The sequence below is a fragment of the Mesocricetus auratus genome, unplaced genomic scaffold (genome assembly GCF_017639785.1).
Source record: "Mesocricetus auratus isolate SY011 unplaced genomic scaffold, BCM_Maur_2.0 Super-Scaffold_100009, whole genome shotgun sequence".
Lineage (NCBI taxonomy): Eukaryota > Metazoa > Chordata > Mammalia > Rodentia > Cricetidae > Mesocricetus > Mesocricetus auratus.
The window spans coordinates 39878864-40000759 of NW_024429193.1; the positions used below are offsets into that span (position 1 = coordinate 39878864).

The window sequence follows — 121896 nt, forward strand, 5'->3', positions numbered from 1 at the left end:
CTAGTGGACCACCCTTAAGAAATAAGCCAACTGGGGTGTTGCAAAAGCAGTAAAAATCCAGGTTATCTGCCATGGATGTCTCATTTATGGAATTTGTGATTTAGCACAGTGACTTATTTAATTACAATAAGAATCCAAATGAGGTAAGTGCCTTTCAAAAAAATTCACAAGCTTGAACCTGTTACCTGCTAATGTTGGACAGAATTCCTGCTTTAAAACTCAAAGCCAGATGATAATCCATGAGGTCCTCACAGAAAATGAAATCAGACAAATGGAGGTAATTTTACACAGGCCATGCGTCGACATGATGAATATCTGCTGTCTAAGGCAGGAATCTTATTCATTTTCCTTTTGATTGTGGTTGTCCTTCCAGGTTATTCTGGTTGTTGAGTTTCTATTTTCTAAAAGCCAGTGTTTTGCCCTTTGATTTATCTTCTTTATATTCCATATCTGTTAACATTTTCTTCAGATATCTTTGAAACAGTCAATTGGCTTACAAATTTTATGATGAAAATGTTGTGCCCATGTTTTCCCAATTTTTATCATGTATATGTTTAATTTTAACTAACAAATTAAGTGTGTGTGTGTGTGTCTGTGTGTGTATGTGTGTAAAATACATCATGTGCTTTGGTATATGTATGCTTTGTGAGGTAACAAAATATAAAAACAAAATAATGAAATAGTCAAAGCAATTCAAAGGAGGTCAAAGAGTTCCTATTCTCTATTTGGTATGTAGGATGATATATGAGCTACAGTTATAAAACAATGAAACAAGTAAAGAACTTGACAGGAAGGTAGATACATACATCTGTGAAACAGCTGGGAATCTGGAGATGAACCTGAATGTCTTATCAGCTGACCCTTGGGCAGAGTTACAAAGGTAGTTTCAATGGAGAAGCAGCCTTTACAAAATCTGTTGGAATAATCAGTTGACCTCACATGAAAACATGAATCTTACTAAAGAATCAATTGCAATTATTAACTCGAAATGTAGCCATAGTGTATAAGTAAAAACATTAAAGTTTTAAAACAAAAAAACATAAAAACTTTGATCTTCAATTTTGCAAAGAACTTTTAGAATTGATACTAAGAAAATAGTCTTTAAAAGAAAAGACATTATCAACACAAAAATGTTGGATGGCTTCTAATAAACGTGCCAAATAAAACACTATTTAGTTTAATTACCCAAATGAACTGAATGATTTTGCTCACTCAAGAATGTTTATGAGATTGTTTGTAGGAACTTTTTCATATTCACAACCATCCAGTGTTGGTGACTGAACAAATTGACTTCCAGTGAATTAAAGGACCACTGTAAGATCATATTCATGCAGTTGAACTTAGACATGTGACTGGGGTTGGGGTGAGCCTGAAATGTCTGGGATGTTTAAAGAGAAAGATGTAACATTGTATCCACTGAAAATAAATAATAAGTGAATGATAATAAAACAACAGAGGCTTGCAAAACAAAAGGAACTCCTAATGGTCAAAGCTGTGACCATTTGAGTCACAGAATAAATAAAATACTATCATTACATTAATACAATGTAAGTAACAAAAGTTTATGAAACAATATGGGATTATAACTTAAAATATGAAACAATTACCCAGGAGCTTACATTAAAATAGTAAAAAGTGTTAGATAAAGGTACTCTTTTTTTCCTTCAAATTTCTGGTTTAATAAGGAATTGTTTATTTTGAGAAAAAGATCCCAAACATCAGGCTGTTCACAAAAATAACCCATGGTACTAACTTTAGAAAACAAATATGAAGACCATTACACTATTTTCCTGTAAGACGCATTTGACATGCCAGCTCTCATTCACAAAAATACATGGTTACATTTGTGTTGAACAGCCCCACTCATGTGAGGAAAACACACACCTCTAGTGCAAAGCTGCTCCCAGGGTTACAAGTAAATGAGATGCTTCTGCAGTTAGGGAAGCAACTACGGAAATCATATGAAGAACTGCACTCCCTGCATCCCAAGAGATTATTTTGGAGACAGCTGATGAAAACCACACATATTTTTATTGTTAAGTCAAGAGGTATCAAAATTAAGAGCAAAACTTAGAGGGTAAGACTTAACAAAACTACTCAGAAGCATCAAAGGAAGTGAAAACGGAACTAGGCGCAGGGCAAGTATGAACCAATGAACACAGGAAGGATGAGGAGAGGGCAAACAGTGGGAATGTGCTGAAGATTCTAGGGAGAGGATCTGGTCTTACTTTGATCTCTCGCAAGCACCTAGGTAAATGAATAGTGGGATAAGTGTCTAAACTCCACTATGAGCCTAAGAGTCATCCTCCCCACTGGCGCTGTCTCTGTATTCTTCTCCTTCCTCGGCCTCTTTTTCATCATCCTTGATCAATTCCAGCTGGTCATCCCTCCATCTTCATTGTCATCGTCATCCAGCAGGTCACCCTCCTCAGCAGAGTCATCTGCACCTGCCTCAGACTCCATCTTTACTTTGGTCTCATCTTTCTTCACAGAGGCACTGCTCTGCTCTTCCTCAGATTTTTCATTCTTCATCTCTACTGTTTGTTTTGTTCCATTTCAGTTTTTTTTCCAGGCTTTCCAGCAGAGAATCCACTTTTTGTTTTATTTGAGTCAGCTTCTTCCTAATGGCCTGAAGGTCATCTCCTTTCAACTTTCTAGACTTGGATAAAGATCCTCGTTGTCTACTCTTTGAATTAAATCCACTTTTGCCCCTTTGAGGGGTGTTTCCGGAAACATGCTGGTCTTTAGAAGGCACCACAGCTCAAGCATTTGGAGGAGAAGGAACACATGCTGGGTAACTGTAAATCCTGGCATAATAAACCCGTTGAAAGTCATAGTCCAAATCAAATGAGGACCTGAGTTGAGGGGGCAGAGGAGGGTGTTCTGGTTCTGAACCGTACATCTCTATTGCAGATCGTTTCACACCTGCTTTTCCTCGGTTCACTTTTGGCTCTGCAAACAGATTAATATCTAAAACCTGGCCAGCAATCATTCTGCCATCTTCTCCAACTACAGAAGCCCGGACATTTTTTTTTAAATAATGGATGAAGGTAAAGCCCTTATGCACAGAGCAACCCACAAGTTTGCCATATTTTGAAAAGATTGCCTCCATATCAGACTCCTTGACCACAAGAGTATTGAGATTCCCAGTGAATACAAGGGAATTCATGGATCGAGGATCTGTCTTGTTGGTAACATTGCTAGCCATTTCCTACGATAGGGTTTCTCACAAAGCTGAAAATGTAGCCGAAGATAAAAAAAAAATCTCACAAGAGGAAGGAGAGAAGAGGCATTTTTAAAAATAGTAAACATTCCCAACACTGCCACATACAATACTTGCAATACTTGCTTTGACAGAAATCATATTTTTATGAAATGTATGTTTATTTTTGACACAGGCTTTCACTGTGTAGCCTATGCTGACTCTAAACTCATGCTCTTCTTGCCTCAGCCTTCTGAGAGCTGAGATTAAACAAATAGCACTATATATACTTTATTCCACACTCGACTAAATCATAGTTATGACTCTTAAGTACATGCACAAGTACTCAGAAAACTCACTATTTGAATTGAGACTTGTCTCTAACCCTGAAAACCATGTGTTGTTTATTGCTACTAGAATTTTTAAAAGGAAGGGCAAAGAGAAGGAAAGAGTGGAGGCACGGAAGGAAGACACACTACAGTTTCTTTAATTGCTTAGAAAAGTTTGGCACAGAACTTCTATTTTCCATTAAATATCTGGTTGACTTCACTAGAAAAGGCAATTGAATCTGAACTTTCCTTTGTGGGATGTTGACTACTAATTCATTTTTTTTTGACAGGAGACTGTTGTTCAGTATCTATTAAGGAATTTTTATTTCATATAGGCTGTTAATTTGTTTAGCAAAGTTTACTTCCAATTCCATTTAATACATAGAGGAACTGTAATTCACATTAGGCTACTTTTCACATTCACAGTGTTGATAATTTGCATCTTTTCTGTTCCTTTCTTCATCAGCCTGAACCCTTACTTACCTTGTTCTGTTCCTTCCTGGTTTGAGTTGTATTTTTTCTAACTTTTAAGGTAACAGTTGATCTTTTTTCCCTTCCAATATAAATGTCTAGTTATGTCATTTTATCCTAAGCACTGCATATTCCACTAACTTTGTGTAATATATTAATTTTTAGTAAGATACAAGACTAAACCTGATTTCTCTTCCAATTTTGTGATTGAGAAGAAAGTCCTTTAGATGTGAGTCATGTAATTTTTATGATGGTTAACTTCCTATTTTTGCTTGGGTAGTTTTGTAAGGCATTGTCTGGTCAACCACTGGTGTATGTGTGACTACAGTATTGTTTTTCAGATACAATTGACATGAAAGAGAACAAAATATTTTTCATAATAGGAATGGACTTTACCTGGTCAGGTGAAATCTCTCAAAGAAGAACTCTGCTCCAGATTTCACAGAGTGATTCTGGTGGAGTTTTACTCTTCACATCAAAATTGATACATTTTATATACCATCCATCATCACTCTATCTCTGATTCTTTTCCTCTGGGGAAGCTGGGTAGATGGACATGAGGGCACATACTGTAATCCCATTGATCGGTGTGGACAGACACAAGTAGATTTCCAGGGTTCACTGCTCAGCCATAGGAACTTCCTCAGAATTCCAGAATACTGAGATTTGGCCTTAGAAAATATGATGGACAGTTCTTTAGAAATGACACCTCACATCTGGTCTCCATACACAAATACATACATGTGTGCATGCCACCTCCTCACACAAGAGACTCACATATACAAAAATAAATAAATGAAAACTAAAAAGTTTAAATATTTGGAGACATTTAATATGTCTTGCTATTTTGTGATATAATTAATTTAGTATGTTCAAGCAATATATTCTATGTAATTTGGTTTCTTTTAAATTTAATGAACAGTATTTAATTGCCAAGAATGACCCATGGAAATGAATGTTAAATGTGCAGTTTACAAAAGTGTATTCTACTATTTTGTAGGTAAAATCTTCCATAAATGCAATTTAGGTCAGTTGTTTGAAGTGTGTGATTCAACTTTACTTATTTAGTGTTCCTTTGGGAAGGCCTGGAATTGCAACCATTGCTCTGAGCATGTCAGGCAAACACTACACTGAGATACATGTCAAGCCAACCTTGTAAAATACTTACCTTATTACCTTCTATTTTGAAAGAGAAACACAGTCATGTACCACTACAATTGTGAATTCATTTATTTCTACAGTTTTATTAATATTTGTTTCAATATTTCACTTTGATATAGATAAATAAAATGCTTAGGGATGTGATGTCAGGATTTGACTTAGCACTTTCATGACTAAAACACAACTTCTTTTCCCATGACACTTTTTTTCTCATCAAAGTTCTATATTTTTTAAATTAAAATAGCCCCTCCAGCTATCTTTGGAGTAGTGTAGTATTGGATTTCTATTTACTCCTTCTGTTCTCACTATTTCTCCCATTTGCCTGTTGTCCAAGTTTTGCTTCTTTGTGCATTATGTGTTTTTATTCCACTCAGTATATTAGTATATTATGTATGATTTGTCCATTTCTGTGTGCATGCATTCATATGTATGCATGTGTGGGTGTGCATGTGCCTGTGTGTGTGATGCCTTGTGTGGATGCATAGGTCCTTGTGAGACACACATCAACATCTATGCATTTACATGTGGAGGCCATAGGTCAGTCGTGGGTGGCATTTCTCAGGTGCTATCAACTTTATTTATTTTTTTATTTTTTTATTTTTTTATTTATTTATTTATTTATTTGAGAGACTGTCTCTCGCTGCCCAGGCACTTACCAAGTAGGCTACAATAGATGGCCTGTAAGGCAGAGGGATTTGCCCACTTGCACCTTCCCAGCCCTAGAATTTCAAGCTCTCAACGCTATGACCCAGAGATCAGATTCATGGTTTACTGACTGGACTGACACTTCAAACCCTTTGTGTTTCATGGTTGTTAATTGGAAATTATTTGTTTATCGTGGTTTTATTCTGCTAATATTAAATCCATCATAACTTGAACACTAGTTTCTTACATCAGTTTCTTTTCTTTTTCTTCTTCCAACATTTGTATCAGTCAACACTTACCTCTGTCATAAGCTCCTACACACAAAGAGCTCATACTCTCAATAGGTTGTGTTTTATTCTGGAGCAGAGTTTCACGGCAAGATACCGTACGGATGGCCAAACAGGCTTGTTTTTGTTTTATTTTGCTTTGTTTTGCTAATGTCCCTTTTAAATAGGAAAAATATGAGTTTTTCCTATCTAAAACTAAATAAACCTCCAACAGAAGAGACAAACTGATGTTCCTAATGCTTTTAGTAAACTGTCATCCACTTGAACATAACTGTTAAACTAATGATTGCTAGATTTTGATTTGTTTTAACAAACTCTAGCTGGGGGGTTTTCTTTTTATCTTTTGATGATACTAATAAATAATCATACTTACATACAGTGACCTTATACTTTATTTGACACTTTGTGTCTTATCACTAATAATTAATAGATAATCATTATGAGCATGCAATCTTTGTCATAAAATGCCTACATTGTGAAGTACTTAATATGTCACCTCTTTTACATCTTAATGCAATTCACATGATGGTTATGGAAATCATCTTGGGCATGCCAGAACCTCTTGATTCAGACACTTGACAAATTAGTTCATGTCATATGAAAAATGGATATAATCACTGGCAAGTACATGGCATATTTCAAGTAATGAATCATTGGACTCATTAATTATTATGTGAAAAGACAATGAAATACATGAGTAAGTGAATAAATCAATCTAGAATCTTAGTAAATTAAGATATAACTGGATGGCATATGTTGTACCACAGCAGTCAATTCTAACAAGGAAAATGCAACTTACTGCAGAAAACCATGAAATTTCATTGAAAGATGTACAATATGATAGAAATAAATGTTGAAATGTCCCATGGTAGGCTGTTATTGACCCAATATCCTTAGAGTATCATTCCTTTACAAATTTGTATATTTTTATATACTCATATAGATAATGGAATCAAATTACATTGGATGTGTTTTTAATTTCACAAAACCATATAAACTACAAAGGAAAGAATAAATATATGACAATTTTTAAGAGTTGGCTTATAAAAAATTAAATAGATCTAGATAATAACTTGGAAAGACAAATAAGATATATCTGACTGAGCACTTTGTATTCACACCTACATATTCATATACCAATAAAAGCAAATTCCTCATTGAAAATAGATTTGCATTTGGCTGCATCTGCTTATACAAGGGAAAACCTGTAAAGGTTATAGATCAAATTATCTTCAGCAATACATAGTGATGATCAATATGGAAAGACTTGGTGATATTTTTAAATCACTACTTTATTAAGTCCTTGGAAACATTTGCTGGGCATTGCAGTGAATGACTGTTCCTATGGTCTAGGTTCAAATCATGCCATAATGGATGAAACAGCGAGCAATGTTACTTTCAAAATAACTTTTCCCTTATTTTCCTTTCTGGAAAACTGTCAAGGGGAAATGTAGCTCCAAATTGCACTCTCTATAATCCTGTATGTTTCACTTCCTTACACACAGGCTATTCCTGCAGTGCTTTCTTCTTTGAACTTCTGCCAAACCCAAGCCCAAATGCACATATCTTGCCTTTCCCTCATACTGGCTTCTCACACCATTCTGTGTCACTCAAACCCAAAGAACCAACACTCTAAACATGGTTCAGCCCATTTCCCCACTCAGCAGTTTCATAGGAGATATGTGTTTCTCACTCTTATTGAAATTATGCTTCTTAGGTGACACTTTATGAGCGTGAGAATGTGCCTTCTAACACACTGTATGTTTCAATGGCAATGCAAAAGAGACACAGTTTTAAAATATGGCAAACCACCTATCACTAGGCTTTAAAAATGCTTTGAGGGCTTGAAGTCATGGCCACCTGTCCAGAGATGACACCACCCACAGTAGGTGGTGCATTCCCACATCAATCGTCAATAGAGAATATGTCCCATTGATGTGCCTACAGGCCAGTATAATGGAGACAATTCCTGAAATGGGAATTTCTCTTCCCATGTGACTCTAGTTAATATCAAGGTAGCAAAAAAAAAATCAGCCAGCACAGGACAATTCTCAGAAAACAAATAAAAAAAATCAGTTGTTTAATTATTTTAAATTACTTTCTGATAAAGAAATACAAACTAAAACAGTGCTGCCACTTCACCTATTACTTCAGTGAATGAAAAAAATGTTCAAAAAACCACAATGATGGGAAAGGTTATGTTTCACCATTGCCAGGGGACTGTCAATTGACGTAAATATTTTGAGAACAATTTCAGTACAAATTTCTGTATTTTGATGTATGTACCACTTTGTCAGTCACAATGAGGTGTGGTAGGGACAGAGACATAGATGGAAGGCATAACCCATACTGCCACCTGCAGCAGTCTGAGGTGTTCTACACAGGGGCAGGTGATTCACAACTCAGCTGTAGTGACGAATTTCAGGACAAAACCATGTAAAGCAGATATGGAGTTTTTTTTGTTTGTCTGTTCATTTGTTTGTTTTTAAAGACGCTTACACATGTTAAGTATGGCAGCTAGTAGAAAGAGAAGCACCCAGGGAATGAGGTGGGGCCTTCTCTTGAGAAAGACATGGCCAGATGCCATAACAGTGTATGGTTTTTGTGGCTTCTCAAGTTATATACCAAAGGGTCGCTCAGAAATGGTTTCTAAAATCTCCACCACCCACCTTTGTTGAAAAAAAAAAGAAATGAGATCAAAGACTGATTCATGAGGTGCCCCAGATAGAAGTACAATCTGAGAAGGTAAAACTTTCTGTCATAAAAGTTACACAAGGGGATTGAAACATGACTTTTGCTATAAATAGTTAACACATGACTTCCTTCTTACTGTGAGATTCCTAGAGAAGGTAAGTTTCTAGCCTGGAAGTCACAAAGGTCATGCACCTTACCCCTGAGACTTCGAAGTCTAAATTTTAGATATCCTTTATCGTTTCTTATTATACTCTCAGCTTTTCTTCTGAATTTGTCTTATTTGTCATTTATCTGTCAGCCCTTCACCTTCCTGCTAAAGTGCCACATCCTCTTTGCTGTTCCACTGTCCTGTCAACTTTTTCTGGTCACTAGAGATCATCTGTGGGTTTGCTTATACTGCCAATTTTTTCATGTTACCTTCAATTAGGCAATATTTCATTTTTATAGGGATATTATTCTGGTATTATTTTAGTGTTAGAGAATGTTTAAACACATTGAAGATTATAAGAGATCAAGGATGATGTCAATTTCTCCCAGAGATTTACACTTGTTCATCTGTCAATCTGTTTGGAGGCAGTTCTCTTTACTCACCTTTGGAGTGAGGTTGGAAACCTGTGCCTGTTTTGGGAAGCAATAACCAGCTTTCTATTTATTCTTATGCCTTGTGATCCCAGATGAATGTCCAGGGGACACGTCAAAGTCCCCCATTCTTTGCAGTTTTTGAATTAATCTTCATCTCTCTCCCTCCATAAGGTTGCCAGAAGTTGTGCTAGGTTCCTCAGACCCTCAGCTGGTCCTTTGCATGTGACTTTTTACTCTCTGCTATAACTTCCAAACAAAACTGCAAGGTGATCAGTGAGGCCACAATGTGCAGCTAGCACCAGTGCATTTCACCTGTCAGAGATTGTAGACTCTCACCTTCTTAATATCTTGCTAGTCCCTAATGTTTATAGACAATTTTAATGTTTTCTTCTATAAATTTTTTTCAGTTGTTCATTTTAGGAGTATAGTGCTGAAATATTTGGCTCTTTATAACCTTAATTGAAAAGTCTCAAATAACTATAGCCTCAAAATAGGCATTTTTGGTTTTTCTCAATTTTACACACACACACACCACAGTTTTGAGTCAGTGTATCATGTGACCTTGGCTGACCTAAATTCTCAATACAGTCAAGGATGACCATGAACACCTTACAAACATGTGCTACCACATTTAATCCCTGTGGTAGGAGGGATTGAATCTGGTGTCTCTTTTCATACTCTACTAATCTTGCCCCCCCCAGTCCCCATAATACATATTTTCCTAGCTACATGTCTCTACAGTTATCCTCAGATAATAGCAATAATTTCATTTTCTCACCTGTATATGCTCTGAAATTCGTCTAAATTTGGATATCAGAGCAATACATTTACAGAGAAAAGATGGGGATTACACACAAAATGAAAGCCAAGAGAATATAGAGCAATGAAAATCAGGAGATAAATATTACTCAAGAGTATAGATTGAAAAATACAGATGAGACTTATTTGTTGACAGATCCTGAGAAACTGGGTAAAGGAAAGAAGCTTACAGTCAATGATGACTCTAGTTACTGAAATATTATTACTGAGCAATTTCTATTGCAAGTGTGTTAGCAGTTTGAAATTTGTAAGATAAATAAAACAGAAAGCCCATTCCTAGACATGCAATCTATACAACTACAAGATTCATTGCTTTATTATAAATGAGGAGGTATGAGTTGTTGAAGTAAGGAATTAAATAGTTTAATTAAATAATGAAACTTAATTAATTATCACTGCAACTCCTTTCTCCAGCCTCTGAAAACTCTCTGATGTTTCAAGAACCAGGTGGTCCTTCCGTTAGCTCTTCTCTTGTACCACTAAGGATGGCTGTTGACTAAAGCACTACTAGAGGGATGGCAAGGGCAAGACTCCCTGCTGGGAAAGGAAGGTGTTAACCAAGTTTATTCTTCATAGACCGTTGAAGTGCAAAGTTTAGTAGTGATAAAGCAATATCGATAACACAAGTTTCTTTATTATTATAAACATACACATCTTCCCGAATGAAGAGTGATTTACTTGGAGTTTTCCAGTTCATTTTTTTCTGTATTTATGCTAATACACAATCGGTTTGGAAGAGATGAAAAGAATCCATTTTCCAAACACAGGCCAATTTTGTTCAATAAACACTGAATGACTTTACATACATTTAAATTTCAAATAGGTGTAAGCATTAGCGAAAAACTGAAAATAAAAAAACCACTGAGTTGAGGGTGACTCAGGGAACAGAATGAGAAGAGAGGATGACAAAGGGTTCACCTGAAGTGTGTATTACATGAAGGATGGGTTTTAAGATGAGAGATCCACCCAGCACTCATCAGATCTCCCAGCTCTGGCATCAAAGTACATCCCAATTACACTTCCATTTAGGAGATGGAATGGTTCTGTTTTATCGCTAATGGGAAACCTGCAGCCATGTTTGCAAGTGGACAATGCAAATAAAATTGCTTTTCTGAGGCATGCAATTATGCTTCCTTTGTTTTGTCTACTGCCCCTTTGATAATGCTTGTAGGGAAAAATCAGACTTTCAAAATCTGAGAAGCGAAGTGCTCAGCCGTGTCTCCTGGGGAACAGTTTCAGGAGCTTATGAGTCTATTAAGATAGGGGAATTTGGAAGCCCTTGCTAATTTATGCTAATATTATTTCATCAGGAAAACTTTTAGATTTACCTTTCCAGTTTATGTTAGACTTTCAGGCTAAATAGTTTAATATTAGTTTATCTACATTAAGTCAAATGCACATCAAAAATACTAAATACTTTTTTGTTGGCATTTCTGCTTTTAAAATTGAAGCAGATACACAGTATATATATATATGTGTGTGTGTGTGTGTGTGTGTGTGTGTAAACATATTTGTGTAGCTAAAGATATGTTTCCCTACTGGTTACATTTTTAAATATCTCAGTTTTAGCACAATGATAGATTATCCACAAATACAAAATCATGGCATACGGTTTGAAGATGTCCCCCAAATTTACTTAGCCTCAATAAGCATTGGTGGCACATGCCTTTAATCCCAGCACTTGGGAGGCAGAAGCAGGCAAATCTCTATGAGTTCGAGGTCACTCTGGTCTACAGAGTGAGTGTCAGGATAGGCTCTGGAGTTACACAGAGAAACCCTGACCCAAAAAGCCAAAAAAAAAAAAAAAAATAACCTTAGCCTCAAAAATCATTTTACTGGCATTTGGATGTAAGTATTCTGGTTGGTAACTAGAGGAAGGTATAGATGATAAGGTTACAGGCTTTGCCTAATGTTCTAGGCAATGCCGATGAGAGGAGAATAAAGCAAAAGTGAAAGTGCCATCATATCTTCAGGGCTTGGAATTTTAATGTGCATTACACCTCAGTGTTAACAATTTAACATAGCATTTTATTTCCTACCCATTTAATTAAATAAAGGTTATGTTTTGATTTAGCAATAGGTGCTGCTTTTCCTATTATGTGGAATTGAAGGTATGTTACTTTAGCTATTTTACCCCTGATAGCAGCATGAATAAATCCTAATGCAATATCTGTAGATTTTGAATTCGCTTTTTAACCAGAGGAAGACAACTGTTCACAAATTTCAATTTGATGATATTTTAAGTATGTCACAATTATATCAAAGTTAAAATAATTATTAAAAATTAAAATAAAAAATCCAAAGCCTCTCATAAATGCACATGAGTATAAACACAAATCTAATTTTTTTTTAGCTTTTCTACTCAAGATTTACAATTCAAACATGAGGTAGAAACTGTTTTTCATTGACTAATGTAAAAACAATATAATAGCAGGAGCTTTTGTTTATTTGTCTACATTTTTTATTTTAGTTCCTTTGTGACTACTTAGCGCCAAGCAAGCAATTCATAACATCCCTTCCAAGGCTCAGGGGACATTTCTGAAGAGAAGTCAGAAAGAATGTATGAGTCAGAATTTAGAGAAAAGGACAGGTAAAGGATACCTTCTGGGCATTACGGAACCAAAGCAATCATGAGTTCTTCACAACTATGGGTGACTATGTTGGATCTGCAAAAGGATGGACCTTTCTACATGCAAACATTGATGAAAGAGGGCCTCAACGGGTGGTATCTCTTACTAATGGACTGTTGACTACTCAAAGAATATGGGAACTTGGGGGGGGGGCGTTGCCCTTTAGTTGTCTACCTTCTGGTGAAATAAAAAGCTCCATGAGCACATACCTCCAACTAAACTCAGTTTTTCACTAAACAGAGGATGGGAAGATGGGGAAAGGACTTGTAGGGAGAAGGTAGGGTTCATAGGGAGGGATGGATAATACAGGGTGGAAAGTGATAGTGAACAGAATGAATCCGTGTGTGTGTGTGTGTGAGAGAGAGAGAGAGAGAGAGAGAGAGAGAGTATGAAAATGTCAAAGAAATAATTTAATTAATAAAAAGTTCCCTAAATAGCTAATCATTCCAGAGACATGAATTGCATACTCTCTTCATTTTCTTATTTCCACATCCAATTTCAAATATCATTTTTGATACTCACATTTGTGGCCAACAATGGGGGTGAATTACCCTGTCTTCTCTGTGTGACAGTTACATTTGAGAACAGATCAAAATACTTATTTCTCATACCTTATGTTCTTCTGTTGCCTCACTGAAGGAATGGAATTGAGATAATGATGTTTAAATGCGCTAGATGTACTAGATTAGGAAGAAGTCAGGGTACTAGTGTGCTGTAAGGCCAATTGCTATGATCTAGAAACAGGACTGAAATAATAATTCAGGATAATTCATCTTGATTGTCAACGTGACCAGATTTAACATCACTGAGTAGATAATCTCAGCAAGTTTCTGTGAGGACATTCTTAGAGAGTTTTAACTGAAGCAGGAGGACTCACTCTGCATGTTAGGGGTCCATTCCCAAGAGGTCCCAGATCAATTAGAAGGTACAAACTAGGCTAAGGATACATCTCTGTTTCCTGACTGCGCACAGGTTTGGCTCCTGTCCTGTGATTTACTGCCATGGTGATTAGACCCTTCAAATATGAAACAGAGCAAACCCTCCTTCCTTAAGCTGCCTTTGTCAGGTATTCCATCACAGCACTGAGAAAAAACCAGGGACACAGGGAAGTAAACATCCAATTCAACGTTGCTGTCAGCTTGAGACATGGAAAAATTATTCTGATAGGATGCAAAATCTTTGTCTTCTAGGCAGGTTATAAGACAGTGGGAATCAAAGCACATTTTATAAAATGCAGAAAATAGCTGACAAATTTTCTGTCATATTTTAGCAAAGAAAAATTCCAGTTTTCTGTTGGTATTTGACAATAAAGTATCCTTTAAAACCCCTATAAATGAAAATCAAATCTTACCTTTGACTATGAGAAATAAATACGTTTTCTCTAAGCCTGATACAAGTTTTTCCATCCATTCTGGTTTGTTCCATAGTCCCTCTTTCTCCTTCTGGAACTCCTATCATTTTACTTTGGACAAAATCAATCTTGTTCCGTAACAGAGAGACAATCCATATACCTTGTATAAATAATTTAGCATGAATCGAAGGTTTGAGGTTAGCAAAAGACTAGAAACTCTTTCTAAACTGACAAGATACCCACACAACATAATGATGGCTTCAATAGAGTTTTGGCAGAATAAGTTCACTTTCAGTTTCTGAGAATACCAGGAATAGCCAAGGTTCAAAAAAACACAGGAGATAAATATGGCATAAGAAGAGGGAGATCTTAGATTAGCCAGTTTGGGGAGTAGTATTTTCCTAAAGAGGTCACAAAAGTTCTGAACTGTCTTTGATGAAGTTTATCAATTTAAAGACATTGTTTACATTTATCTTTTATTTATTCTGTGTGTGGTTTCAGGGGGAGGTACTATATTAAACTGCATCAGTGATATGATGGGTCAAATTAAATTGTTATGCCCAAAATCACCAAGAGGCCCATTTCGATGCAAAAGCCAAGAGTCTTTTATTGTAGATAGAGCTAACCCCATTAGCTCTGTACTTCATCCCGCCACCATGGCAAATAGCTGGAGAAAAAACCCAAGCAACCTCGAGGCAGGGATCTTAAAGGGCAACATAAGAGGAGTGTCTAGGGGTATGAAATAGTCTCAGGATTATTGAGCTTCCAGGTTTGGGTGACCCGCCCTGTGTTGATTGGTCAGCTGGTTGTTATGGCCCATAGGCCCTCCCAGGGTGGTTACTATGTTCTAAACATCACTGTTGTACACTGTCCGTAAAGCACAGCCACGCCAGCTAACTTCTGATTGGTTTTAGTCACCAGAACAGGAACGACAAGGTTATGAAAGCACATGTTAGCCTGAAATGGCTGCTAAAATGGGGGGCTGGTCACTACAAAATGAGGCCAATGGGAAAGAAGAAGGATAAAACTCCCCTAATTCATAGCTAAGAAGATCCTAAAAATATTCATAAAGAAGAAAAATTATATTGTCATAAATAATAAAAGAAGCATACTAAAACTTCTAGACTGTCCCATTCTAGACTGGAGAATGAATGACTCACCACAATGAAAGGCAAGTAGATGTGGGAAGCCAGCATGAAATCCATGATGAAGATAGCAGGTTCAGGTATAACTGGTAGTCCAATAAAAACATCAAATAACGTCAAATAAAAACATCAGGATTTTGTAAAGTGAAGAGTTTATTTCAAAGGATAATTACAATGATGTGGTGGGAGGTGAAGATTACAGCAATAATTAGAAGAGAGGATTGAAGAGGAAGAACATCAAATCAGAAAGATCTATATTATATGAAATCAACTTTTAAAATATTGAGTATTCTGCACAGGAAGGCAGTTAGATTTATTCATCTGAGGCTTCAAAGGAAATCTCAAGGTACAGATTAGTATTTACTGACTGGTAGAAGTAATTTAGATTAATATTTATTGACTTGTAGAAGTAATTGAAGCTCTGAGTGAATGATTGAATCAGGGGAGAATGTATAAAGACAGAAGGGGGCTATGGGAGCAGATGAAGTCCTGAGTGATTGTACATTATTGACCAGGGCATAGCTATGTCAAAGACCCCAATGCCTCAGACCCAGGGAAGTGACAAAGCTATCCTTTCTCTGGTCCAAACTCAAGCATTTAGGAATGATTGAACAATGTATGCAAGAACAGGCAACCACAAGTCCTCTTAGATGACTGCAACCTGAGACTGCGCCCCTACAGATACCTCCCACTGAGGTTAGTTAACTCCTCTAGTCCTTGTCTCATACACAATGAACATGCTTATAACTGACACTCTTGAATTTCTGGGGTTTGTAATAGGTGCCCTCCATCAAAGCTCAGCCCACCCAATTCAAGCTTTTCTGTATGTGTGCCTGTCATTTCTTCAGCATCTGTAGTTTTTTTTTTTTAATTTTTATTCCTACATCATCCAAGTAAGGTTTCCAAGAGGGAGCCACACAATGACAGAGAGTAAAAAATGAAAGTCTGGATAACACTGATATTCAAGGAAAGGGTGAGGATGAAGAGCCTTAAAGGGAGCAGCAAGAAATAGATAGAGAATGAAGACAAAAATGTAGATCAACATCCACAAATTCCAATTGAACAGGTTCTTTCAGGAAAAAAAAAAGAAGTGGGGTTTATAGAATAAGAATAATGAATAAAATTGTGATACCAATCAGTAATGAAATTATAATACAGATAAGAAATGAACAAACCTTTTAAAAATTAAAACAATAGGAAACCAGGAATATAAACCCAGCAACCCCATGGAAAAGGGCAGTGTGACTAGAAAAGAGTACAGCCTTGCCCACAGCTGTAGACCCAGATGCCTAAAATCCTTCTTTAGTGATTAGTGAGTTTATGAACAAGCTGCTCTGTCCTCATTGAGTGTCATTCATTAGAGGATCTCTCACTGTTGCTGCAAGTGCATGGGATATGAAACACTTGTGACTTCAAATTTCAAGTGATTGAAGTAGAAACTTCTTTTCTGGTTGACATAAATGGTTACCTGTAACTACCCGGGAATAAAATATATGTTTAGATAAATTTCCTATGGTGCGCCATACTCTATAGTTACATTAAAGAAGTCCTACATCTTCATTAATGGATTTTACTTTTCTCATATTTTCCTGAAATGAACATTTATAGTGTTCTCTGAAAAAATTCTCAATAATTGTTTACTAAATAGTTCTCATAGAAGGCAGTGTCAGCAGTACCAGATTACCATGAAGTAACTAAACAACCAAGCCACATTTTGATTCATTAAAAACAAAAACAAGAACAAACAAACAAATACAAACTCAACACTCCAGACTTTTGTGATATTAAGGATGACGCTGCAACACAGACCTGTTTAATTCAATGTGTATATCATGCATTAATGCTTCCCAGAAGCATTTTCCTGGTTGTAAAAGAATGTACACATCAACATTTGTATTTTGCCTTTTACCATTCCTAATTCATCTAACTAAGATACAGAGTCAAAATATGAAAGTAAAGCAGCCATCACAAATCCTTGAAAACATAGCCTTGGGCTACAGATAAGCAAATGGGTAGCTAAAAGAATCATCTGAACTTGATCTACTCTCTAAGATTTGGGATGTCTGACTTCTTCCTAAAATAAGGAAATACTTTTTCCTTATGAAAGCCAACTCTAGATACTATATAACAGTATAAAATGTACTCCCAAATACAATTCTAATATGCCCATCCTATCCAAGGCAAGTGTTCATTGATCGGCTCCAGTTAACAATATGCTTTCATAGTTTCTTTCATTACCTCCTTCCACTTTCCATTTCTGGAAAAATTTGATCTTTATTTCCATGTCTTCACATGTCCTATTCCTTGTCCCCAAACTCATGCCCTGCCTCTAGCCCTCACTTACCTAACCTACATGACCCATACTTTCCCTATAAGTTTCAGGTTAGAGGCTATTTTCTTCATGGTTATTTTCAAGATCTCAAGTATCTGAAATGAGGCTTCTTCCAAAAGCTATCTGAGCACTTTCTACTGAACCATATAATGAAGATCATGCTATACTACATTATTGTGAGTTGCTTACCTGTCTAGAATGCATGGCATTTGAGCACAATATTTGTGTAGGTTTTCTTTACCATTGTATCCAAAAATCTATATTTACATTGAATATTAAAGTATACATTGAATGCATTGAAGTGTACATCTGGAATTAATGAATAGGTACACATTTATACATCCATTTAAATACATATTGCTGTCTTGGACAAAGTGTCTGTCTTAAATAACTCATTATTTCACTTCAAATACCCTGGAAAATCTTGTGAAATCCTATTATGGAAAGAAGATATTTTGTATTTATATCTTTACTTATATTTTAGTGATATCACTATGTATCTTGAAATAATTTAGTTATTTCCAATGAGCCTCTAAATATTAAACTGTACAATGACCAAAAGAGAAACCCTATTATTTGGGGGTATGCATAAATGAACTGCAATGTGTAAGTGGCTACCATGATAGTTTCAAATATTGGTGGATAGTTTCCTCAACCTTTATCTTCTTGCCCCATCAATCTCTAAAAATGTGTTCATGTGTTTCTTTGAAGAAACAATTTAGTGGAGTTGATAACCTACACATACAAATCCCTTTAATTTATTCACTAAAATTACAAAAGAAATACAATCCTTAAAGCACTTAGAAATGGACAAAAGCAAGTATCATCTTTAAATTATCCACATATAAAGTTAAAAATGTGCACATATGGAAAATTATTATACTTTAAGTTAAATGTAGTGAAATTAAGATATATATATACATATATGCATGTATGTATGTACAACAAATGGTACCAATAAGTGTTTTGACGGATGAGCATATTTTATATCTTGATTTGGGCTATAGATATACAGTAACATATAATTGTAAAACTCATCAGAATGTGCATTTAAATATTGTATACTAGGTTGAATATGAGTAATATACCATAAAGACTGATTTAAGCGTTAAAACCTATGATAGCATCTATTTCCTGTAGTACTAGCTTACGTATACAAAATTGACTTCTCCACCTGAAAAATAAAGATAAATTAGGTGCTTAAAATACATGACAAATATATAAGTTGTTCATTTGAAGTCAAGTAATATGGCAGCCAAAATATATCATTTTAGCCCATATAAATAGGCAAAAAAGCATGAACTAGCTAATATTAGGGTCTACTATGAGAACCTTGGTCATTTACCCCAATAAACTGGACATCCTAAAGGATATACATCTGGCATAAGTATATCAGAAAAGGAATTACTCAGATAGCTAATTCGTAATACGCACATATTTAGTATGTTTCAGGATGTAGAGAGCTTTGGAGTGTATATAATAACAAGGGAAAATAAAAGCAATTTAATAAAACACGGATTGTTTGCATCTTCTATGCAACTATAGCATTTTTGATGTGGGTGCTTTGAGATGTGTTTAATTTAATTAAATCTCTTAGTACCATCAATCATGATCCATATATTTTCTCATTTTATGCCCACTAACTTCATAATGTCAGCTTTGTTTTCAGAATATCTTCCTACAGTCTCAAAATAAACTCAATGGTCCAGATGTCTTTTCTAGAATGTGTACCTTCTTGACTTTCATGCCACTTCAGGGAAGGCAGAGTTTTACATGAAGGAAGACATGAGTCAAGCTGTGTGTTTGAAAACTGGAGCATTCCTTTTTTTTAGAAAATACTAGTAAATTGTCATTTGACAGCAAAAGAGAGGTTAGCCAACCAAACTAAGAAGAGATTTTAAATTGGCCATCATGGTGAGTAATGATCATTGTTGGATAAAGAAATACAATGGAATGAGCATCAGTGAGGAGGTGAGTGAACAGGGCTGCTATAAAGTTATACTGATGATCATTTTTCATGTACAGCAACTCTGTTTTTCCAGGAGCTCAAAGCACATTGGGATGAAGACTGAGAAAATGAATGATTTCTCAAGTTGGAGAAAATAGAGAGATGTGTAGAAGATAGGGGATGAACGACAGAGTATTAAAATTCCCATAATGAAGAAATCAGACATGTAAATTGCATGGTGATATATTAGAGAGACGGGAGGAGAGCCATGTCCTGAGGGCCCAATGAGTAACAGAATGATCTCAGAAGGAATACTGATGAGAATAAAAGAGAACGGGTCAGGGATATAGATCACTGGTAGCGGACTTGTCTCAATGATAAGGCGCTTAGATAAATGGCCATGATCGAAAAGAAAGAAGCTAGATAGGAAAAACAAAACGAAACCATGCTCAGAAAAAAAATGATTGAATTAGATGACAACATAAACTTTTAAAAATTTTAAATTATTTTTAATATTGAAAATAGATTCTCCTTTTATACAATACAAATCACTGACCACAGCTTTTCCTTCCCTCTGCTCCTCCTAGCTGCCTCCCCACCAACTCTCTCACCTGTAGAGGGAGACTTTCTCTGTCCCACTGGTCCCGCTGGGTCTGCACACCTGTTATGAAATAACCACGTATAGACTTAATATATATTTATAATTGTTTGGCCAGTGACTTAGGCTTCTTACTGGCTAGCTCTCTTTTAATTACTAACCCATTTCTATCAATCCATGTGGCATCATATGCATGGCTTTGGTTTATCTGTGATGGCAGATCTCTTGACTCCCTGGTAACTACATGGCATCTGTCTCTCTGTCTTCCTTCTCCCTCCTTCTTTGTTCAGAATTCTTACCTAGCTAAATTCTGCTTGTCCATTGGGTGAAACAGATTTATTCATCAACCAACAAGAGAAATATAGTCACAGCATACAGAAAGACATCTCCACCATCTATCTTCCCCTTTCTGTCTAAATAAAAAGGAAGGTTTTAACTTTAACATAGTAAAATTATATATAAAAAACAGTCATCAAGAAAAAATTATAGTAACAATATTTAGTCTAATTACACATGGCAAAATTTAAAGAAGATACTCATCATCTGTCCTATGTTTCTGAGTCTAAAGTTTTATATCTAACTTATATTTTATAACTCAGGAAAACCATAACCATAACTATATGTCTTTACCCATCAAAGACCCAAGAAGGGTATACTAAAGTTAAAGTCAATATTTAAAAATCTGTCTATGTTGATTATTTATTAATGTTCAACACTGTTATCTCTGCTCTCCAAATATATTATCATTCACTGAACATGTTTTTTAGAAGATTCTAAAATGTGGGACTTTCAATGTGCTTTTATATCTTTCTTATTTATCCATCTTTGATGATAATTGTTTTCTTGGGTGATGAGAAAAAATTTGAGGAAAGACTCTAACTGATACATAGAGAATGTATCCTTCCATATAGTTGATTATTGAGCATTCAGATGGGATAAAACATTTTCACAATTTTGCCAAAAAAGAGATATCTTCCCACAGACATCATTGCCAAATTTCTTGGTCACCAATTTTCTAATTATGTTCCTGCTGAGTCTTTGGACTATTCCAATGAAATAACTGGATATAGCACATGGGGAACTGTATCTTTTGTATCTGGCTTTTTCCCCTTCCTAGACTATCAGATGTACTGCTTCTGTTCTATTCAGTCCTTTAATGGATTAAATTAGGTGTATCTAACTAGCAGAGAAGGATATTGGCAATTTGCTTCACTCAGGCTATTGTAGATAGAAGTTTCTGTCCTGCCTGGTTCTGCAGCTGTTTAGTCCCAATAACCACACAGAGGTTTATATTAATTATAAACTGTTTGGCCAATGGCTCAGGCTTCTTATTGGCTAGCTTTCTCTTAATTATTAACCAATTTATACTTCTCTGTCTGTCTCCACATGGTCTTGGCTGATTGGTGATGTGCAGATCTGTTGCTACCTGAGCAACTACATGGCAACTACTTGACACCACCTACTACCTTTCTCTAGCATTGTTTGAGTTTTCCAAATGGCTAAATTCTACCCATTCATTGGATAAAACAGCTTTATTCATCAACCAACAAGAAAAATATATTCATAGCATACAGAAAGACATCCCCCATCAGACTATCAACCACAACTATTTGAGGACCAGCAAGGCTGACATAAAATATTAACAGTCATCAGTGTGCACTTACCTGGCTGTGATCTCCAATAACATTGACTAGAGATTAGAGAAATTTGTTCTTGGTTTTATCGGACTGAGATTTTGTTGAATGTTTTCATTGTGAATAAATTGGAATTTTCTCAAAATTTCCTATATGGATTAAAATGATGATGGGGTCTTTGCTCTCAACTTGTAGAACTATCCTATGAGTAGGCAGTGTGAGAATAATATAACTCCTTGTGTTCTTGGCCAGGTAGATGGCCTATAAGTCCATTCAGCTATAGAGCCTGGGAAAAGTTCTCAAAAAGAGTCTGCATAGCTAAAGCCTTGCATATTTAAACTTGGGATGTTTTATTCTTCCACAAATAGAATACACCAGTCTATAAAAAGTATTGTAAATTTTTAAAAATGTTATCCTTTGTAATTCATTAGCAAAATGTTGCTTCTTGTGCTTTTTTATCTGTTTTTCCGGAAGAAGCCTAAGTTACAGAGGGAAGAAAGTTTCTACCAGGCAACACAATGACTCCACTGAATTGGGAATTAAGATTTCTTCGTGCCTGCCTTGAACCAGCAGCAAAAGAAAGAAGTTACTGTACTGACTGCTGTGATTGATACCAATGAAACCTTTAGTGAACAATTAGAGAAAAGTTCTCCAGAGAATAGCAGAGCACTGAAGTGGAAAGACTTAGGCCACAATAAACCATGGGCCCATACAAAGAACTTACGATCAAAGATGGCTTCTAAGATAAAAATGAGGAGGACTGCTTCAAATACGTTGAAACAAAAATAGTTGGTAATAATCATTAACAGTAGTGCCACTAGTCACTACTGTTAATGATTTAACAGAGTTGCCATGCTTGTCCTTGTCAAGTACTTTCTGTAGGAGGCGGTGCAATCCTCTGTGCACACTGGTGGTTCTGGTCATCTTTTATGACAGTTGCTGTCATGTAACCAGAATCTCCTGGGATTGATTTTTTGATACTTAGGTATTTATTTATTTGGTTAGAGTTGACACAAATGACTCAGTTTTGATTTTACTAACTTTCATATTATTAACCCAGAGGAAATTCTACTTCTTCCCAATCTAAGTAAGGAGTACAAAAATTATGTCTAGAAGACAAAGGACTCCTTGGGGGTATATATTTTGCATTATAGATTAAAGATGATTAAGGTCAATTATGATGAAGGGTTAATGGATAATCACAACTCAAAACTTATAAGACTACTAATGGCTTAGTCCACTCTGGAATCACACACATAGGTAAAGTGACACAACCAGCTGAGGGACTTGCTTAAGCAAAGAGAAGACAGAATAGAAAGTGACACAGGTGTCAGAGGGTAATTATAAATATGAGCTGTGACCATAGAACTTTGTCAGAAGTGTGTAATAAAAAGTAAGAGCAGAAATGTGGATAGTTTTCATTAACATTTATTCTTTTGTTACAAGTATATTATTTTATGTGTCAAAAGAAAATGACTTGGCTTTTATTCCTTTCTTATTCTTTTATTGTGTGACGTATTGAACTTTATTGTGGTGTTTAAGAATTAGTGATTTTTTACATCATATATGTATCCATGAATTTTTGCTATGGTTTGAGCATGTATCACCCAAAGAAGCACATGTTAAAACCATAGTCATAAGAATGTCATGATGTTCTGACTTTTCCCGAGCAAAGCCATGGGTTAAAGACTCTAAAATCTTGATATAAAATAGACCTTTCCTCCCCATAAGCTGAATAACTCTGGTATTTTGTCATGGTGATACAAAGCTGCCTAACACAGCTATCGAAGAGAATACTCATCATCACTTTAGGACTGCTTAGTCTTCTTTCCAAGGAAGTCATGAGAGCATTTACAGCTGTATTGGGGAGTCAGAGCACATGAGGGAGAATCACGGCCCCATTATTACTTGTATGTGTGGATGAAGAACGGGTTCAGGAGACACTTAAGATGCCATGAAGGAGAACTTACAGTTTTCTTCCACACTCTCAGTTCTTTACTTTAACGAAAACAGTAGTTTCTACTGCACACAATTCAGTTCAATTCCCTAGAAGTCATCAAGTGAATATTCCACAATTAAATGCCACTGTGAAACTATCTACCCAGAGTAGGGAAGAGATCTCATAGGGTAAGGTCTCAGACCCACAGTATTTCCCCCTGTCTGCTTATGTTTGTTGCTCTCTCAAGCCTTAATCACAGGCCATTGGTTGCACTGATCTGAGGTCATGAACTTGGTTTTCTACATGGCCCCACTCAGTATTGCCCTACTTAGGGCTCACCAGTTAATTTTTTGGTATTTCAATGTACTGGTGGTTTTCTACCCGAGTACTATGCTTTTCTGTAGCATCCTTGGTGATCAATAACCATATCTTGCAGTTTATGTGGATACAAGCATCATCAATTTGTATCTATCTGCTAGAGTTGAACTTAGGGTGAATACAAAGAGAGGTCACCGACTGTGAAGAGGACGAATCTCTGCAGAAGGATGGCAGCACGAGTAATGACTATTCATTTGAGTAAGCCAGCCCTTGAGATGAATTATGAATGGAAAATGTTCTCCTATAGTGGCCCTGGAGAGTCACCTGGGTCATGTGATTTGTCCAGGATAGTAGGTCGTGTCTTCTGTCCAGATTGTTGATTGAAATCCCAGTACCTGGATGAAAAGCAGATGACTTCCATTGAGGTGTCTGACCCACAGACTTATGTTCTAATTTGCCTGTGCTCTTTATGTTGTTTTCTGGACGTATTTCTTGTTTATCTGTTTTTTTTTTAAATAGAAAATGTCCTACAATTTTGAGTTTTTATTTCTTTTTGGGTTAACTGTCCTAAGTTATCTTTCTTCCCACACTCAAAGATAAACTGTAAACCCCTTTGATATTTTCCTTAGGAGTTACCCTTGCCAAACAACTGTAATTAGTTTCTTTCTCACCTGGTCTCATTTCTCTTAAGACCCCCCCCAAAAAAAACCACTGAGGCTATATTAATTAGAAACTGTTTGACTGATGACTCAGGTTTCTTACTGGCTTGCTCTCTCTTAGATATTAACCTAACTACTAATCTATATATTTCTACATGGCCTTGTCTTACCAGTGAACACCTGATGCATCCTGTCTTCCCAGTCACTACCTGGCAGCCTCTCTCGGTGCCCTGTCCCTGGCATTCTTCTCAACTGGTAGCCCCGGCTATACCTCCTGTCTGGCTACTGGGCAATCAGTGTTTTATTCATCGACCAATAAGAGAAACATATATACAGAAGGACATCTCCCATCAAACCTCCAAGTTCATTGCTTACGGAAGCTAACAAAGCACCAGGATCTTGACATAATTCAGCTATGTTTTTGCTACTTTATAATAAACTTTCCTCTACTTTCCAATAACATTTTCTCATTTCTAGCTGAGGCCTTGTACCATGATGCTATTTATTGTACATACATTCCCACTCTCCTGAGCCCTCACAACCTAATCACTTGGAACAGTTCATTCACTGCAACTATTTCTCTTAACTTGAACTTCAAAACTTTTCCAGGGTCTATTTCTTACCCAACTTCAAAGCTATTTCACATTTTTATGTATTTCTTCTAGCAGCATCCCTCCTTATGAGTAATAATTTTCAAGTTATTGTAAAAAACAATACCATGGACTGGATGGTTAATAAACAACAGAGACTTGATTTCCATATTTCTAGAGTCCAAATCAAGGTCCTGGCAGACGGAGTATCTAACAAGGGCCAACTTGTTATTAATGAACTGTTAGGAAAGGGGCTTTTTCAGAAGCACAGAAAGATATATCTATGACTCTTCACATCAGAGTTTACTTGATAGCAATGAATTCATGAGTATGTCTTTTGTTGCCTTAGTTTATCAAATACTTTTAATTTAAGTTAATAAACATGACCATTGGCAGTCATAGACTCATCTATTCCAATCTTGATTACTAACATTATATCTCAGGTTGCAAGTTACAATTCAGGAGATACATATACACAATCACACACGCACATACACACATACCCATGTATTACGGAATAGCTGTGAAAGAATTAGAGAGAGTTCAGTGATCAAAGAGGTTAGATCAAGGCATAAAATTGATACAAATGCACAGAGTGTCAAGGGAATTGACTCTTGAAACATGCTGAATGACAGAAGTCAGTCACAAAAGACCATGATTTACTTAATTCCTTTTATGTGAACAATGGGCAAATTTAGAGATTTAAAAATTACTTTAGTAATTCTAGGGCCTGAGCCTGGGGGCATATGGGAGTGACTGTTAATGTAGGCAAAGCTTTCCTTTGGGGGTGATTAATAAGTTCCACAGTTTGGTTTTTTGATGGCTGTACACCAATGATTGTAAACCACTGACCTGAACATTTTAAATAGTTAAATCACATGCTGTACAAATTAAACCTCACTAGAGATACTTTTTAAAAGAAAATGAAACTATCATTATCTCAGTCTCATGAAATGAGTCCTCTGTAAGTAAGAGAGGCTTTTTTTCAAGGCTATGGTCAAAATGTAAGGCAATAGCATTATCATCAAAATATTGTATAGGAATCTGTCTTCAAGCAACACTGCAAATAAGTTTGACTCTGAATGAAATTCTGAGGTAGCAATGCTCTGACTAATGTTTTTGTCCTTGGAAAGATAATGCAGTAAGATGAGGAGGCTAGAAAATAACTGAAAGGTTGCTGCTAGTTTAAAAAATCATTTTAGAAACAAATTTGACAATATCAAGCTGTTAAAAAATCAGTGCATTTATGCAAGTAATTGAGTTACATTTGTTGAACAATGACCAACTGTGTCTATAAGTCACCCTCTCTGTGAGTTTTCCATAATATTAAATAAAAAATGGTTCAAGTTCTGACTGATGATCATTCCCAGATTCTCTGTATGTGATGGTAGGGTTAAGAGAGAAGTAAGTTACTTAGGTTATGAAATTACAAGCATGGTCCATACTTGTTGAGTTTTGCTAAGTTAAAGATGTTTAAAATCATGCTTGCTTATTATTTCATGTTCTTATTTGTTCCAAAAATGACAAGGTACCTGAAATTTCCAGTGTACTATAATACTAAGGAAAATGTTTTTTTGAAAATACAAACACATATTTTAGTGAAGACTGAGTTGCTTGGGACTCTAAATGCAATTATAGGGCAACTGTGGAAGACTGATACTACTACTTAAGTCAATAATGCTAACAGGAAAAGCAATAAAACAATTAAGATTTAGATAGATACTTAGTTCCTGTATATTAGTTACTTTGATCTTCAAACCTTTGAAGTATCTATTATTAACTATCCTAACTTTGCTGATGAGAAAAGTGAAGTTAATAATTTGAGATACATGCCTGAGTTCTCAAAGCCAGTAAGAAATTTCTTGTAAAAAACTGTGTACTCTCAGATAATTGGGTAATAATCACAGCCTGAGGTCATAGCCCCAGTATTAGCTTGTCTCAACTTTAGCACCTAGAATTAACTGCTTAAAGGTTACAACTATCATTTGTGCTATTAAAACATTTTGGCTCACTGCCTATTGAACACATAGTAAGAGTATTCTTCATGGCCTTCTTTAGATTGAGTAGTGTCATGTGATCAGTCCTGGCCAATAATTTGTGACCAAACCAACACTAACAAGAGCAGCAGCAATAGTAATGATACTGGGTTTCTCTTGAGCCAAGAAAGATAGATGGAAACAAAGCACTCATTATTGTGTGATACGGGATACAGTGAAGATGTCACTCTCACTCACATTAGTTTAACATGGATACATGTGTTCTATCCACATGAAGTTAGAGCAACGTAATGTATCCTTACATAATGGTATATAAAACACCTTTTTCGAATCCCCCAAGGCCAGAAACACTCTTCCCTAAGCCAGGCCACACTTCATTCTTTGTAATGTCCTGGCTGTGGGATGTATGATGAACTGAATCCTTTGCATGTGAGTCCATGATGACTCCCTATGCTGCAAAATGTGCATCTTGGTCAGATGTAATGCTATATATAATGTTTATATTGAGGGTGCTTAAAACATTCTCTATAGCCATTCACCAGGAAGGCACATTCATATCTGGACTGTGTGCATTTTTGTGAGGATGAATCTCTACCTGGTCCTTGAGAACAGAAGTTCAGTGTAACCAACCTGGTGCCAGATGTCAATGCTGGCTTATTTCCCATATACCAAGCATGTTGCTACAAGAAGGGTGTCATTATTGGTCTGTGCTCTAGGCAGATTACACATGCAAATGTAGAACCAGGCAGGTTGACATTAGTGAAGGATTGCCTATGTTATTCACTTGTGCATGAGCTCTGTCATGGGAGAGATATCCCAGAGTACATAACTCTGTCTACCTTATCCGTGCGTCACCTTTGCAATATGCAGTCCTGTGAGATGTTTCACATTCCAAAATATCTCCAGTCATAGTTATTCTGGAAAGTTCCATCCAGATACTTCTTTCAGATCTTTTCACCAAAGTGTCTTTTCATTCCTTCACAATTCAATCCAATCATTTGCAACTAGCCATTAATTGATCCAGATTTACATTTGTAGGCCTGTCTCTTTCAAGAGAGAGTATACATCCAAATATCATATTGAAAGCTTTGTATCCTAGGAGGGTTGGCCTTCATCACTGTCCTCAGATTAACTCCTACAAGGAACATCTATCCTTTTCTGTCCTCTTTCAACTGGTATTAGCCTATTATTAAGAATATCAGTCAACAGCGAGTCCAGCTTCAGGTGAGATTGGGTCTCCGGCGGGGACCGCCCGCCCATCCCCCATCCCCCTCGATCTTCGGGGCCTCTCCTGGCATCCAGAAGACCCGCCCACACAGGAAAGACATCAGCCCCTCCAAGACCCCAACCCCAGCGAGTCCAGCTTCAGGAAAGACAAGCCCTTCAAAGACCCCAACCCCAGCGAGTCCAGCTTCAGGAAAGATATCAGCCCTTCCAAGACCCCAACCCCAGCGAGTACAGCTTCAGGAGACCTGCCCACACAGCAAAGAAGTCAACAATTCCAAGACCCCAACCCCAGTGAGACCAGCTTCAGGAAAGACATCAGCCCTACCAGGACCCAATCTCGGTGTCAGCATCCCCAGCTTCAGCTGCAGGAAGGAAGGAGACCAGTGGAGACAGAAAGACCCCACCAGCACCCACTGAAAGAAGAGATGGGAAGAAGACAGAATAAGAGATCACTCAGCAATAGAAACACCAACATGACCCCACCAGAATCCAGGGATCCAACACCAGCAAGACCCAAAAAGCACTACATAGATGAAGAAGAGGAGACAGACCTTAAAAATTATTTCATGAAGATGATGGAGACCCTAAAAGAAGAAACGAGGAAATCCCTTAAAGAAATAGAAGAAAAAACAAACAAAAAATTCCATGAAATGGGGGAAAAATTCAAGAAATAAACAAATCTCTCAAAGAATCTAAAGAGCACCAAGAAAGAACAACCAAAAAAATTAAGGAAACAACTCAAACAGTTGAAGGATTGAAAGCTGAAATAGAAACAATAAAGAAAACACAGAATGAAGGGATGCTGGAAATAGAAAAGCTGGGTAAACGATCAGGAACTACAGATGCAAGTATCACCAATAGAATACAAGAGATAGAAGAGTGAATCTCAGGTGTTGAAGACTCATTAGAGGATATATAGTCGTCAACCAAAGAAAATCTCAAAACCAACAAATCCTTAACACAAAATATCCAGGAAATATGGGACACCATGAAGAAGCCAAACCAGAGAATAATAGGTATAGAAGAAGGTGAAGAAATTCAACTTAAAAGTACAGAAAACGTATTCAACAAAATCATAGAAGAAAACTTCCCTAACCTACAGAAAGATATGCCTATGAAAGTACAAGAATCTTACAGAACACAAAATAGGCTCGACCAGAAAAAGAAGTCACCTCGCCATATAATAATCAAAACATCAAACCTACAGAGTAAAGAGAAAATATTAAGAGCAGCTAAAGAAAAAGGCCAAGTAACATACAAAGGCAGACCTATCTGAATTACACCTGACTTCTCAATGGAAACGATGAAAGCCAGAAGATCCTGGACAGATGTCCTACAAACGTTAAGGGAACAAGGATGCCAGCCCAGACTACTATATCCAGCAAAGCTCTCAATTACCATAGATGGAGAAAACAAAATATTCCATGACAAAGCAGATTTAAGCAATACGTATCCATGAATCCAGCTCTACAGAAAATGCTAGAAGGAAAACCTAGAGCCAAGGAAGATAACTACATTCACAAAGACACAGGCAATATATAATCACACTTTACAAAACACCAAAAGAAACTACACAAAATAACTTCACTAACAATAAATCAAGCAAAACAAGGATCACCAATCAATGGTCATTAATATCCCTCAATGTCAATGGCCTCAACTTGCCTATAAAAAGACACAGACTAGCAGAATGGATACGAAGACAGAACCCTTCCTTCTGCTGCATACAAGAAACACATCTCAACATCAAAGACAGACGTTATCTCAGAGTAAAGGGTTGGGAAAAGATCTTCCAATCAAATGGTCCCAAGAAACAAGCAGGTGTAGCAATCCTAATATCTAACAAATTAGACTTCAAATTAAAATCAATCAAAAGAGATGAAGAAGGACACTTCATATTCATCAAAGGAAAAATACATCAAGACGAAGTCTCGATTTTAAACATCTACGCCCCAAATACAAAGGCACCTACATTCGTGAAAGAAACATTACTAAAGCTCAAAATGCACATAAAATCTCACACACTAATAGTAGGAGACTTCAACACTCCGCTCTCACCGCTAGACAGGACCTCCAGACAGAAACTTAACAAAGAAACAAACAACTAATAGAAGTTATGACCCAACTGGGTTTAACAGACATCTATAGAACATTCCATCCAAATACAAAGGGATATACCTTCTTCTCGGCACCACATGGAATCTTCTCTAAAACTGACCACATAATAGGAAACATAGCAAATCTCCACAGATACAAAAAAATTGGAATAACCCCCTGCATCTTATCAGACCACCATGCATTCACATTAGAATTCAACAATAACACAAATCGCAGAAACCCTACAAACTCATGGAGATTGAACAATGCACAATTGCACCATCCCTGGGTAAAGGAACAAATAAAAAAAGAAATTAAAGACTTCCTCGATTTCAATGAGAATGAAGACACAACATACACAAACTTATGGGACACTTTGAAAGCAGTGCTGAGAGGAAAGTTAATAGCACTAAGTGCCCACATGAAAAAACTGGAGAATAGTCATACTAGAGAATTAATAGCACAGCTGAATGTTCTAGAACAAAAAGAAGCAAACTCCCCCAGGAGGAGCAGACACCAGGAAATAATCAAATTGAGGGCTGAAATCAATCAAGTAGAAACCAGAAAAACACTGAGAAGAATCAATGAAACAAAGAGTTGGTTCTTTGAGAAAATCAACAAAATAGATAAACCTCTGTCCAAACTAACCAAAAGACAGAGGGAGAGCATGCTAATTAACAAAATCAGGGATGAAAAAGGGGACATAACAACAGACTCTGAGGAAATCCAGAGAATCATCAGGGCATACTTTGAAAATCTGTACTCCACAAAATTTGAAAATTTAAAGGAAATGGACAATTTCCTGGATAGATATCACTTGCCAAAACTAAATCAAGAACAGATAAACAATCTAAACAGACATATAACCCCTAATGAAATAGAAGCAGTCATCAAAAGTCTCCCAAATAAAAAAAGCCCAGGCCCAGATGGCTTCAGTGCAGAATTCTACCAGAAATTCAAAGAAGAGCTAATTCCAATACTCCTCAAAGTATTCCACACAATAGAAGCAGGAGGCTCACTGCCAAACTCTTTCTATGAGGTTACAATTACCTTGATACCCAAACCACACAAAGACACAACTAAGAAAGAGAACTATAGACCAATTTCCCTCATGAACATTGATGCAAAAATACTCAGTAAAATACTCGCAAACCGGATTCAAGAACACATCAGAAAAATCATCCACCATGATCAAGTAGGCTTCATCCCAGGAATGCAGGGATGGTTCAACATTAGAAAATCTATCAATGTAATCCACCATATTAACAATCTGCGAAAGAAAAACCACATGATCATCTCACTAGATGCTGAAAAAGCCTTTGACAAAATCCAGCACCCCTTCATGATAAAGGTCCTAGAGAGATCAGGGATAACAGAAACGTACCTGAATATAATAAAAGCAATATACAGTAAACCAACAGCTAACATCAAGCTAAATGGAGAGAAACTCAAAGCAATTCCTCTAAAATCAGGAACAAGACAAGGCTGTCCACTCTCTCCATATCTCTTCAATATTGTACTTGAAGTTCTAGCTACAGCAATAAGACAACAAAAGAAGATAAAGGGGATACAAATAGGAAAAGAAGAAGGCAAACTTTCACTATTTGCAGATGATATGATAGTTTATATAAGTGACCCAAAAAACTCCACAAGGTTACTCCTAGAGCTGATAAACACCTTCAGCAATGTGGCAGGATACAAGGTAAACTCAAAAAAATCAGTGGCCCTATTATATACAGATGATGAAGTAACTGAGAAAGAAATCAGAGAAACATCACCCTTTACAATAGCCAAAACAGCATCAAATATCTGGGGATAATGTTAACCAAGGAAGTGAAAGACCTGCATATCAAGAACTTTGTGTCTTTAAAGAAAGAAATCAAAGATAGCAGAAAATGGAAAGATCTCCCATGCTCTTGGATTGGTAGGATCAACATAATAAAAATGGCAATTTTGCCAAAAGCAGTCTACAGATTCATTGCAACCCCTATCAAAATTCCATTACATTTCTTCAAGGACCTAGAAAGAACATTAATCAACTTTATATGGAAAAACAAAAGGCCCAGGAGAGCTAAAACATCCCTATACAATAAAGGAACTTCAGGAGGCATCACCATACCTGACTTCAAGCTCTATTATAGAGCTATAGTCCTGAAAACAGCTTGGAATTGGCACAAAAATAGGCAGGTAGACCAATGGAACCGAATCGAAAGCTCTAATTTTAACCCACACACCTATGAACACTTGATTTTTGACAAAGAAGCTAAAACTGTACAATGGAAAAAAGAAAGCATCTTCAACAAATGGTGCTGGCATAACTGGGTACTGGTATGCAGAAGACTACAGATAGATCCATGTTTATCGCCTTGTACAAAACTTAAGTCCAAATGGATCAAAGATCTCAACATAAATCCAGCCACACTGAAACTTTTAGAAGAGAAAGTGGGAGATACTCTTCAACGAGTTGGTACAGGAGACCACTTCCTAAACATAACACCAGTGGCACAGGCACTGAGATCGACAATTAACAAATGGGACCTTCTGAAACTAAAAAGCTTCTGTAAGGCAAAGGACACAGTCAAAAAGACAAAAAGGCAGGCCACAGAATGGGAAAAGATATTCACTAACCCTACATCTGACAGAGGGCTAATCTCCAAAATTTACAAAGAACTCAAGAAACAAGTCTCCAAAACACCAAAGGATCCAATTAAAAGGTGGGGTACAGAGCCAAATAGAGAATTCTCAGTAGAGGAGGCTAAAATGGCCAAGGGACACTTAAGAAAGTGCTCAACATCCTTAGCCATCAGGGAAATGCAAATCAAAACAACTCTGAGATACCATCTTACTCCTGTCAGAATGGCTAAAATCAAAAACACCGAAGACAATTTATGCTGGAGAGGATGTGGAGAGAGAGGAACACTCCTCCAGTGCTGGTGGGAGTGCCGACTCATACAGCTTCTTTGGAAAGCAGTATGGAGATTCCTCAGGAAAATGGGAATTAATATACCACTAGACCCAGCAATTCCACTCTTAGGCATATATCCAAATGAGGCAAGTTCATACAACAAGGGCATCTGCTCCACTATGTTCATAGCAGCATTATTTGTAATAGCCAGAACCTGGAAGCAACCTAGATGCCCCTCAACTGAAGAGTGGATAGAGAAAATGTGGTACATTTACACAATGGAGTATTACTTAGCAGAAAAAAACAATGGAATCTTGAAATTCGCAGGGAAATGGATAGCACTGGAAGAAACCATCCTGAGTGAGGTAACCCAGTCGCAAAAAGACAAACATGGTATGTACTCACTCATATATGGATTTTAGATATGGATCAGGAGAGTGCCAGTCTGCACTTCCACTGATAGAGAGTCTGGGAAACAGGAAAGAACCTAAAAGATATGCATATATGCATAGTACCCAAGAGAAGAGGATGGAGATAAGATCCCCTGAATGGATGGGGAACACGGCGAGGGGTGGGGGAGGAGTGGGACCTGGGAAGAAGAGAGGGGGGTGAAGAGGAAGAGAGTTGGTCATGGGGGAATAGGAAGTTGAGGGAGTGGGGGTAGAATAGGGGGAAGAAGGAATCATAGGATCAAATACAGATCAGGCACCAGAGCGACCTCGAGTGATCTAAACGGATAACACCAATTGGCAAGCTAAGCAATAGTGGAGAGACCACCTCGAATGCCCATTCCTGATAATGAACTTGAAGCCTATAACCATACGGGAGCCTTCATCCTGTGACTGATGGAAGCAGAGGCAAACACACAATTAATCACTGAACTGAACCCAAGGAACCCAGTGACAGAGAGAGAGGAGTGATGAGCAAATTGGCAAAGAATGGGCTGGAAAAACCAGCAGAGACAGCTGATCTGAACAGGGGAGAGCTCTTGGACCCCAGACTGACAGTGGGGAGGCCAGCATGGGCCTGATCTGGACCCGCCAAATGTGAGTGTCAGCGAGAAGGCCTGGGCAACCTATGGGGCCCTGAGCTGTGGATCAGTGTCTATCCCTGGTATACAAACAGTCTTCGTGTACCTATAGCACAAAGAGGGATGCTCTCTCAGCCTGGACTCTTAGGGGGAGTGCCTGGACCCTACCCAGAGTAAAATGACAGACTCTAGATATCCCCTATGTGGAAGAATTTGGCAATAGGGTGGGAGGGTGGTGGGGAAGGGGAGTGCGGGAGGAGGGGAGGGAGAGGGAACTGGGATTGACATGTAAAACAAGCTATTTAAAATTAAAATAAAAATGATATAAAAAAACAAAACAAAACAAACAAACAAACAAAAAAAGAATATCAGTTAAGGTCCAGGAAATAAAGGGACAAGACAGAATCAGTACCTTCATTGCTATACCACCAGTTTTGGACCTTGCTAATTTAAAGGGTTTAATACTAAGTAAGAACCCTCCTATTAAAGCATCTTGAGGTAGACAGTCCCTTCTAATGGGAAGCAGAGCTTTCAGGAGCCAAATGTAGCAGATACAGAGTGGTGTAAGTAATGGACAGACTTCAGAGGCTTTCCTAAGTAATGGACAGACTTCAGAGGCTTTCCTCATTTCCAGGGTTGGCAACTCTAGTCCTAGGTGCCTGGTACCCGATGCATGGCTGATTTGCATTTTACATGAAGATAGAGTTAAGTTTCAGAAAGGTGATTTGACTGTTGGATAGTGGACAGGCTGAATTAGAGTAGAATTTTCTTATTTGCTTTTACTGCCCTACTCTTCATCTTTGATGATGAGAATCAATAGGTTTAGAAACTTCTCTGCCTTGGGAAACTTCATGATACCTGGTGACATGGGCAAAGCAGGGGACACAAAGAGATAGGACTGTGGGGACTTTTTTTTAAAATTGAAAATTGGAGGGATGTTCTCTAAAATAGCACAGTGCTGACGTCAGGGATATCAGTGTCCATAGCAACAAGTGAAGGTGGTTTGGTTATGCCAAAATCAGGTAACGGCTTTAAAAGTATTTGCGCCAGTGTACATGGCATATTTAAGACTGTGTTCTGAGCTGTGAATCTGAATTTGTTCTAACTGACTTGAGCCTGTTTTCTAATGTTCCCTGGGTATTTAGGTGACATGTAATCATTAAGAGCTTCCTGGTTCAAAGTTTGCAGATTGGGAACCTCAGACTTCTCTCCATAGCTACAGTGAGATTTGGGAGGAAACCATAAACTGTTTGTAGTAACTTGTGTTTTTTGTAGCGTTCAGTAAAGAGTCATTTTGGGTGAGTATATCTGGTAATGTGCTTTACTAAACTTTCATGGTTCCTCTACCTAAAAACTTACCATTTATTTCCTAAGGAATACAATGCACATGTGTGAAACACACACACACACACACACACACACACACACACACACATCTCTAAGAAGAAATTGGAGCCAGACTATCATTTCACAAATCTTCCTGAAATTGATGGGACTATACATAATTCCTGGAAGAGAGACAGAACAGAGTATTCGGGGGACGGAGACCATAAGGCACAGAAAGAAATGTGTGTATTTAAGTGGTCAGTGACCGGGATGAAAGCTATGTGGGGCATATCCTGAAACAAACAGAAGGTCCTTGAATACTTCAAAGAGACTAGTATCTTGAAGAACTGTCTCATAATCAGAAACAAAAATATTTAATTGGGAATTCCTTTTATGTTTCCCCTCCCTAGTTTTCTTTTCTGTATTTTTCAACCCATTTTTCCTTTTGTTAAAATCAGCTGGCCTCAGACTAGAAGTCCTCTTGCCTCGGCCTACCCTGTGCTAAAATCCCAGGCATACACAACCACACCTGGCTCTTACATGAGTCTTCATTTACTTGAAAACTTTAGAGAAAGGAGAAAAAAAGGTGAGGTTGAGAGGAACAAATAATAAAAATTGAAGCTAGTTCTAATATATATCAGTTTGCATTCAATTTTTCATTATTTTTGGATGTATAAAAAAACAATGAAAAGCAATGAACACACAGCTAGTTTCAGCTTTGCACTGGCAGTAAGAAAAAACACGCAAGATTGTTTCTTCTTGCAATACCCAGGCCTGTGGGCTGTCCTTGGCACTTGGAAACATTCTTGCACATTAACTTCAGGAAGACTTCTAGGAGAAAGCTACATTAGAAAGTAGCTGAAAATAATTTTTCAGTCTCAGCTTCCTTGGCTTGACAGTAAAACGACCACAAGTCCAATAACTGAGTCAAAAAAAAAATCAATAAAAACCCAGGAGGTTCTAGTGTCTTTAATTTTTGCATTCGTCTTTATAAGGAAGAAACCGGAAAGAAAAAAAAACTCAACCCAGGAATAAAAGCACTTTTAGGCACTGGAAATAAAGCTGGGTCAACTGGTCATGCATCCAGATCCTGCCACTTCACTCACAAATCTGGTAGCCCTTAGCTGTGTCAGAGCGAGAATGCCACCTCTTGTCCTCAGAGTTTCCTCTGCCCACTCTGGAGACGGTTCCTAGCTTCAGGACTTCAAGCTTGGCCGCAATCTGGGGCCAGGTCCGGGACGCGCAAACCCCTCTGCCTGCCCGCCCTGGCTCTGCGCCGCGATCTCCCGCAGTTCCGCGTCTGCGCACGGCCGAGGGGCAGGAGCTGGGCCGGCCGGGGAGGTACAGGGCGCCGCGGGAGCCAATGGGCGCGCAGGGGGGAGCCGGGCTGGCTGCGGCGGCCGGTGGGGCTCGCACTGCCGGGATGGACGGCGAGCGCCTGGCGTCGGGTTCCTCGGAGCTGGCGGTCGGTGAGAGCCCGCGGGGCGGCGCCCCGATCCCGGATGGCAGCGGTTCCTGCAGCCTGCTGCAGGCCGACGTGCTGGATCTGGACGAGGACGAGGACGACTTGGAGGTGTTCAGTAAGGTGAGGGCAGGGGCCGTAGCCGCGGACGCGGCAGGGGCGGCGCGTCCAGGGAAAGTTCCAGGGTGACTCAACTCCCCGACGGATTTGGAGCTGGAGACGGTACACCCAGCCCGAACCAGCCGCTCCCTCCTCCGCACTTTGACCTTCCCCTCTAGAGGCAGGGCCAAGGCTTATGGAGTGTTAACAGTTCTGATATTTTTGCCCCTTACTCTTTCCATTTTCCCTTCCTTGACAGGGACATCCCATATCATGCATGGGCGGGTAGCATGAAAGGAAAGGGCTCCTCCTCCTCCAGGCTTCTCTCCTGAAGTCTTGGAAACAGATTGCTTTACTGCAGGGAAGTGATTTGAGTTTACTGTTATGTGTGAATGGGAGCATTGTGTCCCACCCTAGGAGGGTCTGGAAACCTGTGACCACTGGGTGTAGAAATCTTTTCATGAGAACACCTGGCCTCCACTCCTGGCGGAACTGAAGAAGTTTTTTTTTTTTTGGGGGGGGAGCAATTAACTAGGCTCCTAACCCCATTTGTAGCCTGCATATTCCTTCCCAATTGCTTGGAAATCTAGCCTCAGAGGCACTCCCTGGCTAGAGTTGTACTTGGACAGAATGGACTTTTGGACATTAGTGGTTGAATTGGGTGCCTGTGGCCTGAAACTTGAACTTTCTGAAAGTTTGAAACAGAAATACCCTTCTTGTGGCCCAATCCAGCGTCACAGCAGTTTCTCAAAGGGGCCACTAACAGAAGCCTGGAGCTCAATGGGAGCATGGGAGCATGTTATCAATGACTGAGGCGGCTGTGATGTTAAAACGGCACACCTACATAACTGTCAAACAGAAGTTACCAAGTAACCAGCGCACTTGGACTCCAGCACTGAACTCACAAACTTCATGTTGAACTCCTTAGAGCCTATGGGGTTCACCCGGTTGCATTCTCTGTTGACTTTGTATCACAGTTCCGTGTGCTTAGCTTTCCTATTTATTTAAATTCTAAAATTGGAATTGTTTGAAGCTTAGTTTCAATACTGCTTTAAAATTTTATTTTATTTTTACTTGTGTGTGTGTGTGTGTGTATGTGTATGTGTGTGTGTGTGTGTGTGTGTGTGTGTGTGTGTGTGTGTGTGTGTGTGGTATGCAGGTGCTTGTCAGACCACCGCCTTCATTCTGCCCTCTCCTTATTCCATGTGGGCTCTGGAGCATTGAACCTAGGTCACCAGGCCCTGCAGCAAGCAACTCTGTGTACTGAGCCATCCAATGGCCCAATACTGCATTCCCACCCCATTATACACATACTTTGTTCAGATCAGTGTGGAACTTCCAGAATTGAGGGAGAGGTGCTGAGATTGGATTGGAGGTTGTATATCAAAATCATCTGGAATTGCTAAAAACTCTTCAGGTAGCCTCTTCCCCTAGATTCTGTACCCTAAGCCTTCCCAGGGAATGCCTGTCTCAGTGAGTCCCTGTGGTCTGAGATGGAGGAGCTGTTTATTTGCTTGGGTCTATGGGAATGCTGGGATTGATGGAGTTATAGGTGGTGTAGGCGAGAAGAAAATGACAGGTTGCAGCCAGAAGCCGTGTGAATGGGCATTCCTACTAAATTGCCTAAAGTACTATCAGAGTAAGGGATTCCATTCATCTGCTGGAATTTCTTTTTAAATGTTATTACTGGGAGTCTTACTCTCCTCATTATGCTGTCCTTGTGACTTTGTATTCTGTCAAAAAAGATGGGTGAGCCGTAATTGTATGTTTCAGGTCTGTACACCTGCACCAATCCTACTTGCTGCTACATAACTTCATGTACTTGCTGCCTAGAGAAAGTTAAGAATTATGCACTTAGAAGATGAAAAGTAAGTGTGTAATACTGGTTAAAGTCTAAAGAAAGTACCATCCTGAAAAAACATTTAGTTGCTTCCATGCTAATTCCAAGGGGTTAAAACTTTCAACCATTAACCACAATTAGACAAGCAAAATTATGAAAGTCTCCATTGGCCTCATTCTCTCCAACATTCCTCTTCAGCCTCTCTTTGGAGCTCTGTTACTGTCCTGTCTACTCCGGAATGGGGTCTGCCCAGCACTTGTGAGAGCAACTTTTAGTGCCCTTCACTTTTTCAAGATTGGTAACGTTTCTCCTTAGACTGTGAATGTATAGCTGGTGTCCCTTTCAGAATCCACAAAGAGTAAGAACTCTGACGGGCTAAAACATTTTGTTCTAGAAAGACATGTTTTTCCTCCTCCTAGGAAAAGCATGCAATATCTGTTTCTTCCTATCATAGTCTTGAAGCCTAGATGGCAAGATAGGACAAACACTAAGTGGCAACATACACCAGGGGGAATGGAAAGAAAAACTAAGTGGGGACCATTGAGTTTTGAAAAATTTACCAAGGAGTAATTGATGCCATGTTTGAAAAAGAAACATTGGAAACACAGCAAACACAGCAGGTATTGATTTTTAAAAGTAACTGCAGGTGTTGGAAAAGAGATCAGAGAGCGTAACCAACAACACAAGGAAATAAAGTAAAAACTTTGCAAATGACTGCAATCATGTAAAAACGTCTTAGCACTTGGCTGAGAGCAATATTAGTGAAAAGAAAAGAGGCCAATTCTCTGCTTTCTCTTGTATACATAGACCTGGGTTATATGTGTGTGCTGTCTGTGTATTCATGTTTACATGTGCATGTGCACATGGGGGCCTGAGGTTGACATCAGGTGTCTTCCTTTTTCATTCTCCACCATGTACATTGAAGCGAGGTCACTCACTGAGCCCAGAGCTAGCAGCTGCACATTCAGCTTGCTTCAGTGAGTCCTTTTCTCTGTCTCTCATGTTGGAATTCACAGGCAGGCATTGCCAGCCCAACCCAGCTCTTTTGGTTCTGGTTTCAGAACTCTAGTACTCACATTGTGGAGCAAGCACTTTACTAGATGAGCCACCACGACAGCTCAAATTCTCTACTTTTAGAGGGAAAATTCACCATTGTTTTGAAAATTATAGTACACATGAACTACCCATATTTTTATTATACACTATCACATTTAGTTTTTTTAGAGGTGTAACTTGTACCTCCAAATACAATTAGGTAAATATATTCTTACAAAAATAATAGACTGGGACTGTAGAGATGTCTCAGTGGTTAAGAGCACTTGGTGCTCTTGCAGAGGACCTGAGGTCAGTTCCTAGCACCTATGTGGGGCAGCTCACAACCACCTGTAACTCCAGGGGATCCTGGTCTCCATGGGCACTTCCACACATACCCATGCACAGACACACATATGTTCCTATGAATTAAGAATAAAATAAGTCCTTAGAAATGGACCATAGAGAGTTTCTGAAAGCTAAGGGCCAGGGGTAGTCTTGTTTTTAATCTTTAGCAAGGTCATGGATTCTATCAGTTTGTGTTTTGTTTGTAAATGTCGGAAAGAAAGAGATGATTAGTGGAAGCCAATATGTCTTATATGAATATGGAAATGGTAAGATAATTTATGAAGTTTATATTGAGGTTTGAGTTTGAAGAAAAACACATTCTTATAGAAGAGGTTATTCGTGAAATATAATAGGTTACATATTAAGATAGTCAGCCTTTTCATTACTACTCTAGAATACCTAAGGCTAAATCACTTTATGAATAAAAAAATTTACTTGCCACAGGGAGCTAGAGGCTCGGGCATGATATGATAATCAGCTCAGTTGTAGAGAAGACCTCCTGTGAATGGCATCACATGGATGGAGTCCAGGGGAAGAAAGGAACTGTCATATTATCAGACAGGAAGTCAGAAGGACCTGGAGAGTCCCCAGTCTTATTTCATATTAAAGACCCTCTTGAAAGAATCAAGTCAGGGTCCCATCAGTTCTTCTTTAAACCCGAGGATCTCCCAGTCGATCCAACATTCTATGGGTTTCACGACCCCCAGTAAGCACACACTGACAAAAAGTTCCTCATACTGTTTTAAACCATAGCAGTGATAGGAGACATACTATAATTATCAGCAAATCTATCAAGTATTTGGAAGATATTCAAAATACATACATACCTATGAAAATCTATATATTTCATGTTTGTTTCCCCAATCTTTGTCTTGTGTTAGATGCTCTGTCAGTCATTACCCTGCTAAAACTCAGAATTTTTTAAAACGTTAAATGAGCTATTAATGCAGGAATTATTTATAGCACATGTAGTCCAGTGAAGCACATAAAATCTGATATTAGCAAAAAGCCATTAGCATTTTTCTGCTTGAAAGGGATGAGGTATAGAAACTGTTGAAGGCTGGAGTTGTGGGAAAAGGGCCAACGAAATTTACAAAGTGACACAGCTACTGCCACCAGGGTTGTAGCAAAGTAGGGAGACAACATGCAGCATGCCCTCCAAGTTCCCCTTTACCTTCCTTGGATAGTGTGTTCAAGTTTCCCCCAAGGAAGCTGCCAAGTAACATCATCATCGGGACGAGCCTTCTAACATACAGCTTATAGGTCAATGGAGCCTGAGGCTGAAAATGAAGGATGACTTGCTTGGACCATACATAGTACAACAGGTAGAGAGCAGCTTCAGATCACTTTGTGTCTCCCTTATCACATGCTTGTCTGTGATGCAACCTGCCATCATTATCAAGCAATGGGCTCTATGCCTCTCTCCAGGAATCTGGAGGTGGGGAGAGTGTGAGCATATTGACCATTAGCAAGTGGTGCTGCACTGGTTCCAAGGCCAGTTCAAAAAGGAACCACAGAGTCCTCTTTGTCCATTGAGGCACTTTCTGATTTTCAAATCCATCCTGTTAGAACCACACGATAAGGCCTCCAATTGATGAGGTTACAGTGAAGTCATTATAAGTGAAAATATACCCAAGGTATAATCTTAGTGGTTTGGACCAAAGACAGTCTCCATTGCTGTTATTTGAAATCCTGCCTCCACTGATTAGAAAATTAGAAAATTGTTTCTCTTTGGATGGCCATCTGATAGCAATGACTCAGATGAGGAGAAACAGTAAACATGAGGATTTAATAAATGTCTCTGCTCCTTTTTTCCTAAGGCTTGCTTCTGTGTTGTGGCTCAGAAAGATGAGAGCAGAGAGGAGGAAAGAGGGAGAGAGGGAGGGAGGGTGGGAGCCAGAGAATGAGTGACTACAGAGCCCATCTAAGACTGTTTATGTTCCATCCCCTGGAAATTCCACTTCGTGCAGTCACAGCTCTTCTATGTAAAGTGTTCTTGTATTTTCTTCTGTAAGTGAAGGATGGAAAGAAAAGGGTGAAATCCCCAGGTTCTCTGTTTTAGTTAGCATATGTGATCGTATATAATATTAAAGTAGGAAACTTCAGACTAAGTAGCAAGAGAACTTTTTACAGAACTGTTTTATGGGTAAGCATTTCTTATGGCTTTTGGTGCCTGGAAGACCAATACACACAAATGCCACACTACTGCATCTAAACAAATGCCACTTTTCCAAGGTCACAAGGAGTATTGACAATGTTATAACCTGAACCTGAGGCTGTGCCTCATCTGAGGATGTTCCATCCTCCTTCTTTGACAGTGCTGTGGGGGAGGCGTCGATAGACAGTCTCAAGATTGGCAAAGATGGGTGGGAGTCCAAAGTCCATGTGTTATAATTTCTGAAGTGAGAAGGATTACATAGTGCCAGCCTGAGTCTTGTCACTAAAAATGTTAGTGCAAGCCAGATGACTAATGGTCCCAGAGGAAAACAGGGTGTGACTGTTGAACTGTACGTTTCCACAAGTAAGAGGGGGTTATAATGGAATTTTAACATGCTAAACCAACTGGAAGGGCATTGGGAAAGAAAATCTTAAGTTGATGGTCCTTCCCAGTCCTTCAGTTTCATGCCCATGGTGAATAACATCCCTCTGTGCACTCATTCTCAACGTATCTCTTTCAAGCCTCTTTTTGGGAGATGAGGGGGGGGAGGAAGGATCTGTTTGGACTCACAGTTAAGGAAGGACACAGTTCATTAGGGTGGGAAGACATAATGGCGAGAGCATGAGGTGGTTGCTTTCATTGTGTCTGCCATCAGGAAGTGCAGACCAAACTGTTCTCTTTTCCATTTAATTTCCTGCTGTTTGTGTCATAGTTCCTGAGAAATCCAGGACACAATGCCCTGTATTTACTTTACATTTATGCACTACTCACTGATCATATCTGCCCATATATACACACACAAAATGATTTCCTTCAGTTTTATCCTTTCCCGTTTTTCATGTACACATGTTTTTGCATGTGTGTAAGTATGCACATGTGTGTATGTGAAGGCCCTAAGTTTATGCTGGGAACCATCCTTGATTGTTCTTCTGCCTTCTTACTTGAAATAGGGATTCTCGGTCAAACCCAGAGCTCACTGGTATGGCTATTCTTGCTGGCCAGTTTGCTTTGGGGATTACCTATCTCTGTTGGGATTACAGTTGGGCTTCCATAGTCACCCTGCCTTTATGCGGTGTGAATTCCAGTCATTCACTTAAAAAACACGTCCACTAAATCAATGAGCCATGCTGCAAGCCCATTTTTATCTTTCTGCCTTTGGAATTAGTGCTGCTTTGGGCTCTCACTGCCTCTTCTGAGTAGTTAGCTTCCTTGGCAGCCTCTAAGAATGGTGGATAGAGCCCTAGGGCGTTTATTACCCTCATCTTCTGCCTGTCTTTTATTGAGGGTGTTGACACACCTGGTGGGGGTGGTGAGCTTCTTGTCAAGGTTCTTGATGATCAGAGCTTGCATTAGCTTTTCACTTGTTTCTGTCCCTTTAACTTGGTGAACTTCAGATCAATTGCATATCTTAGGACCTGTTTAAAATGCAGCATCTTAGAACACATTCCAGAAAGGATGACTCAGAATCTTCTGGAACAGGATTCTTTAGTGGGGATCTAGGTCAGTTTGCTTGCCACTCATGAACTGACTCTAGTTTTTACTTCTGCATAATTATGATTGGAGCAATAAAAAGAAATCCTTCTTGCTATCAATGGTGCAGCTTAGAACTACCTCCAATTAGAGTTTCTCTTATTTCCATACATACAGTTCCTGTCTTTCTATTCTGTGTTTTCTCTGACTCTGTTGTGAATGTTTGAATATCAATAAATTTTGCCTTTTAAGTAGATAATTTTTCTTCTCTGTAAAACTTTTATTTCTTGCCTGTTTCCATTAAGCTGAGATTATTGACGGTAGGAGAGTAAGACAATTAAATACACAATATTTGGTATTTAGTACGCATTTGCAAATGATATGGGCCAATTATTAGCAATAATTTGCTAATGATCTGGTCTCCAGTAAAAGGCCATTTGCACTATATTGTTCTTTCCAATCCAGATACTAAACTAAGTGGAAGGAAAACAAATTAGTCTTAATCAGTGGTGAGTAATTATTGCCAGATGACAGAGAGCTGGGTTGAGCCTAGATCCTGGATAAAGTCCCCTCTTTGTATTGTATGAGAAGAGACAAATGCAAGGTGTATAAATGGTAGAAGAATCATCAACATACTCTCTGTTCTTGAGAAAGTAAGTCACAAACACCTGACTCAGAGGGCTTGGTTAGAAGGCTGAAAAGGAGTAAAATGGTAAGGGCTCTGTAGTTTGCAGAGCAAATCTAAAGGCTGGGAAAGCAGGTTGAGAAAAGGGCAGAGACCTTCACAGGGACGGGATAGCAGCTCCTTTAATGAGACACAAGTGTTTGTTTCTATCTTGTTGCTGCACAACCATGGAGAAGGTTATTACATATATTTTGGTAAGCTGTCATCAAAGTCTGAAAAGAATATCTTATTCTCTATAGTTTTCTGTTTTTATCCTTGAGAGACTTAGTGATGTCCCCTGGCATGTCTATGAAGTGACAGCCTATTGCAGTTTTCCAAGTGGCTAGAGTAATCATGAAAAAACTCAGCATTCATCTCTTTCATTTGTTTACTTGTACTCTGTACTTTCTGAAGAAGATGCACAAATAAGCATTAAACATTGACACAATTGCTTGAGATATGTATTTTAAGATTTCCCTATAAGTCGGAGAAGAATCATGTCATGAAAATAAGTTGGCCTGTTTTACACAGAATATTTGATTAGCTCTGGTAGTATATTTATTAACCATGATGAACAGCACATTGCTACCTGTAGTATAGATAAAAAGAAAAATAATATTAGCAGATACATAAAATCACTAGAAAACAGTGGGGTTAGAAAATTAAACTAGTAGTACTTAAAGTAAAATATTTTAATCAATTTATAATTTTAAGATTTTATTATTATTATTGGTGTGTGTGTGTGTGTGTGTGTGTGTGTGTGTATGCCCACTTGTGGTGTAGATGCCCTTGGTGACCAGAAGAGGGCATCAGATGCCATGGGCCGTTGTTAGCTGTGAATGTGAGTGCTGTGAACTGATTTTGGGTTCTCTGAATGAGCACACATGCTCTTAACTCTTGAGCCATCTCTCTAGCTCTTTTATTTTTAATGTTTACTTCATAAAGTGCTCATACTCGATGTGTTCCCTCTTTCCTTTCAAAGGCCAACTTTATTGAGGTATATTTTACATACACTAAGATTTACTCATTGTTGTGAGGGAGATAATTTCTTATGTCAATTAATTGAGTGGTACAGTCAATGTAAACTGTTTTAGTACATTTTCATGTCCCCAATAAAATCTATCATAACATGTAGCCAAATTCATCTACTAATTTACTGTACTTGTGTCTTCAGAGATTTATTTCCTCATATTATTACTTATTCATAGAACTATCCTCTATATGGAATTTTATATCTTCTTTTATATGTTCTTTTTTTGACACATTTTTGTTTTGTTTTGTTTGGGACAGGGTCATTCATACATCTCATGCTGCCACAGACTTTTAGTTCTCCTGTCTCTGCCTCCTGAGTGCTTAGATTTCAGGCCATGGCACCATGAATAATGTAATGTAATATTTTGGAAGTACATTTTTATTTACAATTTAAAATTGTTTATTTTTTATTTAAATTAGAAACAATCCTATTTTATATATCAATCCCAGTTTCCTCTCCCTCCCAGGCTCCCATACCCCCCTTTGACCCCCATTCCATTCCTCTTCTGCTCCATAGAGACGGTGAGGCCTTCAGGTGAGGCCTTCATGGGGGATCATCAAAGTCTGCCACATCATTTGGTGCAGGGCCTAGACCCTCCCCTTTGTGTCTAGGCTGAGAGAGAATGCCTCTATGGGGAATGGGCTCCCAATGTCCATTAGTACACTAGGGATAAATACTGTTCAACTACCAGAGGTTCCATAGACTTCCCAGGTCTGCTACTGATACCCACGTACAGGTGGTCTGTAGCAGTCCTATGCTGTTTTCTGAGCTGTCAGTCTGGAGTCCATGAGCTCCCCCTTGTTAAGGTCAGCTGTTTCTGTGGGTTTCCCCAGCCTGGTCTTGACCCCTTTTACTATCAATTTAAATTTTTGTTAGATTTTAATTTATTTTAGGTAAGGTCTCGTGTAGCACAACCTGACCTTCCTCCTCAGTGCTAGAATCCCAGACTTAGGCCATCATTCCAGGTCACATAGGTGTTTTTATTATAATGATATGAATGGTAGTGGTGTGTGTGTGTATGTGTGTTTTAAGTAGGAAAACAGCTTCATTATTTAAAATGAAATCTGAAAAACATGAAGTCTGTTTCCAATTAAAATGGAAACATTGCTATTTGGGATCAAAAAACATGTCAGATTCTTGGTTGGTGAGTCTTCAGAATGAAAAATGGAAACAAGGATCCCCAACTGTTCTTCTTGTAGAAAGACTGGGATAATCAAATGTGGATGTGTGTTTTAACTCTTCGAGCATTTTCTGTTTCACTAGGGTGTGCCATAACACAGCAATCTCAAGTCTCAGGGGGTTTCTGACCATAAACGTTTATTTCTTGCTTGTGACTCTGTCTTTCAAGGCTGAACTGTGGGACTCTGATAGGCTTTGAGGCTGCTTTGTTACTCCACTTCATTTTTAGTCCATGCTAAGGAAATGACTGATAACTGGGACATGCTGTTCTTGTGTCAGAAGGGAAAGATCAAGTACACTGATGGCAATGGGTGATGCTTCTGGAATCTTCTGTTCAGATTCATCCCACTGTCCAAAGCAATCTGTGGTCAAACCTCTTGGTTGGTCTTCCTCCCACACAAAGGCACTACAGTTTGCCTGGCAATTAACGAGTGGTATAGTCCTCACATAGGGATGAATCCTGCTACCTCTAACTTTGGTTCTGCAGAAAACCTTTAGGCAATTAATACACTGGGTCTTTCTGAAGAAAGAAAATCAGATTTGTAATAAAGTGTTAAGTATTTTTAAAAAGGAAAATTTCCCATTAGGTAATGCATCATGCATGTGTAATTGAGGTTAATTGTAACTGCATTGGTTTAAGATTGCATCCAGTTTAGTTAGTATCCATTCATAGTCCCAGTAAGACCACAATGAATACATAGCTACTCAGCAGGGTGCAGCTGTGTAACTGACTTCTTGCTTTTGGATTTCAAGGGTTCAGTTTATTCTGGAGTTCACCCCTCACTAACAAAGATGTGAATACCTGAAAGTCTAACTCTGTATATTTTCAACTGTTTTTATTGGTTATTCCTTCATGAAAACCCATTATCCACCCTTCCATCTCCAGTCTGCCCCTTTAGTGTTTTCCTTTTCTCCCCCTTGGGATTAATGATCTCTTTACTGTACTTCCCCTGCCTCGGTACTGTACACAATGACTTCACAGTGCCTCCTTAAAGCCTTCCTCCTCAAAGACAGATTTACAGCACTCTTCCTGCTCCTTCACCCCTTCCCCCAGCAAGGCTCCTGTTTCACTAAAACCTCACTTCATTGACACTTACTCCTGTTTCCGTTTGTTTTGTTTTCCAGTATGTATAGACAGGGTGTTACGAAGAATTTAAGGCATGCCTCACACTCCCTCAGATCTAAGTGCTGGGATTACAGTTGATTGCAACCATATCTAGTTTAAAAAGCGAAACCAAATCAACAAAGCTTATCTTTGCATCACAGGGAAATGGTCTTCTTCTTCTAGGGTTCATTTGTTAACTTCCTAACCACTCAATCAGCTATGATACAAATTTCATGCAAGTTGAAGTGTCCCCAGTCTTGGTCACTATTCTTTCTTCAGTCAGACACAGAATGGATACACAGCGAACATTTAGTAAATGAAATAAAACCATGATAGTAGTTTTTTTTGGTAGTGACAATGGTTATATCTTATTAGCTCTGTAAGTTTTAGTATTAACAATACAACAAAAAATTGGATGGCAGCTAAGTGACATTTACCTGTATCAGGTTGTTGAGAGGATTAAGTGAAATAAGACACGCTATGTGACTACTTACTTCCATATGGGATATAACTAAATTTTCCATGTAGTTGGAGGGGGCCCTATAGTGATAAAATTTAGGATGCAAAGTTCTTTTAATTTTAAATAAGTAGAACATATATTTCTCAGATATTATTGAGAAAGATACCAAAAGAAAATCTGTGAATGGTTCCTAAATGCTATACCGCATGCATAATTTCTTTTTTGTGCGTGAGTCATTATGTGTAATATATACCAGTTTACTTAGAATTACTAGGGAATGAAAATATTGAATGTTTCCTTTTGAGTTATCTATTGATTTCTTTAGTGTATATATAATCATTTAGTAAGTCTCCCCAGAAATGACCTATAGCGTGTGATGTCTTGGCCTTTTCCTTAGAAAATGTCTGTCAAGGCCACATCTTTGTTTGGAGGACTGTTTTTACTTTGTTATGTTAATAAGATCCATTTTATCCATGACTGTTAAGAGCACAGCCCATGGAATGTGCTAGAAACAGTTCTGCCTACACACCCGTTAGTGTACAATATTGTGCAGCATTTTGCCTGTAGAATCCATACTGTCATCCTCTTTAGAAGTTCTGGTTAGAGAATTTTTCCTGGCTTATTCTCTTTCCAGTTAGTCATCACTGAATTCACAATTGGAAAGTTGGCTGATGTTTCCCGCATGCATCCAATACCCCAGACTGGCTTTAAAAAATGTTGTTTCAGTAGGCCTGTTGTCATGTGCAGACTTACCGTTCCTGGTGCAAATAGCTTTGAAATGTTTGAGAGGTATGTGTTACTGAGGATTCCAATCATTAAAGAAACAGAACAAAAAAACAAACCCCTAATTTGTATTTGTAAATTCTACGAGAAAACTGCAAAGAAAACTAGTAGACTTTTTTTTTAACTAATCAAGACTGTATCTTTTTCATACTTAAATGCACTATATATATTTTTAATTTTTTAGGGTGAATTTCATGCTGAGGATGTAGTTAAGTGACTGATTACCTGCCTAGTATAAATAATGTCATTGGTTCAATCTCACCACTGCAAAAAAATTAAAAAATGAATATTCCATTGCATTTAAGATAAAGTTTACATATCCGGTAGCTAGAATATAAGCAAGGGTAGATACAGTTGGACTCATTTTGTAAGTAAGGTGTATTACAAAACAGACTCGTACATTCATTTATATATTGTCTGTAAACAATTTCACATTATAGTGGCCAAGCTGAAAAAATTTTAACAGAGAACAGACAGCCTCAGAATTCCCAAATATTTATATTTGGTCTGTCAGTGACAAACATAATGTATGTAACACTTTCAAACACACATTGCACTCTTCACATTTATTATTTATTTATTATTTTCTCCCCACTGCCCCTCCATGATTCCGGGTAAAATATGACTTTTCTGACAATTTTTACCTGAAAACTTGTAGGTCAAAAAAAGCCAAGTAACTTGACCAAATTCACAACTCTGATCTAAATTTGAATTGAGAATAATATCTCTGCCTGACTGTGGGGAGTTTTTTCTTTTAATGTAGTATGTCAAAATATATGTGGCTATGATATAATATCTGAGATTGACCAATTTGTAAAGAAAAAAAATCATGAATGTGGAGGCTATTCTGAGATCAGGAAGCCCTATCTATTCAGGGCATCTTGCTGCTTTAGTTCATGATGGAGATGGAAGACCAAGTTAGCGTGTGTCAGCAGAATGCAGGCAGCAAAACACTGAGTCCCTTCTAACAGCCCACTTTGCAGAGAACTAATGTAGGCTTGAGAGAACTATAGGAATCTATTGACAGAGCAGTGTATGGACGGGTGTGATGGGTCAGCAGATAAACTACTTTGCTGTTGGAGTCTGATGATGGAGTTCAATCCCCAGAGCCCACACTGGGCAGAGAGAACCAGCCTCTAAAAGTTGTTCCTTGACCTCCACACACAGGCTGCAGTGTGTGGCCACATGCCACAATAAGTATAACATTTTTAAATGGTAGAGATATTCATGGTCTTCCTACTGTGGGATCCCAGGTGATAGATGACCTTTCTAAAGGCCTGAAAATAAGAAATTAAACTCCAGAAAATCAGGATCTCATTGCCTTTCAATAACATCACACCGTTAATTAAATCTCTGCATGAGCCTGGATAGAGACAGAGCAGAGTGTAATTATATAGCATGTTTTCTTTTGTTTTCTTTCTCCAGAAAGGAAAATTGTGTCAAGGAAAATTATGCACAACTGTCTTTGTTCAGAATGTTACTGTAGTGCAAGAAGCCCAAGGCAGCACTGTTAAGACATTAAACAATGAAAGAAACTGAGGAACAGATAAATGAATTGTCGTATATGCTTGCAAGGATGTATACACTACTGAAAAATGGAAATTATGTCAAACAAGATTAGAATGTTGTATGCTGTGTTATAGAAAATGGCAGTGGTAGTGTTCCCTCCAATCACATCTTCAGCACTCTTCCTGGGCCCGTCTCCCTTATTTTTATTATTATTATTATAAGCAGGCAGATTGGAAGGATTTGTAAATCAAAACACAGCTGGCAAGCCTAAATTTAGGCCCATCAAGATGAGTGTCCCTCTTTACCACAGCTTCTCAAACTCCTTCCACTTGATTTTTTTTTTTACCAGATGTCTCTTGGTGTGTGTGTTTCTCGTGCCTCAGCAATTTTATTCGCATGGCCTTTTCATGCCAGTATTCTGATTTATCACACTTCTCACACTGATTTCTCTTCCCCCTCTACTTGTAAAAAGAAAATCGTTGTTTGCGCACAGATGGCGGATGCGATGCAGCATTATCAGAGCAATTCATGTTATATTCATGAGAGATCCTGAGTAGCTTGTTAGTGGGGGGATATTAAGAAAGGACACCACATGGAGAGGTCATGACTCACCTTTGAACGTCTATCTTTTAGTGTTTATCTTCTGAACATTCAATTATTGACAAGCCCTCCTGGACTTTAAATTTCAGCTGCGGATTTGACTAATTTCAGTTAGAGAGTTTGGAAACTAGAAAAAGAGCCAGAAGCCTCTCCTAGGAATCATTACTGGAGTTGGGTATTAACCCACAAAACAGGAAAAGAATAGTTCAAGGATGACACTTCATCATTGTGTCTTCTTCCATGCTTCCCTCCATCCTCAGACTTTCACTGTGTACATAGGTAGGTGCAGTAACACTGTTTTAGTTGCTAGTGCTGCTATAACAAATTATCAGCAGACTGGGCATGTCAACAACAAAAAAGTGGTGCATTGCCAGATCTGGAGGCCAATACTATAAGAGTAAGTCTTCTTTCGTGGCCTGAGGGAAGTACCTATCCCATGTACCTCACCTGGCATTATTCACAGCTATCTTTGTGTTTCTTCCTCTTTTTTCTCCACTATGTATATTTCCTCATTTTATAAAATACCTGTTACAAAAATACCAGTTATATTAAATTAGCTGTCACTTTAATGCACTTATTTTACTTACTGTCTTTGTTTGCAGGATGTTGTGTGTATGGGGATGTTGGTGGGTGAGGGTGGTGGGGTGGGTTCCCATGGAAGCCAGAGGTCTTACATTCCCCAGGAGCTAGAGTTCCAGGCAGTTGAGAGCCACCTAATGTGCCTGAACTCAAATCTACATCATCAGTGCAGGTACAAAGGTCAAATGAGCTTATTTAAACATAATTAGTTCTAGAAAGACCCTGTCAGAGGTAGAGAGAAGCTCAGTTGTTCAAGTGCAAGGATCCTCATTTGATTCCCCAAAACCTATGCATGTTTAACAAAAAAAACCAAAACAAACCAAAAAGGAAGAAGGAAGAAAGATAGAGTAAATGGAAGGAAGGAAGGAAGGGAGGAAGGAAAGAAGGAAGGAAAGAAAGAAAAAAGGAAGGAAGAAAAGGCTAGGTCTGGTTACATGCATAGAACTAGGGAGATAACGACAGGTTGATACCTAGGCCCTCATTCTCCCAGGTCCGTTGGTCTCCTTGGAGAGGTCTGAGACAAAGAGAGATCCTGACTAAAAGGAGGTAAATAGCTCTGAGGAATGATACCTGGCACCCTCTCCTCTGTTCACCATGTACTCACACTCTCAAGCACATCTGTATCCCACATGAATGCATGCATACATACATGAAAAAGCTTAATGACACAAAGACCCTCTCATCAAATGAAGTCACATTCAAGGGTACGAGGTGTTGGTCTTCAACATATGAGTTTGGAGGAACTGGATGTGTCAGGAGCATGATTGAACTAATTACAGACAGTTAAAGAACCAAGAATAACAACAGGAACAACTCCATTTAATTTGTGCCTGATTTTGCCATTCCAATACATTCATTTTGGGAATTGCTTAAATGTTCTCTCTAACAGTGAATAGACTGTTGCTTTGGAGCAAACACAGAACACAATGACTTGTAACTATGTGCCAAACTTTCTTCTTCATTATATATTCAGATCTTGGTTTTCTTAGGTTTCTGTGTGTTTTCATTGACTTGGCAGTGGAAATGGTATTAAATGTAATTCAAGTAGGGATTTGTCACAGAGATCATGTCCCCTCTGCTGGCATGTCTGGGAAGAAAAGTAAAAAAACTTTTTTTCCCCAGTGCTTAAAAGACTGTAAGTTAATGTGCATGTTTCAAAGTTGAGAGAGAAGTTAGGAAGAGAGGATAGGGTCAGGAAATGGTAGAGGTGAGTCTTTGTTAGAGAAGAACACGGCATGTTAAAGACCCATAACCCAAAATCACCAACCACAAAAGGTTAAATGGGCTAATTGCTTCTGTGTTTCTTCCCAAACACTTATTTTCCTCAGTTACTTATGTCAGTGCACATCTTTTATGTCAGCATTTTTTGGAGGGGGAGAACAAATCTAAAATGTGCAGGATAGCTGGCTTTATTGAAGTTTTAGGAATGTTTTTGAGGGATTCGTCGTAACTTAAATCCTTCCACTGAAAACATCCATGCTACTAAATTTTCAGCCTGTAATTTTCTTCCTTTGCTGGATATAGAAGCATATGTTTATGATACCACACTGTATTCAACAGAATTTTGCCTTCATAAACCAACCCAGATCCTTCCCACTCTATAAAAGGCTGCATTTTAAGCAGAGGAAATAGAACACAAAATTCCGTGGTGGGTAAATGAAGTGGTGGTGGTGAGCAGAGTGGGTAGGCACAGAGCAAACAGGAGCAGGGGGCTGCATGCAGTGTCAGGAAACTGAAAGGACATTTGCCTACCAAATCAAAACTTCTCAGTTTAGAACAGTACTATTTCAACTGGATGGTTTGTGAGAGAGATTTTTGTACATACTGGTGGGATATGTTTTTGGAAGCTCTAAATTCTGTTAATGCTTCTTAGGATTCTATTATGTAGCATTCCATATTTTATTTTAGATAATTATCCTTTTTGTTGCAGTTTTTAAAAATTTTTTTACCACGTGAATCTTGATGAGTTCAAGAAAGAAAACTACCCAAATACAGTCCAAAGTCTCTTGCCATATGGCTGATCTTAGACAATTGTCTTAACAATTGTGGTTCTTGTTGCTTCTGAACATTAGCATTTAGAACGTTGGCTCTAGCAATTTTAATATAATTTTCTGATTATAAGACAAAACATATTGATTTTACAATATTTGGAACATGTAGAAAAATGCCACATAGAAAATAAAAATAAATGAGAACAGCATCCTTGTTAGAGAAGGACAAATGTTAAGGATCCATTTCTCCCCAAATCCACCAACCACAAAAGGTTAGATGGATCTTGGTTAACTGCAACAACAGGAGACATCCCAATGTCTGAAACACCTTATGTTAACTTACTTTTTTCAGTAAGGTTGCTTAGTTCATTCCCTATATCTTTCTTTTTTTCTTCCCTTTGTTCCATTTTTCATTACCTTTATCAGACATATTAGACTTTATTTGGGCACAGGTTTTATGAAATATTTCCCAAGTACTATATTGACTGAAGAGATGGCTCAGTGTTTAAGAGTGGGTAGTGCTCTTCTAGAAGACCCTGTTTACTGTTCCCAACTACCCACACAGTGTGGCTTACAACCACCTGTCACTACAGCTCTGGGAGGATCTGATGTCCTCTAAAGGCATCTGTAGCCCCAGGGAATCACCTTTGTCTGCCTCCCTGGTCCTGGCATTGCAGATGTGCACCACAACACCTGGCTTTTATGGGACCTTGGGGCTCTGAACTCAGTTCCTCATGTTTGTGTAGCAGGCACTTTCCCGACTGAGCCTTATTGCCAGTGTCTGATGTTAACTTTATAAATGCTTTATTCCTTAGGATGCCTCACTGATGGACATGAACTCCTTCAGCCCTATGATGCCAACATCTCCTTTGTCAATGATAAACCAAATCAAGTTTGAAGATGAATCTGATTTAAAGGATCTCTTCATTACAGTTGATGCACCTGAAAGCCATGTTACTACAATTGAAACTTTTATCACTTACAGGATCATAACCAAGGTAAATGCTGAGTGACCATTTTCTTGAATGTCATTATGCTCTTTGAGCTTCTGAAAATGTGTTTTGGTCATACAGCTCAGTATTATGGAATCATATGCATTGACTTATTTTCCTCTTTTTTGTTGGTTGTTGGTTGTCTATTTCAATCTTATGCAGGTTCCCCATTTGTCAGATTAGAATCAATGATCACTCAGTAGCTTGGGTCTGCTGATTCTATGGGTTTCCCCATCAAGGTCTTGACTATTTTGTTCATATTATGGCTCCTCCCTCACTTCTGTTGTACACCAGGAGCTTGGCCCAAAGGTTAATTGTGGATTTCTGCATCTTCTTGCATCTGTTTCTGAAAGAGGGTTCTAGTTTCTCTGGGGTTGTGGATTGTGTTAAGCCAGATCTTGGAAACAACCTAGATGCCCCTCAGTTGAAGAATGGGTACAGATAATATGGTACATTTACACAATGGAGCAATAAGAAACAATGGCATCCTAAAATTTGCTGGCAAAAAGCCCGAACTAGTAAAAAACATCCTAAGTGAGGTAACCCAGACCCACAGACCCATAAAGACAACTATAGTATGTATTTACTCATAAGTGGATAGTAGACATAAAGCAAAAGATACCCAGCCTTTTTTTATTTTCAAGTTTAAATTAGAAACAAGGTTGCTTCACATGTCAATCCCAGGTCCCTCTCCCTCCCCTCCTCCCATGCCCTCCCACCAACCCCCCAATCCCCACCCCGTTCCCCAGGGAGGGTGAGGTCCTCTATGGGGAGATATCCAGAGTCTGTTATTTCATTCAGGGTAGGGACTAGGTCCTCCCCAAGAGTCCAGGTTGAGAGAGTATCCCTCATTGTGGGATGGGCACTCAAAGCCCATTTGTATGCCAAGGATAAGTACTGATCTACTACCCAAGGCCACATAGGTTGCCTAGGCCTCCTCACTGATACCCATGTTCAGGAGGTCTGGATCAGCCCCATGCTTGACTCCCAGCTATCAGTCTGTGGTTCAAGAGCTTCCCCTTGTTCAGGTCAGCTGTTTTTGTGGGTTAAACAAGCCCAGTCTTGACACCTTTGCTCATCAGTCCTCCCTCTCTGTCACTGGGTTCCTTTAGTTCAGCTCAGTGTTTAGCTGTGGGTGTCTGCCTCTGTTCCATCAGTCATTGATTGAGCATTCTGTTTCCCAGATTCTCTGGCAGTTGGATTGTAGACTGCCACTCCTCTAATCCATATCTAAAATCCATACATGAGTGAGTACATACTATGTTTGTCTTTTTGTGACTGGGTTACCTCACGCAAGATGGTTTCTTGTGCCATCCATTTGCCTGCGAATTTCAAAATTCCACTGTTTGTTTATTTTTCCAATGAATAGTACTCCATTGTGTAAATGTACCACTTCAGCCTTTTTTTAATGAAAGCTATTTTGGGTAAGATATTTCATCTTACCTGACAATCATTTGGTTCCTATGAAATGTGATATTTGAATTGACTTTATTAAGTGGTGATTTTTAGTTGTCCTTCTAAGAGTAAGAGGATTTTGGCTTTTGTCATAAAAATGATAACTATCCTGGTATGGTTGGGCATCTTTGGAAGTTCAACATTTGGAGGCTGAGTCAGGCAAAGCTCTAGTTGGAGGCCATCTTGGCTATGTAGGGAATTCAAGGACAGCCTGTGCTTCATGAGCTCCGGCAACCCCAGCTTCAGTTTCAGCGTCCCCAGGTTCAGCTTCAGGAAGGAAGGAGACCAGTGGAGACAGAAAGACCCCACCTGCACCCACTGAAAGAAGAGATGGGAAGAAGACAGAATAAGAGCTCACTCAGCAATAGAAAGACCAACATGACCCCACCAGAATCTAGAGACCCAACGCCAACAAGACCTGAAAAGCACTACATAGACGAAGCAGAGGAGACAAACCTTAAAAATTATTTTATGAAGATGATAGAGACCCTCAAAGAGGAAACAAGGAAATCCCTTAAAGAAATAGAAGAAAAAACAAACAATAAAATCCATGAGATGGGGGAAAAGGCAAACCAAAAAATTCAAGAAATAAACAAATCTCTTAAAGAATCTAAAGAGTACCAAGAAAAAACAACCAAACAATGGAATGAAACAACTCAAACAATTGAAGGATTGAAAGCTGAAATAGAAACAATAAAGAAAACACAGAATGAGGGGGTGTTGGAAATAGAAAAGCTGGGTAAACGATCAGGAACTACAGACACAAGTATCACCAATAGAATACAAGAGATAGAAGAGAGAATCTCAGGTGTTGAAGACTCCTTAGAGGATATAGAGTCGTCAACCAAAGAAAATCTCAAAACCAACAAATCCTTAACACAAAATATCCAGGAAATATGGGACACTGTGAAGAAGCCAAACCTGAGAATAGTAGGTATAGAAGAAGGCAAAGAAATACAGCTCAAAGTTACAGAAAACATATTCAACAAAATCATTATTTCAAAAGAAATACCCCAAATAAATAATAGATAGATAGATGATAGATAGATAGATAGATAGATAGATAGATAGATAGATAGAAACCTTTGGAAACAAAGAGTTGGGTTCCTGATAAAGAGAGAAAAGTATTAAGAACAGGACACATTTCCAAAGTGGCTGTCCAAGTTTGCACTCCCACCAGCAATGAAAGAGCGTTCTCCTTACTCCATAAGCTAAAAAACAAAACAAAAAAAACAGTAAAAAATAAAAAATACAGGACACATAAAGTTTTTAATTTTTTTCCTGAGGATTACAAAGTGTAATACTAAACCACAACTGTAGCTTGCATGTGAAATGCTTGTTCAATAACACAAGAGAAATGGATTCAGAGACCAAGTCTGTCATCCTTTACACAGAGAAAGCTAATGTCAGACAAAATGAAACAAAATTTAATCTGGTTCAGTAAGTACTCTTAAGAATCATTTCTAATTTCTCTTTGCAAGATCAGGATCTCTTTTTAGGAAGGCTCGCCCATCGCCACTGTGGTTCGCAAGTGTTGAGGAACATCTCTTCTAGCTGAGAGGACTCTGGCCTGTGCCTCTGTAACGTCATCATTCGGCATAGTCTCCGCACTATGGCCCACTGTGGTTCCTAGAAGTGTGTTTGTCGCATCTCTTTCCATGGCCCCTCGTTTCCTTCAGTGCAAAATGCAGCCCTCCCGCCCCCCGCCCACAGCCACATTGCAAAAGCTCTCCCTCCCATCCCTGCTCTGCTCAGGAGGAGTGGCTTCTAGGCTGTGATTATGACAGATGCCTCTTGGTCTCATGACAATGGATATGCTTTTCCATCTGCTTGATGTTTCCATCTCCTTAGACAGAAGGAGTAATATTCATTTTTCAATATATAAGCTGCCTAAGAAGGCTTCTCCAGCTGCACAGCTTTCCTCTGTTCTTTCTCACTATCACAGAGGAATCCTTAAAGAATATAAAGTAACAAGTGAAAGAAAAGCAACTAAAAATGTATCCTCAACCCTTCTAAGCCTTGCAGTTCTTCAAGCTAAAAACAGGACATTTTGGTAGATGCTAGTTCTAAATCGAACCTGGTGTTGCTCCGAGAATCGACTCAGGTGAAGTGATCAATGTAAAACACTTAGCCGTGTGCAGTAATAGGTCAGTAACTGCCTTCTACCCTGCAGTAAGTAGAAAAGTGCGTGAGTGGGGATTTGTACTCACTTCCAGGGAGTCTGAGTTTCTCAAGGAAGGTTTTAGTAATTCTAACCATGATTCTCAGGAACTAGTTACCTGATAATTTACTGTTTTGTTCAATTAATTAGTAAAGTCTTCATATTTTTGTGATATTGCAGCTGGAAGTTTCTCTCTCACCTATCAGTTCCCCTATAAGCATTCTGAGACTTAATATTAATTACAAAATGTTCAGCCTATTAGCTCAGTCTTATTATTAACTAACTCTTATAACTTCAATCAACCCATTTTATTATTCTATGTATTTCCATGGGCCGTGGCTTACTGGTGCTGCTAGGATCACCGCTATTTCTTCTTTGGTGACTAGATGGCATCTCCCAGACTCTGCCTTCTTTCTCCCTGTATCTCTGCTTGGGTTTTCCTCCTGGCTATCTTCTGCCCTGCCATAGGTCAAAGCAGCTGTACTGATCAGCCATTAATGCAACACGTGTTTGCAGCATACAGGATATCCCACATGTGCTTGTCCACACCGATAACCTCTTGCTTGGGATCTTTTAAGAAGTATCTAACTATATAAGGGTGAGTGCCGGTACTCCCATGTTCAAGACATCTGTCTCACAGGAAAAGGACTTTTACCCTTAAGACTGACATCCTGAATCCTGAACTGGCTGCTTGGATGAAGTACTTTGTCTTCTGGACATGTAGAGATTACTTTCTAAGAGAGTTAACTGTGCATGAGTAGAATATTAGGATTCACTTATTTCAAAAGCTGTTTTCTAAATCTTCTGATCTTAGAATGCCTGCTTACCCTGGATCATAGGTCATTGTTGAGCAAATCCATTTGGGGTGTGTTTCACAAAAGCCCACATACCCCAGCAGGTAGGCACTTGTTGGTACTCAATGTTAAGTTTCCAACCTCTTGTGGTCACAGATGAAAATTCAACTGCTTTGTAATATTGCTTCCATGGAAACCTGCATCCTAGTCAGAAGCATTAGTGATACTGGAAGCACACTAAGAACATGTGTTCTTTCTAAGGTGGAGATCTGTCTTCAAACCCAGTTAATCCTATAGTCTGGAAGCTTCTGTTTGTCTGTAAATGACCAACCATGACTGTATTAGATAGGATGGTGATTTTAAATCTACTGTTCAGAAATTAGCCATTATCTAAATTCAAGTGACTATATCTGTTTTCCTTAGTATATCCCATTCAGGAGTATAAGGTCCTGTAGTAAGAAGAAATGGAATATTCTGTTAAGACCTGAACACATTTTCTATTTTCTTCAATTGTTGTTACACATTAGAAAATTATTTCAAGTCAGTGATAGAGTGACGAGAACAAACTGATGAGGACAAAATTGAGTGATACTTGTCATCTATCTCCAAAGCTGGAGTTTATAACAGATTGTATTGTGTTTACTAAAGACTTGGCAGTGGCTGAGAACATAGACAGCTGAATGACATTTTCATCAACCATTGCTTGAATGCATTTATTGTTACTAATAGTTACATCGGCTTATTGTTTTAGAAGTTGTTCATGATCCTGTTTGTAGTACCTGGTGTTCAGTCAGATGAGAGTGACTCTAATTCATGATCTGTGTATGTGTATGTGTGCATGTTTGCATATACACATCCACATCCACATATCAGTCAATGTGTGTATGTTGCTAAACATATTTTTACTGGATTTAGATTTTCTGTTTTTACTGTTTCTATATCATGTGTTGTTTTGAAAAATAATTACATTTTTGAAGTGTTTTGTGAATGTTTAGATTCTTAGTCTTCTGCAGCTGAAATATACACCAAATTTTTCCAACTGCAAAGAGAACATTTACTGAGATATACTGTATTACATTGTAAACATAGACTTTTAAGGACTGTATAGTTTCATGAGTTCATTAACAATTTCTAAACAATTAAAACTGTGCCTTATGACTTAAATTATTTACTTTTATAACTGGTTCACCAGTGTGAATAGTTATCATTTTCTGTGAGAGGGTGATATGTTTGCAATATTTTATTTCATCTTTAGTCCTTCAGGAATATCTCAAGCTAAATATTACTGTATGTGTTTTGTTTGCAAAACTTTAGTTAACTGAGCCATTGGTGTAAGTGCTTATTTTCTCATGAGAGGTAAGTGTGAATTAGAGAAATACTACTTTTATTTTTGGACTGAGACCCAGGCAGTAGTTGTGAGGTTGACATTGAGCCCATGTCCTTGTCACATGAGTTGGCACAGATATTTTGTTTACTAGGAACACAGAGCTTAACGTATCTACTAAAATTTTAGGAATTTAAGCATATAGCTCAAAATAAAACTCCTTGAGAAATTATAGGAAAAATATCTTTTCACATTAAATATCCATTAATTACATTCTTTTTGAAAAAGTGGCAAAATCACTCTGTAAAATGTTAGAATTTTTACATACCAACAGCAAATTTCAGTGAAAGCAGTTCATTTGAACGAAGTCCAAGAGAACAGTCTTCTCAGTTGTATTCAGGTTATTTTCCAGATTTTAAAAATAGAACTTTCCTCAAATTCTGAATTCTAATCATGGTAAGAAAAGAATAATGTTTGAAACCTACATTCTGAGCACACTTTCTAAGCGAGAAAGCCATGCCAGAGTCATAGTAGTTAAAACAGCCAGATGGTGGTTGGAAGGCAGAGTTTTCAGCTTGGACTTCAAATTTAAGCGTAGTGTTTGCTTTCTTTCTGGAAAAACCGGAAAGTTCGCTTAATTTCATCTGCTGCATGAATAGATGACAAAAAAAATTACACGCAGGCTGACAAACACTGAATAATTAGGATTCAAGTTTTCTTAGAGACCCATTTTTTTCGTAATATCTAAAATAGAATTAAGCAACTGTCTTCTGTCCTATACTGTATGGGCTGTTCCGTTTTCTTGCTTCCTTCAGACATCTCGTGGGGAATTTGATTCCAGCGAATTTGAAGTCAGGCGACGTTATCAAGATTTCCTTTGGTTGAAGGGGAAACTGGAGGAAGCCCACCCCACGCTCATTATTCCAGTGAGTTTGTAAGGGTTTGTGGTGTTGTTTATACTATAGCCACTCTGCTTGCTTTTGCCTAAACCCTAATGCCTTTAAATAAAACAAAGTTCATTTATTTTAGGAACATGTACTTCCAAATACTTAAACTATAGTTTTGGGGGTTTTTGTAACTACTATAATATGAAGTGATGTTTCATTTTTCGATACTAACTATGTGTTTTTAAAAATGTGTTATACTCATGAATTGTATGCTGCCATGCATGTGAAGGGCTGAGAAATACTGGGGGTGGGGGAGGTAGGAATTCTCTTTCCACCACGTGGATCACCAGAGATTGAATTCAGGCCCTCAGCCTGTAAGATTCCAAGCCTGTACTCTAGGTTTTAAAAACTTATCCTTATAATAAACGTTGAAGAATTCAACTGATCTTCAGAATTCCTTGCAACCCTGTGTGTGACATGTGAGGTGTTATGTGTTTGTTTTTTCATTCAATGGATATTTATTGTGTGTGAGCATGAGCATGTATGGAGGTCAGACAACAACTTGTGGGAGTCAGTTCTTTCCTTCCATGGTGTGATCCTGGTTTCAAACTCAGGCTGCCTGGCTTGACAGGAAGTGCCCTTACAGGCTGGACCATCTCACTAGCCTGCAGATTGACTTTTTTAAATGCGTATTTTATTTTATCTTTGTATTGGTACAGAAAACAACAGCATTCCTTTGAGTGTTTGCATTTGTACTTAGCTTTGGCTGTTCCCCACTACTCCTCTCTGATCTCTGCCCACATCTCCCTTATGTCCATCTCCATCCCTCAGCTATTCCACTGTCAAGTGCATGTTTTCTCAGATAGTTGCTTGTTTTTGATGTTGGTCCCAGCCATTACCAGAAAAGTTTATCGTGAAAGGGATGGTGGAACGATTCAATGATGACTTCATAGAAACCCGCAGGAAGGCATTGCATAAGTTTCTCAACAGGATTGCTGATCATCCAACTTTAACATTTAACGAAGACTTCAAGGTTTTCCTCACCGCACAAGCCCCGGTAAATTGCTCTTTTTTGTATTCATAAGACCCCCTTAGTATCCATGTGTGCAGCAGAATGTATGCTCCCTCTTTCTCACCTTTACATATTAGGTAACGGTGCCCTTCAAGTGTGTTATTCAACTGTTTTAAAAAACACAGGAGCGACTCCTTCAGGTATAACCCTGGTACCAAATCAACATGTGAACATGATGGAAATCTGCTGTCTCTCTAACATACTCATATTCTCAGTTCTCTTAATTTTTTTCAATGACAGGGTGTTCTTTGCATATGTAATCAACTCTGGTCAAGTATGAGTATGTTGTTCTCTCTGTGTGTATATGTGCATATGGTTTGCATGTATAAGATCCTTTGTGTTATCCATTCTTGTGTGGATGTATGTATGCCAGAGTACATAATCTGAGTACAGAAGACAACCTTGGGTTTCAGTGCTCCCTGAAATAATGTATTCTTGTTGTTTGTCACTTTGTACCTCTGGCTAACTGTTCCTCACGCTCCAGGGCATTCTCCTGTCTTTGCCTCTTATCTCATGGTGGGAGTATTGTGATTAGTGAGGTATTGCTCTACAACTAGCTTTACATGGATTCTAGAGGTTCAAACTCAGGTCCTCATGATTACACAGCAAGTGCCTTACCCACCAAGTCATCTCCCTAGCTCCTACATACATCTTTATTGAAGTTATTCTGAGTAGTGTGGTCAGGGTTCTTTGACCAAGGATGAAGATCATTATTAAGTTAGTGACTAGATATATAATTGAGAGGATCTATGAACGGATGGATGGTTAGATAAAAGCAGTCTCCTTACTTTTCCTTCAGTTACCTATGGTGGAGATGTTTCTAAATCTTTTACATGTAGAAATTTTGTATGTATTATTACTTTTCTATTTTTTATGAAATAATAACTTTGTAAGAAAGATAATAGATAGGCAGTGGTTCAGTAGCAATTACAAACAAAAGTCAATTTTACATCTCTCAGATATTGCTAGAGTAGTGGAAGTCTTGACTCAGGGTCCTGTGTCTGACAGCCTTTTGTAGCTTATGTGAAATGAACTGTGGCCTGACTCTAAAACCTTAGAAGCTGTCAGGAACATTCTCCAGAGTATGAACACAAAAACACATTAAATCAAAACTGGAGTAACAGCTCAGCATCTACAGTTTGTGATGCCCACAAGGTATGTGCTTTTTGTTAAGGCTGTGGCACTCTTGGATGGATGGCGTACCTGGTCAGTGATGGTGCCTGCTATTATTTGGCCACAAATAGGTTTTCTGTAATACTCTGGGGAAGAAAGCCTTTGAGAAGACAATGTGCTATTCATGTTCATGTTTGGGTAAATGACATGTTGCTTATAAATCTATAAAATCAGATGTTCAGGTATATATATATATATCTCCTATTGTTTTGGTCTCCAATTTACTTGATCCCAAACAAACCTACTTCCACAAATGCTGTAGCACTCCTCAAAGTCATGAGTTCTGTTTTGTTGTTTGCTTAAGCACACTATTTCTCAAGGGATGATTTTCATGGGCTGCATGTCCTTTTATAGTATGTCGTTTTTATTTATTTTATGTCTGTAGCTCTCTTTCCCATGTTAACTCTGAAATAACTAGGTTCATGTCTTATTTAACAGCTTCCTCTTCAGACAGCCAGTTGGTGGAGGTGGCATCCCAGTTTACCCACTCCAGTTAGTTGAAGAGCTGTGATCAGAGAATGTCTGTTTATAAACTAAAATGCAAACTTGAAGGAGGCAGACTGTGTTCTGTGTAGCAGTGAACCTCTAATTTCAGATTGCTGTGATCCACACATACATCCTCCCATTGCTTAATTGCTTGTACATCTCGAATTCACTCTGCCTGTGCCCCTATTTTCCTTTGATAATGAGGGTAATGGTAGAACCTGTCATGCGGGTTTATTCTTAGTTTTGCTTTGAAAACTGTGCATGTAGTTACTGGACCACATCGAGCTCTTATAAATGTCAGCTATTACACTTGAAGAGTTCATCAAGTTTCCACTCTTTTCACTGTTATTGTGGGCCCTAAGAATCATCTCTGCATCATTTTTATATGGAATACATGTTCTAAAATATAGGTTTGGGACTAGAGAGAGAACTCAGTGGTTAAGAGCACTTGCTACTCTTGCAGATGATCTGAATTCAGCTCACTACTGTCTGTAACTTCAGTTTCAGGGGACTTTATACCCTCTTTCGGCCTCTAAGGACACTGCATGAACGTGGCACATATATCCATGTAGGCAAATATGCACACATGAACATAAAATAATAATAAATATAAAAACAAAAGAAATAGAGATTGGCCATCACATCATGCTCTCCATGCATCTCTTCTTGATCACCAATCCCAGTGTTGTTATTTTAAAGATTTATGCCCTGAGAAAAGACTGTGCACCTGTTTTACATGAGTGCTTGGAAATGGGCTATTATCCAGTAGATTGCAGTGTAGGAGGATGCTACCAAAAAGAAATTCAGATGCTTCATATGCATATGCTTTAAAAGATACATACGGGAGGGGGAGGCTGGAGAGATGACTCAGGGCTTGATATTTTGCTATGTGCTCTCCCAGGGGACCAGGTTCAATTCCCAGCACCCACCTGACAGCTCTCACCTGAGTGTAACTCCAATTCTAGGGCTTCTGATACCTAGGCAAAACACCAATGAACATAAAATAAAAATAAATTATTAAAAACACACGCGGAAGTGTGTTGTCGTCTCTGTCTTACACTTTTCTGCACGGTGTAATGCTGTTGATTGACTCACTACAGTTTTTTTCACTTTGGTCTCTAGGAACTATCGTCTTACAAGAAGCAAGGACCCAGCTTGCTGAGCAGGATGGGCCAGACAGTCAGAGCTGTGGCATCCTCCATGAGAGGAGTGAAGAATCGCCCAGATGAATTCATGGAAATGAATAACTTCATTGAAACATTTAGCCAGAAAATTAATTTAATAGACAAAATATCTCAGAGAATCTACAAGGAAGAAAGGGGTATGTGGGGGTTGCCGAAGACCAATCATATAAATGGTGTGGTGTGGTGACACTGTTAGAATTTTACTTATAAATCATGGTTCAAGCTCTGCCATCTATTGAAAGTTTTTCAGAAGCTGGGGAGGTGGCACAGTCTTTAAGTACTTACCTCGCTCTCAGATAAAAGGACTTGAGTTCAGTTTCCAGCAGTCACATAAAAACCTGGGCGTAGCAGCATGAGCATGGAATCCTGGTGCTGGGGAGATAGAGGCAGGCACATCTCAAAGGTTCATTATCCAGTAGGTCTGTTTGCGTCATTGAGCCTAATGTCCCACTGGAGGACCTTTCTCATGAAACAAACTGGGCAGTTCCTGAGGAACAACACCCAAGGTTGTCTTCTGACTCCCCCCCCCCACATACACTGGCACACTCATGTCAGTACCCACTCACACAGATATACATATACACCTTCACATATATACCCTGAACACACCTACACACCCATTTCCTAAGTGGTTTTTCTGTAGTCGTAGTCAGTCCCCATTTTGTTTTATGGAGCTCTGGCTGTTCTGGCTTCCATGTGCAGACTGTGACTGTAATACCAGTTGTGAACTTGAGATTTTAAATTTAGTTCTATCATGGTAGTATCAAATATTCAACATGGACCATGTCTCAAAAATCAAAGAGTAGCATTTCAGGTATTACATTCTTCGTACTCTCTAATGTTTTACTGGTGGTGGTAGGGAAAATGACATACATATAAGCTAGGGCATTCTATGTATGTCAGAAAGACTTAAATATTGGGAAATGGAGGGATTTCCTATTATCTGCCTCTTAAGTCAGGCTAATCTTTAGTTTTCAATGATTCTACTCCAATTGCATAATGGTTTTCATTTTCTAATTTTAAAATTTTAAAGAGATGGCTGAGTCAGCAAACATGTGTTCTAATATATGTGGTACTAGAGAGCAGGGGTCTCTTACAAATAGAAGTAATTGTACTGATGGTTTATTTTTATTTGTTAATTTGTCAGTTGTGTTGTCTATGTCTGTCTTTAAACTGTAAAGTCCTTTAAGATAGGCAGGGGGAAATTCTATTTTGTTTCTAGTCTAGACACTGTAGACAGCAGCCATGTGGCAGAAGGAGGGATTCATTGCTTCAAGTTGCTCTCTGGCCTCCATGTGCACTGTGTGGCACACGTGCTCCACCCCCCTAAATAAATAAATACATGTATTTAAAGGGGAAAAAGGAGACTGGAAGTGGGAAATGGCGCAGTGGCTCAAGTGCTGCTGAAGTGTGAGAAAGGCAGTGTTAATCTCCTGAAGCCATGGGGATTCCGGGTGCAAAGACCTGCATTTGTACTTCCAGAGATCAGGAGTAGAGACAGGAGGATCCCAGAGGTTCACTGCCTAGTCCGTCGAGCCAAATGTAAGGGAGCCCTAGATTCACTGTCTGAAAATAAAAGTGGAAAAACCATAGAGGAAGGCCCGAACATGAACTACTCACCTCATGGTGCAGACACATGCATGAGCACACTCATGTGCATACATACAAAGAATTAACAAGCAAAGAAATATTCAAAAAACAGTAATTATTTTTCTAAAATATGTACAGTGGGTTTAATCCTCTTTATAGTTCTCTTTTTCTTTTTTAATATATTTTTGCTCTCTTCCCTCCCTCCCTCCCCCCCTTCTGTCTCTCTCCCTCCTTCCCTCCCTCACTCTCAATCATCGCATGGATTCTCAACATGTACTCTGCCTAGCCGTCCTCATGATGCATGTCAGGCGTCACCAACACAACTGGTTTACCATTTTTTTTTTTAACTTTCAAGAAGTTAATTAGTTTAACTAGGTTCTGGGCTTGCAGTTCTCTGTGGCCAATTCTGGATGCACAGTTGGGCTGTAGGAACTTGAAGCATACTGTGGGAGCTTCTATCCCATAAGAGCCGCAAGGGCATCCACAAGCTTTGAACTTACTGTCAAGGAGGTCATTTAGTAGATTCTACTCCTTGTAAAGGAAGCCCAATCCTGACTGCCTTTGTAAAGCAGAGCTCTTACTTTCAGAGTGAACGCTTCTGGCCCATGCTTGAGACTACTCATTATTTAAGATCAGGACGGATTAGAGGAGGGGAACAACTTGATCAAACTATACCCGGCGAAAAACTTTAATTTAAAAAAGAAGAAAATATATGAAGCCCGTTTAACAGACCTGGAGGACAAGATAGCACTCAAATTAATGGAGAGTCCTTTAGAAATTTTGAAATCTAACCTGTGTAGGGCATTCGTTCATATCCACATCAGGAAACATTAGAGGATAATAAGCAGCAATCTCTCTTTTGATGGTTTTCATTCTGCACTTTAAAAAGAATGCTTGTTTTCCTTTTCCTTTCTGCTTCCCAATTTACTTGGCAGAATTCTATTGGCTGCTTGTTGTGTAGTTTCTCTGTACAATGGACTAAAGAAGTTTCAGCTGTAACCTCACAGTAAACTTGATATGTATATTTCTAGTTGGATTCCAGGGGAACTTACAAAATGTTGGCATACAGGTGTGGTTTGAATGCTGTGTAATCTTTACAAGGCTCTGCAGTAAAAATAACTGCCTAACAATAGCCACCAATGAGCACACATACTGAGAACAGAACTGTTGAATTTTTTGTTTTCTATTTTAGTGTCATTACTCTTTAACAAAGACTAACCTGAAATCAGAAAAGTGAAATTAAGAAGAATTTAGAATAAAACCCTGATGCTCATGAGATAACCCATATCTTTATTGTTTTGAAACTTCTCGAGTTCACTTGATCATAGAAAAACACGTGTAACTACAAGTAGCTTCAAGAGGCAGGATAGATTTCAGTGAATTAGACCACATGGCAAGAAGATTAAATATAGAGAATGTCATTGTGTTTATGGTGATTCTTTGAGATTATAGGAAGGACCCTGTAGTTTTGCTTATGTTAATGGGTAGTAATTACTATTGAGTGTATATAGTTAAAAGGAAAGAAAACAGATTTTACTTAGAACCTCTTGGCTCTAATATACTTATATATAATTATATGACAGGTAGAATTTTATAATAGCTATGATGGCTGTAGAATATATTTTTTTCAAGCCTGGACAGTGAGAAGGTCATACATTTTGCTTATACTTAGATGGTAGCACTTCAAAAACTGACTTATTCAATCGAGGACAGCTGGTTAGCTAATGAATGATATCATCAGCAACTTGTATAGAGTGAGACAAAGTCCTGTCATACTTCCTATAATATAGGAATTTTGAAAAACGTTTAAAAGGGCTGGAGAGATGGTTCAGCAGTTAAGAGTCCCTACTGCCGTACCAGAGGATGCTGGCTCACAACAGCCTCCAAATCTAGCCCCAAGATTCCCAGTGCCCTCTTCTGGTCCTATGGGTACCTGTACACATGTAGCATACACTTATACAACCAACCAAATGCATAAAAATAAAAATAAATCATTTTTTGTTTTAGATTATTTAGATGAAATGAAAGAATTTGGTCCCATTCATATTCTGTGGTCAGCGTCAGAGGAAGACCTAGCTGACACATTGAAAGGCATCGCCAGCTGCATTGACCAGTGCTGTAAGGCCACTGAGAAGAGGATGACTGGCCTGTCAGAGGCCTTGCTGCCTGTTGTCCATGAATACGTGCTTTACAGTGAGATGCTAATGGTAAGACCCTCTAACAAGAATCACACTGTGATTCCCTGCCTGATTCTATCTCTCTTTTCACCACTCTTTCCTGTCTTCGTGGGATGTTTCACATGTAGATGCCTAAGAGATATCTGTTCACTCCATCCATGAATTAATGGCTGGAAGACTGCATTAGGTAATGATTGGGATACTCAATAGCAACGCCAATAATTTGTATGATTGCCATCAAAGCTAAGCATCAAGATTTACTTCAGAGCAGTCTTCTACCATTTAAATGTTTTACTTTTTAAAACATTTCTTTTGTATGATCCATAGATTTATTTCCTTTAGAGTTGCACTCTTATATCATTTATGATTTTAAAATATATTTAATATGTAATATGTACATTTTATGTAGAACATGAGTGAGTAGGGTCTTGATACCCTGCTTTGCCTTTGGGCTTCTTCTGAAATGAAATCTTTCAAGTTAAAATGTTCTCTCTTACTATTTGAAAGTTTGCTGTTTGTTATATCCACATTTTACATTCTCCTTCCTCAGTTCAACTTAAGATTCCCAGATACTTGGTTTGTAATGCTGGCTGTATTGTCAGCATTTTTTGCCCCGTGTTGCCTTGTGTTCTCAGTATGTTGTACAGTAAAGTGCCTCCTTCAGATGTCTAGTGCTTTAGGGGGGACGAAGGAGGGTAACATTGAGGGAATCTAAACTTATATTCCAATATGCCCCTTCTGTTTATTGTAATTTTATTTACTTATATTTTGTTTTATTCTTTACTCTTTACTTTTGGGGGGGCAGCACCCAGCTCCCAGATAATTGCATGGAGACTTATTCTTTCTTATGAATGTCCAACCTTAGCTTGGATTATTTCTAGCCAGGTTTTCTGAAATTATGCTGTCTACCTTTTGCCTCTGGGCTTTTACCTTTCTCTGTTTCTGTATATTTTTTTCTTTCGTTCTCATTCCTTGTCTGGCTGTGTGGCTGGGTGAGTGTCTCCCAGCATCATCCTCTCCTCATTTTCTCACTCATCCCTCTATTCTTTTTCTCCTCCTATTTATTCTCTCTGCCTGGAAGCCCTGCCTATCCCTCTCTTGTCTAGCTATTGGCTGTTCATCTCTTTATTAGACCAATCAGATATTTTAAGCAGGCAAAGTTACACAGTTTCGCATAGTTAAACAAATATAACAAGAAAGAATGCAAAACATCTTTACATTATTAAGCAAATTTTCCACAGCATAAAGGAATGTAACACATCTGAAATAATATTTAATAGCAGTTTATAGTCAAAACCATGGTTGATTTCTTATGTTGTACATCCTTGATTTCTAGGAATCTTTTTTAAAAACTTGTTTCTATCTTGGTAAGAAAAGGTAGCATAGCCTTTTAAACATGAGGCATTTCTCTTGTTTATCATGTTTAGGCTTTCTTCAAGACAGTCATTAGATCTAGTGTGAACTTTTCAGACTTTTAATCTTGTATTCTGGAGAGTCTTATAATAAGTTAAGGTAGAAACTATGAAAGCTAATTCTTGTGTCTGAAAAATAATTATAGCCATTAGAAAGAATTATTATATAGCTCTTCAATGGTTGAATGATTTTATAGTCATCTATGTTATAGTCAGTATTTTTATATTACATTTTTGCTTCTGTTTTATGTTGAGATCTTCTTATCTGAGTTAAAATAATCAGTAATGATATACTGACAAAAATAATGATTAGGAGGCGTCGGCAATTTATGGGACCTTAGAGAGTAGATCAGTAATTATTTCTGGCATACAAATGGACTCTGGGAACCCATTCCACATGGAAGGATGCTCTCTCAGCCTGGACACCTAGGGGAGGACTAGGCCCTGCCTAGGATTATATGGAAGGCCTTACTCTCCCTGGGGAGCGGAAGGGAGATGGAGTGGGATGGGGTGTTGGGAGGAATGGGGGGCGAGGGGAGGAGAAGAGGGAAATGGAACTGAGAGTAATATGTGTAAAAAGTTAAATAAAATACATAAAAAATAATAAAGTTAAAAATTTGTTATCTTAAAAAGTATATATGCATATTCAAAATAAATTCACGAATGTGAAACGTACAGAAGCCGACCTTACGTATGTGGGATTTAATTACAATACAAATCATTTGGATTAAAGGAAAAGAGGATATGTTAATTATAGTTTCTGCTTTTTGATGAGATACCATGCCCACAGCAACTCTTCTAATGGAAAACATGTAATTGGGGTTGGCATACATTTTCAGAGTTTAGTCCATTATCATCATAGTGGGACTAGCAACATGCAGGCAGACATTGTGCTGGAGAAGGAGCTGTGAGTTTTACATCTTGACCAGCAGGCAGCAGGAGTCCATGTCCTACTGGCCAAACTTGACCTCAAAGCCTGCCTCTATAGTGACATACTTCCTCCAACTTGGCCACACCTACTTCACAAGGCCACACCTCCTAATAGTGCCATTCCCTATGGGCAAAACGTTGGAACTCATCAGATGGGGTACATTTCTATTCAAACCACTGCAGAGGGGACTTAACATTAAGCAAAGTGAATGTTATAATGGAATTTGTGATAATTAGTTGAATTTTCTATTGTTTTTTGTTGAGATCAGGAAAAATGTTAATCTCTTTAAAATTTTTTTCTTATATAGCATATCTGAATTATGCATAATTGGCTTCAATATATCTTCATACATGCATATGTTTTATCATACTTTATCATATCATATTCAGTTCCTCATTGCCTTCTCTTATCCCCCTTCCACTCCAGATGATAATTTTTCTTCCCACCTTCTACATTCATGCCTTGTTGATTGATTGATTGATTGAACCCATTAATTTCATTGGGTTGCTTACGAGAAAAGAACAAGGTGGGTGGTTATGGGAACACAAGCAACTTACTAGTGGTGACACCACAAATAAAACTTCTGTCCTTCCCTTAGTTAACTATTAACAGCCTATAGATCCTCATAGCCAGATGGGGCCTCATGAGCCCCTTAACTCTAGTAGTTCTTAACTGCCTATGAATTATCAGAGAAAGGCAATTCTTCTAGATGAGAAACTTGACTCATTATGTCTCTGGACACATTTTTAACCCAGTGCCTTCTAGTTCTTTTTGAAATATTTCAGAGTCATGTTAATTGACTTCCATGCACGTTACCAAGTCTAGATGCCTCTCACTGTAGACTATCTCTCATGTACTATACCTCTTCTGTCACTGGTGGAGTTGTTTTCTTACCCAGAGTCAATATTAATAATACAGTCCCTTAATTAACATTGTTAAGTCCAGGAAAAGATGACTCCTGGGACAAGTCCTCATGTCTATGATGTTGAAATCTAAATCTTATTAGAAAATTGAGTTGCCTAACAAAAGGGAGTGTGAAAGACAGGGAAAATATATTAAAGGTATAGATGGTTCCTATATTCACATTGATTCACAAGGGTGTTTAAGTTTAAAAACACTGAAACATGAAGTTATAATTATTAAAGGTGACAAGATTGCACTATCAGTTAACCGAAGAAGTCATGATTTCTTTTCAAAACTTGGCTAATGGATGAAAATTTATACATTTTGAGCTACAGTGTAACTCTTTAGATGTGAATGCATGTTCCAGCTCTCTTATTTATGCTATAATTGGTGGTTTGATTAACTGTCCTTTTCGGGTCAAATGAGATGTTCCAATGATTATAGATATTTCCAGGTTAGTGATCCAGGTCATCCCTCTGGTCTACCAATGGATGATAGAACACATGTTTCAGTTGCTCTCATTGACCTTTATTTCTTATTTGTTCTGTTCTCTGGTCTTTTGAAGACTTTACCATCAAATATTAAACATGCATGTTTTGCTTAAGTTGATAAAATGTGCATTGGGAAACCTAATAAAACATTTATAAAAATAATGTTTAAATACTTGATGACAGCTGAGATTTTAAAGAGTAAAGAAACCTACTCTATAAGAACATTATAATCCCAAATGACTGATTACATCAGAAATATATTCCCAATGATTATTTATATTCTAAAACATAAATAGTTGTTATGGACAAAGATTACTACAGCAAACCCCAACTTGATTTATCCTTTTATTTTGATGTGCAGGGTGTTATGAAAAGAAGAGATCAAATACAAACAGAACTGGATTCCAAAGTTGAAGCTTTGACCTACAGAAAAGCCGATGCTGATCTGGTATGTTTTTAAATTCATTTATAGAATCATTTAGAAGTCCCCATCTAAAAACTGAGCTAGGGACGTAGAGCTTCATTGTATTTTTGCTTTTAAGTATTCAACAAAGAAAATTCAGGGTTTTTCTAAAACTCTCTAGCTACTGTTCTGTAAGTCTTCATGCTTAGCAGCTATGTTTCTCTACCTTTGTGCCTTGCATTGATTGTGCTGTAAGGAAATACGGAACTGTGTTTTCAAAGGGCACACTGTTAGAAGTGGGTGTATAAAGTACTTAACCTCTTTTCATATCAGTACTCAGTGAAAAAATTCACACTTTGCAAGTGTCTTGGCAAATAAACTCCTTGTTAAAGTTTAATCCTTTCTGTTATAATATGGGAAATTTCACTCATGAAATTGTGTGTTATAATAAATTCATATGTTTTACCATTGTCGGAAAACCTCATCATCATTTTTTTTGAGTTTTGACCAACATTTTTTTCATACTACCCGCCTTTTTTTTTTTAAACTGGAATACTCTAAAGTTATTGAATTTCTGACATTATATCATTGTGTTCACAGAATTTTAGTATTTATATTTTGTTGCATTTGCATATTTTCAGCACAATATTACAAGAGTAGAATTCCTATTGGTACCTTTATGACTGAGTAAGACATAAAACGGGAGAGTTTGTTTTGGTCTTTGCTGTTGAAACACTGTCGTGTTGAAGTGGATGCTGTTGTCTGTCGCAGTCTGCGCGGCTTCTCAGTGAAAATATAGAAAGGGAAATTGACTCGTCCACATTAACTGATATTGGATTTTCTATGAAGAATAATTTTTAGTTTAAACAAATATTTAGCATGGCATTGAATAGGTATTGAATACACTTGGTAAAATTGGTGGTGAGGAAATCCTGGAACCCCACTATGAAGCTGTAATATTGTAGCTTCCTCGATCTGACCTGGCAGTGGGTTTTGATCCCTTCTCCTTGCTTTAACCGTTTTGTAACATAAAATTTTATTTTGCAATTCCTACAAAATCTCCTATGTTCTCCTCTGCCTCCTCCCCTGCTTTGCCTCCTCTCCAAATCTCCCTGTCCATAATGGAATCACTTTAAGGACAGTAATTGGTGGTTTGTTCACCAAGTATTTCCAGCCTACATTAGGTGGACTGTGCTAGTCACTTAATATATATTTAGTGAAAGAATAAAAATCTTGGTGACCACTCTGATCCATGTGAACTTACTAAATCTAAAAGCAATTTGTTAAAAACACTAACTCATTAAAATCTGACTGGGGAATTTACTCTTGTTTCTTGATTCTGTATATTTTCCAAACTGAAATTCTGTTGTCTGAGTGGAATGTAAGTGGAGACTGGTGGGTTGTAGTTGACTGAGCTAGAGAAAGAAACCCATAAAGAAGGGTAATGGAAAATACATAAATGGAGGAGCTTAGTGATCAAAGAAAAGGTATCACGATGAAGAGAAAAGAAAATAAACATAAAATTAACCTGTTTCCTACAGGCTTGTATTTGTGTATGTGTTGTTCTCTTTAAAGTCTACTGGAAGAAAAAAAAAACAGCCTGGACACGTATACAGAAATTTAAATTGTATCATTTGAACACTAGGATTATTTTCTATTTGTTAATTTATTTTAACAATCATTAAGACTAGTGCTTAGACAAAATATTCTGCTTGGGTAAATACTACAGACTCTGAAATTTCCAGAGAATAATAACATTATTTACAAAGGCAGAATTTGTTCAGAATGATCTTCCTTCCTACATTATGCTTTTTTGTTTAAAGTTATTTAATTAATTTATTAATTTGTGTGTGTGTGCGTGCATGCGTGTGTGTGTGTGTGTGTGTGTTTGATTACCACTGTATTTAATTCCTTCATAGTTCTTATAGAATTAGGGAAATTTTAAAATTTAAGTATTCCATTATATCCTATAACATTTGATATTAAGGTTTGAAGCAGTTGTATAAGCACTGTGAGTTTTTTAATTGCTGTATATTCATTGGCAGGTTTTACAATCTTACTTTATTACTCATCAAAACAGATCTGCTGAGTTTGATAGTCTGTAAAATGTCCCATTTACATTTTTAATAATGTGTTTACAGGTCCTTTCACTCATCACCTAGAGTGAAAACATGTGTTTTATACAAACTAAAATCCCTATGTGCCATGATGTATTGTTAGAAACCTTTAAGAATCACCCACAAGTGAATCTGCCATGATTGGTCACCGGACAACCAAAAAGATGTTGCTTAGAAATATGCAGGATGGGTGTCACCATGGAAACCTGCCCTTGTGAGGTCCTTCTAAGGAGAAGGTCTTTGTAGTCACCATGGCGACCCTGGCAGGGAACTGAATATAGCAATCTGCCTGGTTGTTTACCATGGCAACTGAGACAGGGCCACTTTGGAGACAGCCTTGGGGGCCATTTCAATGGAGACCTTCTGAGGCGGCCTCTGGAGGCTTTCTAAAACCTATTTCAGGGTGGGATGACACGTGCAAAGTCAGTAAGCAACAATAAGCAACTTGTAATGAGAAGCTAGGTAAAATGAAGCTGCTACCAAGCATTCAAAAATTAGGAGGCTAATAATGACTGTAGAAAGACAGCAGCAGAGCATCACTGCAGAGGTCATGCTGAATGTATCAGGTGACCTTTAACTGGGTTGGGTGGTACATAATACAAGGCTCTGGTCTTTTCTACTTTATTTGTAACTGTATGGGAGCTAACTAATAACAGCACTATGACCATGTTTACTACACACACACACACACACACACACACACACACACACACACACACACCACGTATGTTTTTAATATAATCTAAAACTGTATTTGACAGTGAATTTTAGAACTTACTACTCAGCTTATTGTAAAGGGGCTGCTTTTTAGAGTTTGTGGCCTGGACTTCTCATCTCAAAACAGCAACTGAATGGCTTAATAATGACCACTGCTTCCTAAAGGCAGAAGGCTAATCTCAAAGTCAAGTCAGTTGTTCACCAAAAGTTTTATTGTTTATGCTTTGGAATTAGGTAGACCTACAAACAAGTCCTACAGGACAATTTTCTGACTTTTAAAAGTCTCTCTTTATACCATTTTTCGCAGAAAATATTAGAACCTTCCTAATAGACTTGTGTAAAGATTGAGTGATATAGCACACACACACACCCATTGTTAGCTGCTATTATTTTGATGCTATGGAGAAGTGATATTTGTGTTAGGTCCTGTATAATGGCGAATACATTGTGCACTGACATGTATGGGAATACTTAATGCAAAGTGGATATTATTAAAGGTAGTATAAGTTCTCATAGGTAATTCAATGGGAGAGTGAAATAAACAAGTCTAAATAGGGTCATTCAGCATTTAACCAGTTTAACATTTTGGAGACATCAATTCCAACAGTTGGATGGAGAATAATGAGTGTGAATATGGGTAGAACATTTTGTGATGCTCTGGGCTATTGCAAAAGGTCCCCAATGAAGAAGTAGAGACTGTACATTGATGGTGAAAGAATGAGAGGCTGAGAAGAACTGATATTGTGAGGAGAAACGAAGACGTGTGGGAGCTAGTGTACTTTGCAGTTTGGTTAAGTTTTCAGTCATAGCTTCTGTTTGAAAATGCTTATTCACTTCCCCACCTAACTGTAAAATAAATAAAGTTCATCTGTGGTGCTAAATGTGGCTGCATATCCTCTTTATTTTTATTTTTATTTTGGAATGAATGATTTATAGTTTTCCACTCAATGCAGCATTCAGATATAAATGAATATGAATACATTTGACATTTAGCAATATGTGCATAGACTGAAATTTGGATCTAGATATAATGCCATAGCTGTTTAGTACTATATTTATGTGAGCAAAAAAAAATACATTTTCATAAGATCATTATAATACGAATTTGCATATAGCCGTTTTCAGTAGCTCCAAGCAGATACCAAATTAATTCAGGCTGGTGCTTGCTCTGTGTGACTTGCTATTTTTGAAACAATGTTTTACTCTCATCCTCAAATGGTGGTTATTAATTTCCAAATGTTCTTAGTAGTGTGCTAAATCTGCACAGAGAAAGATTGCCTTCTTTCTGATTCTAGGAAGTCAAGGAGATAAGAATATTAATGTAGTAAGCTGTTACCATGACAGGAGCCAGGAAAGCTACACCTTTTTCGATATTTGCTGGCTTACCTCCCTTCCCTGACCACTCAAGTGTTATTTTATCCTATGTGCCATATTCTTAATATGATGTGCACACCTTTTCCTTCTTTGTGTGTATGTGTGTGTATCTGTATAGCATACATGTATTGAATGTATTAGGTGTGTTCCCATGTGTGCAGGTATATGTATTTGGAGAGAGTAGCTTGATGATGAGTGCCCTTTTTGATTGCTCTTTATCTTATTTATTAGGCTGCTCTCTTACTGAACCTATAACTTGCCCATCTAGCTAACCAACTTGCTTTGGGTATCATCCATCTCTGTCTGGCTACTGATGGCGTTACAGGTTGGCTGCCACCCTGTCCCATGCCCCAGCATTCATGTGACTTATGTGTGCTGAACCCCCTGGTATCCTCACACTTGGATGGCAAAAACTTTATACACTGAGCCATGGCCCAGCCCAGTTTCCCTTCCTTTTGTCTGTTCTCACATTGGTGTGTGTCTCAACAGATGCATATGCAACATGTACACATGGTCACAAAGCATGAACTGTCCACTGGGAAGGAAGGAGGCTTTCTCCTTGTATACTAATTTTTGTTAATTTATCCAAACGGTATCCCACACACTTTCATTCAGGATTTGGAGTTATTGTTATAACAAGACATTATATAATCAACAATGGAGAGGGGATTTTCACTACCTTACATCAAATATTCATTAGGGTATTCAGAACTGATTTATTCTAGCTACCATATATTCTATGGTTCAGAGATATAAAAAAAACTAGGACTTGTCACAAAGTCAGAATATAATAGTATGAATTTTGGATCAAAATAAAAACTATTAATGTAACTCCTCCCATGCAAATAGGGTAGCAGCATCTTGATTTGCATATACATAGCTGAGTGGGGATGTGGGATGGGCGAGAGTGATGCTATAACAAAGAGGTCCTCATCAGCCTTCTCTCAGGACAATGTAGCAGCTGATGCCATGAATTCCTTTCCTTTCGATATTCTTTTGCTCGGCTACCATTCAAGGGTTCATTGGCTTGACCTGTAGCAAATTTTATTTTATTATTTAAAGAAACTTGTAAAAAAAAACAGTTTCAGAGAAAACCCTAATGAATATTTGATGTAAGGTAGTGAAAATTGTCCACACACAGGAGGCTGTTGAGTCTGGAATTGCTACATGGATGTTTTCTTCGTAGTCATTTATTTTTGTGCCTCTAGCACTTTTAATACAGCAAACCCTGAAAAGCGTTTTAAGATAGGGTCTTAATTCTAGTCCCAGGATTACATATGCTGGTTGAGAACTCAGCATTTCCTGGCAGAGGTCATGGACAGACTTTGTAATTTGGGACAAATTCCATACACATCTTTGTATTTGCCTCAGCTACAAGAGTTGAGACTAAGGAGTACCTTCCTAGAATACTCTGAAGCCAACCTATGAAGACCTTTTACCACATGCTGAGTCAAAGTTGACTTGTAAATTTTAAAACATATTAGAAGAAATTTTTGTGGTTATGTACATTATGTTTTACATTCTTGTAGATCAAAATGTGGAAAGTGGTAACTGCATATTTGCTTGTTAGACTTTGACAATGTTCAAAAAAACAGAGAGAGGAGGGGCCTGAGGGTTAGTTCAGTTGTACAACACTTTTCCAGCACCAATGTTTTAACTGATTTTTTTTAAAAGAGGGGAGGCAGAATTCAATGTACTAAACTGTATCTCCTCGTTTCCCAGCTAGGCAATCTAGCCAGCGGAATGAATGGTACTTTAATGAATATTTTAATGCATCTGGATTTATGCAGACCATTCAAAAGTTATATATGCTTGGGGAGCATGGATATTGTGTTAGCCAAGCCACTCTTGGTCCTATGTCATCAGTGTATAATAAAGGCCATTTGAAGGTGAGCCACAGTTCTACTTCAGCTTAGCATTAGCAGCACTGAGAATTTTATCATTTCCTTTCTGAGGATGCATGATAAAGTTTTCATTTCCTCGTGGCAGCAACCATTGTTGTTCCTGTCTTTTGAGCAGTGTCTTCAGTTTTCTCTTGTCTTGACTTTACCATCTGGTCCAATCATTCTTCTCAGCCTGTTTGTTATAGTAGTTGATATATATGTTGATCAACTCATTCTGATCTACTGCTGTCTGGCCTTTGCAGGTGAGATGGCCACGTAGCTGACTCCCTTGTCTTATTTCCATGCTTAATTTACTTTGCACTCTTGCCCTTTTGAAAAAGATTTTCATTTATGTATATGTGGGCAGGTAGGGAGATGCTTCAGTTGCCAGAAGACAGCATTACATTTCCTGGAGCTGGAGTTGTACACGGTTGTGGGCCACTTTGTGTGGGTGCTGGGAACTGAACTCGAGTTCCCTGCAAGAGCAGCAAGTGCCCTTAATAGCTGAGCCATCCCTTCAGCTCCTGTACTTTTGTCTTTCTCTTACTGTTTAGAAACCAGTAGAGTACAGTTTCAGGAATCATGCTAAGTTCAACATGAAGTATTTAAAAAAAAATGAACAAGAACTAGAGGTAAAACTCCAAATTATCTACAAGACCGGCCACCTTTATACAGGATATTCATGACCAAGTTTTCATTTTTGAAGGTGTTTCTTTGGAAATGCACAGACATCAGCATTTCTTTTGCAAATACAAATTTAAGCCCTGAATGGCTCCTGTCAAACAGATACTTGAGGGGGCAAAAAACGTACTTCTAAAATTTTTTCCAGTGAAATTATGTATGGAAGTAACTGTGGGGAGTCTGATAATGTTGGCACTGGCCTCTGTGTGTTTGTGGTGGGAGAGGGCAGGAGGAGGGTGAAGTCCAGCATAGACTGAAGGTCTTTGTTATACCTCATTTTCCAACAGAAGATCTCAAACTCTCCTTTCTCCAGAGTCCTTGCCCTTCCCTGTGCTCACTGTAATGGGAAAAGTAACAGATGGATAAGTAAAAAGAATAGTTTAAAATTCTAGCCTTACTTTTTTTTCAGTATTTAAAACAACCCTGAATGTCTGGTATTTGGATTTGTGATTTTCTTTGTGGGATCTTTCTGCCACGAGTATAATAGTTTAAACAGCTGTCCTATGCAGGCATTCGACAGAGATTCAATTTCTTTTTAATTTAAACATTTTGTTAATAAACAATGTGCCCGGAGGGTCTGTCTTACATGTCTCTTTCCCTTCCAGCTCTGCTTGGACACTCGATAAATATTTGATTATGCTTAGAGCCATAACACACAGGGAGCCAGGAGCCTGCAGAGGGCTTTGATTCCCTTGTCCTTAACTTGTAACCTTAATTAGACATTAGCCATTCTTTATTTGTGAACACCCAGAAGTAATGTTTCCTTTAAAGAAAGTTTATTTTTGAAGAATTCACTTTTAAAATCTAGAACTTTGGGTAATGAACATTTGCTAAGCTGCAGCATAAATGTGTGAAATATTAGATAATACTATGCTAAAACACATCTTTTAAAGCATGGACAGCTTTATTATTTATTACTATTGAATATTTTTTCAATAAAGCCAAATTCACTATGGGATTTTATACCAGTGGACAGCTCTGGTGAGGCTAGGACAGGAAGCCCAGAAGCTCAAGGTCAGATGGACCTTGAGATCTTACCTCAGAGGAAGAAAAGCTGCTGGCAGCTTTTGTTTGTTGTCTGGGTAGTTATCTTTATAGTAAGTGTATTTGGATTTGTTATGACTCTTCAGGTTTTGGGTAGCAAGCCTTTGTTTCTACTGAATCTCTTGATAACTGGAAAGTCAACTGGGGAGAAATATGAGAACACTTCATTATCCAGGTTTTAAAATCCACACTAGTGGGCTGAAGAGATTGCTCAGTCGTTAAGAGAGTGCAGAAGACGCTGGTTCAGTCCCCCACACCCACTTGGCAACTCACAACTGTCTGTAACTCCAGTTCTGGTGGATCTGAGATTCCCATCTTGCCTCCATGGGAACCAGGCATTTATGTGGTGCACATACATGTACTTATCCCAGTACACATACAATAAAAATAGAACAAGTTTTTATTTTTAAAAAATACAGCAGAACATATTCTAACCCCAAACTTGTACTTTACTTCTTTCACCATGTTCAATATTTTATAGTTGCCTAGTGTATGCCAAGCACCGTGTTAATCATTTTCTTCCATTATCCAGTGGATGATCCTATGTGGTAGATGGTAATAAAATCCATGCAATTAAATCTTTAGCAATTATTCTAGGATTTAAAATTACGTGTATATGAGAGTGTCCATGTACCACGCTGGGCACATGAATGTATGTGCCCTAAGAGACCAGAAGAGCGAGTTGGATCCCCTGGGACTGGAGTTACAGATGACTTTGACCTTCCTGAACTGAACTCCAGTCATCTGTAAGAGTACCAAATGCTGTTAACTGCTGAGCCATATCTCTAGCCTCAGATCCCATTTTATATATGAGAGAATGAAGTCTAGAAAGTCAACCAATAGAAATAGTTACTAATACATATATTTTAAAAATAAGATACATCAATAGTTTTTAGTTCTTTCAATGTCCAGGCATCAGGTGGAAGATAATCCACAGAAAATACAATTGGGAACATTTGTGTCCCTAAGGAACTCATAACCTATTAGAAAGATCTTGAAAACAAGTAGAACAAGATACTAATTGGCTGTGATGATCTTGGATAGATATTTGTGCTATGAAGCAAAGAAAGCAGGATGATGTCACAGGGAACTCTATAGTGATGAGAAAAGGATATGTGTGTGTGGGGGGGGCGTGTTGGTCTCTATAGGCAGCTTCGAGAGGAGATAAGTTAATGGTAAGAGATATTTGGTTCAAATTCTGGAATATAGCATTCAAATCTATCTATCTATCTATCTATCATCTATCTATCTATCTATCTATCTATCTATCTATCTATATACATATATATATATATATGCTCCATGACTCTCAGAAGGGGATAGACTCAGCATTTTTTAGGGGCTTGGCTAACTCATCTGAAACTAGAGGATAAACAGAACACTGGTGGCTGTGGAAGGAGAAATATAAGGAAGCAGTATATCCCACCCTCCTTGGAGTTTGCCCTGGGTCCAGTGGAGGACCTGTGTTAGGACTGGAAGATGGCGGCCTTTATTTCAGTTTTTTGGAATATTTCTGTCTTCCCTTATCCTTCATGATCATCATGCCTTCAGAGACCATGGGGAAGCAGTTTTATGGAAGCCTCCAGCATTAACATTTTGGATATTTATTTGGGAATATACTATAGTTATTAGCACCTGAGCTATCACTCATGTGATTCTGCGACTTTCTTGTTGATTCCTATTAGGAAGTATGTGGTCTTTCTGTGTCTTATTGATGCTGATGCCCTTTCTAATAGTTGGTGAAGGTGTTTACCAGGCGTCTGTGTAGCTCGCCCATTTTCCCTTTATCATTCAAATATACAACATTGTATTTTTCTCTTAAAATATGTTCTTGATCTCTATTGTAAGTAATTAGCATGTTTTTAAACTGACTTATTTGAATAGATAATATATTTGTGTGGCTCAAAGTTAATTAATATTAAAATGCACTTAGTGGCTTCTTTTCTTCCCCACCCCATATCCTGTCTTCTCACTGAACATGTTATAAACAACCTACTTAGTCACTTCTGTAGATTTTCTTCCTTTTGATATGCAGCAAATATACCTTTTGATATTACTTTGCTATGCACATAACAATATAAAGAGTTTTACCTTCTATTTGTATTGAAAATATATTCTTTTATCATATAATACATTCCAACCACAGTTTATCCTCTCTCTATTCCTCATACCTTCCCCATCATCTCCCCCCTCCTCCAGATCCATTCTCCCTCCTTTTCCTCTTTTGAAAAGAGCATTCCTCCAAGAGACTACAGCCAAACAGGGCAAAAAGAGATTCAGTAAGACAATGGGAATACCCTCATATCAAGGCTGGATAAGGCAACCCAATACGGGGATGATGGGGGTGTCTTTCTGTTATATATGTTTCTCTTATTAGTTGATGAATAGAACACTGATTGGCCAATAGCCCGACAGAAGTATAGACAAGAATGTTAGATGAGGAGAATTCTTGGGAGAGGAGGTGGTGAGAGGCATCCAGGAAGAGATACCATGTAGAGACTGGGAAGATAGGAAGCACTGGGCATTCTCTGGTAAGATAAGGCCATGTAGAAATATATGGATTAGTAGTTGTGGGTTAATAATTAAGAAAGAGCTAGCCAGTAAGAAGCCCTAGACATCAGCTAACAGTTTATAAAGTAATATAAGTCTGTGTGTTTATTTGGGGCAAAGCAGCAGTGGGACCAGGTAGGACAAAAACCTCTATCTACAGTGGGTTTTGCCCTTTTTATGTCTTATGTATTAGAGATCCTCACATCAGTTGGCCCTTTATAACTACATAACAGTTTATTGTATGGATATGCAAGAATTTATTTATTTATTCAATTATTTACTTATTTATTTCTTGAGACAGGGTTTCTCTGTGTAACAGTCATAGCTGTCCTAGAGCTTACTTTGTAGATGGGGCTGGCCTCTAACTCACTGAGATCCACCTGTCTCTGCCTCCCAATTTCTGGAATTAAAGGTGTGTGCCAACACTGCCTAGGTTAAGAATTTATTAAACCTTACCCTTACTGCTGAATGTTGGTTATTTCCCATCTTGTAAACAGTGTATCTGTGAAGAACCTTCTATTTATTCTTTCTGTAATTATGTAAAATAAATATCTCTAAGTGGATGTGAACTCTTACACAACTTCTCTAACTTAAAAGTTTCTTAATTTGTGGAATAGAGATAACAGTAGTACCTACTCCATTGGTTCAACTGCATTAATTCATGCTTGATAATAATACCCGGCACTAGGAAAGTTCTAAAAGACTTATCTATTATTAATAACAAATTATTTTCCAAGGAAGAGCCATTTATATTTCTAGAATCCAACAAATATCTGTACCCCAGCCCTGTCAGTGGCACCAAACTGCAAGTATTCTGCTATCCAAAAAAATAATAGTATCCAGACAAGATTAGTTTGAATTCCCTTTATGAAGAATGTGTATTGTTTTCATGTTTAATTTTTTTCTGCTGTGATTGTAGATTTTGGTCATTTGACACTGTCCTTGTTTCATAACCTGTTGCTGTGATAAAATACTCTGGCAAAATGAATTTAAGGTGAAATAATTTCCTTTTAGCTCATAACTCCAGGTCATGGCGCATCATACCTCAGAAATCAAGGAGGCAGGAAATTGAAAGAGCAAATTACATCCAGAGTCAAGAGCAGAAATAGAATAAATGAGTCCATGCCGCCTTGGACTCTCCTACCTCTGTACACATATACAGTCTAGGATTCAAACCAGAGGAATGGACCTCCCATGAGCAGTCTTATGGACTGGGCCTTGAGTCAAATCAGATAATGGTTGGTTACTCCTCCAACCTTTGTGCCACTATTGCACCAGCATGTATTGCAAGCAAGACACCATTGTACCTCAGAGCATTTGTAACTGCATTGGTGTTTATGTTTCTCCTTTGGAAGTGTGCAGAGTACATTCTTGTACCAAACACACTAGCATGAAGGAGTGAAGGCTCTCTATAGGCACTATCTGTCTTCAATGAGATGTGTAGGTGTTATCTTCAGCAATTGGGTCTTACTCTTAGTTTGTGGAGAGCAACCTATAGTCTTGGCAACAGCCTGGGTTGTTTGGGGATTCCCACAACATGCCTTTTGCAAACAACTCAGTTAGATGTAGATCAATTATTTTGGTGATTTCATTTAGATCACCTTCCTATGTGTGTATATTTTAGGAAGAATCTACTGTATTAGGTTTCATGCTACCCCTCAAATTGCTATTAATTTTTGCTATCTCTCCCCATATTCCTTCCCTCATTCCCTCTTCCCCTGACTCTCCACCTGAATAAGGGACAAGGGGACACAGATATACCTCCCTAGAGAAGGGGCATAGAATAGCTATGGATAGATGGGGGGGCAGGGTGGAACTATCTATCTATTTTATGTTCTTTTCCTAGGAGGTCTACCTATGCCCCCTAGTTCCATACACTATATCTATTCTCTTGGTTATATAGATTGTAGCTTGATTTTCATTGATTTAAGAGATAATACTCTCATATAAACAAATATATACTATATTTATCTTTCTAGTTTTGGGTTACCTCCATTCAGAATAAATTTTTTTCTAGTTGTATCCATTTACCTGCAAATTTAATTCTTTTTAATGGTTGAATTATATTCCATTTTATAAATGTATCACATTATCCTTTCTTTATACATCTAGTTTGTTCCTAATGTCTGGCTAGTATGAACAGAGGAGCAGTGATCATGATTGGAAAAGTGTTTCTATGGTAGGATGAAGGATCCTCAGGGTATATGCCTAAGAGTAGATCTTGAGGTAGTTTGATTCCCATCTTCCTGTGGCATTACCATACTGATTTCCATAGTTAGGGTTACTTTCTATGACTGAATATTTAAGCTACTCAAAATTACTTCTGCTTAAAATTTGTAGGTTTTGATTAAGTATCTGTCTACATGTTTAGCTGTCCATCAATTAATTTATCAGTTTCCTGTATCCATTTTTAGGTGACCATCCATATTTGCCTAAGTAGGCTATGGCCTAATAATATTTTCCCTAATGATTTGGGATGCTGCTTATGAAATATATCTAAGTTTTGCTTTATAGTCAAATCGTTTGTGTGTGTGTTTATATTCATATGTGAGTGCGTGTTTATATTCATATGTGAGTGCAAGTGCATGTATGTGGAGATCAGTGATAGATTTCAGATTTCATTTCTCAGAAGTCATCTAACTAGAGTGATTAAGAGGTTCACTCACTGGACCTCCAGTCTCCCTAATTTGGCTAGGTTGGCTGGCCATTGAGCTCTAAGAATATACTATCCTAATGATGGCATCACAAAAGTTCACCACAATGCCTGGCTTTTTTTTTCTATCAAGCTCTTTTGTGACCTGCTTTCCATTCAACTACTTTAAGACTTTGATCTCTAGGATACTGTTCCAGTGGTAAACATTGAGGTAACTGTAACATGAATAAATAAAAAGACCCAGAAACTGATAATTGAGGTTGGAGCTGCAGATCAGAGAAGCAAAGCAGCCAAGATACTAGAGAGTTCTGTCTCTAACAGGGTTGGGGCATTCCTTTTCTCAACATGGCTGGAGAATGAATGCCTGATACTTAGACCTTGATCCTGTCTTATATACCCCCCAATGCTGGAATTAAAGGCCTGTGATCCCAGCTGCTGAGATCATCTTTTGTGCGAGCTGTTTGTATAGAGCTTGGTGGCCTTGAACTCACAGAGATCTATCTACCTCTTAATCCTAACTCCTAGGATTAAAAAGGTGTACCACCACCTCCTAGCTTCTAGCTTCTGGGATTAAAGGTGTGTGCCTGGATTCTATGGCTTGTGACTGACTTTGCTTTCTGAATCCTCAGGCAAGCTTTAATCAGTCATAAATAATGTATCACTATAGGCAACAATTTCTGCAAATGACCCCATAATTCAAGTGTTTGAATATAGACTACTATATATATCTGGAAATATCCTTACTAGAGTTTGCTTTAGATTAATGGCTCTCTCAAAGTATTATACCATTATACAAACTAAGGTAATTGAGATACCCGATAATATCAGAGGTTTTTTATGAAGCAAACAAAAGCAATGAACTTTAAGTATGCTCTTGGGAGAGAATCCCATCTTACAGACATGAACATATAAACTACTGAATATGGATGGTCATGACCCTCTAGGGTTGTGCTATCCAATATGGTATATAAGAGTCAGGTGCTATTTAGATAAAATTTGAGTAAATTGAAATGAAAGACAATATTTAGATTCCTCACTTTCACTATCTGTATTGCCATAGTCATATAAGGCTATTGCTACCACATTGGGTAGTTCAGACTAGAGCACTGCTCCCTGTGGAGCAGCAGTTCTCAACCTCTGGGTCGTGATTCCTTTGGGAGTCAAACAACAGGGATTCGCATATCAGATATCCTGCATATCAAATAACTACATTATGATTCATAAAAGTAGCAAAATCACACTTATGAAGTAGCAATGAAAATAATTTCATGGTTGAGGGTCAGCACAACATGAGGAACTGTGATAAAGGGTCACAGCATTAGGAAGATTGAGAACCGCTGCTGTGGAGTGTCTTATGGGCTAGCTTCATTTTAAAGTGTTAATTTTAACAACTATTTTTTTGTTACTATTATTTTTTATTTAGGTTAGAAACAGTCTTGTTTCACATGTCAATGCCAGCTCCCTCTCCCTCCCCTCCTCCCCGACCCTCCCCACCAGGTCCCCAAGTCCCCCACCCAATCTCCACTCCCATTCCCAGGGAGAGTGAGGCCCTCCATGGTGGATCTCCAGTAACTATCATTTCATCCAGGGCAGGGCCTAGGCCCTCCCCCAAGAGTCCTGGCTGAGAGAGCCTCCCATATTGTGGCATGGGCACTCAAAGTCTATTTGTATGCCAGGGAACAGCTATTTTTAATAATAGAAGAGAAGTCATTTCTCAAGGACCATTAGCTCTGAGAGTGATTGGGGTGGTCACAGTTTTAGAGCTTTCAATCAGAGGTCAATAGGCCTTGTTATTTTATTTTAGGGCTTCTAGTCAGTCGTTACATCATGGTGGTAACACATGGCTCAGCGTGATGCTTGCCTCAGGTGACAGAGAAGTAGAACAAGGAAGAGATGGCCATCCCACAGTTCACTTCCCATATCTCCAGTGATGTAATACGTCCTGTTAGGCCCCCATCCCTTAAGGGTTCTACTGATTTCTACAGTAGAGACTAAGCATTCAGGGTGTGTGCGTCATTGTTCAGCACGTCCAAATTTGTCACATGCATTCTATCACCAAGATGTCTTTTACTATACCATCCAGTACGTGCACATTTTAAATGTATGCTTTTTCACCTATAATTTCTCTATTTGTGTATTCAGTCTCTTTCATAAACAGTAAATGTAATGATAGCAAAAATCCTGATTAAATAAAGGGAATTGGGAATTACTTCACATGGCACTCTAAGATACAACTTCAAGTTTATCTACCTCATTGTGGAGCTTTCTGATTAGAGAGAGGATGGGATCAGAGTTAGAGAACCTGGGGTCCAGGTAGAATCTGATTTTTAAAGGTTTTTAAAAATGGAATACCGGAAGTCAAGAGAGGAAAGAATTTTCCTTATCCCCATGCATATTTGCTGTGTTTGCCTGTGAAGAAGATTCAAGGGGGATCTCTTCATTTCCTAGAATAGTGCTATTTAAGTAATTGACTTTCTGCGCCTACAGTGTACCAAGAAGCCATAATTACTATTTGAAGGATGCTAATGCTGTTGGAGGCGCTGGCTTCAACCCTGATTCATCAACAGCATTTGTGGGTGTTTCCAGTCTCAAGTTGTCATTTTAGAGAAGCCATTGTGTACTACTGAACAAGTTACATTTGGATAATAAATTTGCAGTGGATTTCAAGGAGAGATGTTTCTACTTCTTGAGAACTGTGTGAATTATAAAGTATGTTAAGAAAGGTACTACTTAGCAATCACGTGTGTGCCTGAGCAGCATTGTATAATCAAGCATTTCATTTCTTCAGACACATCTTACCTCTCTTATGAATCGGAAAATAATACAATTTTATTGTTAAGAGCCCTCTTCTCTCTCCCCTGCAATTTAATTAGTGCTTGTTAAGGAGAGGTAGCTGTCAGATTAGAATTTAATTTTTGAGTTTTCTATTGTCTTCTGAAAGAGTGGCAATCTAAATCTTCTTATTTAGGTATGTTATTTTCAAGAACTTTTCCAAATGATAATTTCCTCAGCTTGTCTTATTGTGAAGAGAAAGTTTTAACATTTGAATAAATTGAATGGCTGTGCTTTTACTTTTCCATAAAAGGAAATAATAGAGAAGTCATTTAAAAAAGAAAACACAGATATTATGATTAAGAATAATAATTCTCAAATTATATTATTTTACTTAAAATTTTAGTGATATGTCCATTTATGGATAGGGTGATTCACATTTTAAGGTTTTTATGGTAATTTCTAGTATTAGAAAATAATAGAAACACAATCAAACATTTCATTTTCCTATGATTATTCATTTAATCTACAGAATTCTTAACTTCTCACATGGCAAAAGGGAAACAGTGGAAGTAAAAATGTAACAGATGCTGTGTACTGAACTTGGACACAGGGAAAATAACCTGAGGCCAAGGAGTCCTCTCCCCAACAAAGGACAAACTGTCTTGTTATGAACTTCTCATAGCTTTGAGGTTCTGTGTCATGCTTCCTCATGAATTTTAAGACTGTTAGAGGCATGATGAGAACTGGGCTTTTGTATTCATATTTTCCCCCAAAACTGTAAATAAGTCCTTTATCAATTTATGTTTCAATTCCTTTGTGAATATAGGCAAATTAAGGCATTGGGTTGTGCCCTAAAAGTTATGACCACATAGAACTGAATGTAGTGGTAGAAAGACATGTGATCTCATGGGAGAGCCTTCATTCAGATAGGATGGTACAGGAAAAATGAAAGAATTGCTTGTTTGATTGAATGATAAGTGTTACAAGGGCATAGGCTGAAGGTAAAAAAAAATTCATCCAAGACCTTGTAGTTTACTGAGTAAACTCCAAGGCAGCAGTGGGTAGGGCTAAAACAGAAGAACCTCCTGAGATAATACAGTGGGTCATGGCGTTTTTTATTTGGTAGCTGCCCTCTTTTTTGTCTGAGATTCTATTGTTCAATTCCTGGCATGCAAATTAGGGTAATTCTGATTAGTTGATGTTTGACCGTGGGAGGGCACTAGCCTTCTCACTGGTCTAGGTTAATATGGTTGGCTGTGTTCATTCATGTCATTTCTCTGCTCAAAGTTTGGTGGGAATGAAGCCATTGTCTTCTTCACTGATATTATTAGGAGTGATTGCTGAGCCAGCCTCATACCATAGAAAGTCCCTGATAAGAAATTTGTTCCCCTTTGTTGTTATTTTTGTTTTCAATCATGCCTTCTACATTAAAGAAGCAAATACTGAACAAAGATGGGGATAAATATTTAAGAAAAATGACACCACTTTGAATGCAAAACTGTTCTGCAGAGGATCATGTGGGGAGTGAATTAGGCTGAATGAGAGAACTCCTAAGGTTTAAGATTGAGTCATTAATTACTTTATTTCTGTTTCTTTTTCTATCATTCTACATTGTTTAGATGTCTTTTTCTAAAAGATGTTTTATATCTTTAATCAGATGTACTTTTAATACTTCATATTTTTGTAGTTACCGTTATTATTATTTTTGTTTTGTGTTGTTTTTTGAGACAGGGTTTCTCTGTTGCTTTGGAGGCTGTCCATGAACTAGCTCTTGTAGACCAGGCTGGTCTCAAACTCACAGATATCCTCCTGCCTCTGCCTCCTGAGTGTAGTTACCATATTTTTACATTGTATTTCATAACACTTTAAAAAGTAAACACATGTAACATACTTTTGCTATTTATCTTTACACAGCTGTCTTCTAAATAGTTTTAAATTTTTAGCATTTTGTTGACTGTGATGTTTCTGCGTGGAAATTCCTGTCATTAATACATATCAGTTATTCTATCTAATGTATTCAATAATGATACCTTGCATTTACTTTTTCATTTGTTACCAATCTAGTAAAAAAAATGTTAATGTTATTAGCAACAGAAAACACTTGTGTTGTTCTTGATTCTAAAGTAAATAATTTCAGGTCTTTTTCATTCATAAATGATATTTACTATATGTCTTAGTTACTGTTCTATTGCTGTGATAAGATGCCATGACCAAAACAACCAATTTATAAAGAAGTTTATTTGGATCTTATAGTTCCCAGAGGGTTAGAGTCCTGGACCATCATGGTGGGGAGCGACCCTGGTAGGCAGGCAGGCAGGCATGGCATTGGGAGAAATAGCTGAGAGCTCATATCTTGGTACAGCAAGTGCTAGGCAGAGAGAGAGAGAGACAGACAGAGACAGAGACAGAGACAGAGATACACACAGAGAGAGACATACACACACACAGAGAGACAGAGACACAGACACACACACACAAACACACACACACAGAGAGAGAGAGAGAGACAGAGGAGACAGAGACACAGACAGAGAGAGAGAGACACAGACAGAGACACAGAGAGACACACAGAGAGAGACACAGAGAGAGAGAGAGACAGAGACAGAGACACAGAGAGAGACAGAGACACACGCACACACACACATACACACACACACACACAGAGAAAGAGAGAGAGAGGGAGAGAGAGAGGTGCCAGTCTTTGCAACGTCAAAGGCCACCTCCAGTGGCACACTTTTTACAGACCAGGTATTTAAATATATGAGTCTTTTGGGTCCATCCTGATTCAAATTACACTATTATTTTTTTATGTATCATATATATTTTTATTTTTTGAGATTGTAGGCAATTATATCATTTCCCCCTTCCTTTTCCTTCCTCCAAAACTTCCCATATACCATTCCTTGCTATCTTTCAAATTTATAGCCTCCTTTTTCATTAATTGTTGTTACATACATTTAGGTATATGTACATATGTCTATTTCTCTCTCTCTGTATGTGTATGAGTGTGTGTGTGTGTGAGTGTATACTATGTATATACATATATCCCTAAGTAAAAGCTGCACAGTATGTATAATGTTAATTATATGTATGTTATCAGGGTTGGCCATTTGTTACTGGATAACCAGAAGACTGCCCCTCCCTTTCTCAGCATTCCTTTCTTACTTGTAGTTCCTCGTGTAGGCTTGAAGCCTCCTAGGTTTTTGCCTGCAAAGGAAATGACGTGGTGAGAATAAGATATGCTTACTTTTAATATTGGACATTATAATATCAGGAATCAGGGATTTAAAGGATCAATGATTAATGGATTAGTAGTCAACAACAGCCGTTCTCTGTTTGAAAAGCAAGTATAGTTTCCCCTGTGTTACCTTACACTACATTATATCCCAACTACAGTTTCTCTTCCCTTCTCCCCTCCTGTTCCTCTTCACTTAGCCTCTCCTCAAGACCACTCCATTTCGCTTCAGAAAAGAGTTGGTCTCCAAGAGATGACAACTGAACAGGACAAAACAAGATACAGTAAGACAAGGCACAAGTCCTTATATCCAGACTGAACAAGGAAACCCCCTAAGAAGAAAAGAATCCCAGGAGTGGAAATAAGTCCTATTATTATTATATTTTTTAGCAGTGATTGAAGCTTTAGCACAGGTATTGAATAAAGTTGGTTCAATATTTACTATCTTTCTAACAGCTAGTACCACAAAAGTAAAGTGTAGGGAAGCCTCCCTCCCTCCCTTCATCCCTCCCTCCCTCCCTTCTTTCCTCCCTCCATTCCTCCCTCCCTCCCTCCCTCCTTCCCTCTCTCTCTCTCTCTCTCTCTGTCTCATACACACACACTTTGAGTGTATGAGCATATGCATGTACAAATATGTGCATGAGTGTGCTACCATATACATATGTACATGTGTAGTAAGATGACAACATGAAAACAGGTTCGCTCTTTCCACCATGGTTCATAGTCATTGAACTTAGGTCACTGGGCTTGGCAGGAAATGCTTTCCTGAGGAACCACCTCACTGGACCATCTACTCATAATTATATAGCAAACGTTTTAACTGTTGGCAGTTATGGCAACTAACTCCTCTAGAATTATCATGCTGGAGTATATAGATTATTTATTAAATATATAGCTCAGCAAACACACTTTCTTCTGATACATGTTTTAATGTTGTATATGGTTCAAAATCTTTATTTTAATCAAAATCATTTAATTTCTGTCATGTAAAGTATCTGGAATGCATCCCTCCAGTAAACCTTAGACACACTAGGGTCTAATGCAAGCTTAACATTTCTTAAAGTTCTGTGGTTTCATTCGTTTATCTATATATGTGATTTATTAGTGTGTGTATAATGTGTATGAGTACACACATGCAGGCATGTGTGCCTGGATGCAGAGGCCAGAAAATAACTTAGGATGTCCTGCTTTATTACTCTCTGCTGGGTCTCTCTTTGAACCATCAAGCCCCAGCACTCTTCTGGCCTCTTCCCCCTACAACATAAGCTCATGTGGTCACACCCTGCCTTTTAATATGTGTTCTGGGATCTGAACTCCAGCCCTTGTGCTTTTGAAGCGAGTGCTCTTATCCGTTGTTCCATTTCTCCAGCCTTGACATCTCTGGCTTTAACATTTCACATGCATGCCTATACTCATTCAAAGATGTGCACAGTAAAAAATAACTGAAGCAAAAGGGCAAATGGAAGCTTTAATTTGTTTTCTAGAGTCAAAATATAAGCCAAAAACCTTGTGTGCTGGTCAGCTTTCCAACAGTCTTCCAGAATCGTCCATTCATAGTCATGTGGCCTTCGTGCCTCAGAACTGTGGTGAGACAGAGCACCATAGCCTGGGGAGACCTTCTCAGTTTATGACAATGGAGAAGGAAAGGGAGAAAGAGTAGGGACACAGATCCCCATGTTTGCTTCAAGAGCATGTGCTCATTGACTTAACGTTTCATCAGTCTCTTACTGCAAACTTCCACATGTCTTAATGTCATTAGGACAGGTGGCAGCCTTAACTCTTGGGTCTTTAGGGTTCAGATCTAAATGGTAGTTGCTCTGTAAGGGAGAGGCATGTCCTCAGAGTGAAGCCGTGTGTCTGCCACTCTGCCGTGCAAAGGCCTTCTCTGGGTGGTTCCTGTGTAGTTTCACCCCTTTCCTTAGCTCTGTTATTTTACTACTGTAATATTCAGCTCTACTTACACACAATCAAGAGGCCAGTTCATACAGCCTATCATATGCCAGCTTGACAAAGCTACCAAAATTAGTACCCAAAGTCAGTTTGGAAATTTCAAGCCGTAAATGGAATCTTGAGGTTTCTTACCTGCAGCTCTCTTGCCTTCCCAACATTGACATTTCATATCCTCTTATAAACAATGTCTATAAAATATATGAGGCATTTTGGGAAAATGACTGCACTACTGCTGTTGCCCTGCCTTGTTGCCTCCCCTCCCCCACCTGCTCTACCATTTCACATTCTAAGCAACGTTTCTCCTGGTGCCCGTATCTAGACTCTCCTGCTTCTGCCTTTCAGCATTCAGTCTCCGCCTTCCCCTGGTATCACAAGAATCTGTTTGGCAATCTTTTTCAGAAACCCTTCCATTAAAACCCAGACACACCCAAGGTTCCTAAGATTCTACAACCACCCAGCTGCCCTTTCCACCTCTTTCATGATCCTCTTCTTGGTCCCTATAATAAAGAACCATAAGCAGTTCTTCCAAAACTCCAAAATAAGCATGCTTCTGCTTCTGTGAATCTCGCCTTCACTTCCCATGAAATGTTTCTCGTGTTTTCTCTAACCAGATGCTTTGTATCTGTTGTGTCAGGAGGAGTTCATGAGGACTACTACGTCTATTCCCCATCTTTTAGTACGTGATGTAAACTGGATGGGTGCAGAGTTAATACCACGGGTGAATGGGTGACAGTAACCCATACCTTCCTTGTTCTTTTTCTTGATAACTTGCTGAATGCTGATTCCAATCCATTGTTTTCCTGCCCCACCTCACTCTGTCTCATCTACTCAAAACAGTCCCCCATGTTCTGGACAAAGCTGAGCCCCAGAGAATCCATTTTGTATTCAGTAGCTTCTACCTTCCAGTTTGCGTCGGCTTTCCCCACTGTATTTCTTATTTTTCTTCTTATCCACTCCAAATTCTACTATCATCTCTCCCTTCCTTGTCTCACTGGAACCTAATGTCTGTGCTCATGCTGTACACACACCTACGTGTAAGGCCCAGTGAGTAAATGGTCAAAATAGGCTTGCCCCGCAACCAGACTTAGTCTGATATCCTGCATCTGTATTTTCATCTGAACATTTTCCTCCATAGTAATAGATGCTATATGTTCTTCCTTTTACCCGTAGATTTTGGCTTTTGCTTCATTTTGCCTATTTGTGTCCTTATAGATGACAATTTTGACAATGAGAAACAAATGAGTTCACTCTTGAAAATCATGGACAGGCTAGGCCAATGCATGGGTGGTCATAGTCTCTTGGCATAGGGAGAACACATGTGTAGCAGATTGTGATTTAAAAATCCTGTTATGTCACAAGTTACTGCAGTCTTTTTTAGTCTTTTCTTCCAGATTTCCAACTTCTATTATAAAGAAAAGAAAACCTAATTTACAATGTGTTTAGGCAGATTAAATGTGATAATATATGCAAAGCATATAGCATAAACCAGTAATTGGAAGAAATGTATTAAGTATCTAATATTGCCATTGTTACTATTGCTTTGGATATGTACCAGTTGAAGATGAGATTGATTCATCTTCTAGTATTTTTTTTTAATTTTAGAAACACTCTTATTTACATATCCATCCCCCCCACATCTTCTAGTATTAATGAGTTTCATTTAACTGTATGGCTAATATCTAACTGAATAATAATGAATCTAGAAGTTACCTATTAGCTTTACTATTAAGTGTAAATCATTTCTCATTACCTTCCAGTATTCTGTTAGTAATTGCTTTTGTCTTAGAACATTTTGCTTGTAATTTCTTGCTTTTTTAAGTTTCATCAGACAGAAAGCCAATTGCTACAAGTGTTTATGAAAAGAAAAATTGGGAAAATGTTCAGTCCTCTTCACCTAGTCCTTTTCCAGACTATTTTGCAATCCAGAATATGAATTGAATTCCAAATGGTTAAAATTAGCAGAACCTGCCATTTGTTAGTGCCCAATGCACTGGAAGCCTGGAGGTGTTATCTTGGCCTGGCAGGTTTCTAACACATCCTATTTTCATGCATTTGTTAATTTTTGTTGAATGTCTATGTTCTGTCAGAACAGACAGACGGCAGACTCAAAAATACCTGATCTTTGTAACAAAGCAAGTGATAAGGGGCTGGGATTGTGGCTTGGTTGGTGGAGTGCTTGCCTAGACTGCTAAACCCCTGGATGAGAGCCTGAGAACTATGAAGCCAGATGTGAGACATAGGAAGGGAGTGAAGGCAGCAGGAGGACCGCGTTCAAGGTCATACTCTGCTTTGTATTAAGTTTGAGGGCAACATAGTCTACATAAAGACCCAGTCTCAAAAAAAAAAGTAAGAAATTTGAAGTTCACTGAGCATCTTCTGAGAACAGCATCTAGTTGTGCTTTTGTGGAGCAGTAAAATGGCACAGTGCAGACCACTCTTTAAATTGGGTGTCATGACTTTTTGAATTAATATCCCCAGAATATGATTCACTGTGCAGACATTTTTCATTTTTCTTAATCCCACTGAAATGATGAACTTGTCAACAAGATGCAGCAAAAACACCCATCAAGAATTGGTCATAGTTAGTTGAAACAGACCTATCACCCTTCACATTAGGAAAGACAAAGTTAGAAACAGCACTAGTGATTCCAGCAAGTCCCAGATGTCGACAGAAGAATAAGTCATTGTCAGAGATTGAAGTACCCGAGGAAGAAAGGATGTCTGTGTCCATAGTAACAGCTAATACTGACGGTGTGATGTTCTTGGTCATGATGGTCAAGGACAACCATCTAGTAGGCAAACTGTCAGACAGTATGTAATTCCATGCTTGTGTATTTAAAAATAATTCCTATGAAATGAGTGCTATTATTTTTATGTTTGTTTTATTGATGGAGGTGGAGCTAAAGCTTCAACAAATAGCCTTATATTATCACATCCTCAACCTGAAATTGAACCCCAGTCCTGAGGCTGCATCGACAGACTAGTGACTTGTTCTCTGAGGTCAGAAGAGAACTGTTTTCTAGAACTGTAGCAGCCCTTGGATAGAGCTGAACCATCATCAACCTGACCTCATTTGAGGGACTTGAATGCAGCCGAGTTAAAGAGTGACAGAAGACAATTTTGCTGTAAGTTGGTTAGAGCAGTGGTAGAATTTAACCTTCACAGGAAGCAGGGGAAGATAAAATATCCGAGTGAAATGCTGTGCTTCCCAAAGCCAGTCTCTGGAGAGCATCCATGCCAGCCAACCCCTGCACATGTTATATTGTAGATGAGAAAGCTAAGCAGAAGAGAGGTTTATCACAGTTGGTGGGTGGACCCTGGACCCTACATATTTGTTTAATATCTGGACGGCTCTGCTGCTGAGAACTCAGAGGAGAAAGACTAACAGCCTCAAAGCTCCTTTTAGTGGGCATGGGTGCTGCATGAGTTTGGTCTTTTAACACCTTTACTTCAGGTTTAGCTGTTAGCACCCACCACCCATGATTATCAGCCATTCAGCTAACATTCGGGTAGACATGTTCATTACTACTTAGCTTAATAACCACTTATAAAAATTACAAAACTCATAAAGTGATTAGTGATGTCACTGAGATAGTTCTACCTATCAAAGCAAACATGAAAATAATACATCATGAACCTTCCCAGTAAAATAAACCTGCCATTGGGAATATAGATTGTATGTGTGCCCATATAGGTGATTGTGTGTGTGTGTGTGTGTGTGTGTGTGTGTGTGTGTGTGTGTGTGGTGCATGTATATAAAACCTGTTCTTGGAAATATAAAGTATAAAATTACAAACAAGGAAGTAAAATTTAATATTATAGGAAAAGTTAATTCAAGCATCAGTAAAAATATATTTTATTGACTTTAAGATATTTCCATATTGTAATTTCTTTGGAAATAAGAAGTGCTTCTTAAATGATGGCCCTTTATAAATCCAACCAATCACAAGTGATGCCTGAGTATAGTGTAAAACACTAAGAAGGTGGTATCATTAACATGAGAGAGAGAATCATTTCTGCTCACATCTCCCGACTGTCCTCTGGTTCTGTAAGCTCCCGAGCCTTTTCACGGAATGTGTTATGATGGGATCTTTTTGCTGCTTCTCTCTGTCCTCTCAAAGTTTAGTCCACCCTAGTTCTTGTTTGAGTCTACCAGCCATGTATCCATCTCCAGGTCCATGTCTCACCCAGGCCTCTGCTCAGACAGCTTTGACTGAGCAGACCCCATGTTTCACTCTCAAATATCACATCTCAGTTCTAATGGTATTTCCTTACTTAGGTTTCCTTTGGCCACCTTGTCTAAAATTTCAGTGGCCTAAAATTTTCTCTCTAGTGTGAGGCTTCATTTTCCCCTTTAACTTTTATACTAGTTGATGGTTCATATTTTATTTATTTTGCTTATAGTTTGTCTCTCCCCAGGAGAGAAGAAACTCTAGAAAAAGCAAAGATCTTGTCTAATGTCTTCACTGCTGAGTTTTCCAGTCCCAGTGACATCTCTGGAACAGGCAGGACACTTAATACATTATTCTGAGTTTATTAGCAAGCACATGCATATGTGAAATATGTCTCAATGTGCCAAATCTAAAGGCTAAACCAATGACATTATGCTCCAAGTTTGGTGGGGACGAGAGAGAGAGAAAAAAAAAAGGGAATCTTGATTGGGAAGATCTGTCCATAAGACCTGTAGGATGTTAGTGATTGATGGGGGAGGGCCCAACCCATTATGGGAGGTGCTATTCCTGGACTGATGGCCCTGGTTTCTATGAGAAAGCAGACTGAGCAAGCCATGAGGAGCAAGCCAGTAAGCAGCACCCCTCCATGACCTCTGCACAGCTCCTGCCTCCAGATTCCTGCCCTGCTTGAGTTCCTCACCTGACTTCCTTCAGTGATGAACTACAGTATAGAAGTGTAAGCCCAATAAACCCTTTCCTCCCCCAACTTGCTTTTTGATCACAGTGTTTCATCACAGCAAACAGTAACCCCAAACTAAGATATCAGTTTACCTACGTAAAACTGTGGAAATCAATTCCCTAAGTTTGCATATTTGAAAACATAATCTCTGTGGCTATGCGTGTAGTTCATTTATATTCTGGCTAAAAAGAATTAGAGAATGGGAACCAGAACTGAAAAGCTGAAGTGAAGGAATTCCCATTTCTTTTACCATAAATGTATATTGTCACCACTAATAATAGGGATCATGGGAGTATTAGTGTAATTCTTTTGTAGATGTGTGCTATTCAGTTGTCTTTGCTGTGGGAATAGTGAAACGGAAGCACAGGGTTTGGATTCATATCCAAACTGAAGTGCTCATGTGGCATCTCCTGAATTCAGTGCACTTTCCACGTTTAACAGTTGTGCATGGTCAGATCTGATGACCTCCTCATCCAAATCAGGAGCTCTCTTAATATAATGGCCATTCTACATGGACCCAGTGAATTCTCCGCATGGTGAGACCACGCATGTTGACTTACCTTTTCCTGTGACGTTCTTCAGCTTACAGAGGAAATCGGAAAACTTGAGGATAAAGTGGAATGTGCTAACAATGCGTTGAAAGCAGACTGGGAACGGTGGAAGCAGAACATGCAAAATGATCTCAAGTCAGCATTTACAGACACAGCCGAGGAGAATATCCGATACTACGAACAGGTAAGCTCTTCCTGGATAAGTGGTAGGCTCTTGACTGTCCATATGCTCTGTTGAAAGAGTCAAGGGAAAGGCCAGTTGTCACAGTCCCAACCTTGGTCACTCCAACCTGGTTTGTTCCCCTGCCCATTGATTATTCTGGAAGGATTTGCATTCCTCAAGAGGGTGGAATAGTCCTGATCGTTTATTTTCCTCTTTTCTGTGTCTGTCTCAAAGAATTTACAAAGGAAGAAAGAGAACAATGTTTGAAGGAGTACAAAGTAATTCCAGGCTATCCCTAACCCCTGTGATTCTGTTGTCCCGTAGGTAAAAAAGCAACATGGGAAAGTAACAAGTATGGGGGGAATGCGTAATGCTTAGTTAGCACTTTCCTTTTTGGTAATTATTTTCAATTTTGCAACTAACTCTTCTGCAAAGAAGTTACTTTCTCAAATGAATTTCATAATGTTATCACTTTTCCACCCAACATAGTCTAAACATACTGGAATGTTATTTGAAATTCAGGACTCTGACATTACCAGTAACAAAAGTAGCAAATTGATAGATTAAGGAGTTCATGCTGTATACATATAACATTTATCATTTTAAAAGCGCCTTAAATTCAAAAGTTATCTGTTTTGAAAGGTAAACTACTATGGACATTTTCATAAAATGAGAATGAAATGAGCATTTACTATCAAGCAAACTTTATGAAGAGTGAGTATAGCACACCATCTCCCTCCTCATTGTTTATTTGTCATACATACCCTTTAAGCAATTCAAATATCTGAAAGTGTCTGGAAACCTATGTTTGAATGATCTAAAATATTTCTCCTTAAAAAGTCCTTTGATCCACATAAAGTGTCAGTATCACAGCTGTTTTGCTCTGCAGTGTTTATTACTTCCTCTCTGTGCTTCAACCTGGGCCAGTTGACATTATGGACTCTTAGTGGCGATCTGCTGAGATATGCATTTGAGCATGCCTTGGGGAGTTGGACAGGTGCTCAGCAGTTAGGAGCATGGCCTTTTCTTCCAAAGAATGTGAGTTCGGTCCCCACTACCCATGTCAGGCCATTCACAGCTGCCTGTGGCTTCATCTCCAGGAAATCCAATGCACACACACACACACACACACAGAATTAAAAATAGAAATGAATCTATTTTAAAGAAATAAAATGCCTTGAACATGAGAATATGTAATAAACATGATTACTATTGTAAAGCATAAATACATTAAGATATTAAATCTAACAAGTACAACTAATTTTTTAAAGGTAAATTCTACTGATTTTTCTAAGTTTGGGCTTTTTTGTTTGGTTGGGTTTTCTTTTGTTTCCTTTTTCTATTTTGAGACAGGGTCTCAGTATTTAGAGTTACTTGGGAGAATTCTTGGTTTTTGTTAGTGTAACTTAAAAGACCCTGCTCCAGATTTTTGTTGTTGTTTCCTCAGTGGCAACTTTTAATAATGTATCTGGAAGGTCAGTCCACCAATATGGGATAAGGAATGTACACCCTGAAATAATCAAAAGTCTCAATTAGTAGAAAAGCTGTGAAGGCGTAAAGATCGGCAGTGTGTTGTCATCTGTTAAGACTGTCTCAGATGTATGGAGAAATGAAGTATTTCATGATCTTTTCATCTCTTTAATTTGATCACATTCTCCCTGAAATACCTCTTTTTTTTTTTTGTAGCTTTCATGTAGATAAACCCCCACAGGGTCTATTCCTATTGCAAATGTAAAATGGAGTTCGTACATCTGCCTTTAGATTTACTTGTATGAAGGGAAATGATCACAGCTTGTATAACTTCAAATTTAAATATCAAAACGACAGAGGGAAATGAGATTACACATACAGGGAGTGGGTCTGAGTCAGACTCTAGTGACTGCCATTCTGAAATGTTATACTTACATTCACAGACTTGTGGGACACATTTGACTCTGGCTAAATAGTGGATACATACAGCACTACTCCATTGTTTTCTACGTGAAACCACACCCAGCTTGGATAGTATACGCATGTATCCATTTGCTCTGGGGCTCTGCTCTGCACAGTGTGTCTGCCGGCATCGTCACTGCTCTGAGAACATTGTGAAGTGGGTTTACATGAACTGAGATGACAGGGACATCACTAGGAGATGAAATACTATGGGAATGCCATCATGTGGGCACTCTGTCCTTGACTGAAACAATGTGGAACAGGACATGATTTTGTAACAGTATCCAAAGGAACTCTTGCTAATGCGGTAATGTGACAGGGATGTTGAAACAGTACAGTGTGGCATGGGGAATAAAGGGAGTGGGTGTTTTTCACTCTTCCTTTCTAGCTAAAATAAGAGCTGAGTTTTTTTGTTTGTTTGTTTTTTGGTTGCTCTCAATGCTTATTATAGAGAAGAGAAAGCTCAGAGGACATTGAGCGAGAACAGTGGATTCAAGGAGGGCTTTCTTATGAAAGTTTTCTTTTAGTATGATTGAGTTTACTGAGCCATCCTACCTCCTCTCACACGTGAGCTTTGGGTACCTCATTAGACTTTGTGGCAGTGCAGTTAGTTTCAAGGTAGCTTTGTGATGGGCCTGGGTTTGGGCAAAACTGGACAAGAAAACAATGCCCTTTGAGTGGGAAAGTAGGCTAGTGACATCACCGTTACTAAGGAGTTTATAGGCAGCCCTGGTTTCCTTTGCAGTTAGTTCTGTTGAAGGCCCTTTTGTCATTATAATGGCTTTGCTTTCTTTGTCTCTAATATATCAACAGCAACCTGACAGTAAAAAAAAATAGGAATAGGGGAATTCACCAGAGGTACCTGGAAGTTGTGAGGAGTGGAGTTAGTAAGGGATCTAAATTCCAGAACATCTATAGCTCACACCACTCTTTGTATATGCCCAGGTTTCCCACAGCTGAGGGACTGTTATGGTCAGCCCTGCTCTAAGTGTCACATGAAGCATCTCCTTTGGCTTTCTCTTTAACTCCACCTCTATACCATCCCTCCCAAGCTTCCAACAATGGAAACTTTTAATGGTGATTTCTGTCAAGTTTAACAGGTGATAATTAAGTGATAATGAACAAATAAACTTTATTCCTTTGCAAATTTATTTTGGTATCACTAGTAGGTATATAAAAATTGTTGTTTTATAGCTTATTGTTCTAGTAAAAGAAAAAAGAAAAATACGTACTTATGGAAAACAAACACATAGAAATTAAATAATTGTCCTGATTAACAAAAAAGAAGACTCATAATCCTATTTCCTACTGAAAAGTAGATTTGAATATAATTATAGAAAAATAATGGCTAGCACAAGATTATTATACTAGTTAAAAATGTTTGCTTGGTCCTTTCTGGTAATTCTCACATGAAATACATTATTTATTTTAGGCTTTGGTAATTAAAATGAATATTTGTGTTATTTTGTATTTTTAGTTGTTTTACATAATTTTTAATGTACTCATAATTGTCGTGCAACATATTTATAAATCATCATGGGATTAGATAATTCCTTTTACTTAGAATTAGAATATCTTTTTTCTATCAAAATAATACTATTGGCTAGTTATGCTTGCTATGTGTGTGACAGGACAGTCAAGGAAAAGCTATTTGTGAATAGGGACTGAGAGAGCCCGGATGCCAGCATGGACTTGGATATGCTGATACTTGCCACAGATATATGTTAGTGATGAGTCATATGTCCATTTTGCTAGGGGCAAGGGAACCTGTTTCACAATTTCCTGAAGAATTCTGTCTTTTATCTGATAGTCAGAAATTCTTCTGTAGTATCATGATGAGCCTAAACTTAATATTGGACCAAGTCGGTGGGCCTGCCCTTTTGGGAAGAAATGGTGTACCATTTGGACCTGACACCATAAACCTGCAGTCTGAACTATCTGCAAGGCTGGGACAGAAATACTTAAGCACTTGTTTAATAATAATAATAATAGTAATAGTAGTAATAATAATAAAAATAATAATAATAATAATCTCTTAAGTAATTATGAATATTAGCTGTTGAAATTTGGGTTTTATGAATTTTAAATAACCAGAGCACTGGTGACTACATTTCAAATGCAGGCAGGAAACCTGAGGCAGAGCAGTAGGGTATGTGAACAATTTTAAAAGTATGTACAATGGAACTGAAAATGCACAAAGAAAATGCTTTAAGGAAACCCATTATTTTATATACTAACTTTAAAATAAATAAAAAGAAATGACTCCAGTATTATCAGTTATTAGTAGCTCACCTTACAATCACTATATTATTACATCTTATTTTAGAATGTCATTTTTCCTCATGTAAAAGGATTTATTAAGATTCTGTTATTGCCCAGTGTGGTGGCAAGCACCTTTAAATCTGAAGTAGGTGGTTTCCTGAGAGAAGAAAGGGAATCAGCCAGAGCAGGGCAGGGGACATATGATGGTGGAGAGGGGACAGAATAGAACAAAGTAGAATGACACACATGTGCAAAAATGTTATAATGAAACCCAGTACTTTGTAACTCACTTACAAATTTTTAAAAAAGATGCTATTATCAAAACCATGTGGTAAGCACTGTGGTAGATCCAATTTTAAGCTCAAATCTTGTTCATACAGTTAAAATTTATTATGCAAGAATAATATACATATTCACTAGATAAATACAGCTTTACAGTTGGGTTTTTGAGACAGCGTCTTGCGATGTAGCACACGATGGCTTAGAACTCACTCCGTAGCCCAAACTGTCCTCAGAATTATGGCAATCCTCCTGCTTCAACACTCTGAGTGATAGCATCACAGGCAGGCACCACTACAGCTTGTGCTAATATTTTCAATAGGAATTTATTTAAATTTGTTCTGTTTAGTTTTTCTATTCAGTTCAGTAATGGGTAGACCTAAAGAAGGATTCTGGTCTCAGTAGGCACCACAAATATTTGGGGCACATGGATATCTAGGAAGTAGGAAAGCATTTAAGGTGAAATGCATTTTCTGGGAGGAAAATGAACATAGGAAAAAGATGTCTTCACAAGGGCACATCTGTATCCAAATGAGTACTACTCCTGATGTTTGCCCATTATCCAAATCCAGTTGTTTGTGAAGCATTTAAAAATTACACAAATTTTTTAAATTAGATTTTATAGCAGGCCTACAAATTAAGTAATGGACAGATAGGCTCCAAGAATCCTGAGTGTCCTTTTCCATTTTCATTTCTGGAATGCATCCCTTCTTACATTTGGAAAATGGGAAACACCAAAGGGTTGCTTTTAACAAAAGTGTTACACTATAGACTGGACACATTTTTCTGATGTGGGAAAAAAATGTTGAAAAACACCCTGGTCCAAGTTAGGATGGCTCCCAAGAATTCTGATTATATGAGGTAAAAATGTCTCAATTATATTTTATAAAATGATACCTAAGAAAGAATCTGATCTAGATTTCTGTCAAGTTTCTTTCTCTTGGAAGCTGAAAAATCAAAAAAATTATCTTAATGAAAGGAGCAAGATGTACAGTCTCACAACATTTAGTTCTAACTGTTTACTGCCATTAACCTAAGGATAAAGTGCTTTTAAATCCAGAAGGAGAAAACCAAGGAGGAAAACTCTAGCCATTTCAATATTCCCTAGTAAAGTGACTCGAAAAATTACAGAAAAGTTAGTTACATTTTCAAAGTCAAAGACTTTAAAAGAGACTGTGACTTAAGAGAGTGGGCAGTTCTGAAATGCGAAGTGTGGATCATAGAAAGAATCAGATGTGATTGCACGGTGAACTGTGGACCATGAAAAGGAAGATGAAAACAGAATACATTTAAGAACGAGTCCAGAAAAGAGTGGCAAGTACCAGGGGTCACAATTTCAAGAGACAGTGAGGTTTGATGAGGGGGAGTTGAGAAATTTCCAAATAGTACCGGAGTTAAGTATGTGAAGCTTCTTTGGATTACAGAAAATGGAGATTTAATACATTAATAAAACTATTACAAGAAATATCTGATGGAGACTCACAGAAAGAGAATACGGCCGATTGGCTTCGGTTCTGCTTCTGTGATTTCCACCAAGGAGGAGGAAAACAGAAATAGAATAGATTTACCCATCAAAAACCAAAACAAAACTAAAGCAAAAAATGTTATATTTGAAGAGATTAAATAAAAACTATCCATTGCACAGGAGGAGAAGGCTGGGTGTATTATTTTCTTCCTATTATAAAAGTATTACCAGCTGGAGAACAGAGTCACAGCCTCAAGGGAAGCTCTTAGTTCCGAACTGACTGGTGGGGGAAGAACAGTGGGTCTTCCCCATCCACTCCTTGTTTCCTTCCTAGGTGACTCTGAATGTTAACTCCAGAAACTTGAAACCACTTCCACCTGTTTCCAGTTAACATCCTCTGCCGTTTGGATGAGTATCATACACGGTCACCCAGTACTGCTCAATTCTCTCTATGAATCACCTTGGAAAGGCAAGGGTCAACAACGCAGAAACTTTACTCATGTAGAAGTTTTCCTGTGATTTTGACCACAAGAATGCAGGCAGTGTTTGCATTTCTTCTTATAATCTTGGTACAGAGATTTTTGTGGATGGCCTCTTATTGGATCGTTAAGTATCTTTATATATTGGCTCTCTCTAAGGTTGAACTTGAGTCAAGAGGCACCTTCCTTAGAGTCCACCTGTTATTACTGTAAAAACGAAGTTGAGCTATAGGGAATGTAGGAAGTCATAAGTTAGTGAAATCCTGAGTGAATGTGTACTGCAGACATGGGCTTGTCCCTGCCAAGGACACCAAGGCCTCATCCACATGGGCGGGTCAAGGTCTTCCATTGGTGAGGCTCACAGGCATGGCGAAGCTTTCCTGGTGATGGAGCAGGGGAAGGGAGCACACACTGAGTTCAAACAAGTGGCCAGTGTGTACAAAAACTAGCAACTGTTGCTTCCTCCCCAAGTGTTTCCAATCTCTGCTGCCCACAGAGATCTCCTACTGAGACTAATTAACCATTTCCCATTTGCTGTATACAATGAACATGCAAAGGTCCCTAGTTGCTATGGTAGTAGATGCCACTCCATTAGAGTGCACACACCCCACCTGATGCCAGCTGTTCTATATGTCTGTGTGTTTTTATTCCCTCGTGGCCCTTAGTCAGGGTTCTAAGACCAAGCTGCAGAGTTGCAGCATAGCTGAGCTAGAAGAGTCTAGAATGGTCTAGAACTGGGAACTTGGACTCCATATTAGAGTGTTCTTTGTTTGTTTGTTTGGTTAGTTTTTTTTTTAATTTGTTTTGTGTTTTTTATACTTTTTTGTTTGCTTGCTTGTTTTCCTAGCATAACTCCTAACAGTTACCCTTGGGCCCATGAAGACAAATTTCTTAATGTATCAAAAACAGTTCCCCAAGAAAATAGCTCTCAGTAGATTGTCTCAGAACTTCATTATCCACATGGAATTGAATAGTGCTCGTGTGTGTGTGTGTGTGTGTGTGTGTGTGTGTGTGTGTGTGTGTGTGTGTTTTCATGTCTAATTGGCAAGGGTGGGAGGGTACTGCAAATCCAGCTTACCTTCTTAGGAGGCTCAGAACCTTAAAAATTTACTAAACCTAGACATTTTTATACCAGTTAAAATATTTTAATCTATTGTGTCCCTGTACCCTCATTATTTTTCCCTAAATCACTAGAAGCCAAAACATCTGTATTAGGAAATACAGATGCAGTCTAGCGATTTTGTATGGACCATCCAATTCTTAGGTGGGGTCATCTTCATCAAATCTGAAACAGCTCCTTTTTACCATTCCAGTGCCATGTGATGAGCATCTACTGGATATCTAGGAGCTCCTCCTATTTCTTTTAGGAAGATCAATGTTACTCATAGTTTAACAATTAAGTTTGTCTTCTCTGCCATCATTTATACTATCTGCATCATAGAAAATTATTTTCCTGGTGAGCAATAAGTTCTTATTTCAAATAAAAGCAGGAGGTATACAGTAACAATGAATAAAGCATGAGAATAGGAAATGCAATGATGTTTTATGACCTTGGGATGTTAAAATTTTGTTATTACTATGTAAGAAGAGGCTATACAATTGACTATAGTTCCCAATTTTCAGTGGATGATTTATTTTTACTTTTAATTACTTTGGGATGCTCACTAGAGGCAATTGCAATGGTATGCTCTCCATTCACCATAAGGAATATGATAGAAGGATATCCTGGAACAAAGTTTCCTTAGATACCAGGAAACTACTTATCAAATGGGAAAATGGTAACTAGAAATTTTGGCTAAACAAAGAAGCAAGAACTGTAAACTGAACTGAAATCTTCATTTAATAGTATAGGATAGCCAGGTGTGGTAGCAAGGGATATAATTGCAGTACTTTGGGAGGCTGAAGTAGAAAAATGGTCATGAATTTGAGGCCAGCCTGTGCTACATAGCAAGTTCCAGGCCAGGTTGAGTTGTAAAGTGAAATTCTGTCTAAAACTGAACAAAAAAAAATAAGCGATGTTAGTATATCCAAATTAGATATTCAAAATTTATAACCAGTCACCGTTCTTCATAACTATGCCATTTTTAGTATGTCTCATATAATTAGTGAATATTTTTGTTATTTTTGAGGTTTCTGCTATGTCAAAACTTCTAGTGAAATAGTCTCATCACTACTTTGTGGCCCATAATATAAATATTTCTCAGTTATCCATGATAATGAAAACGAGTTCATGTGCACAATGGAGGGAAAGCATGGGCATCTGCCTCTTCCCATACTTTAAACTAGGGATGGATGTTTTCTGAAGCTAAATTATTTCGAGATTTAATGGAAGATGTTAGAAAGGGATAGATGCTTTAAAACATACAGAGGATATATACAAAGACATAACATTTTAAAGAAGGGAGTTATCATGTCCTTAGCTGATTTTAAAATCCTAATCCTGCTCTGGTGTTGTTCATTAGCTCATGTTAGTGGGAGGTAATAGTCTTCTCATATGCCTGTGTCTCCACTACACACACATGCACACACACATGAATACATTTATGTATGTAGGCATGCATACAAGCACCATAACTTTTAGGAGAATGAAGGAACGCATAGGAAATGCTTTGAAATAAGGTACCAAAATATCATAGTTTGTGTATTGATCAACTGTGTAATGAAAGAAAGATAGATGTGTTCATTGTGATTTTCTGTTTGGTCAACAGATGGTTAAACAAAAATAAGATTTAAAAAGTAAGTTTGAAATGCCCATATTTAAACTCATGAGCCCCATCAATTTTCTAGTTATATCAAAAGCAATAATAGAATGTATGAATGGAAAGGAGTATGAATGCAAATTCAGGCCCTTGGATTAGTTTATCCCACAAAGATTATTAACATATTAGACCTCTCCCCACCACAGAAATCCATGTGTAAAAGTCAGAGAAATGGAATAAATGATACCTGATGTACCATCTGTCTTTATCCGATTTCAAGTTAGATATCCACAGACTACTATGGAATAATAAATAAGTGGGCCACAAGATGGCGTCTGTAGCTAATGAGTCTGTTTTACTTTAACCCTTGCAGTGGTTAAGCTGAACACACAGCTTACATTGTATTAGTAAAAATGTAGTATGCACATCCTGTTATTTTAAAGTTACCGATAACTTCTAAAATTAAAACTTGTCAGATAACTCCTAGAATCTGGAATCAGACTTCTACAGATATGAGGGTCTGGTCCCGTCTCCTTATCTTGTCTTCCTTTTTTTCTTTTTTTGGGCAGTAGTGAGGACTGAACCCAGAGGCTTTCATACACTATGTAAGTGTTCTACCACTGAGCAAGATGTTCAGAATATTTGCAATTTTTTTGGAGCAGAGACTGACTGGCTTGCCCTTGAACTCAGTCTGTAGCCCATACTTAATGTCAAGTTAAAATCCCTCTGTCTCTGACTTCCAATTAGCTAATTTTACAGTCTTGTATCATCAGACCTGATTAGCCTATCTCCTAAACTACTAATTTTACTTGATCCTGAAACTGCAGTATAAAAAAACAGGCTTTGAAGCTGTGAAATGAATTAATGAAAAGCACCAGACTGGGTGTCCAGCAGCTAGGAAGTACTTAGTGCATGTCGGCTAAGAGTAGTAGCAGCAGCTACAATGAAGATTGAAAAGATTCCTCGTGTGCCTGTAGATCTTACTTTTGGAAACTGTACAATGATAATTATCTTGCTAATACTAAATACTTGAGGGAATGTTTAAATTTTTATGATCACCATATTTCATAATGGCTCTAGGCAAGCAGAAGCAGACAGAATTGTAAATCATATGTAATTTCATTTGCCAACGTCTTGGCAGCCACAGTTAGCCTCTGGAACCTTCCATTTTAGAGGAAATCCGTTTATTTTATATGTAGATGAATAAGCCGAACAAAGCAGAGAATTCACAGTAGACCTCCTCACATCCCCCAAGGTGACACAGTGTCAATATGAGCTCCTAACTGTGTCACTTCCAGTGAAAAGCTGTTGTGTCTATGGGAACATTGCTGTCGTCACTGAGTGTTTAGAAACCTGGATCACATCTGTTTGTGGGACTACTATGCACTTGGGAACTAAGGAGACATTTGTCTGTACTGGTGGCCAAATGTCATCACCATCTCTGCTGAGGCAGCAAGAGATTTCCTTTCAAACCTCAGAGTGACTTTTGGAGTTGAAGCTTAGTTTTCCTAGCATCTCACATTCATGTATTTGAAAAGCCTTGGAGTGAATACGTAGAAACGGAATATGTTTTCTATGGTGTGTGTCCTTTGGCCAGCTGCTATCTCCAAGTGTTCTCTGCTCTCACAAAGCTGTTTGCCATTTATCTAAAGGACAGAGTCACCTGGGGAGAATGTTTGCTGGATTTTCAGTTACTGAAGATTTAGCGTGAACCTTCTTGTCGGCCCTGCTCCCCATCCTGGCTAACACACACCCACTACCATGGGTGGGTGTTCCATGGGTGGAACATTGACTGTGCTCTTATGAGGAGAAACAGAACAGTGTCTGTGAATCAGATTTTTTGAGGGGGGTTATGTTTTTGTTTTGTTTTGTTAGTTTTTTGAGACAGGATTTCTCTGTATAACTGATTTTAGCTCTGTAGACTAGGTTCACAGAGGTCTGCCTACCTCTGCCTTTGAGAGCTGGGATTAAAGGCATGCACCACCACTGCCTGGCTTGTATTGTTTTTAAAAATATTTATTGTTGTGTATGTCTGAACCTGTGCATGCACCATGGCATGCCTGGGGAGGTTAGGGTACAACTTCTTGGAGCTGGTTCTCTCCTTCCACCTGTGGTTCTAGGGACCCAAGTCAGGTCACCTGGCTTGCATGGCAAGTGCCTTAATCCTTTGAGCATATAACCCCAAATTTATTCTCTTAATTAAAATAGGATTATCTGATTCCATCAGAAGACAATTACAATGTGGAAAATGGTGACAGTATTCAAATGAAAGTAGAACCCTGTGGTTGGAGTTCCCTTGGTTGCATAAGCTTGATTAGGCTGGCTGGGTTGATTCTACAGAGACTTAGATAGTGAGTATGCCTATTATTAATATAATTTTTAAATTTTTTGCCCTTACTCTGATTTATGCAAATACTAACTAGCTTCATTGACAATCATGATTTTCTGAAAGAAAAAGCAAATGCATACTTTCAATTCAAGGACAAATAGAAACACCTTATTTAAAAAGCTAATTTAAAAGCAAGTATCACTGGATTTTGGGATTTTCGTGACTTTATCTTTCATATTTTCAACTGTCACAATGCTTAGAACAGTAGATGCTCGATTTCCTAAACTGAGAAGCCGTGTGGTGGTGTGAACTGTCTATTTCTTGAGAGCTTCCTTAGGTTCTCTAGTTTGAAGCAAAGCAAGAAAGAATAACAAGAAATGAAGCATGCTAAACATTAACTTTTCTAGTTTTTTATTGCATTTATTTATTTGTTTGTTGAGTGCTTGGCTGTGTGCATTTGTGTGGGCACACATGCCATAACATGCATGTGGGGTTAGTGGACAACTTGTGAGAGTTGGTTATTTTCTCCTACCATGTGGTTCTAGGGCAGCAGTCCTCAACCTGTGGTTTATGACCCCTTTGTAAATCCTCTGTCTCCAAATATACTTACCTTATGTTTCATAAAAATAACTAAATTACAGTTGTAAAGTAATGATAAAAGCAATTTTGTGGGTTTTTTTCCTGAGACAGGGTTTCCTCTGTATTGCTTTGGAGCCTGTGCTGGAACTCACTGTATAGAGCAGGCTAGTCTCGAACTCACAGACACCCAGAGATCCACCTGCTGCTGCCTCTCAAGTTCTGGGATTAAAGGTGTGTGCCACCAATGCCAGGCTCAAGGAACTGTATTAAAATGTCACAGCATTAGGAAGATCGGGAAACAATGATTTAGGTAATGAACTCACGTTGGCAGGGTCAGCAGCAAGCACCTTTACCAACTGAACCATCTTGCCCCCTTTTATTGCTTTTAAAGGGAGATATGTAAATTGACATGATATATGAGCCAGTTGTCAGATACTCAAGTGAATATTACCCCCAGATGAATGGGGAGGAGCAGTTGCTCAATACATTAATTTATAATAAAACATCTTAAACTAAGATTACAAAAGAGGGCCAGCAACAAGGCTCAGCACATGAAAGCACTTGTCATCAAGCCAGAACACATATGATATAAAGGGAGAACCAGTTTACACAAGTTGTCCTCTGCCCTCCACACATATGCTTTGGCATGTACGTCACACTCTATCACACAAAATTAAATAGATCAATTAATAAGGTTAAGAATAACAATTTAAAAGAATTTTAAAGTACCTGAAGAGACTGAGTGGCATCATGAATTACATAGTTTAAGGTCAAATACTTAACTTTGCAGACCCAAAATGTTCATTGAACACAAACCTGAGTAGAATTGAGGCCAGAGGACATGAGGACAAAACTTTGCACTTAGAAATTCCACAGCAACAGAGAGCAGGAAACCATTTCATAAGAAGGAACGCACAGCTTTTATGTCCATCAACATGTTAGCATTGGTTTTTCAATGCATTCCTTCTGTGTAGACCTCTGTGTTCACTGAGCATGAGCTGAATGCCTGGTGTATTTAGACTCCATCATATTCAAAAGTAGTGTGTACTACTGTAAGTAAAGCATTGTTGAGAAATGTATAGAGAATCGGTTTCTATATACACAGATTGCATACATAATCTTTTTTTAAAATTTGACCACCCTGATTCTCCCTATTTTCTTGCCCCTCTCCTCCCAAAGTTATCCTTTTTCACTGTGTAAACGGGAGACATCTTGTCATGTTTGCCAGTGACATATTAAATGTACACCCGTGGTGACATAGAGATCTGTCATTCTATGTGTGTTGATAAGTAAACATTAGCTATGGTCCCCAGGATATGCACAATGCTTTAACTGTGCCAAAGTTATTCGAGCTTCAGCTTCCTCACTTGTATAATAGCGTTTATGATAGTAATTGGGTGCTCAAAATATACGACATATAAAAGAACCATTGTGATGTCTATTGTGTATTCATAGCAATGTATCCAATGTTGGTTGTATACATATTTCTGTAGTTGTTCTGTGATTTCCAGCAATCAAAATGCATGAAATCTTAACTCTGCTTCCAGTTGGAGAATGGCAAGGGAGTTAGTCAGTAACATCTCTTTACCTTGTTTCAATAGCGTTAGTACTTTATAAATGAGTGTTGGTTCACCATACTAACTGGCTTGGATGGCAGATAGCATCACAGCCTTTAGTAAACTGGATTCGTTAAAGTACATGATAACAGTGAAAGAAGACAGTTTGTTTGAGGACCAATGTCCTTCTTGGTTCCATTCAGGGTCTTTATTTGACATGAATTCTGAACAAAGAAAGCTGCTTGGAATTTCATCTTGATTTTTACCTGGGGGATGGTCAGTGTATTTAAGTGTAGTTTGGCTGAGTTTTCAAAAAGATACTCTAGTTATCTGAAAGTAGTAACTGTCGTGGATGGTCCTGCAGAGTTAATAACTGCTGTTTATGAGTGACCTCTCAGAGGAGGCACAAGAACTCAACTAAAAGGTTTGCAGGGAAAATGGCTCTCCCAGTCTGTGTGTTAGATTGTGGGTCAGTTTTCTCATTGTGTTCTTTTGACATTTTTATACTTACATTTGGTGAAGGAGATCTGGAACTGACTTTAAATTGGGAAGAAAAACATGTTATTAAATAAACAATTCCTATTGCATATATGCATAGCAGGTAAACTATAGGGTTTTGTTTTACAGATTTTCTTTCTCAATATATAGAATTTCTTATCAATTCTTGATTTGCTGAGAATGGTTGTCTTAGTCAGAAATAGCTGACTATGAAATTTGACAAAAGCTCTTTAGTATCTGTTGAGATGATTCTGTGTTTAATGTGGTCAGTGATGTTGAGAGCTAATCAAACCTTGTATTTCATGAATAAAATCTATTTGCATATTACATATAATTCTTTGAAGAGATTACTGAAAATTTTCTTTGCTATTTATAGAATTTTGCATCTATATTTCTGATTAAAATCAGTCTCTAGTTTTTGTCTACAATCTCTTTGGTTTGGGTTGGTCTAGAAAGCTCTCCTCTGTCTTCAGTTCTGTTTGTATTTGTATAGAATTGGTATGACTTCTTTAAGAGTTTTGTGGAATGCACAACTGAATTATTTTGCAGGGTGAACATTAACTCTCAGTTTAAATTCATTTGGGTTATCTTTTTCTATGGAAATTGCTTTTGGGATTCTTGCCTTTTGAATAATTGGCCATTGCTCCATATCATCTGAACATCAAGCACAAAGACATAAAGCTTGTGGTTTTGTCTCTTTAAAGTCAGAGGGACCTGAGCTAATGCTGCCCTTTCATTCTTCACTCCTGATAAATCTTCTCGTCTGTCCTTTGTCATCGTTGCAGTGTGAGGGATCAATCCTAGGACTGTGTGCATGCTAGACAAGTGCTGTACCACTAAACCCTATGACCCTGTATCATCTTCCTTTTATGACCAGTAAGGTCCTTTAGCAGTATCACTAATCCTCTTAAAGATTCAAACATTTACTGCCATTGGTTTTTCTCTATTTTTTTATTATTGTCTTTTGTTGATTCCTACTCTGGTTCACCCACACAAATATCTACATGCATGTACATGCACGTCCTGCCGCTCACTTTGGCTTTAATGTTTGTTGTCAGCTGTTTTTCTCTTGCTCTTTTGGTTTTTAAATTAGAAATTAAATTCATTGATTGGAGACCTTTCCTCATCTCTAATGTAGGCAATTAGACTTTCACCATTTGCTTCCTTCGTGGTATTAGTGGTATGCAGAAGTTTTTGTTATAATGTGATTTCTTTTTCATTCAGTTAAAATACTTCATTATTTCACTTTTGGTTTCTTCTTGCCATCCAGAGGTATTTAAAATTCTCCTATTTAGATTGCAAATACTTAGAGGCTTTCATGGATGTTTCTCTTACTGGTATCTAACTTCATTCCACAGTACCCAGAGACTACAATCCATATGACTTGTATGTATAAATATTTTTTGAGACAGGTCTCATTCAGTAGCCTAGACTGATCTGAAACAGACTATGCAGCCTAGACAAAGGAACTAACAAAGTGCAAGTCTCAAGCCCCAGTCTCCTGTCTGTTGGGATTATATGCATGTGCTGCCACACTAGCCTATTGAGACATCTCATATGACCCAGAGTGTAGTGCATGAGAGATGTATTTTCTGGTTTTGTTTTTTAGATATGCATTAGGCTAACATGAAAGATCATGTGCTTCAAATGTTTATCACTGTTTTTCTGTCCACATGTTAAACATAAGAGAACCTCAAAATGAATCATAAATACAATTGCCCTTCTTTTATGGCTCTGTTTTTGTTTAATGTATTATGAATTTCCAGATTTACTGCTATAAATCCTTATCTTGATAAGGATCCTTTTTGCTGAGGTCTTTAATACTAATGTAATATTATTATTCAACTGTTTTCTTTGGACATGTGTTTTGCACACACACATTTTTCATTTTGCCATCATTTTTAAATATTTATAAGAAATTTAAACAAAGTACAGCTGTGTCTTAGTTTTCTGTTCACTGTCTATCCCTTTTTATTGATTATGTGTACTCTGTAAACATTTAAATTGACTTTTGACAGGATTAAGCTTAAATGTTTTATCTTGCTGTTATTTTTTATTCATTTCATTATTTTTATTTTCCTTCTGGCTTTGGAGGACTAATAGATATTTTATATAATTTATTCTTCCACCTGTTGTTGGTATACTATGTGTATTTCTTTCTTCCATAATTCTAATGATGTTTTAACCATTAAATATTGAGTCTAACCACCTAGTTCCAGCACATAATAAAATAGAAGATGGGTTTCACAGAACTCTTGTGCTAGAAGATGGGTTTCACAGAACTCTTGTGCTAGGCAGTGTGTATGAAGTGCTTTCACAGTTGCAAATTTTACATGCCTACTACCTGATGTAGTGAGATCCTAATCATCACCAGGTTTGTATGCCAATGTGTACCTTATCAGGTCCAAAGGAGTAAATCTGAGCTCTCTTTTCCCTTCTGTCAGTGGGGGAACAATGGATTGTTTTATATATTTTCCTCTTGTTTGCCAGTAGTAGCTCTCATTAAAAATTAGAATACCAAGCTGTGAAGAGGGTTTAGTTGGTAATGTGCTTGCTGCCTAAGACAGACCTAAGACAGGCCATGGGAAGAGCCTGGTGTGGAGGCACACATCGGCTATCCCAGAGTTGGGTGGGTTGAGACTGAAGAATCCCTGGTGTTTGCTGACCAGACACCGAGTCAGTGAAGTCCGGGTTCAATGAGCGATCCTGTCCCAAAAAGCAATATAGAGAGCAAGTAACGAAGACAGCCAACAGTCTTTGTGAACATACAATGAAAATGTCTACACCTATGCAAAACATGCGCGCGCACACACACACACACACACACTAGGGGGTATTAAAATGTCTAAGAAATGACAGATGCTCTCAAGCTGACAGGAGAAGGAGATCAGATTGCTGTAGGAGTGTGTGCTTGGATGCTTTATTAATCATTTTAATATTGACCATCAACTAGAGCTGACCTCTCTCATGGCATTTCTGTTATACAGTGCCTTGCTACATGGGAATCATTCCTCACATCACAGACTGACCTCCCCTTGGAAGAGGACTCTGAAGATAAAATTTAATCCTATTGACACCTCCTGTTTGATCTTTGAGAGACAGCATCTATCAACCAAAGTTGTTTTTTTCTGGATTGGCTGTGCCCTTTATAAAGTGGATGACAAATGATTTTGCACTGGCTGGAAAACCAACAACTTACAAACTCAGGTATTCCAGGTCATCAACGTGAATTTGTGATATAAATATATCTATCTAGATACATAGATCTGTTATATGATGTATATTCTGTAGATCTATAGATCTGTTATATGGATAGATATTTATCTATGTCCATGTAGATAGGAAGAGATTTAGTGTAGTTTTAATTTTGTTCTTAAATTTATGTGCCATTAATTGCAGATAGAGTTTTTTTCTTACATATTTGACTGTGGAAAATTACATTTTTCAATATGTTGTAAAGACTTGGTTTTAATAAAATCTTTAATAAGAACTTGGTGTCTATGATGTGTTTTTTTCTGTCAGAGGTCAAACTCCCAAAACAGTTTTTAACACTAATTCAGTATGTATTATCAATGTTATTTTGCATGTATTTTAATGCTATCATAATTTACATTGACATTAAGAATTTGAAATAAATATAAAAATTATTGAACATTAATAATGATTGCTTATGTTTTTATTAAAAATTAAAGTAGCTGTTTTCATCAATGTAAAAATTTTCCAAAGTAAACTTTGAATTATTATTTGTCTTATTATTTGGAAATCCTCATATAACCTCATTCATACTAACGAAAGGTTTTTCTGTTTTGGCGATTATTTGAATATATTTACAAGTCACATCCACTTTTTAATTTTTTAAGGCATACAATATCTTGAGTCTACCTATTACAAGGCTGTGCTGTGGGTTCTTGTGGGCCACAGTGATGAAGAATGTTACTTTACAATTAGCATATGGTTCTTTCAGAAATGACTTGCCAAATCACAGACTTCCTTCACTCTCTCAAAGCAATTAGCTTCAAAACAAACAAACAAACAAACAAAACACAGGCAGACCATGGTTTGAGTGGTACATGCCAATAACTATTACGTGGAATCAATGAAAATCATACCATATTTAAAAGCAGCTGTTATTATAAAACAATTCTAACTTATATAATTGCTTGGAGGCAGAAAGTTCAGTTATTTCTAATGAACTCACTTCCTTGTTTCACTTCAGTTTCCGGCAGAAAAACTCAAAGCATTTTACCTTAATTGACTAATCAATCAAAAAAGAAGATTGGAGACAGGTTCTCACTATGTCATCCTGGCTGGCCAGGGACTTTCTATATAGATTAGGCTGTCTAAATTCACAGAGATTCATCTGCCTCTGCCTGCCAGGTATTGGGGTACTCTATTGGTAGAATGCTAGTCTTCCATTCACAAAAACCTGGTTCAGTCACTAGCACCACATAAACTGGTAAGGTGGTGCAAGCCTGTTTGTCTGGTATTTAAGGTAGAATCAGCGAATCAGGACTTTCTTTGAAGATAACTTTTGGCTACATAGCAAGTTTGAAACTAGCCTTTGCTTCATGAGACTCTGTGGCATGAGACTCTGGAACATGGAATGTGCTGAGGATGACACATATGAGAATACTGACAACTGAAAACACCCTTTATCTCTATCCAAAATCCACTCTTGCTTGTTTTGACAGTTGTGTAACTTTTCATATGTCATAGGTAAATCTATGCTTCAATCAAAACCTGTTAATTGATTTTTTTACTGCCTTCTGAGTTAATTTTATCATATCTTTCTCTAATTGTGCATTTTTGTTTGTTCGTTAGTTTTGGGTTTTGGAGACAGGGTTTCTATATGTAACCCTGGTTGTCCAGAAATCGCTCTGTAGACCAGGCTGACCTTGAACTCAGATCCCCTTGCCTCTGCCTCCTGAGTGCTGAGAATAAAGATTTTCACCACCACCTGCCTGGCTTTTGCTTTCAGCTCTTATTACATTTGACAAAAGAACACATCAAAGTAAAATGGGGAGAGAATCAATTCACTCCTGTATCCAAAAGAAACTGGACAAATTGTTTCTGGAGCATCCCCATCTTATCTGTCTTCATGTATTCACCTGTCTGATATTGGTTGGTACCATTGTTTCTCCTTCTTATGATATTAAATCTGGGATTCTCTTCTGGGAGCCATTTTGGTCCTCAGGGGACATGCAGCAGAGCACAGATGTATTTTCAAGGGCCACACTCTAGGGAGGAGAGTGCTCTTGGCCCAAAATAGACTGAGGCCAGAGATGCTGCTAAATGCAGTGTCCTGGAATACACAGGATAGCTTTTGGTAATGAAGAGTCAGCTCACAGAGATGCTGCTAAATGCAGTGTCCTGGAATACACAGGACAGCCTTTGGTAATGAAGAGTCAGCTCACAGAAAATGTGAGTAGAGCTGATATTCAGAATCTGGGTTCAAAGTGGAGTAATCGTTCAATGCTCACTGCTTCCCACTGTGTACAGAGGAGAAGTTTCCCTTCCAGTTCCAAGTCAGCTGAAAATCCCCAGGGCAAAACTGGTTTTGGGGAAATAGCCAAGTCCCTTGTCATCTCCACTATCCCTGCCTGCCACAGGTCATTGCTTGTGTATAAGAACCAGGGTCAGTTCATCTTTCTAACCAAATACAGCAGATAAGGGTGTTATGGCCAAATAAAAAGTGGACAGGTTTGTCAGACTACATGATAAACGTTTGTCATCCAAAAGAAAGGGTGTTGATGCCCACAAGAAAGAAGAATCTTGGTCCTGGAGCAAAGATTCAGTACTTGCTGCTCTTTCTGAGGACTAGAGTTAGCACAACAACTCTTCTTGCCACTGAGAGCACTGAAACACACCTGGTACACATGCATACACTTGGACAAATACACACACAAAATAAAAAAACAAACACAAAAGAGTAAAGCAATCACACCACATGTCCATAATACAATTTTAAATGAACATGATCTGTGTTGAGTTGCATTACATTTACTTAATTAACACTGTTCTTTTGCCTGAAGAATTCAGAAAGCAAGGACTAATGTAAAAATGGCTCTTCAGAGAACATGGATGAGAGATTACAAGTGTAAATAAGCCATTAGTGCAGTACCTGTAATTACACAGAAAGTCAGTCATAATTTTATTGGCAAGAAATAGCACAAGAGTATGAAATTAGAGCAGTTAGTGTGCTCGTCTATATTAAGAGTAACCTTTACATTAAAGTTGATTGAAGACGAATTTAGTATGCAAAATGCATTCCTATACTAACTACTGAAATGAGATTCCACTGAGACACATCCCTGTGGAGAAGATAATGAATGATAAGGCTGTGATCTTCTCTTTAACAAATAGGTTGAGCTGTGGTTATATTACCATGAAAGGAATAAAGAGGCATGGCTACGTTCATCATTCCCTAAAGATCAAGTTCAAACTGGTATTTACAGAAGGTTCAAAGACATGAAATTTTCTGTGGTTAGAGATTTTATTTTTCTGGTTGTGTTATGCTATGTTAGTGCCCATCAGCTTCATGGTGTTTGAATACCTTCAGGTGTCTACACAACTGTAACATGGATCCTTTAATGTGTCAAACATGGACCCTTTAATGTGTCAGTCAGTTGCTGAACCCCATAGTCATGTGATGTTTTGACCCCCTTTTATAATGCATCTCATCATTCAGGTGATATGAGATGTTGGGGGAGCTCTGTTTGATTTTTGGAAGCAGCTGATTCTAATACATCTGAAATGGAAACCATCACAAGTACAACATTACAGAGAAACAAATTCAGGGATAAAGCAGTGGTATCGTAGTTGTTTATATCCTTCTATGTGACTATTTGCAAATGACTTAATGTAGCATTTTCTCTTGTTTTATCTTTAAGCAGTGTTCACCTTATTTCTTTTTCTTCAGAGTATAAAAGGTACAACCAATGATTTCTGACAACTAGAGAGTCATAAGAGCCATAACGATATGACCTCTAAAATATAAGATCACAGTATCATCCCTCAGGAAGAGCTATTTGAATTTTGTCTTTTCACTGAACTGCTTAGTTGGATCATCCTAGGATCCTGGTGTTTAAGTGCCAGGACCTCATATTACTTATATCAACCTTTAACGGATTATAAAAACTCCAAGGGTTAGTGGCCCTGCCCTGTCTCTCTCACTCCTTACACATTCTCCAGCATCACCACAGTGTAGAGGCCTTTCCTTGTCACACTCCTTTGAGGACTTTCTGACATTGACAAGTGGTCATCCAACCACGATGTTCTGATTCATTTCACCCAGGCAGAGGTTTCCATGGTCCACCACACAGTGATAATGATTAAGGATCATGTATTCATATAACCAAGACTTAGTGTATATGAATTGTTGTGAAATTTTTCCCTTGGGACTCCTTAGATGAGTGATTCTAGAATACAACGAGAAATTTGTAGTATCTGGAAAAATAAAAAGTGACAAGACTATATGGTGTGCAGGTATTTGGTCAATTGCTGTGTTTGTTTCTATGAGAGTGTGTGCAAGTGAGTTTGTCACTGATGCTT

The 121896-nt window shown here is 38.1% G+C and overlaps 1 protein-coding gene and 1 pseudogene across 2 annotated transcripts; one reads left to right on the plus strand and one right to left on the minus strand.

The window, feature by feature from the left end:
• Nucleotides 1-2293: 2293 nt before the first annotated feature.
• On the minus strand, nucleotides 2294-3220 carry LOC101836215 (annotated as a pseudogene).
• Nucleotides 3221-37296: 34076 nt separating this feature from the next.
• On the plus strand, nucleotides 37297-119084 carry Snx7 (sorting nexin 7). Of its 2 annotated transcripts, XM_040751970.1 has the most exons (10): nucleotides 37297-37501; nucleotides 55044-55226; nucleotides 61770-61880; nucleotides 62734-62898; nucleotides 65695-65893; nucleotides 69354-69553; nucleotides 73622-73708; nucleotides 100136-100288; nucleotides 111592-111734; nucleotides 117333-119084. In XM_040751970.1, exons 1-10 carry the CDS (start codon nucleotides 37340-37342, stop codon nucleotides 117511-117513), a joined length of 1584 nt encoding a protein of 527 aa, XP_040607904.1. In that variant the 5' UTR covers nucleotides 37297-37339; the 3' UTR covers nucleotides 117514-119084. The 2 variants fall into 2 exon arrangements, with proteins under 2 accessions (XP_040607904.1, XP_040607905.1); XM_040751971.1 differs by lacking the exon at nucleotides 111592-111734 and having other exon boundaries at nucleotides 37300-37501.
• Nucleotides 119085-121896: the final 2812 nt, after the last annotated feature.

What these genes read in the sequence shown, in the direction of transcription:
- Snx7 (XM_040751970.1), top strand. Translation starts at nt 37,340, where the DNA reads ATGGACGGCGAGCGCCTGGCGTCGGGTTCCTCGGAGCTGGCGGTCGGT. An exon ending in TCCTCACCGCACAAGCCCCG is followed by an intron (nt 62,899 to 65,694) that starts GTAAATTGCTCT and finishes TTTGGTCTCTAG; the next exon opens with GAACTATCGTCTTACAAGAA. An exon ending in TTTACAGTGAGATGCTAATG is followed by an intron (nt 69,554 to 73,621) that starts GTAAGACCCTCT and finishes TTTGATGTGCAG; the next exon opens with GGTGTTATGAAAAGAAGAGA.